At 42.7% G+C, this 138845-nt stretch overlaps 13 protein-coding genes across 19 annotated transcripts; 8 read left to right on the forward strand and 5 right to left on the reverse strand.

The window, feature by feature from the left end:
• Nucleotides 1-1970: 1970 nt before the first annotated feature.
• On the reverse strand, nt 1971-4762 carry dnajc12 (DnaJ (Hsp40) homolog, subfamily C, member 12). The gene is made up of 5 exons (XM_070977640.1): nt 4397-4762; nt 3689-3767; nt 3228-3367; nt 2986-3130; nt 1971-2694 (listed from the first exon to the last, which is right to left on the reverse strand). The coding sequence occupies exons 1-5, from the start codon at nt 4472-4474 to the stop codon at nt 2612-2614; spliced, it is 525 nt and encodes a 174-aa protein (XP_070833741.1). The 5' UTR covers nt 4475-4762; the 3' UTR covers nt 1971-2611.
• A 473-nt stretch (nt 4763-5235) lies between these two features.
• sirt1 (sirtuin 1) lies at nt 5236-10574 on the forward strand. Its single transcript, XM_070978129.1, has 9 exons — nt 5236-5632; nt 6058-6183; nt 6368-6603; nt 6714-6866; nt 7208-7355; nt 7443-7522; nt 8573-8756; nt 8926-9453; nt 9714-10574. Exons 1-9 carry the CDS (start codon nt 5287-5289, stop codon nt 10001-10003), a joined length of 2091 nt encoding a protein of 696 aa, XP_070834230.1. The 5' UTR covers nt 5236-5286; the 3' UTR covers nt 10004-10574.
• A 1115-nt stretch (nt 10575-11689) lies between these two features.
• Nucleotides 11690-15244, forward strand: cacul1 (CDK2 associated cullin domain 1). 2 transcript variants are annotated; one of them, XM_070977963.1, is made up of 8 exons: nt 11690-12164; nt 12344-12470; nt 12574-12676; nt 12763-12858; nt 12958-13060; nt 13285-13374; nt 13660-13798; nt 13873-15244. In XM_070977963.1, the coding sequence occupies exons 1-8, from the start codon at nt 11840-11842 to the stop codon at nt 13910-13912; spliced, it is 1023 nt and encodes a 340-aa protein (XP_070834064.1). In that variant the 5' UTR covers nt 11690-11839; the 3' UTR covers nt 13913-15244. The 2 variants fall into 2 exon arrangements, with proteins under 2 accessions (XP_070834064.1, XP_070834063.1); XM_070977962.1 differs by having other exon boundaries at nt 13660-15244.
• A 691-nt stretch (nt 15245-15935) lies between these two features.
• Nucleotides 15936-32539, forward strand: mypn (myopalladin). Its single transcript, XM_070977961.1, has 21 exons — nt 15936-15947; nt 17514-18617; nt 22402-22577; nt 22665-22716; nt 22827-23280; nt 23372-23446; nt 23532-23673; nt 24918-24941; nt 25363-25479; nt 25571-26348; nt 27075-28175; nt 28572-28704; nt 29307-29384; nt 30349-30570; nt 30657-30806; nt 30912-30991; nt 31228-31354; nt 31429-31636; nt 31743-31908; nt 32026-32159; nt 32257-32539. Exons 2-21 carry the CDS (start codon nt 17515-17517, stop codon nt 32433-32435), a joined length of 5499 nt encoding a protein of 1832 aa, XP_070834062.1. The 5' UTR covers nt 15936-15947; nt 17514; the 3' UTR covers nt 32436-32539.
• Nucleotides 32540-36950: 4411 nt separating this feature from the next.
• atoh7 (atonal bHLH transcription factor 7) lies at nt 36951-37984 on the forward strand. The gene has a single exon (XM_070978224.1). It carries the CDS (start codon nt 37134-37136, stop codon nt 37563-37565), a length of 432 nt encoding a protein of 143 aa, XP_070834325.1. The 5' UTR covers nt 36951-37133; the 3' UTR covers nt 37566-37984.
• A 2208-nt stretch (nt 37985-40192) lies between these two features.
• Nucleotides 40193-45167, forward strand: pkd2l1 (polycystic kidney disease 2-like 1). Its single transcript, XM_070978057.1, has 15 exons — nt 40193-40476; nt 40711-40824; nt 41765-41892; nt 42017-42270; nt 42356-42580; nt 42667-42895; nt 42986-43156; nt 43254-43435; nt 43531-43651; nt 43738-43836; nt 43929-44050; nt 44135-44252; nt 44396-44529; nt 44635-44746; nt 45048-45167. Exons 1-15 carry the CDS (start codon nt 40197-40199, stop codon nt 45165-45167), a joined length of 2409 nt encoding a protein of 802 aa, XP_070834158.1. The 5' UTR covers nt 40193-40196.
• Nucleotides 45168-46953: 1786 nt separating this feature from the next.
• tial1 (TIA1 cytotoxic granule-associated RNA binding protein-like 1) lies at nt 46954-55763 on the reverse strand. Of its 3 annotated transcripts, XM_070976979.1 has the most exons (12): nt 54972-55763; nt 54403-54499; nt 54108-54206; nt 53894-53948; nt 53702-53789; nt 51351-51426; nt 50959-51067; nt 50015-50110; nt 49806-49890; nt 49462-49585; nt 48928-49070; nt 46954-48714 (listed from the first exon to the last, which is right to left on the reverse strand). In XM_070976979.1, the coding sequence occupies exons 1-12, from the start codon at nt 54998-55000 to the stop codon at nt 48591-48593; spliced, it is 1125 nt and encodes a 374-aa protein (XP_070833080.1). In that variant the 5' UTR covers nt 55001-55763; the 3' UTR covers nt 46954-48590. The 3 variants fall into 3 exon arrangements, with proteins under 3 accessions (XP_070833080.1, XP_070833082.1, XP_070833081.1); XM_070976981.1 differs by lacking the exons at nt 53702-53789; nt 53894-53948; nt 54108-54206; nt 54403-54499; nt 54972-55763 and adding exons at nt 51866-51940; nt 52159-53058; XM_070976980.1 differs by lacking the exons at nt 53702-53789; nt 53894-53948; nt 54108-54206; nt 54403-54499; nt 54972-55763 and adding an exon at nt 51866-53058.
• Nucleotides 55764-57024: 1261 nt separating this feature from the next.
• On the forward strand, nt 57025-62685 carry bag3 (BCL2 associated athanogene 3). 2 transcript variants are annotated; one of them, XM_070976977.1, is made up of 4 exons: nt 57025-57605; nt 59607-59945; nt 60107-60451; nt 60576-62685. In XM_070976977.1, exons 1-4 carry the CDS (start codon nt 57408-57410, stop codon nt 61437-61439), a joined length of 1746 nt encoding a protein of 581 aa, XP_070833078.1. In that variant the 5' UTR covers nt 57025-57407; the 3' UTR covers nt 61440-62685. The 2 variants fall into 2 exon arrangements, with proteins under 2 accessions (XP_070833078.1, XP_070833079.1); XM_070976978.1 differs by lacking the exon at nt 57025-57605 and adding an exon at nt 57867-58004.
• Nucleotides 62686-63583: 898 nt separating this feature from the next.
• Nucleotides 63584-76789, forward strand: inpp5f (inositol polyphosphate-5-phosphatase F). Of its 3 annotated transcripts, XM_070977563.1 has the most exons (21): nt 63598-64076; nt 65835-65915; nt 66438-66574; nt 66902-66937; nt 67233-67361; nt 67527-67712; nt 67814-67870; nt 68151-68349; nt 68497-68676; nt 69200-69267; nt 69741-69865; nt 69980-70057; nt 70250-70370; nt 71019-71147; nt 71416-71533; nt 71635-71833; nt 71981-72052; nt 72135-72208; nt 72375-72503; nt 72594-72681; nt 72839-76789. In XM_070977563.1, exons 1-21 carry the CDS (start codon nt 63980-63982, stop codon nt 74004-74006), a joined length of 3471 nt encoding a protein of 1156 aa, XP_070833664.1. In that variant the 5' UTR covers nt 63598-63979; the 3' UTR covers nt 74007-76789. The 3 variants fall into 3 exon arrangements, with proteins under 3 accessions (XP_070833667.1, XP_070833664.1, XP_070833666.1); XM_070977566.1 differs by lacking the exon at nt 66902-66937 and having other exon boundaries at nt 63584-64076; nt 67545-67712; XM_070977565.1 differs by lacking the exon at nt 66902-66937.
• A 329-nt stretch (nt 76790-77118) lies between these two features.
• On the reverse strand, nt 77119-84351 carry mcmbp (minichromosome maintenance complex binding protein). The gene is made up of 16 exons (XM_070977659.1): nt 84208-84351; nt 83155-83246; nt 82903-83043; nt 82732-82773; nt 82550-82640; nt 82278-82409; nt 81958-82103; nt 81688-81785; nt 81435-81607; nt 80260-80383; nt 79430-79547; nt 79158-79323; nt 78871-79004; nt 77977-78144; nt 77679-77767; nt 77119-77481 (listed from the first exon to the last, which is right to left on the reverse strand). The coding sequence occupies exons 1-16, from the start codon at nt 84266-84268 to the stop codon at nt 77355-77357; spliced, it is 1902 nt and encodes a 633-aa protein (XP_070833760.1). The 5' UTR covers nt 84269-84351; the 3' UTR covers nt 77119-77354.
• Nucleotides 84352-84817: 466 nt separating this feature from the next.
• sec23ip (SEC23 interacting protein) lies at nt 84818-92226 on the forward strand. Its single transcript, XM_070977244.1, has 18 exons — nt 84818-85004; nt 85713-86218; nt 86355-86562; nt 86677-86870; nt 86982-87071; nt 87161-87281; nt 87675-87764; nt 87846-87987; nt 88546-88754; nt 88841-88938; nt 89157-89327; nt 89580-89675; nt 89763-89939; nt 90013-90168; nt 90466-90568; nt 91045-91227; nt 91304-91466; nt 91754-92226. The coding sequence occupies exons 1-18, from the start codon at nt 84872-84874 to the stop codon at nt 91833-91835; spliced, it is 2922 nt and encodes a 973-aa protein (XP_070833345.1). The 5' UTR covers nt 84818-84871; the 3' UTR covers nt 91836-92226.
• Nucleotides 92171-98340, reverse strand: csgalnact2 (chondroitin sulfate N-acetylgalactosaminyltransferase 2). The gene is made up of 8 exons (XM_070977245.1): nt 98199-98340; nt 95554-96404; nt 95254-95470; nt 94995-95096; nt 94722-94900; nt 94533-94627; nt 94108-94189; nt 92171-94022 (listed from the first exon to the last, which is right to left on the reverse strand). Exons 2-8 carry the CDS (start codon nt 96203-96205, stop codon nt 93730-93732), a joined length of 1620 nt encoding a protein of 539 aa, XP_070833346.1. The 5' UTR covers nt 96206-96404; nt 98199-98340; the 3' UTR covers nt 92171-93729.
• Nucleotides 98341-99673: 1333 nt separating this feature from the next.
• ret (ret proto-oncogene receptor tyrosine kinase) lies at nt 99674-118290 on the reverse strand. The gene is made up of 20 exons (XM_070978059.1): nt 118164-118290; nt 108591-108836; nt 108048-108356; nt 107380-107618; nt 107068-107263; nt 106791-106990; nt 105821-106103; nt 105388-105519; nt 104829-104939; nt 104571-104684; nt 104197-104438; nt 103955-104102; nt 103728-103835; nt 103431-103645; nt 103193-103315; nt 103035-103105; nt 102584-102721; nt 102329-102428; nt 101563-101710; nt 99674-100665 (listed from the first exon to the last, which is right to left on the reverse strand). The coding sequence occupies exons 1-20, from the start codon at nt 118237-118239 to the stop codon at nt 100508-100510; spliced, it is 3357 nt and encodes a 1118-aa protein (XP_070834160.1). The 5' UTR covers nt 118240-118290; the 3' UTR covers nt 99674-100507.
• Between the last annotated feature and the right edge of the window lie 20555 nt (nt 118291-138845).

Raw genomic sequence — 138845 nt, forward strand, 5'->3', positions numbered from 1 at the left:
TGTTTGCAGGCTTGTCATCTGTGAGTCTTATTAACGCCCCCTTAATGAATTTCTCCCCTGATCCAGTTCATTCAATCACTAAAAGAAACCCCTGCCTGTTCACTCTGCTGTTATATTGACTGCTGTGACTGATGCTGCTCTCCTCCAGGTGGAGGCGGTGCAGCACAAACGAACACAGCCGCTTTCTGAAGCTCCTTCATTGAATATGAAAACTGATCAGCGGTGTTGAAGCTGCTGGAACACGTCCAGACATGTTGTTGACGGTGTGTGATGTCACGGCTGTTTGCTGAACAGCATAAAGAGAGTAAAAAGACTGAGTCCCGCTGTATTACTCAGGCTGCGCTGCAGCGCCTATTCACAGGCGCGATCCCACTACTGAGCGGCACGGGGGCTTTGACCTGCTCCGTGTCCGACCTGGGCCGGTGCACCCCTCCTTAGGCGACCTGGTACTCCCGGGCTCCCCCAGGAGCACCATATCGATACCGAACTTAGTGCGGACGCCCGCTCGACATAGCCCACTGCAGCTCAGAGCCCCTGAGCTCAAACGATCCGCCAGCCTCAGCCTCCCAGTGACTTGGATTACAGGCACGCGCCACCGCACCCGGCGATAGGTAGCATCACTCATTGAAGTTTTACCCGGTTCAAGTGTGACGTCATCAAAACCACAGCGGCATCTAGCAACGAAAACTTGCAACTGCAGCGTTTCAAGGCCGCGTCGTATTATCACAGCTTTGCAAAGCTAATAAGTTGAAGTGTGTTTCAGATGTGATGGCCAGGCTCCAGCGGTCTCCATACAGCAGCGTCTGTTATGTTGATATGTACAGTTTAAATCAGTTTTAAAGGTATAATCATAATGTCTTTACAAATGTTATTCATGTCATCGGGGTTCCTCTTCCTCCTCTTCCTCAGGCCTTGCTCTCTCTGAAAACAAGGTTCCTCAGAGATCCATTCATTAAGTAAGAGGACGTCTCTTCTTGGATATGGATGGTTTTGAGCAAGTCTTTCACTTGTCTTACTTCAGTCCTAATCTTAATGAATCGTAATTAATATCTGAGGACCTGGATGAGGAAGCATAACAGATGAGTATCATTTGAAGTAAAGAGCCAAGCAACATACATTAAGACCAACATTACAGCTAATATGATGATTGTTTCCTCATGATAATATACCTGAAACAGTTCCAGCTCATTTTTCCATTGCTCTTTAAATGCTTTGTGGACACAATAAGACAGAAATAACTCACTTACAACATGTATACATGTAACACCTGGAACCCAGCCTCTACTTCATAAGCCCACACAGGTCAAAAAGTAGTACACTTTAGTGTATTGGAGATATAATTTAAGTATAAAAAAGTAATTACAAGTACACTTTTACCTGTTGTGCTCACTTTAAAATATGTGTGACATGAAGTTCTACTTAAATGTATTAAAAATTACTATACTAACTGTACTTTATTGTAAGTTGTACTTTTAAAATGTGTACTAAATTACAAGTATTTGCAATAGTAATAATGTTAAAAATTTACATATTTTCAAGTCCTTTGTCATACAATATTAACATGCTTAATTAGCATGCGTTTGCTTCATTTTAAGTATACTGAAGTATATTTCCAACACAAGTGGTATAATACAATACTGCATACAGTAGAGTGTGTACATGAATCCAGATTTCCACTGGTGCACTTCAGTACTCTTACAGTTTGTAAAAGGTTGTGCCAATTTAGCAACTATTTACACTTCTATGCACACCTTCACTTACTCTCAAAGATTACTCAAGTGGTACTCAAGGACTGCGTGAGTACACTTAAGTATACTTGAAGGATGACAAGGTGTGCATAGTTCATTTTTTCAAAACATGTTCACCTGGGTTTGCTTTAGCCTTCAACACATTTTACAGTTCAAGGTCTGACATGACTGATGGACATATCATCTGCAGCTGGGTGAAACATTTTCACTCATTTCTAATTTACTCACACAGGTTTGATTTTTTTTTATTTTTTATTTTTTAAAGACCTTTAACAATATCAGTAACAATATCAACAAGATGGTTGGTGTCAAATAATTCAAATTTCTGAAAATACTTTGAGTTACAGTGAAAATAAGGGAAATTCCACAAGCTTACATAAATCAAATTTTGTACGTCTGTTTTGGCTCCCGTTTGATCAAAAATGGAAGTCAATGCTCTAAACTCATTGCAGGTGCAATGCTCCGTAGCAAACTGAATGTTTTATTTTCCAATTACAACACATTGACATTGAAGACATGAAATAATGCACATAAGCAAAACAATATTCATGGCAAGTTTCATTTGTATGTTTCCAACATCATGAACCTGACAGCAACACAAAAAGACATTAGATCATTAAAGGTACTCCAGTTTTAGGGATGCTCATATCTCCACTGTGTGGCAGTGAAGATAATTTCAAAGAATGAGCAAGACTAATAGCAAAATAAATAATTCCCTTAATCTAATCTGCGACTGTCTGATTCTTGCCTGACCAACTGTTCACATTTAGCATTCACAGCCAGACTATGTTCACAAGGACAGACATCACAGTTAACAAGACACTGCACACAAGCATTTAAAGAAAATTTAACTGTTGACATATTTAGATTTCATAATTTCTAAACCTCTGGAGCAGATTAGATGGTGAGTCGGCAGCCCAGCGGAAACGTCGATGGCAGTAATCACCTGAGCGATAAAAAGTGTGTTAATTTTACAGGATTTAATACTGTGCCAACAACAACAACAAACAAATCCTTAGTGGTAAATTGAAATTAATTAAAGGGACAGAAACAGTTCAGACCTGCGCATTTAAAACAATGAGCAGTGTAAAATGGATTTGCTCAACACATTACAGTGCATGTTGTTGGCAGATCAGATTTCCATATGCGAAGTTTAGCACTTCTGAAGCATCGTGCGTTTAAAAAACTGGGTCTCTGCGCTTTGCATTACTTTGAGAACATCCTGAAATGTGCTTACTTGAGGATGGCACGGCATCATGTGAAGGGATCTTTGGCGCTTCTTGCTCAGCGTGAAGGTTGTCCGCTCGGGAGGTGACGGGGATTTCTGCCTCTGAGGCCTCCAACATCGGCTCCTTCTTATTTCTCACGGCCCAGTGCATTGACTGCAAACAGATGACCTCATGTATTAGCAGGCCTTCGAAGTCACACAGATAACACAGTATTTAGGGAAACTGATGTGAAAGTAAAGAGATGACACACAGTTTTCACAGAGTCGTTCAAGGCTTGCCAGTCATGAAATGGAATAACAACTCCACTTCTTTTCCAAAGGTCGTAGTTTTTTCGCTTGGTTTCGCTGCACAAAACCTCTTTGGCTTCCTGCAGCTTCTGGAAATCTGCCACTGCCAGGAAGAAAGAAAAGGTCGGGGTCTAGGACGGAACATTATGCGTGCAAAATTATGAGAAAAATGAATGACCTCTACTTTGCATGCACTTGTAAGCACCTCTGCATTAACATAATTTGCTTTGAAGTAAAGACATCAGAAAGAGGCACTAACTGTTTGTGGGAGAGGTAAGAAAAGTGAAACAAGATGACAAAAACATCATAAACATTTGATTTCAAAATCACACTCCTGGCTAAAACATTTCATGAACTATTATTCTTTTCATTTGTCAGCATTTGAAGCACAGTGTCACAGAAACGGTCCACATCTGTGCCATACCTGCTCTTGGGTTGTCCAGGTGTTTGTCTGGGTGACATGCCAAGGCTCGGATCTTGTATTCGTTGAGAATCTGTTCTGTCTGCGAGGTGAAACATTAAATAAACATGACCTACTGTTGTTAAACAAAGTATTTCTTATTCAGGAATCAGTCACTTATTTTCTTTTGAAGGGGCATTATTGTAAGACACAAAAGGCCACAAAACAAATCTATTATCACTGAAAATAACTATACAAAGTGATCTTCTGAACCTGCTCCATTTCACATATCTTGAAAATTCAATTGATCAGGTTTATTGTGGACCTTCAGATGAATTCCCATCCCAAATACTGCTGTTGTTTATGCTGTTACTTATCTGAAAAGACATTTAAATTATTCTGCTGTGTGTATTACATTAAGTTACACATGTAGGCATGACAAAGACAGAATGATCCAGGACAAATACTGCAGCTGCCTTCAAATACTGGATGACGCACGACTCACATCTGCTAAAGCATCAACAGGTTGGATCAGACTAACCTCTGGAGCAGAATCCCTGAATCTCTTGGTTATACAACTTACAGGTTGCTGATCTTTGGCGTGCATTCAGCATTTTATATTATCTTCTACTTCTGAACTCTTAAACCAGCATGTTTTGGTTTCTACGACTAGACGAGTAATATGTCACCCAGTAAATAGGCTGATCCTTCGACCCACTGGCCAGAACTTACCGACGACAGTTCATCACATCCTAATAAACCGTAGTAATCCTCCAGGTCCTCTGGTTTGCAGTTCAAAGCAGCCTCCATAAAAACCTGTGAGGAGACGTGTACAGCTTCTTGTAACGGAGCAGCTTAAGGATCTGCGATCCTGGATCACAACTGTTCGGTCCAAGAGACGCTGACGGGCTCCCCCTCGCTGCTGCGGTGGGTCACTCACCGGTAATATCCTCAAAGTTTATCTTGTTAATTCTATCGGCTTGCTTTGCGAAACTAATGGATAAAATCGCCAAATGTTTAAATCGCCAAGAGAGAGATCTCTCCTGGGATGAAGGGAAAAGTCAACGGCCTGTCTTCCCCATGTGACATATGGCTTGTGCTGCGTTCAGGTGTCTACCTAAAGCATCCTCTCAGCTCGAAATTTCGACCATTCTGAGGGGTCATGAAATAAACGCAAATGTAGTCCTTAAATATCTTGGAAACATAATAAATAATTGTGTGATAAAATTAGGTTTTGACGGCTGAGCTTCATAGCATATGTGGCAAAAATGGAAAGGATACATTTGCAAAGATTTGTTAATACTGTATTTAATATTGTAACGTGTATATGTTTCACAGAAGTGATAGAAAGTGTTTATTAATACGACTCACATAGTTTTATCGGAAAGTTTTCTTTAGACGTTTTACTCAGAACTATATGAAGCTATTCATAAGTGCTCGCCTTCCCTCGAATTTATTCTGACAGTGTTTGAAAGCAGCAATATTTTGTTATGGTTTTATGTCATCGACGTAAAAAGGGACGTTTGAGCCGGGACTAATGGAGGAGAACGAGTCACGTGCTCTATGCAAATGAGCCAGCTGTCCGAGAGGAAGGATCTGCTCAGCGGCTCTGCGGGCTGAAGATGGCGGACGGAGAGAGCAGTCTCGGAACGGCCTTTTTAGGCGCCTCCGAAATGGAAGAACCTGCCGCGAAAAGGTCGAAAATCAGTCCGTTGACCAACTGCGGATTCAAAGCCGCCAAATTAGAACAATTATCATGCGTCTCTGGAGCTACAGAGAGCTGTGAAGCGGCGGTGAATTGTGCGCAGCCAGCGGAGAAGGAAGCAAAGCCGGTGATGGCGGTAGAGCAGGCCCCAGCGGCGCTAGGCGGAGACAACAATGGACTGGGAATGCTGGTCTCCGAGCCGCACAAACCAGTTGTGAAACTAGACGATGGCGCTGTACTCGGGACGACGGAGGAGGGTGCTGGTATGAAAAGAGGCAGACATTTAACAGAGCTTAGTGTATTTCGCGGCTCGTAGTGTGTGGGAGGTGCTCGTTTGGACAAACTTAACCGGCGAGTTTGAAACTGAAGTTAACGTTTGCTAATGTTAAAACACAGAAACGTTAAACGTGTGTCTATGTCGGACGGCGTGTAACAGACTTCTCAACAGAGCAGCTTTAACTTTTTTTGTCGGTAACTCTAAAAAGTAAAAAGTGTCTGTGACCCATCTTGTTGTGACTTATTCTTTCCCCGTTCACTTCCCACTGAACTTTGTTAGCAGCCTAGCATTCGTTAGCCGATGTGCACCTCTGAACTTACCGTTACCGCGCGGATCGCACCAGTTATTGGAAGTAGAGGCCGCTTATCTCTGCTCATGTTTGTTCATTTTCCAAACTTTTTTTGTGCTCAGATGGATGGATTGGACATGGCGATCTCCCATCCAACGGTCTGGCTGTCACGCCGGAACACATCAATGAGGAAGATGACAGATCCTCACATGCGAGCTCCAGCGACTGGACTCCTCAGCCACAAATAGGTAACCTGGTCTATCTGAGCAGGATCTGGATAAAACCTTTCCTGCAGCAGCTTTTATCGTACTCCGCTGATACGTTGTATGCAGCAAGTAGGAAAATGTTTAAACTGCAACTTAATTGCATGCAGTGGTACAGCATGTAGATTTTAGAAAACAAGTCATACTCAGATGTTCTATTTTTGGACAGGTTCCTACAGTTTCATCCAGCAACACATCAGAGAGACCGATCCGAGGACCATCCTTAAGGATTTGCTGCCAGAGACTGTGCTCCCACCAGATTTAGATGACATGACACTATGGCAGATCATCATCAACATCTCAGAACCTCCAAAAAGAAAGAAGCGGAAGGATATCAACACCCTTGAAGATGTGGTCAGGCTACTCCATGAAAGCAAAAGGATCCTTGTGCTGACGGGTGCTGGGGTATGCATGTGCAGCAGTTTTATACAGCTGCACTATTTGAGTTCCCTGTGTTTGAGTGAATACGTTGTGCCAATGCTCACACTATGCTGAATGTATCCTCTTTTTTGTAGGTGTCAGTTTCATGTGGAATACCAGACTTTCGCTCCAGAGATGGAATTTATGCACGGCTTGCTGTGGATTTTCCTGATCTTCCAGACCCTCAAGCCATGTTTGACATTGAATACTTCAGACGGGACCCGAGACCCTTTTTCAAGTTTGCCAAGGTTTGTTCACTGTGTCCACCTGCTTTTGCTCAAATGAAAGTTTCTAACAGTGCATCAAAAATGGTTTGATTGCCCCCAACTAAGACCCTGACTTATGATGTGATAACAAACTTTGTAAAAAGTATACATTCAAAATATGTTCATGTCAACCTACATTTGTCATTAAAAAGTCCAGTTTGTGTTATTTATACAGGCTTTAAATGTCAGCAAAGATTGAGAAAAAAAAAAAAAAGTTTTCCAGATGAAGGGTGTATATAGAAATCATTACAGGAGTGATGTGCATGATTATATAAAGATTTGGGGGTAGTTCACAAATGGTAAATGCGTCCTGTTTGTTACAGGAGATCTACCCTGGTCAGTTCCAGCCTTCACCCTGTCACAAATTCATATCTATGCTGGATAAGCAGGGGAAGCTGCTGCGCAATTACACTCAAAACATTGATACGTTAGAACAAGTGGCCGGAGTTCAGCGGATTATCCAGTGTCACGGTAAGCGATGCAGCCAATAGATGGATTTTGCTTATTTTTATGTAGTTCTGTCCATGGTGAAAAGTCATTAATAACTTTTTATTCCAGGTTCCTTTGCAACTGCATCCTGTCTCGTCTGTAAACACAAAGTGGATTGTGAAGCTATAAGGGAAGACATCTTCAACCAGGTATATATTTGTTCCAAACTCACCCAAGATAACACATAGACATGTACTATTTGGACACAGCAGTTTTATTGAAGTCAAGTTATTGCATGAAAATAATCCTTAACGTGTCACTAAGTCTTGTGTATGCATTGCATTTGGTGTTAACACTGATTCCAGAACTTTAGAGGTACAGGAAATTTGCAGGCATGGGGCAAACATGACCAAGAGTGAAACTAAAGAAGAATTGACCCTTTTCACAGCAGATGCTTTGACTAAAGTAATTGCTGTGTTGCATTATTTGCTGGAAGGGAGCCATTGTTAATGTTACAAGCTGCACCTGTAATTTCCCTTCTCAGAGAAGTAAAAAGCTCTGCTGTGAAAAAAATGCTTGAATTTAACTGAAGAACTATGAAAAGAAGAGAAGATTCTAGTCCTGTGTTGCAGCCCACACAGCTACAATGTATTGTAAATCTGTATCACTGTCATTAATGCTGTCCAGACATGCTGCAGTTAAAACACTGTGATTGGAAGCGTCCACCTGTGTCATTAACTCCACACTCAACTGTGAGCTGGTAGTCGTGGAGTTGTATTAATTACACAGTGGAAAGGTGTTTCAAGCAGTCTGTCCATTCTTAGTAACACACTATGAATAGTGCTTGGAGCGGGTTTGTTAGCAGCAGCAGTGATCTGATATCCTTAACTATGCTTAACTAGATACCACCAGTGGTGAGGGGCAAAATGTGGAAACATTTTTTCTGTGTTTATTTTGTAATTTGATATTCGAGCATTTTTAAAGTGTGATGTAGTTTTCAGCTTCAGCACAAACTGACTGCAGTGGTACGAGATAATAGAATGATGCACACCTTCTAGAAACATCTGTCCCCAACAATTTTGCACCATCTGTCAATGTACGACTGTAAACCAGTTTGATATACCTGCCTGCTTTGAGGACATTGGCTAGTTTTGTGGATATTATAGACCTGCAGTCCTTATCCACGTAAAGATAAGATTTGGCATTCCTTTAACGCATTATCTTAGTATAAAGGCTAATAAAATTAATTCTTCCTGCAGGTTGTCCCCAATTGTCCACGGTGTCCAGATATTCCCCTGGCAATCATGAAACCTGACATTGTCTTCTTTGGAGAGAATCTTCCAGAAATGTTCCACAGAGCCATGAAGCAAGATAAAGATGAGGTGGACCTCTTGATTGTCATTGGCTCTTCACTTAAAGTCCGACCAGTTGCCCTCATACCAAGTATGTTTCTTTTTTCTCTCTCTCTCTCTCTCTCTCTCTCTCTCTCTCTCTCTCGCTCTCGCTCTCTCTCTCTCTGAAAGATGCATGTCATAACCAACATGTTTAGATTGTGCTTGCAGTAAATCCAGACGTACAGTACTTAATGGTTTCCCCTCTCCATCGCACCCAGACTCCATTCCTCATGAAGTGCCTCAGGTGTTGATCAATAGGGAGCAGCTGCCTCATCTCAACTTTGACGTGGAGCTACTTGGGGATTGTGATGTCATTATCAATGAGCTCTGTCATCGGTTGGGTGGAGACTTTGAGCAGCTCTGCTACAACACTGTAAGACTCACTGAGATCACAGAGAAACCCCCACGGTTACCAGAACAGCCACCAAGTGAGGCCTTGCCTGCTTCCAGCGAAGCCGCTCAGGAGGAGCAGAAGCAGCACAGTACAGACTCAGTAACTAAGCCTTCAGAGGAGACAGAAAGTCTGAATGTCACAGAGACTGCTGGTAATAATGTCACACCTCCAGAGCCTTGTCCAAATGCTCAGTGTCCCAGCGAAGAGACGGCTGAGCCTTCAGAGTTAACTGCAGAAGACTCGCCAAAAGAGGAGACCGCTGAAGTAAAGAGCCAAACCTCCAACCTTGAATTTCGTAGACGATGCTGGATGAGTCGAATCAACAGAAGTCCGATCAGCAAACGGCTTGAGAGTAAGCTTTAAACCACTATGTTAGACTGTTTACTACAGTATGATTAACAAATCTATTGGAATGTGTTTGAAAGTGAGACATGGGTGTGTTTAAACACGGGCGGTAATCCATTCATCCCATTGATTAAAGCTTTCCTCAGGTTTTCTTCATGTAGCAGGCAAATACATGCTGATCCAAATAGTTAGAAATGGCAGCGTCATTGAGTCCAGGCCCACAGACAGATTTTCAGCACTTTCAACTATTTGTATTGTTTCCCACAGCAGGCCAGTACCTGTTCCAAGCACCAAATCACTACATCTTCCACGGGGCCGAGGTTTACTCTGAGTCTGAGGATGAGACGTCGAGCTCCTGTGGGAGTGACAGTGACGAGTCTGAATGCAGCGCAGACGGGGCTGAAGAAGACAGCGAAGCGGAGGACACCGGCGCACTAGCAGCGGATGGAGAGACATGCCTCAGAGACACAATACAACACACTTTAGCTAATGAGGCCACATCAAGTGTGCAGACAGACAGTACTTCTGAAAAGACTCTGAGCACCACGCACCTTTAAATGTAAAGTACCCAGTCGACAAAGCACTAATTGTCTTTTTATATATATATATATATACATATGTTTCGTATATTTTTGACTCATCAACCTTACTATTGTTTTTCATAAAGTTGAAATTGCGTGACAACTTTGTGTGAATATGCAGCAAATTTTGTTTTGTTTTTTTTCCCCTCTGCCCACTTTGGTCACATACATTGTGTCTGAAACCTCATACTGTATACTACTTACTGAATGGAATGCAGTAGTTGTTTTTGTCTGTTCAGGATTGATCTCTCTCTGCTCATCTCATTTTGCATTCACATTGTCAGAGATGTAGCAAATGCTCTCATCTGCTGCAGCGTGCCACGAATGCAACACAGATTAAGCTTTAATTCCTAAATTGCAGTCATTACAAGCAAAGACATCAAACGTCTCGGTCTATAGTGGGACGTCAGCGGTGGTCTGATGATGTGTCGAGAGCTGGTTCATGTTACCGTTGGGAAAAATGTAAATATGTAAGCTTACCGCCTGCTAAATAGTATGTACTATGAGTTTCAGACACATGCATAAATCTTGAGATGGTTTACTTGAACGCATTGTCTACCTTGCAATATAGAAATTCAGCTCTGCCCTTTCATGAGGGTATGTGCCAGAAATAAGGAACAGGACTCATTAATTTTAGACCAAAGAAGACTTGATCAACATGCTCTTATGTTGTTGTAAGCTTTGTATGTTTAACCTGTCATTTATTTCTTGAAAAAAAATATAACTATCAACAAGGTGTTCTCTCTGACATGTGGCAGCTACTTTTTAGGGTCAGACCTCTTATTTTCATACTCTGATGTGAGACATACTCGTCAAAGAGTAGATGATAGTGTTCTCTGTACAAAGTTCTTCCAAGTTGTAATATTAAGACTTAGGAATATATTCAACAAATTGAAATGGAAAATGGCACTTTTTTTGTCGTATACAGCGGGTTTTGTTGTCCGTGTCACTTTTCATAGGATATACAGTTAAAGTAGTTTCTTTTATGATACAGAGGAGTGTGCTGCCTGTAAAGACTGTTGGAAGACAGACATGTTTGAGCCAGTGTGATGGATCAATGTCTACACCAACATCATTCACATACTGTTTCTAAGGTAACGTTTGTTTCTGGTTTAAGAAAATACGATTTATCATTATTAATTTTTATTTTATTATTATTATTTTTTTTACATCATTACAGTTATCTCTTCTGGCGTTCTCAGTAAAAGAAAAAAAAAAGATTGAACAACACTGACCGCTCATTTCTGTTATTTGGTACAGAGGACACCTAGCGGCTCACCCTGCTACTGCAGCTCATTCCATTGAACTGTGCTTTCAAAGAGTTTATAAGTATGCAGAGGGTTTCTTCGAGAGACGACGAGTAAGTTTTAATGTGAGGGTGATTCTGAGCAATACAGGACAAAATGTAAAGATATAACAAAAAAATAGAGTATGGTTTGGGTGAAAACTCGCTTGGTGTTTGGCGCATGCGTACTGCGGAGGATGAGCGTTTTACCTTTAATATGAGGCTCGTCGGTCTGAACATTTTGTTAATATTTAGTTTTTAGTCTGCTGTACACGGTCAGACTGAATGAGGTGCACATAAAAGAGGCTCAGGACTTTCTTTGTGTTTTCTCAGCCTGTGGACTACATTTCCCTGCTTGCTCTCGGCTGTCTGGTGACACGACGTGTCGTAAAAATTCAGTTCACAACAGTAAAACCGAGATGGATACCGCCGACGACGCCTGACAGTTTCTGTCTTTATCCTCTTTTTATTTTTGTTATCTGACATGTTTATGTAGCGACGCTCTCCATACAGGTACGGTCGTGGAAATGGAGGCCATGGAAGATGACAGTGTGAACATAAAAGACGACCACAACCACAACTATTGTGCGAGCAGTAGCAGCAGTAAAGTCCGCTCGTATCTGAGTGGCCAGTTGTCGGATGCTACGACGGTCCCGCAGTCCGTCTGTCCACCGGCGCCGGGAGGAGAAGCGGGGACCCGAGGACGAAAAGTGTGGTCCGGCAACTCCGGAGGGTCAAAGTTCATGGATTCGGATTCTGGCAGTGAGAGCAGCGAAGTCAGCGAGACCGACTGCACGGCTCCGGCAGCCGCTGTCGAGGGAAAATTCTCCCTTGATTCTACTTCCAAGTTCCGTAAGTTGACTCAGAGCAGACACCGTGACAGCAGGGCCTGATGTCCCGCAGGCAGCCCGCCGCTCGGCCTGCTGCAGCCTGGCTGATGCTCTCAGCAGCTGACGGAGCCTCTTGCTCTGTTAGGCCTGAAGGTTTTAACCAGAGTCACTTAAAGCATAACCACTTCTCCTTTCACTCAGTTCTGAATGCAATGGCTGTAGAAGACTACCGGAAAAACCACTGGCCAAACCTGGAGAAGGCGATTGACCGTCTTCTGATCCAGAATCCCACAGACCACATCTCCGTTTCTTACGCACAGATCTATAGGTAAGGCCACATGGCCGAAGAGACACACCTGAGCTGGGCCACAGTTTTCTACAGTGTGTGATTTCTGTTGACATCTCAGTTTCTCCTCTTCTTTCTTTTCCAGTTACGTCTACAAGTGTGTTTGTCAGCAGCACTCTGAGCTGCTCTACAATGATCTGACATTGAAAATAACAAGTCACCTGCAACAGGTTTCCACCCACCTACAGGTAAGCAAGTCCAAACCCAAGGGGATGTTAATGCAGCACATGCACAAACTGTAACGCTGATGAACGCTTGTATCCTTGTTTTCCAGGCCAGTCCGCCTGAGAGCTTCATTGAGAACTTCAACGTTGCGCTGACGCAATACACTGTTTCTCTTCAATGTATAGTTCCAGTGTTTATGTACTTGGTAGGCATCTTTCTCTGAAGTCTTAACATAGAACTTGGACTATGAAGTGAAATCTCTTCTCTTCAAATCATTTCTCTTTTTTTTTTTCCGTGTTTTCAGAACAAGTTCTACATCGAGTCAAAGCTCAACAGAGACCTAAGAGAGGATCTGATGAAGCTGTTCGCTGATCACGTAGCAGAAAAACATGTGGACACACTGATGCGTGAGTGTTTTGCTCCGTTTGAAAAATGTGAACCTCAGGATTTGGTTTTTCTTCCTCTGGTCAAATCCAGGTCAGATTTTGCTCTGAGCCCATTGTGCTGTTCTCCCTTCTCCTGGAAAAACAGGGTTTTTGATTCAGGATGGGGAACCGCACTTACAGAAGACTTCAGTCCTCACTAACACAAATAACGCCTGAAATATTTGTTGTTGTTTTTTCTTGTTCAGCTCTTCTCATCAAAGCTCATTCCATGCCCTTTCAAGTGCAGCCATCTACAATGGCCAGTGTGGTTAAAGGCCTTTACAGCCTCCGACCAGGTGAGCCGTGATCCTGTGACCTGCTCTGCTGCCTGAAAGCTCTCATATAGTATGTGTTAATGTCGTTTAAGTGTGTCTGCTGGGAGCTAATGAAATGACTTTGCCTCCTCTACAGCAGGCCCATTGGACGAGCAGCATTCAGTATAAAATACCAAAAAGAAGTTTCCTTTCTAAAAAAACTAAAGGACATTTGTTAGGCTGCAGAAGATTAGAGGTAGAGCTGCGTATTCCTGCCTGAAATGAGGCAGAGAGCTAACTGGCACTGTGCCTGGTTTCCTCCTTCAGATTGGGCCCAGTTAGCCCCGGCTCTCTTCTCTGGGTTCATTCCCCAAATCAACCCTCCTGCCGTGGAGTCTCTGCTGCCTGACTACGCCGCTCATGACCAGAAGCTACAGATGGAGCTCTCCATGAACGGATTTCCACGGTCAGTTTTCTCACCGTCTGAATGCAAACGCATCGCAGTTTAAGTCCCCGATGTGACGTGTCTTTGTGTTCCAGAGGTGACCAGTCTCGCAAACGGGCCAGCGAGGACTCCTGATAGCGGAGCGGCGGCCGTCACCAGACTCGTTGCAAAAAAAATATCAGTGTGCCTCCCACATCTTCATCACAAGTCGGCTCTGTGCACTAGGTACCACGTCTGCGTTGTCAGTCTCATCTCCCTCGACCCAAAGGTCACAAAACACTGTGAACAGCAAAGAGAACCCGATGATGGGCAGAAGCTTAATCTCACTGCACTAAAACAAGCACATGGACTTCCATTATGGTGCTTTCCTCTGTGGTTATGACGCATCCAGCTTCAGCATTTGTGGGATGCTGCTTTGTGCCCTGACATGATTTTCTCTCATCCTCCTCATCTGAAGAGTGCCTTCACGGTGTCTGTTTCGGATCGGATATCCTCACCGAGGATAGGCCGATGATGGGTATTTCATTCCTAACCTTTAACATGGAAGTGTCTTTTTTGATAGACTGGGCTAATAAAGACTTTCTATTGCTGCTATAATACTGTTCATGTAATATTACTACAACTCCCTCAGTTTCACCCTTTGTGTCTGTAACCCAGCGGCTTCACTCGACACACACAGGGGGAAAAGACACGAAAGCAAGCGGATCGAAAGCATTGACCTCAGCTATGATTCTCTTCATGTTGCCTTTACTGTGTTGGTAAACCGGATTGTATTTTCCCGTTACGCCAAAGAGGATTTGCAGCACTTGGTGGTTTTTGTTTTTTTCTTTGATATATTATAAAGCATTGGATTCAAGCTGACATTATTAATGTTGTATGCTGTCTGAGTCACTGAGCCATTTCATTTTTTATACTAACAGGTTTTGAACTTTGGTTGAACCGTTTGTCTAATTCTAACTTTAAACATCATTTGTCTGTTTTAGCCTCGCGTGTAGGATTGGCAGGGGTCGCCATGTCGGCCATGACACCGTTTGCTAGAAAGCTTGGACAACCACTCAATGTTTTTTTTTTAATAATTTCCTAATTTTAACTTCTGTTTGTTTGACAACTTAACCTAAATTGTCCTTAAACTGTAAATATATTGAACTTGATGCTTCTTGGATTTTCTGAAACAAATGATATGCAAACGTTGTTTGGCCTGACTTTGGCGTACTTGCGTATTAGACGTTCCTAACATGTATAGCCTGTTCATGATGTAAATGTCTCTTGTCTTGGGATCGTAGTCAGTGTGCACAAGCTTTTGTCACAGATGCATTTTTGTGAAGTGATTCACTTGAATAGGGGTAGTTGATACAAGGTCTTACACTGTTTTAAGTGTAGATGAATGCGTAGCCTTGCTCGTTTCTGTCTCTGCGTCTTGGAAAAGGTTCTCATTGTCTTTCAAATAAACCAGTTTCGTTGATCATGGCAGACACATGATATGGTCTCTATTCAAGATTTGTTCTCTTCAATAAGTAGCAGTAGAAGCAAAGTCACTGCAGATGCCAAACACTGGATGTACTAACTTTTTCTCTCACATGCTTCCAAACATATCTACTTTAAAACAACTGTGAATAAAATCCCACTTGGCTCAAATGCCGTTTCAGAAATGTTGCAAAGAAATCTCTTTTTCCTTGACTCCACCAGATGTTTCAACACCTGCGTTTTTCAGTGGGTCACACTCAACATGAGTGCTCTGAAATGGATCAATGCTGTGTTAACATTAGTGTGCAGGAGGCTCAGCAAGGGGCTTCTAATTCTGTAGGATGGGGGTCTCTGACGGACCACTGCAGGAGGAATCCCTTTACAGCATGCCCCCCCTGGCCAATGAGCGGGGACGCCACCCAGACACATGGGCCAGGCCTCCCCAAAATAACCTACGGCTACTGCGCTGACAAATGTCGCTACTTGTGCTGGTGACATGTTACCCTAGCTACTCGGCTCCACATTTTCCTGTAAACTCCAAGGTTAACTCTGTGCGATAAAACCGAGAAGGCTGGGCAGCTGCCTGTGTCCCAGATTTCCCCAGGTGGCAGCAACCAGAAGACCGGAATCTCCCTCTTTGAGCACAGGTGCACTCTGAGGAGGATTTACCAGTCCTTCACAGGGGCCAGTTGGGTTTATTCTGAAGGTAAAACACACCTCCCCCTAATGTAATTGTTGTTCACAGTGTCCTGTTGACTGTCTTCTGGCATCAGCCTCATATGCTGCGTATAGCCTCCGAAAAGCTCTGACATTGAGCCTCAGACGGGCTTCAATCTATTTCTGTGAATGTTTAATTGAATTATATTAACCTGCCTGGGTGTGTGGTGCTGTGTGTCGCCGGGGGCCCATTCAGCTGTGTGGGCTGTGACTGTGTGTGATCTCACTCAGCAGTGTCCCACTTCTGATGATTATACTTCTGTGTATGTAATTTGATTAATGGTTTTTGTGGCTGAACAAAATCACGATAATAAGGGCACACAGGATGAGGGAGACTGCTGTCTCTTTTTTTTGTTTTGTTTTTTTTTTTGTTGATTTTCTTCGTGTAAACCGACCCCTCGCTATTATTAGATATGACTTGGTGGGCTTGGAGCCTGTTTGCAAAGGATTAATGTACACAACAGCTGCAGCCTCAGGTCTGTTGGAAGGGCATCGCTGCGTCTCTTAATTGCGCTGATTTGAGTGTCAGTGGCATATGTGTGCCCTATCTCATGTCTGTATTCAATAACTTGCCCATGCCGTGTCAAAAAGTTGTGCAAAGACTAAACGTCATATGCATACGCGTTGGTCTAAGGTGGCAAAAAAGCCTGCCTGTCTCCCATCAGATCTGGTATCAGTGCATGAACCCGATACTCTGTCAAGGCTGAAATTAGGCTAAAATAAAAAGCTATTTTTACCACACATCCCCTGCTTTTAACTCCGGTCTCTGCATTCATGTTGTATCTTTCCACCAGATATTTCGCAAAAGATTGTTTTAACCTAACACTGAGAGTAATATGGATGTGAGTTAGTCAGTCTATGTTTTTATTAACTCTTTACTGGATGTGTCAGAATGTAAAGGAATCAAAACTAGATTTTAGTCATCCCTCCGTAAGTGACTCACTTGAAGGTCTGTTGGACAAACAGCATGCATGTTTTACCATCATTACTGCAGGTTGTGTATAATTCTACTGCTGCTTATTCATGCTGCAATCACTGATCGGTGATTATTGGTGATTTACAAAAGCAGTAAATCTTCACATCGACAATGACAAAAGAAAAATGAAATTGTTGCAATGAATTGTTTCGACTTACTGAGGAATTGACTGCTCGTTTCACTTCTACTGCTTTTCATACCAGTTGTTTTTATATTGATGCCCTGTCCTGCAGACAGCCACTGATTTCAGTGCTTAGTGAAATAAACTTGCAGTGAACACTGAGATAACTTTGCATGTTACTTCATCACTTGGCTGTAATGCAGGGATAATGGACTGTTTGTCCTAAAGATTTTGATTTCTTGAGAAAGATTTGATCTTCTGAATGCTTGATCACACCACTGACTGCATTAACATGTGACAAAATGTGACCAAAAAACAAAAACCCATAAAGTCTTATTGTTAGATGAGTCAGATCAAACACGCTGACTGTAAAACTGTCAGCACGAAAGTGATGAGTATAGAGGATTTTTCAGCGCGTGCATCAGATGTAATTGAGTACTTTGTGATTATTTCCACAGCATGCAAGAGAACACTGACCAGCCACCATCGCTGTCTCAGCTCTTAAGAGAGAGCTACTTGGCTGAGGCCAGGGCCCAGCAGCGCCACAGCGAGATGAGCCGCTCAGACGCTTCCTCCTCACGCCTTCAGATCTACGGGTCACTCAAAGGCAAGGCTGAGGACTCTGTGGGCCACAGTGATCCCCAATTCCCAGACCTCTCAGCCTTCCTCAGCCAGGAGGAGCTAGATAAGAGTGTGAACCTGGCCCGCCAGGCCATCGGACATGAGTCTCGTGAGGAGAGGGCAGAGGTTAAGGCCTCTGTCACACCATTAACCCCCTCCAACATCTCCCCAGCCTTGGTTTCTTCCTCTGAACCCTCATCTGTTCCCATGGCTAACCCTTCTCCTGCTCCTTTCGCAGCCCCTTCCGCTGTTCCCTTCACCCAGCTAGCCCCTGAATGCAAAGAACTGCCAGCAACACACACAACATTCACATCAGACAGAAAGATGCTCAAAGCGTCCACACGGCAGGAAAACATGATCAGAAACAGCAGAGACTCCAGTGAGGGATTCAATGACTTTAACAGGTCGGGGAGGAACGCTCCGTACGGTGTGGAGACCCAGTCCAAGAAGGAATTCCTCAATAAGGCAGCAGACTTCATTGAGGAGCTCTCCTCTCTCTTCAAGGCCAACAGCTCCAAACGCGTACGACCGAGAACGTGCAAAACCCACAGGAGTAGGAACCCGAACAAGAGCCAGAGCGATGGCACAGTTTATCCCTTCAGCCCTGACAGCAGGGAGCGTGTTGCCCTGCAGGTGGAGGAAGAGAAGGAGACGCCCAGCCCTGCTGTTAGCCACCAACCAGAAGTCCAGCTGGACCCTGGGACTGGGCATGTGGAGTTTCAGGACTGCAGGATTACTGAGGAGCAGCAGTACGACTCTGTTTCCCAGGAGGTGGAGGAGGAGGAGGCTGAAAGCTGTGCCCTGACAGAAACTCCTTACCCATCGGAGCCTGTGTGCGAGCCTCCTCATTTCATCCAGAAACTGAAAAGCAGGGAGGTTCCAGAGGGCAGCAAGGTCCAATTAGACTGCATTGTACGAGGACTCCCTGTGCCTGAAGTACGGTAAGAAAAACCCAAACGAGTGCTGGTCTTAGATGATTTCTTAGTTTGCAGGAGATACAGGAAGACACTCTGCATCATGCTAAGCAGTGTACTTCTGTCTCACTGTAAAAAGGCGATGCTTGATAAAGCAGAAAGGCCAGTGAGGTTGTGTCAGTGTCATGGAGGGTCTGGGTCCATTTGGATGACCTTTTGTTTGGGGAAGACGTTATGAGAACCAGAGTTTAGGGTAAAGTGTCAGAGCAGGGAATGAAAGTTGTATTCAGTGGTGGGATGTCACATTTATTTAAGTACTGTATATCAGTACACATTTAGGGTATTTGTACTTTACTTGAATAATCCCATTTTATGCTCCACTGCGTTTCAGAGGGAATGTTGTCCTCTTTACTCAGCATTTATCTGACAGCTTTAATTGCTCGTTACTCTACAGATTTCTTTCAAACAAAACATATAATAGTTATAGAATTTCTAATGCATTTTAATAGATTTAACATTATCTTAACATGTTATTTAACAGTACAACTAACTATAAAACGTACACGTTAAAGATCAGTAATCATAACCCAATAATACAATATATAACAGCATAACACTCACAGAGGCCATTTTTCTGAAATCTGAAGTCTTCTGAAGTTTTGAGTGTGTTCTTTGGCAGATGAAAGAATTTTAGTCACTAGAGCCCAATATGATTATCCAGTATTAACTTCCCATAAATGCATTGGTACTATGTCTGCTTATATATCTCAAGAAACAGCAGCACAGAAGTGCCAAAGACAGTTTGTCCACCAGAGAGCACCGATGAGTTTATCAGTGCAATGTTCCACTCAGGGCTTATCTTGGTCGGTGTTCTTTAATAACCACATTAAGGGATCAAAAATGTGTTCTTTGGGTGTTTCTTAAATATACATATATCAGAGTTCTTCACTTGAATATTGATCTGTATATCAGCCTCACCAACCCAGTGTTAGTCAGACTCGAGCGTATACATTGTTTTAAAGACACACTCAGCCCAGTCCTGAATAATTTGAGTGTGTCTAAATGTGAGCTAACATGAATGAAGCTCTTTTTTTTTCTTGGCACCTCCAGACAGAAGTGACATGTGACGGTAGCCAACAGCTGATCCTGAATGGTGTCAGTGTTTGTTTGTGTAGGTGTGTGTTCACTGGTGGTCAGGGTTATGCCTGGGACAAAACATAATCACATTAGGCTTTTTGTCACTCTGAAGAAGAATACCATCAGATTCCTGTGAGGTGCCATCCTCATTCATGCCATATCCATCTAAAGTCAAAATGTACCACCACACGAGAGGAATTTAAACCTCTCATTGCATTCAGTTCACCGCCTTTGGTCTCACACTAAAGCAAAATAAATCTTAATAAAACTTCTTATGGTGCTTTTTTGTGGCAGTTTTGTGAGGATTGTTTTAAAACCCCGGCTGGACTTTCAGTTTCCCTCCCAGGACAACAAAGTCTTGAATTGAAGCTGAGGTGTCAGGCTATAGGGGGCATGGTCTTGTTAGTCCCACTGAACATTGTTGAGCCACTAACATGTACTTGTTCCAGGAGAATGTAGCTCTCTGCCATTTTTAGACTGGACTGGCACAGCGCGCTGTAGTCGGGTCTGATAATGGAACCGACTGAGCTCTTGACAGATGCATGAAGCGTTTGGTGAGATGATTTATACAGTTATTGCTTGGTTGATATCTTTATATGGCTTGTTTCTGGTCTCAGTCTCTGACAAAAGGCTGAAGGTCTGAGCTCTGTTTCAGTGGTTTCTAGTTAAAATATGTAACTTCCCTTACATTGTGTCTTATGTTGTGTATTCTGTTAACGTGAAGCTCTTTTCATTGACTTTAGAGTGATGTTTGTGCTTGTGTCTCCTGCCTGTGCAGCTCTCGTGTTTGTGATTGTGACTGATAGGAGTTAGTAGAGTTGTCAGTTTCATATTTCCCATCAGTTTGCAGTGGTGTACTGTCTCTGGTGTGTCAGGGTATAGCGCTGTGTGTATTCCTAGTCTATGTTTAGCATTTTGCGTATATGATTGGGTCAGCCAGCCCGAGCTTCCAGGCTCCAGGGGGAATCTCCTCTTTGGTTCTGAAATCCAGAGGGAAAATAGCCCTGACAGGTGCAGCGAGTGGGGTCTTTGCCTGGCAGACCATCCAGCTCCTCTACTACTCATGCTTTCAACTTAGACCCTGAGTCATTACAAATGATATAGCTCGGCTCAGGGAGAACACTGACAGCACGTTCTAGCCTGTGTTGTCTGCGTTGTATCCAGGTATTGGGAACAGATCCTTAGTGCAGCGTCATGTTGCAACCAGAGGCTACACCAGGATTCTTTTTAAATGCCAAAGCTTAAATGAATTCCTCTCCATAGATCAGGCTTGATGAGAAGCCATAGGGGGCTTAGTTTGTATTTTGAGGAATAGTTTTTGTTTTTATGTAAACTGCTTTTTGATGTCTGGAGTTTGGAACATCTTGACCTTGAAGTATAACCGGCTGCGTATTTATTGAAAAAGTGTTCCATGCAGGTGATTCGTCAGCCTGGTGAAAGTCCTGGAAATGATTTATGAATGTATGATGACGTCTTGCCAAAGAGTAACACATCACCTCATTCCTGTTCGTTTATTGGCTAGATTTTATAAAGCGGCGAGCCTCATCTGCTCAAAATAGATGTACTTTGACGTAGAGGCTGCTGCATGTGCTGCTGGTCAGGACAGGGAAAGTTAGACGTTTACTATTATAGTTTTACAATGAAAAAATAGACTGTTGCCAACTGCAACACCAGTGTGCTAGATGTTCAGTGGGACTAATGCCAGGCACGTAGTATTAGCCAGGTAGGCAGTTTTTCTTGTCATCGATCTCATTTTAATATGATTTTTTCCCATTTATCCATAATTTGACAGCATAAAATAATAGATTACAATATTGCCGTTACCGTTAGGACACTGGCCTGATGTATCAGGTTTGAGTCAAACTGGGGAGCTTGTTCATTAATATACCATTAAAAATGATAATACAGGGCATACACTCTTCATTAACTGTATCACAGTACTCTAGGTGCCTTAAATCAATGGTTCTGTGCTCCTCATCTTCACAACATCAACAGTGCATTGAAGCCTGCCACCTCACTGGCATGGCACGCTGCTGTTGCTTCTTGACTTCCAGGGAAATGGATAGGTCTTGCTCATCAGAACACTTTCCTCTTGACCTGCATAACTCTACCGAATGGCAGCAAGCCAGAGGTACTATTAGAAACAGTGTCAGAAGGCTAATAGAAGGAAAAAGAGAACTGTGTAAATATGGGTTTTTAAATGCTAAAGCGAGGGTAAGGGAGTTAAGTCGTAACTAAAGTTGAAAACAACTCAAGTAAAGTTTTAGACAGTTGACAAATTAAAGGAACATACAGAATAAAGTGGAGTGGAGAAGCACAACCGATGCTGGGCATGAGGGGTCACTTGGGTGTTGAATGAGTACCAAAATGTGAATCATATGCTTTGGCCTTCACAGTTACATACCGGATTTAACCCTAGAGATCATCTGCCTATTCGAGAGCAGTGAAGCTGCAGCGACCGAACCAAGACACTGAAACACTTTATCACCCATTTGTACTTAGGATCAGAGTTAATGCAGCATCCCAAATGTTACCATTTCATAAAAGTAAATGCCATGTCCAGGTGCACTGAAGATCACTACGACTGGCCTCCATAGGGTACCTTTAAGGCTAATCTGGAAGAAGCCTCTGATGCTAAGTTGTCCTGAGCAGTTTGCTGTGTGTGTTATTCCAGGTGGTTTTGTGAGGGCAAGGAGCTGGAGAACAGCCCTGATATTCAGATCGTCACCAACGGCGAGCTGCACTCTCTGATCATTGCAGAGGCGTTCGAGGAAGATACTGGACGCTACTCTTGCTTTGCATCCAATTTCTATGGCACTGACTCCACATCAGCTGAGATCTATGTCGAAGGTGATGTTTCTTTCTTACTGGATCTCTACAGTTAAGTTAAACACCGTCAGTAATGGAGTGTGTACACTTGTTTATATAAACCAACAGGTGCCTCCTCTTCGGATTCTGAGGGAGAACAGCACTTTGAACATGTAGCCCAGTGAGTTGTTATTGTATTTTCCTTTCCAAAAAATACTCAAATGTACCTTTAACCACTTTATTACAACACTGAATGAGACCATTCCTTTCTTCCTTTTGTGGTTTTCAAAGGCTGCAAAGGAAATCCTCACCTCCATCATCGAGCCAAACTCTCTCTGCAGACGAGGAACACTCTCCATCGACTGAACCTGCAGCAGCCGCTGAGGAGCCAGCAGAGCAGCTCTCCTCTCCACCAACAAACCAAATCATCCCAGAACCTCCTCTACTGGTCCAGACATCAGCCACCATACTTCCAGCCCCAGAGCTATCAAAGACTCCTGTGGCACCCACAGCACACCCTGCTGAGGAGGAGACAACAGTGTCAACTGTGCAGGTGTTTCCTACTTTGTCACCAGGTGATACAGAACTTCCAGAAGCCCAGAAGGTGTCACCATCTGTCTCAGTCATATCCACACAGCCGGCAGTGCAGACAGCTACAGTGACAGCTACATCATTGCCTTTGAACTCTGTGGTCTCGTCTGTGCTGCCTGGCCTGTCAGCTCCAATACAAACACCCCAAGCTGAGGTAGAAGAGCTGCTTCCTTCCACTATGATTTTTGTTCAGTGATGAGTTTTGTATGTTTTAATCAACATGTCTGCTGTGGGTTTATCTTCAGAGTCAAACCTCCAACCACAGCTATCTGCAAGGGTTGAACGGGCAACCTATCATGGCTGCCCCTGTATTCACGAAGGTAAAGTCCTTCTCAAAAGGATGTACGCTGCTGCTGTCTACTAGGTCTTTACTGATTTAACACACAGCCTGTCTTGTCCCTCCAGAGCCTGCAGGACCTCCTTGCGTCAGAAGGCCAGCTGGTGGTGCTAGAGTGCCGTGTTAAAGGGGTGCCGTCACCTCGAGTGGACTGGTACAGAGAGGGAAAAATTATAGAAGACTCTCCTGATTTCAGGATCCTGCAGAAAAGTAAGCTGCTGCTGCTCACTGCTGATATATTGAAAGTGCCAATGTTCTCCATGTTTTTTCTGAGAGAGTTGTGTCTTCTGGATTTTTGCTGCAGCCACATTCAACATGCCTTGTTTCATAAAGAGTAGGAGTTTCTGGAAATGCAAGATTTAAAGACTGAATTGTATCTTAAATAAGTCCATTTAATTGGGTCTACTTAAAGTATACTTCTTTTGTTTCTTAAAACCATTGGTGATTGGACAAGAAAATAAAAACACAGTGACGCTTTAATAAATAAAATCTAATTACTGATTAAACCCCTGTCACCAATATTACATCTTTAGAAGTTCACATGAAAAAAATTCCTTCATGCCTTAAAATGGCATAGACATATCTCTACACTTTTGCCTTCTCTTAGCACAGCCCTTGCCTCTATCTCCACCCACCTCCCAAATTTTCAGAACAGTGCTTTTCAAAAGGTTTACTGCAAACCTGTGTTTTCTCCGGAAGTTTGGCTCTTGAATTTTCTGATCTGTTGGTAATAAATGAAGGCTCAGCATTTCTTCTTTTGTAACTCTCCAACAAAAACAGAACTCCACCATTGTTTTGAAAACAGTGAAACCAGCAGGTAGCTACACCTGGCTTCTCTCTGGTACCCCTCACTTCACCACAGCCCCACCCCGCAGGTTGACAGGATTGGTTCCTGATATATGTGATGTATGAAGCCCTGGCTGTCTCAATCAGTGCTTCTGAGTCTGTCACTGGCTCGCTGCAGATCCAAGGCGGAAACAGTCAGCTGTGGCACTGACTGCTTATTTCACTCATGATTCGTCTTGTAGCATATGGCTGTTAATATACTGTATTTCCATTGAGTGTCCACTGAGAATGTCCTGAGACATAAAAACCCCAAAATCCTTTATTGTAAAAACCTGAAAAATGTTGATAATGAAAAAGATGGAAAAGATTTGAAGGTAAAGGATGCATAAGTGTAAATGGTGTCATATTATAAAAAAAGAGTGTTGAAATATTTGAAGTTGCTCTCTGAATGTTTTCTGTAGTTGTGGAATTCAGCAGCGTAAATATATTAAATACATTTCCTGAAGGAAATTTTAAAGATGACAAGTCTTCTTGCATCAAATGACTGTAATGCATGATCAGTGATAATAATGAGTCTCAGAGAAGTGCTTCTTATTCTTAAACTGTAACTTCACCTGTTGCACTTCATTGCAGTTCTGTAATGATTTTGCTCCTTGTTTCTGTTTCAGAGCCCAGATCTCCAGCTGAATCAGGTACAGATTTCATTCAGTCTTCACCGGTCAAAAACACAAGTGTTGACTGCACCATAGCAGCTGCTTGTCTGTGCATGATGCTGCAGTGTGTACATATTACTCTGCTGAAGTGTTTATAGTCTTTGGCTAAGGCTTCTGCTCTTCTCCTGTACATAAGCCAGGGCTGCTTTTCCCTGACTCTGGACCATATAAGGTAGTCTCTCATCCTGTATCAAACCACCATGGCAGATCGCTCCAACCTGCCTTTAGCTGCAGATCTCTCTCAGCCCCAGTGACACAAAGAAACTTCACTGCTGGGCATTTGAAACACAAGTCATGTATCTTTCCTCACTGTATTAAAACTCTCTCTGGTTGAGAAATTATTATGATGCAGTCATACCAATCCAACTTGTTTATGTGAGTATGACTTTTGTACCTCTAGAGGAAATATGCACTCTGGTCATTGCTGAGGTCTTTCCAGAAGATTCGGGGATGTTTACTTGTACAGCGAGCAACAAGTATGGAACCGTGTCCAGCACTGCTGCACTAAGGGTCAAAGGTAACTTTTCTGTTTCTCTTTACAAAAACATCTACAGCTGTGTCCTTATGAAAGCGAAATCACTGATATCTAACTCTCTGGTTCTCATCAGGCAATGGCAGCAGCAACCACGGGAGGCCTTTCACCAGTTTAACGCTGGGACCCAGTCAAATCCAAGAACCTTTCCCATCAGCTCCCACTGTAAACCCTCATCTAGAGGTTACTGCGACCAACAGCATCAAGCCCCACTCCAGCACCATTCGCTTAGACCCGCTCATCTCTAGCACCTTACGCCTGGACCCCTTAAACACCAGCACCCTCCGCCTGGACCCCCACAGCTCCAGCATGTTGCGTCCAGACCCTCTCCGCACCAGTCTACCCAATCTGGAACCCTCCAGCCTGAGCAGCAGCTCCTGTCTCAACTCTCTCAGCACCAGCACCCCAAACTTAGATCCTTTCTACCTCCACCAGGGCCCTCCTGGATCCAGTGGAACACGTCCAGAACAACAAAGCAGCGGACAGGTGCCCTCATACCCAAAACCCTTCACCTCTCCCTCTGCGTTTGAGAATTCGGCCAAGAAGGAAGTGTCCAAACCCTCAGTGACATCTCCTGACACGAGCCCTAAAGTTAAGGGGACCTCAAACCATCAGAATGAGAGCCTCATTGTGGTGCCCCTCCCTGACCCCCCTCCTAACTCCTGCCTAAAGACAGGCACCCTAACAAACCACAAAGACTCGCGCTCCAGCTCCAGAGTCGGTCTGCGTGTCCACTTCAAACTGCCTGAGGATGAAGAGGATGAGCAAAGTGACCCCTCCAGTCAGTCTGATGAAGACACCAGTCAGATGTTACTCAACAAAGAACCACCACCAGTGCGGGCTAAACCCAAACTGTGAGTAAAACAAGTAGATGAGACTCAGACATTTCATAGCTATGCAATACATGGCTGTCAAAAGTCTGCAGCAGTGTAGTGAGAGGAAGAAATTTTGTAGATCGGTTTTCCAAATTGTTTTATGATCTACATCAAAGTGAATTAAACAGGCTGTATTGAGAGGTGGGAGGTTCCTCCTCCACTGGCTCAACCAGCAGCTGTAATCACTGACAATTCATAAATGAATGCATGCGGACCGCAAATGTGGACCTTCCAACTTTCCAAAACAAAGGATGGCATTTTCTATTTGTAAGTGCACTTTTATACATTTATGTTCATATAATGTTTCAGATAATGCTGTAAATGAACTGCTGCATGGTTTGATTAGCTGTTTTCTCTTGTTTTTGTACGTGGCATCATAGGTTTAAACCACAAAGATATTTATGACAATTTGTCCTGTACTGTAGCTCTGACTACATTTGCAGTAATTTGATGGTAAATAAAAGAAAACCGTTTAGAAGAAAGCTGAAAGTGTCTCAGGCTTACACAGTGTTTTGTTTGTAGGCTACTTGTTGGTAGCCCATAAAAGGGCAGGGTATTCCTCATGCTGACTTTGGCTCATTCCTGCTGGGGTTTACTGCATGGACTTAATTTATGAGAGCAGTACACTGAGCCTCTCTCATTTTCACCATGTATAGTGTCATTTTTGTGTGTGTTGGTAGTAACTGGTTTTGCTTTAATCAACAGGGACCCAGCCCAGCTCCAGCTTCTGCACAACCAGGTCCTCATGGAGCAGCAGCAGGAGACCGAACCTCAAACCCAAACCCACATCCAGCCTCAGTCCCATCCCCCAATGCAGATCCAGATGCAGCCCGAGGTCCAAAGCGCTCATGAAGGTCCGCTGTGGTCTCCCCGAATGTACCGTGAACCCCATCCACCACCTTTAAAGCCCTTCCTTAACTCCACGGCGCCCCTACAGCAGACAACTCACTCTGCACCTGCAATGGCCACCGCTCCCCCTGCTCCTTCTCTGAGCTCTGCTTCAGCACTCGCCACCACCTTTTCACCCGTTCTCAACACTTCTCCTGCTACTCCTTTGAGCTCTCCTCCCTCAGCTCCTCAGCTCAAGATTTCCTCACTGGTGACCTCCCCTCCACCTGCCCCACAGCTGAAAACAGCTCCTCCTTTCAGTACAGTTCCTGTAACCCAGATGAACACCATCCATGCCTCCCACCTCAATCTGTCCCCTGCAGCTCTTGCCAGAACTGAGGCCACATCCAACTTTTTCTCTCCACCTGCACCAAAGCTCAGTACAGCCCCTACATATTCAACCCCGACCTTACAGCAGATCACATCTCCAGCTCCACTACTGAGAAGCACCCACGCCTCCCTCATGAACCTCACAGCCACCTCCAACACCTTCAACTACACCCGGCCTAAAGAGTTCATAGTTGCTCAGACCTTCTCACCGGTCAGGAGTCCTTCGCCAACAGAATCACCAGTCCCTCTGCTTCACGAGCTGGCCGCTGAGCTCAACTCCTCTGCGGCAAGCTCCCCTACTCTCCCGCCATTCTCCCCACCACCCAGAATTTTCCCCACGAGGGTACTCAAGTCTGCCACCAGCCCTCCATCCCTCGTATCCTCACCCACACCGGGGTCAGCATCGTTCCTGAGCAGCACATTCGCCATACGAGCCCAGTCGCCTCCCCAGGCATCCTCTCCCACCTCCAGCAGCTCCACCCCCAGCCCCATTCAAAACCCTGTGGCGTTCCTAAGTTCTGTCCTGCCATCCCTGACTCCAAGTCAGCCCACCAACTCAATGGGCTTGCCCAGGGGAGCTCCTGTAGGGTAAGCCCTCTCTGACTAAAGTTGTCAAAAGTAAAGATATTTTGATATTGTCAATACCACATGTTTAAAACAATACAGTCTCTGCTACGATCTTATCAAAAGTACCAAAGCTATTAAAAAAACAAATCTACTATCAGATTTTCAACCTAAGGCTGCACAGACTTAACAACAGGGAGGAAAATCAACTGGTCTTTAACTGTTACCATTATCATTATTATGTGTTGGTAAGTGTTCAGTGACTTTGTCTGCAACAATATTTTTTGCTGTACTATTGAAAGTACCGAGTATTGAGTTTCTTATGTTAGTATTGTACTTAAGTTTGAAATTCTGGATATCTTGACAAGATTATCTCTGACAGACTACAACACTCATATATTTTCCCTTCTGTCTCTTCAGGCTAAAAAAGACCATACCAAAGGTGCGCCTCTCATCAGCCGAAGACATTCGTGAAAGCAAAGAAATTCTCCTCCATGACATCGAGAAAAAGCTTCGATTTAGAGATGATACTCAACATTTTGCACATCAACAGGTACTAAGTCATTTCCAGCTCTGCAGCTCTGATTGATTCCTCCTTTTTTGACTGCTTCAATTGCAGTGATGTAATGGTGAGTAAATACAATAACAATTCAATTCAGCAACTACTTGAATAAACAAGAAAAAAAAATGTTTTCACAAGATTTGGATACACAGATTTAAAAAAGAATAATAATAAAGCTGATTTCAGCCTCCATTACATCCCTGCTCTAGATATTAGATTACTGTGTGAATAAGAATGTCAATACGTGATCTGTTGGCTGACATGGACGTAATAGATGCGATGCAAAGTTTTAACTAACCAACTGTTGCAGTGTAGTTTTTTATACTTTCAAGGATTAAGTATACTGGATATTAATAACTGTCACCAGCTTTTCTATTTATGTATTCATTTTAAGATGACTGGCCCTCAATAGATTTTTAAAAATCCAATTCAAAAAGAGACATAAACTCACTCACATTGACTTATTCATTGTCGTGTCCATGTACCGTAACAACATCTGCATGCTAACAACAACAGCCTGTGTGTTATTCCATCAGTATATGTGTATGTGTGTCTTTTGTTGGTGTTCATCATCCATCCCTATCCTCTCATAGAAGCTGAGTATTGAGGGGAAAACAGCGAGCAGACCCCTTGGACCAAACATTCCTGCTACTGTCATTAACTATGATGAGGTACAAGGATCCTCCCGTCCCAAGCACTGCTTTGCTCAAGGCTGTATGGGTTATTGAAATGTTTAAGACCTAGATTATGTAACTTTGATTACTCTCATATACTTATCTAAATACCATGGTTAATCAATATCTCTAATCAAGCATTCAAGCTTATGTTAACTAATATACAGTTTAACCTGCACTAATAATCTAAAAACCATATTTTAGGGTTAAAATCTATTTAACTAATTCAATGTAACAACTGTACTGTTGTGTAGTGTTGTATTCTCCAGTTATCAGTTAACTCAACTTTACATTTTCCCTTCTGAAGCTTGTAGCCCTTTTTTTCTGTTTGCATTTAAGACTTTCCCACAAGACAAACATGACAGAGTCCGTCTTCTTCTCAACACTCTCCTGAGCTCAGCTCACAACCCTACATTTATACAGTAGATACCGTTTTGTCTTTCTGCTAGCCCATAGATGAAAAAGCTATCAAAAGGTTCTTAAAATCAATCAAAAATGGTGCTTAAATGTCTAGAAACTCTGCAGTTGGCCTGTACAATTCATCTTCCTCTGTTCTCTGTTTTACCTTCAGCTTTATTTTGTTTGGTTGGATGAGCAACATATTTCTCCAACCAGGGGTGCTACTGTCGGACAGATGTCATTGCATGAGCCGTATCATCAAGTGGTTTAAAGTTACAATCGGTTTTTGCTTTGAGATCTGACTTATGGATTGTAACTTTAATACCACTGTTGCTATATGGTAAATAGATGCATGTTGTCTCATGTTCCTGATAACTGCATACCCCTCCGAGAGCATTTGTTGCTTATCTCATGTGTGTTTAGTGTCCTTGTACAATATATGCATGTTATTGTTGTTAGCAGTTTTCAGGGGAATTTGATGCAGCCACAAAGACAGATGGTGCACGCAGCAATGCGACTTTGACTGTGTGATTACTCTTATGTAGTGGTTTTCCTTTTCCAGGAGTACAAAGTGTCCAATTTTGAGCAGCGACTAATGAGTGAGATCGAATTCCGTTTGGAGCGAACACCAGTGGAGGAGTCGGATGATGAGGTGCAGCACGATGACGTCCCAACAGGAAAATGTATTGCACCAATATTTGACAAGAAACTGAAGAACTTCAGAGCCATGGAAGGCGTGCCTGTCACGTTCTCATGTAAAATAGTGGGAATCCCCATTCCAAAGGTGAGAGGCCGACAACTGTGCTGCACAAAGGACAGCATGATCTTTCACTGTAATCCCTCACGTTTATCCTCCACATCGCTTATCAGGTTTACTGGTTCAAGGATGGCAAACAGATCTTAAGGAAGAGTGTCCATTACAAGAAGATAAGAGAGGGAGATGGGACCTGTGCTTTACATATCGAGTCCACGACCAATGATGATGATGGCAACTATACCGTCATGGCAGCTAATCCACAGGTAATGCTGCAGACTCAGCTTCCTGTTCATGTTGTCAACACCTTCTCCCCAGCTGCAAAATCTGATTTGCTGTTTGGTATTTAATCACCATTTAATCACCATCAGGGGCGAATCAGCTGCTCGGGTCATTTGATAGTCCAAACAGGACCTCCCCGAACACGAATGACACCTATTCACTCTCAGAGGTGAGCAGGACTGAGTGTGATGTGTGATGTGCAGAGGTAAGAAGAATCCCTCTGCAGCACTCAGGAAGCAGCCAGCTGTTGACTTTCCACCCTGACAATAATGATATTTTTTGATATTTTGGGATCGAGTGTGTTTAAAATGCTAACATATACCACGACGAAGACAGACTTTAGAACTAAAAATTCATGTCAAACTGTTCTATTGTGTGCCTTGCTCCCCTCCTTGTATTCTGCAGGGTGCGAGCCCGCATACAGGAAGTTGAAAGTGAGCAAACCCAGGAGCGCTTTTTTCGGCCCCACTTCCTCCAGGCTCCAGGGGACATGCTAGCTCACGAGGGAAGACTTTGCAGACTAGATTGTAAGGTAGGCAGCAGGTCCTGGCATCTAATACAATCATTTTTGCCTCACCTTACTTTCAACTTCTTTTTGTCTTACAGGTGAGCGGCCTACCCAACCCAGAGCTAATGTGGTTAGCCAACGGACGGCCAATCTATCCAGACTATTACCACAAGATGTTGGTGCGGGAGAATGGCATCCATTCTCTGGTCATCGATCCTCTGATGCAGAAAGATGCCGGCACATACACATGCATTGCAAGCAACAAAGCTGGGCAGAGTTCCTTTAGTCTAGAACTGACAGTTGTGGGTAAGGACTGGATGCAATCTGTGGTACACAAATCAGTTGAATACTTAAATGTGATGTCCCATGTCCTGTTTGGAAGTTCCAGTAATCTAAGTCATGTCAACTTTAGAGAAAGAAATGAAGCACCCTCCCCAGTTCTTGGAGAAGCTGCAGAACATGGGTATTCCTGAGGGAACTCCAGTAAGGCTCGAGTGTCGGGCGGTGGGTATGCCCCCGCCACTCATCTTCTGGAAGAAAGACAATGAAACCATTTGTAAAACTAAGGACAGAATCAGGTTAGTAGGACTTCTGCGCCTCTCTGTGCAGCTGTGTACTACCATGTATTGCAACTTTATTGGTTCAAAGATCTCCATTGGAATTCAGAGTAATTCTCCATTATCTGTTTATTTCAGCATGACCCAGGATGCAACGGGATATGTGTGTCTCCTTATCCAGCCAACAACAAAGGACGATGCTGGCTGGTACACGGTGTCAGCAAAAAACGAAGCTGGAATTGTATCCTGCACCTGCAGGCTGGATATCTATGGTTAATATTCTGTATAGCTGCGTCTTTATCAGCTTCATTAACATGTGCCATATTTTAAGCACTAAGTAGTAATACTAGCTATCTGCTGCACCTTCAGCACAGTGGCATCAGAGCATCCCTGCATCCATGAAGAAGGCTCCACGCACAGGCAGCCGCTATGCAGCTCTGACAGGCCAGGGGCTTGACATCAAGTCAGCTTTCCCCACATCGGACACCAGCCCCATCCTCTTCTCCAGCTCCCCTCCTGAGGCCACGCTGGAGAGTGAGGAGCTGTGAGCGGCCTGCAAACCCTCCAGCGTGGTGAACCCCCAGAGGCCTCCCAACATGTTCTGTGACCTCCTTGAGGCCAAAACCGTAGAGCGCTAAAAGGAGAGCAACGATCTGAGCGGACTGTCATGTGATTTGTGTGATGCTTTTGAAGTGATACATTCAGAATAGAACGGCAAAGAGTTTTTGTGTTTAAGCTATCAGCACTGATAGCGGGTTTGTCACCATTCCTATTTACTCCAGTCATATGAAGAGTGCTTCACATACAGGAAAACACGACAGTCTCATCAGACTCAAAAGTCTTAGCTCATGAGCCATCAGTGGAGTTGAATAATGTTCTCTGACAGATTTATTTTCTACATCATAATCAGGATGTTGCTGAATGTTGGTGATAACTTCTGTTCTTAATTGGTAGTCCTCTTGTCAAAGTGGTCCTAGCACCACTTATTTTTATTGCAAATCATATATATACATATATTCTTTTAAAGGCTATATAACATTAATTATAAGTTATAAGTATAGTCAGAAACAGCTTATAGTGTATGAATAGACATTTGAATGTGCCATTTAGATCAGTTTATTTAAGTGGCTCCAGCAAGATGAGATCTTTCTACATTTAACTAAATCATGTTTTGACGTTCATCACTGGCTCACATTTGGGCACATTTTGCACCATGTTTTTTCATGTGCATGCATGCCAATGGTTGATGAAGATGAAATAATGTATAACTTGACAAACACACTGTGCTGCTCACAATAATGACATGCTGTTAGATGAGTTCATTTATGGTTAGTACAATAGTTGAAATACAGAATTTTTGTTTTGCTTTCAGGCGATTTCATTCATCTTTGTACTGAAGATTTATCTCGACTGCATCTATAGTTTGAGATGTCTTATCAGAGGCACCAGTCAGACTAAAAGCTGTTGGAAAGGTCTCTTTTTTGTGGTCAAATGTGTCCTGCGGAGGTTAATATTGAACTTTGATTCAGATCAATTCAAGTCAGTTTGAAAACATATTGAAGAAAAGTTTGAAAGCACATACTCAACTGATGTAAAGTTGCACATTGTAAAATAGTTTTGTCCTAATCAGAATAAAGTTATATTTATTCAAATGAGTGGTACATTTACTTTGCTGGAACAGGTGGTTGTTGCAAAATCATAGTGTCTCATACATGATGTGAAAATGATTCATATGTTAAGGTTTCATCACTTTTTCCAGAGAATGTATTAAAATAGGTCAGTGGGTAGTTTACTCTGATACTGATGTGAGTTAAACTCTAAATCTCTGCCGTCATTGCTGAGAGCTTGTTTTGACTATGCTGTAATCAGAGCCCTATTAGCTTCAAGTGGTGCCAAATTCAAAACAAATAGGAAAACTCAGAAGCCAATTAAGCATTGCTAATCAGTCCAATTAGAGGGGAAGAGAATTCAAATAGGCATGAAATTACATTCACCTTACGTGACCTAATTAGACTCCGAGCCTCATTTGACCAGCTGCCAGGCCTGCTTGTTAACTGGGTGCTGTATATGTTGCTCAGTAAATATCTCTGGCCTCTGAATGAGTTGTTTTTGTTTTGTTTGTTTGTTTTTAATCTAATTTCCAGGATGTTTTAATTTTTCGACGTGTATTCAATTCATTACAGCAGCATCACACACAACAAAGTCAGAAATCCAGATTCCCAAAGTTTGTTACAAAACCAGCACTAAAAATCCAAAAGTATGAGCACACTTGTGACGTGTCTCACTGTGCTCATTAAAATGAAGTATGAGCTTATTCACAGCTCTTCTTAATGTAATCCTGTGAGGATAATGAGATTTATCAAGTCAAGCCACACATGCAGGGAGAATCCTGTCTTACACTTTCCCTGTACTGAAACATACGCTTTGTGCCCTAATCTCCATTTCTCCATAAGGAAAGCTGGATTTATGAGGGCACATGTCTCTGTCAGAGCAGACGGGTCACTCCTCAGTTGTGACATATGGCTTTTGACAGAGGACATGGCTCAGCCACCGGTGCTCAGACAAGCCAATCATGTGAGGGGTTGTAATAAAAAAAAAAAAAGGATGGAAGTCACGGAAGGACTGGGCCACGTCTGAGACAAGGCCCTCAGACACGACAAGCAGCAGCTGGCAAACTACATCAATCTGTAATCAATGAACCAACTGGTAGATGGGATTATATGCCTAATTGCACAGCTAACCAGTCCATCCCAAAATGACCAGACAGCATCAGCTTGTGTCCATGACCCACTACCAGAGACAGGCATTATTCTAGGCCTCTGACGGTGATTAATCATTCATAACCTGCCTCTACACCCAAGCTTTGAGCTTGTCAATACACAGTGACAGGAGCTACATGTCGTTCCTGACAAAGGACCACACCAGAAAATAAAGCAGCAGAGGTTGAAGAAATATTTAGACCCTGAAGTACAAGTGTAAAAGTACTCCATTAAAATAAAAGTCCTGTGTTCACAGTTTACTTAAGTACATACATATTACTCAAAATGTAATGAAGTATCAAAGGTGCTCATTGTGCAGAATGGCTCCTTTTTACAGGATAAAATGATAATGTACTATTATATGTTATATTGGTGCATTCAAGTATAAACAGCATTTGATTTTTGTAGCTGGTTAAGATGGAACTAATCTTTATGAAGTTGCATATTGTTGGGTAGTATACATACTGTATATGGCATATAGTTTACTAGCTCATTATTTTGCATGTGCAAATCAGTAACTACAGCTTAACTATTAACGTATGGGAGTAAAAACGACAATATTTCTCTGCAAAAAGTAATGGAATAGAAATATGAAGTGAAGTAAAATTAAAATACTCTAAGCAATGGATTTCAGTTGTTTATAAGAAAACAATCAGATTCTATACTCTCAGAGACAAACACAATATTTAATATGATTCAAAGCGCAACTATGAGACCCACTGTTTGACTTTAAAGTCGAGTATAAGCAGAGTACGGCCAAAAGAAGAGTCGTTCTTTGTGTGTCTTTGGGTGACAGTGTGTTTAGGTGTGTGTCATGGAGGTACGTGCTCAGATCCACCCTCCTGAATTACAGAATTCAATGTTGGCAGATGGGAAGGACAGACAGACAAATTATTCTGTCTGTCTCATTTTCTCGGACCACTAAACAGATCAATTATTTATTTCTCATGTGGTCCCAAGTAAATACAGAACATTAATGCATCCCACATACTGTGATTCATTACGAGCACAGTCCTGACATACACCCTTTCAGCCTAATGTACTTTCAATAAGTACAGTAGAAGAAATTTGTGGAGCATTTCATGTTTTACCTGTGCACAAACTGCTCCTCAAATCTCATGCGGTGCAGTAATCTGTACACCATCTTGGCCCATATTGTTTGAGAGCCATAATCCCCCGATGTGCTGTTAAAATCCCTCAGGTTACAGACCACACTTCCACTTCTGTTGCCTCGGGCTAATCTCAGATTATGGCTATTATCACATGGATACCATGAGAAGTGAAAGGGGACTTCTTGGTGTTTTATGTACCTCAAATAAAGCCTAATGTATTTATAGCCATTTATAAAGTATAGCCATTTAATTTAGGAATAAATGAGATTTTAAGATGTGACACCTGCAGGTTTATGACTGCATCATACAGCAGCTTGATATAACAATTACTGAGTCACACATTGTTCAAAAATTTCAAATACAATGTTAGATTTTACGAGAAGTCATTTGAACTTTTTATATTAAAAAATAGAAAATGTTTAAATATACTGTACAAGGAGGCTGGGTACTGTGTGTTTGTCTATAGAATAAGTAAAATTTGAATTTCTTTCTTTGACACAGTACAGTGAATCTAAATGACATAAAAATGAAACTGGTGTTTTTATTGCTTTTTGGCAACATTTGCGATGCATTTTATTTTATTTACTTGCTGACAAATGACAGTAATTACATTTCAGCATCTGTCTGCTTCATTAAAGTTTAAACAACAGTTCAATCAAAATAGTTTATTACTAGGTTTTTAGTGATTTTACATAATTTGTGGAAATGTAAGACTAACTGGGAAATATCCACAATCTTAACCTTTTTAAAGTTTGTTTGCACCATCAGCTGTGGTGAGCTACCAGATGGTAGACTTTTGGTGTTTGTGACACATGGCTCTGAGTGAAGCCATGGCCAGATAGCCCAGCCCAAGATAATTGGAATTTCATTAAGGTTTTGTTTGTGTGTGTGTGTGTGTGTGTGTGTGTGTGTGTGTGTGTGTGTGTGTGTGTGTGCTGAGTGTGCATATGTGTGTGTGTGTGTGTGTGTGTGTGTGCGTGCGTGCGTGTGTGTGTGTGTGTGTGTGTGTGTGTTCATGCTGAGAGTGGGTGTGGGTGTTTATGAGTCCGCATGGGTGTGTTTCTCTATGAGCAATATTGAGGATGGGGGGAGAGGGCAGTCACTCCACCTGCTGCCACCTGTTCATCTGCTCCATCTTATAAAAGCTGCTCCCTCACTGTCTCCAGCATCAGAGACACCTTGGACTCCTCAGGCTGTCCACCCTCTGGAGTTACAAATATTTCAGCACAAAGGACACACAGCTCGGACATCAGCCAGACTGTAACACTGACGAGGCCTCTGAGGAACCCTGAAACTGGAAACTTCTCAGATACGAGTCAACAGATTTATCAGAGTCTGTCTGATCTGAGGACATTTGATTCTTCAACCAAAAATCATGAAGACTCGTCGACCCAGCTGCACTGACTCTGGATCTGAGTCCTCAGAGCCAGACTCCAAGAGCCCAGAGAAATATGAAACAGCCACGAGGCGACGGATGGCTGCCAACGCAAGAGAGAGGAAGAGGATGCAGGGTTTGAACACAGCCTTTGATCGCTTGCGTAAAGTTGTCCCCCAGTGGGGCCAGGACAAAAAGCTGTCCAAATATGAAACTCTGCAGATGGCCCTCAGCTACATCATGGCCCTAAACCGGATCCTGACAGATGCCAGGAGGCACAACGCTCCTCACAGGCAGTGGCTGGACCTGCAGTTTGACTGCGTGCAGCCTGAGAACTACCCGTGCCTCATGAGGTACGACTCTCCGACTGAACAGGAGTACATCCAATCATCGTTCTCGTATCAGTTTGATGGCCATCAGGTCCACGCATAAACTGCTGCCATGTGGTAGATAATCAGTCCTGTTGTTGGATGTGAATGCCAATGTGAATATTTTTCCTTCAATCTAGGAGACAGTAAATACATTTGTATTGCATTATTTTCTTTTTGTATTTTTGTACGACAATCAAAGAGGCTTCTACTTCAGTCTGAAGTCTTTCTTTATGTTTGCTAGGAAACCCAGCAAAGTTGAGCATCTTTTTGTTGAAAGTATAGCAATGAAAGAAATGTAGTGTCATTATAATGACCACTAGATTGTACTGAAGATACAGGCAATGATGTATTTTTATCAGTTATTTTGATATGGCCCGAAAATGCTGTGCAATGTTCAATGGATTCTAAGAAAATCATTGTGGTCTTAGTTGCACAGTTAAAGTCAATATGTAACTATTTTGTCAAAGTGTAAGTACGTGTTTGTAGAGCTGAAAAATAGATGTTATTTTTCACATGCAGACTCTATTTTTGTTGAATTATAGTTTTTGATTCAAAATAAAAAACTATCTTTTATGACAAAGCATTTCTCCGCTTCTTTATTATCTTCTCAACATGGTTCAGTCATAAACAAATTGTGATGGTGAAATACGGGATTTTTCTGACATTGAAAAATATCCCATTGTATACTCAAAAACACTGATAGTTGCGAAATAAAATCCTGAAAATGTAATAGTACATTTACACAACAGTACATTTTCTCATTTCAATAAACACTCTCCAATCAAACTCTTAACTCTAATCTCACTTTGTCTCCTTTGTGTGGTATAAAACAAGGGTTATCAAGGAGAGCAGCTAATTTATGGCTGCTTTGTTTTGTGTGTGTCAGCTTCTCAGTAGGAGTAATGGCAGGTCGTGTCTGCTGCACTGCCTCATCCTTTTGTCCTGAGCTCCTGTGCTCTGAGATAAGACACTTTTACGTCAGTGAGGAACCAAAATCTAAACATTTAAAATACACTAATTTTGAGGAGACCAAATGCAGTCATTTAACTCTTCTACTTAACTGAAACATATTAAGGTTTAAAATGTGTTAAACTGACTAAATTCTGCAACAGGATAGTCCAGGATGCCATATGATCCACAACTGTCCATTGTTGGAGCCACACAGCTACAGATTTAAATGGCAATCATCAGCCACCGACAAGTGATTGTTCCAGATTTGAAAAAGTCTGAATGGTGGCACAAGCCGCAGCAAATTAAGGAAGCCTGTGTGCCAGATCCTGCCACGGCTTCAGAGGGGGAGCAGAAATTAAACTCTATTGTGTGGTAATGGCTGTGTGTAATCGCTCTGTTCAGAGCAACCGAAGCATGAACGGCCATAGCTGGACCCAAACTCTATCTGCACCAAGTATAAGACATCTACAGCAGTGCATTAACTGTACTGTCCACCTGATAATAACGCTAATGCAGTTGATACGGGTGGTAATATCTGGAATTATTTGTTGTTATACTGTTATGTGATCTCATATTCCAGTCTGGTTTAATGCCTCCAACTGCACGAAATAAACACATAAAGAGACACAAAGATAAATGTGTAGACAGATACAGTATCATATACCAAATTAAAGAACGCCAACAGATATATAAAGTATTCATTTTTCTGCTTAACTAATCATTGATGTTAGCCAAGAACACTCATGTGATAAGTGTTGCAGGGGGCTTGTAGGGTTGGCAGCACAAGAGAGGTGCCAAACACTGATACAGATGGTCACCATGACTCATATGCCACGTTGAACGTTTGCATACCTAATAAACGCTTTCTGACAGTTGGCATGTCAAAAATGAATAGATGGCAGAGTCAAAAGTGCGTAATGGTAATGAGGTGGAGACCATCCCTGACACCGCAATTACACTCTTCATTAATTCAGTCACACGCCGCAAACAGTTGGCGACAGAAAATATAATCAACATGCAATTAATTGATTTCCTCTATAGGAGCATGTTGCTGGATGAGTGGTTAATCAATAGTGACAACAATGTGCTCAGCATGGAAGTAATTGAGAGGGCAAAACAAATTAAAATGTCTTTTAACTGCTTAATTATTTACCCTTCCACGATGGCTGGATCTTAGGCTGTACAGTATGTGTGATCATACAGATCACCACTATAGAAGGAAGTTAAATTTGTTAAGGTATTTTCATCATTTCAACTCTTCACTGCCTGTTAGAAGGAGGGTTTTTAGTGAGAGGGAGATGGACAGTTGTGGTCTACACTCATTTTGCATGCTTTGTTTTGTGGGTTGATGGCCTATTGCTGACATAAATTAATTGTTTACTAGAGGCAAATGGCAAGAATCACATCCAAAAATATCCCCAAGTTTGAAATAGACTAAAGATTAGATATGAACTCTTATTGGTTAAGCATTTAGATTATACCACTGAGCACAAATATGTCCATGTTGTGTTAGTACAACACCTTTTATTGCCTCACTGTGTTTTAACTTGGTCTCAATCTCACAACTGCAAAAGGTCAAGCAGGGGACCAGGAGCTCCTCCTTCAACAGATCTGATGTCATCCGCTCTTTATAATCACCTCTCCAGCAGGTGTTCAAAAGCTGCCAGCACTGTGCTGCTTCACTCTCCTCTCTGATCTAAAGTCAAGCAGTCCGCAAAGACAGACAGGGGTGTCTAACAGGATGAAGTGCCTGAACAACCGGGCTGACAGCCACCTGACTGGACAAGTGGAGTGCGAGTTGGACAGTGTGGGCAACGGGGCCTGGGTGAACCAGGGCTTCTGCGACTCCCCTCCACCTCTGCCCAGAGCTGTGAGCACCATCTACAACCCTCAGTCCCTCTTCCAGGGCTCCATGGACAGCATGTACAATTTGGACACGCTCGGCCCATTCCCAGAAGAACCCCCATCCTCTGATGGCAGCCTGGTGAAGAAACAAAGAGGCTGCTGCTCGTTTATCAAAGGTAAGAACCCATTCAGCTGAGTTTACAACATCGCATCTGCTCTGTCATCACAACTACTTTAATAAACATGGATGCCACCTCATCTAAAATATTTGTGGAGCATCTTGTGGACTTATCAATTTGGGCCTTTAATGGAGCATTTCTACTTTGTTTCAACTCAGGATCAAAGTCAGCACACTGTCTGCATGAACAGTCTTTAAAAGACTTCATATCTTACGCTATATTTTTCCATAGGCTTGTGGGGCACAACATTGACTGAAAACACCTCAAACAACAGAGAACTGTTTGTACGAACCACACTACGGGAGTTACTGGTCTATCTGGTGTTCCTGGTGGATATATGCCTCTGTAAGTATTTTACTTATATCATCCATGTCTGTTCCTGGCACTTGTAGTCTGAAAATTTAAGTCAAAAATCATGCTCAGTACCCTGGTCAAACAGTATTTGCAAATAATTCTTAGCACTTGTTTTACATGCAGTACTGTATGGGAAAGTGTCTAATACGCCTCAAAAGTTTAGAAACTTGAAACTTGAATTAAACTTAGTTTTATACCTGCTTTCCAGGATTTGTACTGTTATTTAACCTGTTGAATTGAAGCGCAAGCATGAAAACTACTTCCAAAGTAATGTTAGAAAGGTAATCCCAAATGTATGCTTTTCAACACTAAGGACCCATGTATCTCTGAGTTTGACAAACACCAAAAACACATTGGCGCATTTTTAATGAAGTGAACTGTATATTTTGTTTGGTATTGATGTACCTTATGTGTACTTTAGTATATTTAAATCAACTTTTTGTTTTTGCACTTCTGATCACTTTCACTGAAGTGCCTGCCATTTGGATGTTACTGTATAGGGCACGTACTGAGTGTTGATTTCCCATCAAAAGCGTCACAGATGCCCTCCCCATCCCTCTGCCTGAAAGCCATTGTGCAGCTGAGCATTAGGAGTGAAAGGGACATAGGCATCTCTTGCCTTTTAGCGATAAGAGCATTTGGCCTCATCCATTGTTGCTTTGTCTTGGTTAGATTTACATTGTTTGATGAGGCTATTTGCGTCAGGCCAGCTTGCTCTCTCTTCAAACAAATTACGGCCTCTAATCTGGATCTATTTGACTGCAGTCACATACAACACAGCCAAACAAGTGTACAATGAAGCCTCGCGTGTCTGCTTCTGAGTTGTCTTATCTCTGACCATTGAATGGAGCAACATTTAGGGCTGCGCCTGAGCAAAGCCAGATAGGAATCAGTGATTGGGCATTAGCGATGTGATTACGTTGTCTTTCAGTGACATACGGTATGACCAGCTCAAGCACCTACTACTACACTAAAGCCATGACGGATCTGTTTGTGAATACAGCCAGTGAAAGTGGGGTTAAGTTTCAGTCCATTAGCACCATGGCCGACTTCTGGACTGTGAGTTCTCCTCTATATTCATTTCCTTCATGTGCATCACAGTGAGAAATCACTGATAAATGATCATATGAAATTTCTTCTGTGTGCAATTCAAACTGCTTTCATCCTCTCTTCATATGAACAGTATGCTCAGGGCCCATTACTGGACGGTCTCTACTGGACTAAATGGTACAATAACCAGTCCATGGACAGTGGAGACCAGTCCTTCATCTACTATGAGAACATGCTGCTGGGAGTCCCCAGAATGAGGCAGATCAAGATCATGAACAACTCCTGCAAGGTCCACAGCGACTTCCAAGATGAGATCACAGGATGTTTTGATGTTTACAGTGAAAAGAAGGAGGATGACCTGAGCTTTGGTCTCATCAATGGCACTGCGTAAGCCACTCATTGTTTCCCCTACAGGGTAGTACTTGGGTCTGTGGTTAAAGAACTATTGCAAAATTGTCTTCTTCCTCTGCAGCTGGAGCTTCCACACAGAGAAACAAATTAAAGGTTCCTCTCACTGGGGCTTACTGACCACATATAGCGGAGGGGGATACTATCAAGATCTGAGTCGGACCAAAGAGGAGAGCACCATTGTACTGAAGGAACTGGTGGACAACCTGTGGCTAGACCGAGGAACCAGAGTGGTCTTCATCGACTTCTCCACTTATAACGCAAACATCAACATGTTCTGTGTCATTAGGTAAAAACCAACACTGACAATAGCAGCTTTACCCACCGGTTGGTACCCATCCACTGCTTGAACAACATTATATCCGCTTCTTTCAGGTTGGTGGTTGAAATCCCGGCGACCGGTGGAGCGATCCCTTCCTACCAGATTAGAACAGTCAAACTGATTCGCTACATCACCAACTGGGATTACTTCATCCTCGGCTGTGAGATGTTCTTCTGTTTATTCATCCTCTATTATGTCGTGGAGGAGATTCTTGAGTTGCGTATACACAAGTTCTCCTACTTCAAAAGCATCTGGAACATACTGGACATTGTTGTCATAATGGTAAGAAAATGTAATTCTTGTTTGATTCAAACGTGTCCTTTGCTCTGATTCTGCTTGGCCTCACAAAAGTAAAATCATTCTCCTTCCCAGCTTGCCATTGTTGCCATTGTATTCAATATTTTCCGGACTGTCAAAGTGGACAGCTTGCTTGGCAAACTGCTGGAACATCCTGATATCTATGCTGACTTTGAATTTCTGGCCTTCTGGCAAACACAGTACAACAACATGAATGCAGTGAACTTGTTCTTTGCGTGGATCAAGGTAAAGTCTTGACATCTTTGACACAACATATTACTTATTAAAAACATCTGGCATTCGCGTCACCCCAAAGATCGTGTGTTTTCTTCTCATCCTTTAGGTTTTCAAGTACATCAGTTTTAACAAAACCATGACTCAGTTGTCCTCCACACTGGGTCGATGCGCTAAAGACATCTTGGGCTTTGCCATTATGTTCTTCATCGTGTTCTTCGCCTATGCTCAGCTTGGATATTTGCTCTTTGGGACAGAGGTTGAATCTTTCAGCACCTTTGTCAAGTGCATGTAAGAGGTGTCCAAAACAACGACTCAGCAGGAAATATTCAAATAGGATGACTGAGCATTAACGATTCAGCCCTTTTCCTTTCTTCTGTCTGCAGCTTCACACAGTTCAGGATTATTCTTGGAGACTTTGATTACAATGCTATCGACCGTGCTAACAGAGTTCTTGGGCCGATCTACTTTGTCACCTATGTGTTCTTTGTCTTTTTTGTTCTACTCGTAAGTCATTCTGCCACGCAAGATTCTTGATTCCAAAAGGATATAAATGAGCATTCTTGTGACCTCTTTATGTATCTGTCCCTCAGAACATGTTTCTCGCCATCATCAATGATACATATTCTGAGGTTAAGGAAGAACTTTCATCCCAAAAAGATGAGCTCCAGATTACCGACTTAATCAAACAGGTAAAGGCAATCAGATCAATGCAAAAGGAAATAAATCTATAGGTAAAGTTTTACAAAAAACAAAGCCAAAGTGATTTTCTCTTGTATTTCAGAGCTATATGAAGACCTTTACGAAGTTGAAACTGAAGAAGGAGAAAATATCAGATGTTCAGAAAGCGCTACGATCTGGATCTGGAGAAATTGAATTCAAGGACTTCAGAAAGACTCTGAAAGAGTAAGTGACAAAAAATATCAAAAAGACGAACATATGCTAACTTTAGCGATAAGTGTAACCCTCACCAGTCTGATAATCTCGTAGGATGGGACATGCTGATCATGAGATCTCTGCAGCCTTCTCACGGTTTGACCGTGATGGGAACCAAATTCTAGATGAAGATGAACAAGAGAGGATGAAAATGGAGCTGGAGGAAAAGAGGGTTTGTATATGGTTTGTCTTGATTAATAGAATAAATGCGATACCGCCATGTCACTTTCGCTTTTTTGACTTTCATCTTATTTAGCTTGAAAAGAAAATGAAGACAAATCTGTCTTTTTGTGATGGTTTTCCCAATTTTTTTAGGATGCTCTTTGCGCTGAAATCAACAATCTTGGAATGAATTATGGGAAAGAACTACTGGAGAAGCCTCCTGTAACACCTAATGAGCAGAAGAACCACTCCAGTCATACCTCTGTGGATCGGGAACAGTTTCTAAGGTGGGAAAAGCTACACACTACATTGAACCTCTTGTATTCAAACAACAATTCTAATTACAACAGATGTCAACCAAAAGCTGAATTACCTTTCTCTCCACACGAAAGACTGTCCAGACAAGTTCTACACCTTGAAAGCTCCGTGGAAGGCATCTCATCGAGGATTGAGCTGATTATGGAGAATCTGGGATTACAAGAGAAAGCTATACGGAATGAAATGGCAGGGAAAGTGAGGTTGATTGATAATGATGTAAGTATGGAAATAGATTCAAGATATTATTAAACCTTGTTTTATGCATCAAATGCTTTACTTTTTTTTGGCGGAATACTAAACAGCTAGGAGGTCTCACCTGGCCATTACCTTAGATTGAAACTGTGTTAGCTGCATCGTTGATAATGCCAAAGGGCCTGTAATGTGAGGAAAATGTCTAACATTTTGTACTTAAGCATTCCAGCAAATTCCAGACTTGACTTTAGGTTTTCCAAACATAAAATGTTTCATTTTTTTCACCCCTATCCAGAGTGATGAAACTGCCTCAAACGGGAGCGTCCTGGTTTGTGTGGACAGAGGGACGAAGGCTGACATGTCATCAAGGAGATCAGCAGTTTGTACCAACTCCGTACATGACTGTCATATGTGATTAACCTCTGAGAAACACAATCACGGGTTATCTGTACGTCAGATGACATGAGCATGAACAGGCACACTACTGACAGTATGACACAGCAATATTAAACACTTCGCTTCAGCTGCTCTTAAATACTCATTTCATGGTAATATGTAAATACTGTATAAACATGTTTTTGAAATTAATAGATTACAGGGCCAGAGCTAATACAATAAACTGGTTCAAGTTTTCGCTCCAGTGTATCCAATGTATGTTGTCGAGGAGACCTGTATGTAAATCTACATGTCATTGTTGTGCAAAATAATTTCAACAGTAGTTTAGAAAAACATTGTGCAATATAATCCAATATAAGGTAGTATATAAGCCACCTAACATTTAAATGAATGCTTGCTTTGCTTTAGTCATTCAATGTCTTTGAATGTTCACATTCTATTAGCTGCTCAAAAGCTATCAGCTGCTTGTTTGCACAGTCTGATGAGACTTATCTACAAAATAATGATCAAATAGATTTTTTTTTATGTTTGTGCATAATACATGGTTCAATGATTATTCATATTTGTCCACCTCCTGAGCGGCCAAAACCTCATGTTGCAACAAGCAAATATTTAATGGCTGACAGTGTCTACAGCCCTTCATTAAAAATATTACATCCAACATTCCCATTAAATACCAAACGACTGGACCTGGGTTGTATTATTCTGGTGGACTGGATGTTTTTAAAGAAATTGGTCATCATACATCAGCTTTCATACTTGGAATCATTACTGCAAACAAAAATGGTAAAATGTTTTTGAGCAAATGTATAGAAAATAGTGTCCAGTGTATGTACCATTCAGATGAGACACATTTCAAACTCCCAGTTTAATAATTGTTAAATATATAATTAACTGCGTGGTAGAATTACTGAAAGTGACTTTATGCTTTGCTGTCAGGATTTCTGTGTAAAGCACAATTCATTAGTGTCCAATAAATGTACTGAATGACCAGGTTCAAATATTTCTTTATTTGAAGTGACTTTTCTGTTCATTTCATCATTTCTTATTAAACATCACTTCAGCTGATCAACTTAAATGTATTATTGTCATAAAAGCAAATTGCCATTACATTCAATGTTTTAAGCAACAAATATATTACATGTCATTAAGTGTGCAGTTCAAGCTGAAACGTCACCTGCTTCCTGCTACTTCCTGAAAATGGCACACAAACTTAAAAATGGGAAAATCCACAGTGGAAAAAAAAATTTGGATTTGTAATGCAGCCTCTGGAAATAACACAAAGTTTGGGTTTACTGACATATCAATTAAGGCTTATTCATAAATTATATTGCTGAAATTTAATGATGGCATTTTATTTCATAACGTTCTACCTACAGTATGTACACTATTTCTTAAGTTTCATGAAGGTTTGTGATATAGGTTTATATTTACACTCTCAGCCAACAGGACCCTGTTTGGTTACATGACCCCCCCCCCCCCAGCTCAAATAAACAAACAAAAACATATCAAGTTTGTTGGCTTAAACACCAGGAGAATGAGAGTGAGTCAACAAGGACTGTCACACACTGTACAGAATGGCACACAGGCAAATAAAATCCAAATGGCAGGATGTCTTTGAGAAATCCTCTTGTCACAATTTGCCAGTACTTTTTAAATAGTTTACCTGGAATATATGGAAATATTCTGCAAATACTGAGAAAATTCAGAATGCACCAAGAGGCATAAAAGAAGCCCTCTGCCCGGAAAAATCAATAACATGTTTAGGGAACTGTCCACTTTGAATGGAGTAAGCATAATATGTAACAATCCTGATTTGTAGTTAGCCTAAAACATTGGACAATGTGTCGTTGCACACGTGGGTGACTAAAGAACAGTATTTCCAATGATGAAAGATGATGCAATACGATTAGGGGCTGGTTTTTGGTGCTAAATTAAGTCTAAGATCCTTTGCAAAAACTCTCACAGACATTTGAAAGAAATGACTATAAATTAACTGAGGTTATCAAGAGGAAGGAAGAAGACATTTAAGATTGGATATTTTTCTAGGAAACCAGCCCCAGAATCAGCACACAGAGTAAGTTACCTTTACAAAGTTTGGGGGTTAAGCAGTTTTTACAATATTTCCTTTATATAGTGCGCAGATACTATAGCCTTTCCTTTGAGACACGTGATTATAAATCTGTCCAGTCTAGGCTACATTAAGGTTTAAACTAAAGTCAGTCAAAAGTCTGCAAAGAACATGCTGATCACTCTGATACAAAACATGAAAAACCTCTTTTTTTTGCTTTTAGAGCTGTGTAGGTGAAATTTTCTTTGTACACAAAATTTACCCAAGAGACACCACGTCCTGCTTAAATCTCCTTTAAAGCCACAGTTGATTATACAAATAGTTGCGTCACATATACTGGAAAGGTAAACTACCATTCCGGGGGCCTTTATTCACAAAGCACTTTTCATTAATGCATCAAAATAGGACTGAATGTCTCGTCATGGGCTGAAGCTAAGCCCAAATCAACTTTTAGCAGGTTGGTTTATTTTGGTGGTTCAGTGCAGTTTGAAGCACAAACTCATCGCGACTGATCATACCCACTGGATCTGTACAACACTGTCATCACCATTGTAAAAACTGACCCATATGATAAAAATGAATTTAACCAATGCATAAAGGCAAATGCAGTTTGTATAAAATGTCAGAAAAATGCCCCAGTATGACAACAAACAATTTTTTACTGAAATATTAAAAAAACATTGGCAAACTGAGAGCAGATATTGCTATAGTTTCATAATTCAATATTAATGTTACAAAAGTTTGAGGTTTCCAAGGATTTTAATACTTGTCGTGTCCAGTGAACGGCTGGAGTAACATGATTGCTTGGAGTTGGTGTGCTTTTAGCTCCACTGAAGTAACATAGCTGTTTCTGTGTGTACATTTCTGGATATTCTGACATTGATCGAATTTTGAATCTGAGAGGCAAACAATTAGGTCAGAAGGACTAACTTTTTGATGATCACTATACTCAGTGTGTGATCAGAGGAAAGGCATCCAGTGGTCTCTGTTAGGATAGCTGTCCAGTAAGCATGCTAATGCTGCATATCCTCTTTGTCACACACCGGGTAAGTTTTCATAGAGCCACACATTTTAGGGCTGCCATGTCCTTTAACATCCACTTAGATAGCAGTTTTGATTTAAGAGGACTTTTCCACCACTAGCAATTATCATCAAATAAACTTTTTAAAAGTCTAAGTGAAATGGACAATGTCACTTAAAAACACACTAATTGTTCAACTTGTTGGTTAGGAGCAACTACTAGCTATAAAGGCTTTGTGAATATGGCCCCTGCCCTTCTTCTACCACAGCAGCTGTCCAGATGAAAGAGTGCTGTGTGGTCTAAAAGGGTTGACAAAACCCCCTTGGTATCACACTTAGTTTTGGGCCAGCTCACTGCGTTTGGTAGCCAGCCATGCTGAAGTTGGCCAGGTTGGACATGACTTGACCGGGCTGGGCTGCAGCCTGAGCAGACGGAGATCCAAAGCTTCCCATCCAGGCTGGTGACTGGGACTGCCTGCAAAGATGCCACAAATACCCAGCTAGTATGCACAGATGAGCTCAGCTGTATAAATAAATCAATGCTCCCCAGGAGGGAGGAAAAGTTCTCCTTTTTTTAATTTCCAGAATGGTCAAGTCAAATTAAATTTAATGACCAGGGTAAAGCTTCTGGGCCAGAAGAATATAGTAGCTGAATGCATAATGCACAATAATACTGAGTAAAACTCACTCTACTCCAAATCCTTGCTGGTTCCAAGTCTGACCGTACATGCTGTAGGAGGGAACTTGCCACCCATTGGTTACATACTGCCCATACTGCTGCTGTGGATTCCCATAGAGTTGGTTCCACTGCCCCCACTGACTGTACTCAACCTGTGTGGGACATGAACAGTGAGAAAAAAGTGAATAAATATCTTAACTGCACAATTACATATTTCCTCAGTGTTCAATCAGGAGTAAAAAATATTGCCAATACTCCAAGAAAACGGTTTCAAAAATTAGAAAGGTACCCTTTTGTAAAGTCAATTTTAGTCTTTAGTCTGCAAACATTTCTTGGAATCTATAATAATATTTTTATTTCCATTTCATAGTTTTGGCTAAAAAGCAAGACTCTTCCAACTGCATTAATCCATCCAATCCAAACTTCGCTGACTCTGACTTTGCTGAATGTTATCCTTCCCATCTGATCTCTAATAAAAAGTAGAACATGTTTATTCATTTTATCAAATGTCATCAGTTTAATTATGAGTGGTGTTTTCCCTACCTGTTGTGGATTCTTTGCCATGTCAGGCGATTCTTTACCCCAGAAGCACTTCACTATGTGTCCTTCAATGACTGTGCCATTGACTGAAACGATGGCATGGGCAGCACTGTCATGGGAGGAAAACCTTAAAAGGAAACCAGCAGCTTAGCAGTCAAATTTATTAAACAGCATCCATCAGGCAGTTCAGAAAATTAACAGGATTAAAAACACTGAGCTCACTGATGCCCTCATAATAGCAGTGAGCTGAAGGCAAACATAACAGAACAGGACACAGTCCACTGAGTCAAGCAATGAGCTTGTGTTGACATCTAGAGGACAAATGCTGCAATTGACTGAAGCACTACCTGATGAAGGAGTATCCTTTCTCTGGGAAAACTCGGACTTCCATTATTTGACCAAACGGTGAGAAGGTCTGTCGCATTAGGTGTTCTGAAAGAAACAGAAAAAGGTCACCGTGATGAGCTTTTTGAGGAGAGTGTGTGGGAGGCATTAAGACCACTGTTGCAGTGTGACTGGGCTGTAACGATCCATCTGTAGAGCACAAGACACTTGCCTGATAGTCCTGACTGGATCCCTCCACAGTACACAGTACAGTTCTGTGGACTGGACTGTGTCACTACGTCATCAAACCTCAGATGCTTTGAGCCATCTAAAATAAAAACAATGTTTGTGAAGGGGTTCCAACCTTGATACACAGCATTTAAAGTCAAACCTGAGTCACATTTGTGATTTATGACACCTAAGATGAAATGACCTACACCACAGTATTTGTTGTTTATAACTGAACTATATGAAAGACGGCATGGTAGGTAGGTATGGTCCTTAAAGTGATGACATTTTCTATCTTTTTTGGCCATTCTTGCTGAGAAAAATGATCAGTAAAACCTTCTGCTTATGGAATATTGTCACTTGAACGATAACTTGAATATTTGGTCAATATTCCCAACCTTAATTTGAGAACTAAATTTTCCTTTAGAGACCCTGCAAACGCATACTGATTTCACCTTTCCGAACTACACTGGACATAACATGAGGCCGCCCGCCTCCATGCACCAATTAGAATAAGGTACAATCTGTTAAACCCTGTCTGGTGCAGCAAAGCTAAGAGGACAGCGAGGTGGATGTTTGACACAGGCTGCACACGCCCACTTGCTCCCATATGCTTTTTAGCCCACCTCCTGTGTGGTGTGCAAAAAAGCAGGGGGAACAGGAAATAGCGTGGGTTGGATTGTAAACATTAAGTGGGGGAGCAAGCAGAGCTAGTGTACTAACAACAGTCCATGAAGTTGTTGATTATACACGGTTTTATGTAATATTTTACTGTCATCATGCTCTGTCACGGTCCTTACACTCACTGCAGCCAAACAGCATCTCTCCCTCTCTGCTGCTTTTATTATTTCACCATTCGGTTATGAAACTAGAACATAAACAAATACATTTTCTGAATGAGAGGTCAATGTGGGTGTACAGTCAACATGCAGGGCCTTTGAAACTTACTGTCCTGGGCACTCTTTGGAGCCGGTGGTTTACGTGTCGCCCAGTTGGTCCTGATTTGGCGTCCTCCAAGCCACTGTCCTCCCATGTTAATGATGGCATTTTCTGCATCCTATAAATCCAAATCAAAGACAGTTAACCTTTTGGGTTTTATGACTCTGTAAAGTTTATAGAGGCCATAAACAAATACAATATACACATTACTGCTTTTAATCTAAATAATATTGAAACTGGTGATAGTAGACAAGAAGCTATGTAATGTTAGATGATGTAAGTTGTGACTATGAGTTCAACTATGATTAATTATACTGCAAATACTGTAAATGAATTGAAGTAGGATAATAAACAGAAAATAGAAATAACCTTCAGTCTGTGTTCTTGCACTGGAGCCTTACCAGTTTGTTGTAGAAGGACACAAATCCATACCCCTTTGATTTGCCTGTCGTCATGTCCTTCACAACACGGGCATCCCTGGAGGGAGACGTGAAAACAACTTCAGTGCACTTTACAGTTTAAATACTTCAAACTAAAAGGAACCACGCAAAACACACTGAACTGTGAATCCTCTACACTGTCCTACATTAATGTACATTAGCTATAATGACCTTGCACTGAGCACTGACTCGAAATCTAACTTCAAAGCAACACTTGAAAACAAAAAAACAAGTACAAATACATGCAGCCTACACTATTGTTTTTAAATAATCTCAGATGTATTAATGTGTCCTTGCCACTAGAGCACCACTTGTCGTTCAGTCTTCTCAATAGCAGGCTACTGACTTCAAAGTCACAAAAGGAACAGATTATATGGATTACCATGCATTCTTAAAATCTGCTGTTGGTGCTCTTCCTACAAATAGAAATATATAGAAAAAATATCAAAAGAGGAAAAAGGAATTAAAAGGCATACATGGCCTGTTAACAGATTTCTTTATTTTTCCTGGTCAATTCTTTACCACCAATATGGAGTATGGACTTTGGGGAGCTGCAAATTTTGAGAAATTGACATTTTCAGAAATTTTGGAAGAGGATCATTGCACTACAAACAACACTATGCAAATCAAAATGAGACAATTTAAACATAGATTTAGAGGAATACATTGAGTAGTTGAATTTGTTAATCTACACTACATCATGTTAACACATAGCATCTACAAATAAAGACATATGGAAAGAATGGAATAAATAGAGAAAAAAAACTACATCTGAGTCTCCAGAGTGCACAGTTCCTTGCTGTTAGCCTTCAAGCTCCTGTCCAATCCTATGAGCATTTCTGTAAAATAACCAAAGTGCTATTACTTCACTGAGACCCACAACTAAAAGCTGTTCAGGTTCATACACACAGCTTACATTTAGCTGACATACAGTTTACTTACCACACCCCTAAATATGCAAAGAAAAGCAAGAGTAGGCTAAAAACTGACACTTCAGTCATAAAAACAGAGAGACACAATACAGAGACACATAACTGCAATAAAGCACTTCATAATTTAAATCAGGCTGTTCCAACCTGTTAAGGGTTGTATTTAAAAACAAAGCATGATGGTAAGAGGTTCAGTCCATTCTGATGATTACTTTTAAGTGATTCTTAAAATCATGTTGGTCCATCATCAACTATGTTTACATGCATGGATGTAGTGTCATTTACACATGTTATGAATTTGACAAATACATCAAGAGAGAACAAAAAAAAAGTAGTTCTCCCCATAGGTAACCATCTCCGTTGACTTCTACAGATTGCGTCTCACAAGAGACAACTTGGGTTTCCACTCTTTGTGTTATCTTTCGCAGTATACATTCAAAGTAAAAGCATAAAATTCCCTGAACCTGCTCACCTATCTGTCTGTCTACCTAATCATTTCTTGTCTCAAAGAAGATGTAATATAGCACTAAACAATCAAAAACAGTGGTACCCATCAGTACAGATGCTCTATCAGAGGTCCTTATTGTGTAATGCAAGCGGCCACAATTTATGTTACGGAGCACATATTCAACAGTGACGAGTTACTCATGAGCATATTAGAAGCATACTGGCTCTTGTCATTATAAATCACTTATTAATACCTTATTCTGCATGACCACATGCTGTAACAACTAATTACTATTACTATAAGAGTTTTCCCTTAATAACCTCCTAATTACTTCTTGATGGTAAGTAAGGAAGTTGTTGTACATGAACTGTAATCTCAATAACCTAACCCTAACCCCTGAACCCTCTAAGGCATTAATAGGTGCATTATCATGACTAATAGAGACAATATGCTACTACTATGCATTCTAATACTCAACTGGTTCATGGTGAATATGTGTACCTTTATTTATAGTGACCATGCAAAAAAGGGGTTAAGTTGAAGTCCATGATAGGCTCCTTAATCGCTTGGATATCAAGGTGTCCCAGTGTTTCATATGATTTCAAACCATTGTTTTTTATTAGCTCGTGAACTATGGAGAAGGAACAATAACCTTCAGGATGTCAGCTGCTGTGGGGCAGTGTATCAAAACTGTCAAATGTGTGAACCAAATAACATTCATTCATTCAACATTTCATATTATCAGCTAAGTCAATACCCATGTTTTATGCATGTAAACATGGTCACTGATGGCTGTGTCAGAGCATAAGTTTACAGAGGATTTTTATCATGAAGAATATTGGCCAACTTTAGAGAAACGGATATGCTTGCATTGTTGCATTTAAATGATGTTACTGCAGATAAAAAAAGAAACACCCGTTAAAGTGAAAACTTACGAGATTTTCCCAAAGGGTGCAAATGCAGCCTTGACGTCCTCAGTGGTGATCTCAGGGCTCAAATCACCCACAAACACATGGAAGTGATCTAGAGTGAAACCCAAGACAAACAAACAAAAGACAGAAACCATTTACTATTCTCTGGTAAGCTCTGATTTCAGCAAATTAGAAAATCCGTAGGTGAACACGTACTGGATGTGTCTTTCTTCTGGCTACTTGGAGTGGTGGCCCAATTTACTTTGACCTCCTGAAAGCAGGAAAGTCACAAAGAACCTCAGAGAACCTTATGAGAACCTCAGAAACAGACTTGCTTGTTTCTACACAGCAAGCAAGAATCACAGGGGACTTCAGAAACGGTGGAGCTGCTGAGCTTTGCCTTAACTATAGACCAGACAAATTGTCCTACCTTTCCTAATATCTTCCTCCCATTCATGGCTGCAAGGGCTGCTGCAGCATCTCTGTGTTCGAAGAACTCCACAAAGCAATAGGGGTCATTGCTTGTATGCTGCAATGGGCAAAGTCAAACACAAAAGTTCAAAAGGTTAAAAATCACTGCTATCTTTACAAAATGTTTTCAGTTCTTCAAGTTTAAGGCGAAACGTGGGATGTGGTCACTCCCCAGATGTGAATGACAGGACAGGGGTCATAAAAAGAAAGGAATAGAAACAGTCAGATGAAACTAAATAACCTTGACTGCTTACCTCTGTGATCATTTTACAACTTTTGCAAGGCCCTATCTGGGTGAAGAGTTGCAGAATCAAAATCTCTGTTACATCCCTGGAGAGGTTTCCCACATACCTGGAGAGAAAAGGAGTTTCATTTGGTGAAAGCTTTTACAGTTTCCTCCAGGTAACGATGCGGTGGAAAGACCGTGATTTCTAACGGACCCACAGACATCTTATTTCGCCTCTTAAGGCTACTTTCTGGTTGGTGATAACGAGTTATTAAATTAGGTTGTTTACATTACCCAGCTTGTCTGCTTTACAGCAACGTTACAAGCTAGCCCAACGTTAGTTACAGCTAATGTTGGATAACTGTCGCTGTTAACGCTTACATATTACATACAAGTATTAACTCATTGTTATTATTGTTTTATTCAACGTTGTGTTAACAAACCTAGTGTTAGTGGAGCATTAAATGGTTACACTGTCTGTCTGTATACACCAGGTTTGTGTAGACTGAGGGTAACTAGCTAAGTTAGCCACCGGTTCCCGACGTTAGCTTCGGTAACGATATCTAATGCTGCCGTTATACACTTAAAATTACTCACAGGGTTTTGGGGTGTGTTTCGTCGTCCATGACCGATGCTGACGATCACCAGGCAGGAGTTAGGTACTAGCTAGTTAGCTGACGTTAACCGACTCCAGTGTACGCGGTTAACTACAACAACTAGCTAACTAGCATAGAAGCTAGCAGACCGGGCGCCAGAACATACGTCACGCTGGAGTCCAGAGAGCGTGCGGGCATGCGCGGTTGTGAAGAGGTCAGCGAGAGGTAACAAAACGACAGTTTTTACATTTTCAACTGTGAATATACACATTTCTTAGGAATAGCTAATTGTTATAGGCGACTTTTTATTCAATAACTACAAAGACCCAAATAGCGAACACATTCCGGATTTTTACGTCGCATTAAGCAAAGTCTGGAAGTACTTTGCGTGAGAGACTTTTATTTTGAAGATGAATACAAGGGTACGCCTGTTTTAATCACCGGTATTCGACAGTACGTGGTTGTCGCTCGAATCCTGGAGACCTTTCTGGAATCTGAGCTCATGTCTTCGCGTTAAGGCTCCATCGTGAGCACCTTTTGAATAACGCATTCATTGTTTACTTAACAAATTGTGTCATATCAGTTTTAATCTAACTGTATATTTAACAACGTGTAACAAGTGTATTGAGTACTGACTAATGTATTAAAAGAACAACAAATCAAATTAACATGAGCTCATCTACATTCTAACAGTTTGATTGGTCAGATCTTCATTAGCAAACAAGGATAAATGTTATTTATTATAACATAAACAACACTGAGATTTTTCCAAGCTGGTGGAAGGTGGAGGGCTGTTTGTGTTTTGGCAACAAATCAAAATTAAAAACAAGCAAACAAACAAACAAACAAAAAAAAACATCACTGCTTTGTTTTTAATCTAACCAATTTTGGGTTAAAATAGACCTGAAGTGTCACATGCCTCTTCTCTCCTTCCTCTTGTCACTTTCCACCGTCAACTAGTACAAACTAAAGGCTAAACTACAGTGATCATCAATGAACAACAGGAATAATAAACCCATACACATATTTTAGAAGAGTGTATGTGGGGAAAAGGTCTGCTGAATCATGAGATTTCTGAGGTTGTGCTGAGACACTCCAGGAAATGTACGTTGCCTGCCACGTTGTCATTTTTCAAATTAGCACTAGGGGGCACCAAAGACAGAAATGTTTCTCTTTTTTTTTTTTTTTTTTTTTCCCATGGGCTCAATTAGTTTTTGGCAGGTGTTTTTATTTTGCAGTAATTTTATTACAGGACCAATAAGTATGATTTCCCCTGTGTCATTATTAAATACCAATAACATTTCTATCAAAAAACACTGAAGGTTTCTCTCTGGTCACAAGGCCAGACACCATAAGATATAGCGGAAGCATCATCACTGAATGATGAATCTCATAATCATTTGTCAATGTGATTTATCACTGTATTAATGACTGACTAAAAGCACCAGTTATGATATCACATACAACCAAAAAATGTTGGACTGACTGGATCTTTTTCACTATAAGAAATTAGTTTGTCACCTGTACACACAAACGCACACACTCTGGGATTCAAGAGAAGTCGCTACAGTATAATAACCTATAAATATCCCTTTAATATACCCATGGAAATGACTGACTTATCCTTCAGTAAACACCTGCATGTGGGAAGTTTGAAAGATAATATTCACAGGAAATGGCTCCACATACATACTGTACATATAATCCAGGTGTTGTTATTGTCAGATATCAATTGTTTTCAACTGCAATGTCCCAGCTGTGTTTGAACATCTATACAAACTCATGTGGTGGTTTCAGATGATCTCCAGCCAGGTGAGGATGAGTTTACTGAGATTTACTAGCATTTCCTTCATAGTATGTGGCTGGATTGGAGTAGTCCTGTGATTAAGGAAGATCTGTCATCAGAGGTATCACTGTGCCCACATTGTGACTGTATCACACCAACACAGTTACGTAATTGTGTACCAAATCAAAGCAAACCCAGACTGAGTTCCCTTGGACAAGATTTCTCATGTGGGAGTCTGAGTACATCTATTTGGGGAAGCTTTTATTGTGGAAAAAGCTTGGGATTCCCTTGTCCAATACACAGAAAACTACTCTCAAGCTGGGGTCCAGGGACGCACACTGATTGGGGGCTCCAGGAAATCCCAGGAATATCAGGGAGAAGATTTCCCAGTCAAGCAAGCTGTCACTTTCTCCACAGCTGCAGAGAAAAATCCTCCTGACCGGGGCTCCCTGAGAAAAAAAAAATGTAATGCAGATCAGAGGTCTGTGTCTAAATGGGAGGGGGGGTCTGCGACATGAGAGGTTTGGGAACCCATGCCACCGTATCCAGCGCCGTCCGCCCCCAACATTAACCCTGCTATTTCGAGAAACTTCCAGCCCACTTTTCCACGTCACTTGAAGGAATCTTTAAAGCGTCCGTCGCCCGTATAAAATGTTTCAGTACTCGACAGGCAGCAACATGAACGGCGTGAAGACGCAGTCACCGATCCTGACCATGGCCAGCAATGACAACGAGCCTCTACCCCTCGGATGGGAGGTGAAAATTGACCCTCAAACCGGATGGCCCTTCTTTGTGGATCACAATAATCGCACGACAACCTGGAATGACCCGAGACACGACACGAAAAAGGTAAAAAAAAAAAAAAAAAAGAAAAGAAAAGAGAAAAAAAAGCGGTGGCGGGATAAAGTTCGTGTGACAGCGTGAACCGCTAACGGCCGCTGCGCTTTGGCGTCGAGCCGCGTCTGGTTCTGTTCGGCTCCGTCGGAGCGGCAAACGCGTTGCGCTACATCACTGTTATATATTAATCTTGTGGACTGGAGGCCTTGTTTGGCCGTCACCTCCCCCTCACAGACAGCTCATAAGCCTATTATAACGGGTGATCTACCCGGTTCTGCTCCCGTGTTATGATCTAACTCTATTATTACTCGATGAGTCACCCTGCAGTATGTAAAGGCTTCCTATGAGCTGCCCAGCGCTTTAATAACGTGTCTTTCATGGTGGGGAAACTGCGACGTCCATACGTTCACGGTAAACTTTTTCCCTTACAAGGATTGAGGCTGGCCCGGTTCACGTCGGCCTGTGGAGTGAGCTGTGTGACAGAGGCGCATGTCATGTTCAGCTGTGTTTAATACATGTTGTGAAAACATGCAGGTCTGCAGAGGAAACCCGTGGGCTAAAAGCGAGCTTCACAGGCTGCCAGCTGGTAATCTTTGGTCTCAGAGATAGACCAAAGTTAGTGGCCCGAAGAATCTGCTAGAAAGACACAGCTGTCAGGGGATAAAATTGGTGCAATGGTGCTGGCAGTGTGCAGTGTCCCATGCTGAAATGGCAGAGGGCAAAGGGTCGTTCACAGCTATTTCATAACTTTTGTCTTAGAGGGGGAGACGCCGCTGGCTTACCTATTAATGCAGCTTTTGCTCTAAAGGCTTCTGTGTTTTTAGCCGCTGATCACTTTGCAGATATCATCGACAGAGAGCTGAACTATCAGTAGACCTGTTGCTTGTACTCCTCCATAGCTGTCATTGGCAGGTGTTTGTGCTTGTTACACTATGAGAATCATGGCACATGCTTTTTCTACCTTGGCTAATAGAATTTTTTACAACAATATTCTCATTTTCTGACATCCAAGAGTGTGTTGATAGTGCCCATCTTATGCTTTATGAAAATGTTTTATTCCCTGTGATATCATAATAATTGTCCTCCAATACTAAGTGCTTGCTTTTAGGGTGATTATCAGTATTGTATGGATACAAAGTTATTCTGGGATTATTTATGTTGTTTTCTGTTAGAGGAGATCAGAACAGGTGTGGTCAAAGATGATTAACACGAGGAGGAAATTAAAAAATAAATCCTTGGCTCTTTCTTCCCGGTGAAGTTTGTCAAAAAGCAAAAAGAGTCCTCTCTGTCTGTATGACAGCCAGTAACATGTTATTCTAGAGGTGTGCCAAACTATTGTGAGCAGGATAAGTCAGGAAACCCAGCCAGGTGAGTGATGTCAATCGGACTGTGGAGCAAAATATCAAACACAAAGTGCCTGGCTGGAAATGCACTAAAGTCTATGGTAATCAGCACTTAATTGCATTTATCACATACTCAAAGAGGCGACACTTTTGGCATCCCCCTGTGGAAATGTCTCATGTTAACCTTTACAATTATCCCAGGACAGAGAACACTTTCCCCTTAAAAATCCACTCAAGCATGTTAAAACACTTTGGTTAGCTAAATACTTTCAGATAAGAATGTTGAATTTATGAAGTCTTGGATGCACTTAATTCAAATGTAAATCTCTTATTGGAGGAGTTAGTGCCTACAAGTAACTAGATGAAAGTAATGAATAGCTTGGTTAAAACACTTGCAATGCATTTTGTTACTTTTAATAGTTTTACGACTTCGGTCGAGATCAGCTCACTCAATCACTTAGCAGAATGTTTTCTAATAATTAATAATTGCCAAAGGTTTAGGGGTCATAATGTCAGTCAAGTTTGTAGTGTTTCCTGTAAATGACATCACTAAACTCACTGATAATGTCTAAACTAATTTTGTGGTTTCATTGCTTAATCTTAGTAAAGGCACAATTAGTGGCAATTATACATTTTAAGTTATATTGACATACTATTGGCTGTGTTTCAGGTCAGAGAAGTGTCAGCAAATGGACCCAACATACCACCAGAACCAAGTCCTCAGGAGACGCAGAAGACCTTTGTGAGGGAGATGAAGCACCCCATTCTTCGCCCAGGTTATGTTCCAATCCCAGTCTTTCATGAGGGTGCAGAACTGAGGCAGCAGCAGCAGCATCCATGTTATTCCTACATCCAACCAAGCACTGCACAGAATATCCGGACAGACGGGCGGACACCTTCCCCAACGCCAGGGCTCCACTGCAGGCCAAGATCACCTTTACATGGACCTTCAGACAGCTGCTCCACTGAACCTGGAAAGGCCAGCTCGCCTGTTTCTCAAACAGCAGAGGTTGGACTTTGAGCAATGAAGAAAAAATATGAGTCTGTGCATGATGCAGTATTGAATGATTTGCCTGCAGAAATGAAGTTACAAAACAAGTTTTATAAGTTAAGTTTTCCAATGAAAATGAGTGACCAATTTCACTGGTTCAATTTTAATTTATTTTAAAGGTTTACACTTTCCCGCATCACCAACCTTCACGGCCCAGCAGCACTAGTCTTCAAGCAGGTTACATCCCCATCCCGGTGATCCATGAGGGCGGAGGAGGCCAAACACAAACACAGGCTCAATTAAATCCCTCAGTATACTCTCAGCGCAGCCCCTTCTCCGAGCACCAGCAGCCCTTCCATCGCATTCAGACGGACGAATGGCCTGGCTACTCTGCAGCAATCCAGTCCCCCAGAGAAAGGGCTTCTCCAATACTGCTTCCCCAGCATCGTGATTCTATTCACCTCCCACCTCATATTAGAAGCCAGTCACCTATTATTACGCAGGTGCTGGGAGAAAGACCACAGGTAATTATATTTTTGTGTGTTTTCACTAGAATTTTTCTTGATGTTCAAAAACATTTGATTTTGACATCAGTATGTGTTGACCCAGATTGTGACTGATCGTGATGCCTTCTTTTTAACTTCCAAGGCTCAGCAGCATGTCCTCACAAGAGACCCGCCCCAGAGAATTGAGCCGGAACAACAAAGCACTCAACAGAAACCAGAGAACACACAACTCCCCCAGCCATTGCACACAGAACCTGATGTCCAGAAGCCTCAACAACCTCAACAGTTCCACCAGCCTCCACCTCAGCAACCTCAACAGTTCCACCAACCTCAACAGTTCCACCAACCTCAGCAGTTCCACCAACCTCAGCAGTTTCAACAACCACCACAATTCCAGCAGGCACCACCTCAGATGCCTCCACAGCCTCAGCATCCTGAACAGTCAATGCCATCGCAGCAACAGTTCCAGCAGCCCCAGAAACAAGAGCAACAGTTCCAGCAACCCCAGAAATCAGAGCAACCACAACAACATACTGCAGATATCACAGTTCAAATACCTCCAAAATCAGATGCCCAGGACATGACAGCCGTTCCCCCAGAGGTCCCACCTGTAAAGGTTGAGGCTGAACAGGCTGCTCAGTGCCCGATCCACCCAGGCTTGGCTAAGGTACAACAGATAGTCGACCGGGTTTCTAAACTGGAGCAGGAGGTGAAATGTTTTGATGGAAAGAAGAATGATAAGAAATACTTGTTACTGGAGGAGTTGCTGACCAAAGAGCTCTTAGCACTGGACTCGGTTGACCCAGAGGGTCGTGCAGATGTGCGGCAGGCGAGACGGGATGGAGTCCGACGTGTTCAGACCATACTGGAAGAACTGGAGCAACTGGAGGAACAGCCAGCCAAGCCTGCCAATGAGACCACGATGGAGGGAGACAACTTGACACAGAAAGGAGAGCCCAGCATGATCACCAAGGAGAATATTGTGCTGGCAAAGGAGATCTCATAATGACTGCACACTTCATAATCAAGAGGAGAGAGGGATTACCTGCTGTGTATTTGATGGTGAACAAGTTTGCTCCAGCTAACTCTCCTCCTCCTCTATCTACAGCATTTGTGGAAGTTGCATGCATTGATTAACACTGTTGGTATTTCCTGCCATTCAGCACATAATTGATGGTAGCTCAGTGCAATCGTGTTTTTCAAGCCAATGTTGTTGCCTTCTATGTTGTGCCAATGTCTTCATAAAAAGACAGCTGTCATGATCAAGATGTTGACGACGATTTCTAGTCAAATTAAAGTTTGAATAAGAGGCCTTTATCAATAAATGGAAGAAAAGTAGAAGTATTTTCTTAAGATATGTGTGTTGCCTTTTGTCTTGATCAAATGTTATACGAAGCTTTTCTTAATCCAGTCAGTCCATCAGTTAGTACATGAGTGCAAACATTGGGGCTTTAAAGCAGAACTTGCTGCAAAACTCAGTCAACAGAGAAGCATTTCCCCCTTTATAGCCACATGGCCACGCTGGAGCTGCTTTGTCACAGAACACAGTGAAAATGTTAATTAGATGCTGCTTTTTGGTGCATTACTGATTTTGCCGTCTTAGCACTTTGCCATCATTGAAATGTATCACGCTGAAAGATCAGCAGCACTTCATTTGAAGTATATAAGTTACACAAGTTTTGACTGATGTGTTTGAGTGTTTGTATGTGCATTGGTTTACTTGTTATTTCAAAGCATTATATCAGTATTTATATCATTATATAGTATTTTGGTACATTTATGAATGTGAAATGACAAATGGAGGTCAGATTTGTATCTTACTTGAGATGTGAGAGACAATCAGCACTGTGCACGGTGCTACTGAAGAATCACAGTTTAAGATGATCAGAATGTTCTTGTGTAACTACCACAGCCACAATCTGTAATAACACTAACACTAAAGTGGCCTAAAAGCCTTAGAAATGCCAACAGTGAGAAAATTCCCAATTCATAAGCAGATGAAGTGCTAGAAAACATCAATCTGTCCATTACAAATTTCTTTTTAAGATTATTCAAATTGTTTGTGTTGTAATTTGTCACTATAACGTGATCATGATGTATCTGTACGTAAGGGTCACTGTCTAACCTTTACAGATTATGGATTGTGGCTTAGTGTTGATCACAGTTTATGAGTAGCAGGCTGATGCATTGTTGAAAGCAAGTCACATTGGTATGGTTGAAAATAAAATGTGTTTGACACAGATTTTGACTTCAGTTGCCATGGATTCTTCAAAGTCAGAGCCTATCTTGTATTTTTAAATTTATGTATTCAGGAACTTGTTAGCAGCCTTGTATTGTGAGATTTAAGGTTAGTCTTTTTTTAGGGACATTGGATGTAATACATTCTTTAACCGTGTGTGTGTGTGTGTGTGTGTGTGTGTGTGTGTGTGTGTGTGTGTGTGTGTGTACTCTCTATCAAAAGAATCCATATGTAATAATGTATGAGTATGTGTGAGCTCCACCTCTGGATTTGGAGATGTGTCCATGATCCAGCCATCTGATGTCTTAAGTCTGTCTTCGTTTTCCAGTGGAGGGTTTTCAATGGTAAGGTTAACAGTTATGTCTCTCTCTGAGGTCAGCTGCTCCCTGCCTTTTCCCTTGGAGCCACACTGAGTCATCAATGAGAACATTTTGCCCCTTTCTTCCAAGATGGGTGGGGACATTTCAAAATGTGTGGTGTGTTTTGTGCTTTTTATACACAAATGACCCTCGCCTGTAATATCGGGACAGACATTTAGACACTTATGTTTAAAAACGTCCCTCCCTCAAATTCAACTTTGCTGTCACTGACCAAGAGGTGCTGCTGTGTTTGTGTTTTGCTGTCCCTGCATCAAACAGGAAAGTAACACATTATATATTAAAAAAATAAATAAATAAATAAAAAATCAAGGCAATATAATATATAAAGTAATTAAAAAAGGCCACCCAATCTTAATTTTGGCAAATTTTCACTTTCATCGGAAAGGGGAGTCTAGTCATCAGCATATGGTTTCAAAATAAAAATAAGATCATATAATTAATAAGCCATGGAGTGAGTAATTACGCCAATGACTTAGTAACTGATATAAACAGTTTTTACGTAAGTTCCACTACCTGTACGCCGGTAATTACGGCGCAGGTCACGTGTTATTGTTTAGAGCAGGAAATTCGGTTACGTCTTCACTCAGCAGCTGCTGGGACAGCGTCTCTCCCATTTATGTGTATGTGGCTTTACTGTGACCAGCATGACAGCGGGGAGGCATGCTTCTCCGGTAGAAAGGGAATTTGATAATCAGTATGCGTAGAGGTGGAATAAACAAATCCGACGCGCATCCAGCTGCTGCTGCTAGCTCGCTAGGTAGCTAGCCTCTGTAGCACGCCATCCTGTGGGGAACGAGCTAACCGTGGCTAGCCAGTCGCCGTCTGGCTAGCTACAGTTAACCTCCACGACGTGGAAGTTGATAATTACCTGTACCTGGCTGCTAAGCCAGCTAGTTACCTACTTTTGTGTAACGTAGAGGGAACAAAATGGAGCTGTTCCAAGCCAAAGACGACTATATTCTTCAGAGCGGGGACCGTGCTCTGTGGTGCAGCCGAAAAGACGGGACCATGACCGTCAGACCTGGTACGTACTGGATGACAGCTTTCTCTGCCGCAGCCGGCCATTTACCTGAAACTAACATTTGGCAGTATTACCTCTCAGAGGGAAATGAAAGCTGTGTATTTCTTGGCCTGTCTGGAATTGGCAGACTTTATATTGTTGATGTGTTTTTCCACCATGTATGTAAAACGCCATAGCGGGTTAGTCTTATCTCTCAGTCGTAACCGTTAATTCAGTCCTTCACCTCTGAAATAAACATTGTCTCAATCATTGAATGGCTCTAAATCGTCCCGCTGCATTAAACACGTTTGGAAAAGAAGAGACAGACTTTGCTGAATGCGCCTAGTCTTTAAATCTTCGTCCTAACTGTCATTCCGGGAATGTCAACACCTCAAACAGACTCCAAACTTCGTGCTCTGCCTCTTGTGTTACTCACTGAAAAGTGAATTTGACCCTTTGGTTCATCTTTGGACCAAACAGGCATCCTACAGGACTGAGAGAAGGTGAAAACTCACAGAAATGTAGCTTTCATATGCTGTGCTTGATATATGACAGCTTCATAGACGTGCCATTGCAGTATGGCGAGAGTTATTAGAAACCTATAATGCCATTGTAATGTGTAAGAGCATGAAGGGACAGCACAGACAGGTTCAGACCAGCATGTTAGGTGTCACTGAAGTCTGTAAGCAGCTCCTGGCGTTACACTTTGACAACATTGCAGAAGTGAGTCCTGCAGCTCATCACTGTGACAAACTACTGGTAATACTTTCATACTGAGTGAAATACTGAATGTGGGGGAATCGCACATTCACTGCTGAAGTGAAAGAGCTGCTGAAAGAAAAGAAAACTTTGATTAGAGTCCACGGCAGGCTGCGTGTGTTCGTCTTGTATGGCTGTGCAGCCATCCTGAACAGGTTTTTAGTTGCACCACTCTTTCATTATTTAATTGGAAAAAGGGTTTCCACTCCTCACTGGCTTTCCACTCCACTCTCAAGCACACAGTGAAGTGTTTCCATGATATTACACTTTCTGAGTGTGGTTGTGGTATTTTTTTTTATTAGTATTAAGTTTGTTTTTTCTTTGCGAGACCTTCCCTGTGGGGCCCTCACAGCCTGTACATGGAATTCTCAGCTGAGTGGAACAGGAAGAGTCATTGTCTAAGACTGCCTTCAGTCGATGTCCTCCACCCGTGGCCACACCCTTCACATTTTTCCAATTTTCTCCACTGTGATGTTTAATTGCTCACCAATGTCAGGCATTCCAGTTTTCCTTTTAGTCACTGAGTCTGTCGACTGCTGTGACTTACTTCAAACCCAGCCTGGTGTCTGAAAATGTTACTGAACTGAGACGCTACCTTTGTTAAAATGACACTTGATTGTTTAAGGTGTAGTCGCTGCACTTTCTGCGCAGAAGTGCTTGAAGAATAACACACCCACAAGATTTATACAGGTTTACTGAGATCCCTCTATCTATAGCTTGTTACCGTGCTGCAAACTCAAGACAAAGCCTTTAAGTCTGTGAGGTTAAGGATGTTTTACTCAGCATTATAAACAAGTTTTAGCATGGCAGCAGAAAATCACACAGCCATGACTGTTTTTAGGTAGACATGCTCAAACCTTTCAAGCGATAACCTTTGGCCTCAAAGCAAAGTGGCTTTTATGGTCCTGTAGTTGCATACAGTATGTGATGTTTGATACTGACTCCTGGCCTGAAGCGTAGCTCGCTGAGCTGCCTTGCTACACCGATGCTCTGATGTTTCATCTCCATATTTCTTTATTTCAGCAACAGACCTGTTGTTAGCTTGGAATCCGGTGTGTTTGGGTTTGGTAGAAGGCGTCATTGGCAAGATACAGCTTCACACAGGTAAGTGGAGGATGGAAAACATTTGATTTGAAAATTTCACCCCAGCAGTTTTCTTTTTTTTGTCTGTTGTACAGAGCACACACAATCCTGCCAGTATTTTCCATCTGTGTGCACTAGTCTGAGTTACCAGATCATCTTGTGCTTAGTATGTCTCTTACTCACAAGGGAAGGTGTGAATTAGCGTGTGGAAGTGATTGTGTAGTTAGGATTGGTGAGCTGATGGTGATGATTTAAGTAGATGATGAATCTGATTTTGTTGATGGTGTGCCTCTGTTGGCTTCAGGATGGGAAGTTTGACATTAAACATTATACCCATCACAAGAAAATCTATGAACAATTATGTTATTCTAGAGATTCAGATAACCATGGTTTAAATATTTATTTACCAGATGTCTTGTGTTACCTTATTAAAAAAATCTGCAGTTAATGGCTGGTGTGCAGCTGCTTTCTTCACACCTTTCAAAATGTGGCGAATTTTACACCCATGAAGCAACTCCCCCTTCTTCTCTCTGCTCTTGGCAGATCTTCCTCTCGGCCTCGTATTAATCCGACAGAAAGCTCTCGTGGGCCATTTACCGGGCAACCACAAAGTCTACAAGATCACCAAGATAGCTGTCATTCCTCTCTCTGATGAAGAGCCTCAGGAGCTTGAGCTGGAGGTGTGTATACTAATACTGTAATGAGACATGTGGAGCAATGCTCACATGCTTGCATTTGAATATTGCATTCAGCCCCTCCGACAATCAATATGAGAATCCTGATTTGTTATTCAATGTATCCAAGAATACCATGTATGCGTAAGTGTATGATTCATCTCTGATGGAATGACGGCACTGCAAAATGAGTTGTGGATTTTTCTTTCATTTTAATAAAAGGTCAGCTTTATTTTCAGCCACGTGTTTGGTTTGAAAAATTAATCGTAGACGTAAAATCACTGTAACTGATCACAAAAGAAGTTGAATATTGCTAAGATTTCAGTCTTTCAGGGGAGCTTCATGGACGGTGAGACAGAATATTTTCAAGTGAGTAAACATAGAGGAGGAGGATTGTTCCTGGGTAGACTTTTAGACCCCATCCTGTTGTGCATTGTCCCTGTGCTGCAGAATGAACAGTCCACCCCCTCTGTGCCTGTAAATCCTATAGATCAATGTCGCTGTTAGATTGTTTACTGCTTTAGTTCAGGAATATCAGAATTCTATAGAGTACTGCATTGTTTTTGTCTATTTGTAAAGGGTAGTTTTTTACTTGTACCAAATTCTGCTATAAATATCGGCCGAGCCATAAGAGTTGAATTTGATAGAGGATCCTCTTTTTCAGCTTTGCAAGAAGCATCATTTTGGAATCGACAGACCAGAGAAACTGGCCCAGTCTCCTGATGAGTCAAAGTTCTTGATGAAGACTTTCAGTCAGATCAAATCTAATGTGGCTGTGCCCATCAAGAAAAAGGTATTTTTTAGTTGTGGACTTTTTAAAAACGCTTTCTGTCATCCTCAACCCCATACACTGCTTTTCCTATCTTTAGCACCTTTCAAGGCTTTGAAGTTCTCATCGGTCTTTGCTTTCTTTGCTTCGTCATCTTAACACTCTTTTGTATCCACCTGCCCAATCCAGTATTCCCCTGCCTTCCAGGTCAAGGAGAACAAGGAGAAGGAGCGTCTGGAGAGGCGGCTGCTGGATGAGCTGTACAAGATATTCATGGACTCGGACTCTTTCTACTACAGCATGACCTACGACCTGACAAATAGCGTGCAGCGTCAGGGAGACTCGGACAAGTCCAGCTTACCCCTGTGGAAACAGGTTTGGAGAGAAACGCATCTCACAGCTCGTCTGGCTCGTCGCCTTATTTTTGAATTGTTTTACATATGCGTCTGATTGATCGTTTTTATTGTTTGGGAAAGGTGGATGACCGTTTCTTCTGGAATAAACACATGATCCAAGACCTTATTGACCTTCAGGTAAATTGATTTTTAAGGACCACTGCTTATTGTTTGTTTTCTCTCATTGCAGACACAGACGCAGTGTTTCTCTATGTTAGCTCAAAGAGCGTAGCTGACCCTGCTGCGTTAGCGTGGCAGTTGCATATGCTGATAACTAGCAGAGCTTTATCAGAAGACTATGAAAATACGCAATGAATAGAGGGTGTAACTTCTCTGAGATATAAAAGATTATTTACTTTAGATACTTGGTGGATGTAAAGTGCTTTCTTAACAACCTGGAAACTCTCTGAATGCACAGGTGCCAGAGGTGGACTTCTGGGTGATACCAATCATCCAGGGCTTTGTTCAGGTGGAGGAACTGGTGGTGAACTACAATGAGACATCTGATGAAGAGAGGAGCAGCCCAGAGACACCACCACAGGAGGTCACCTGTGTTGATGACATCCACCCCCGCTTCACTGTGGCCCTGATTTCCAGGCGTAGCCGCCACCGCGCAGGTAGAGCGATGGTTACTGTCAGCTTGGACTAGAAAAAAGGGCTTTAAATATCTTGGTAGACAACAGTTTTTATGCTCTTCAAGTGACGCATGATCTGTGGTACAATAAATGATCTGAATAGTGTTGACGCTCTCTCAATGCCCAAAGGGATGCGGTACAAACGCAGAGGAGTGGATACCGATGGCCATGTGGCTAACTATGTGGAGACAGAGCAGTTAATCCACGTACACAGCCACACTCTGTCCTTTGTGCAGACTCGTGGCTCCGTGCCCGTCTTCTGGAGCCAGGCGGGGTACCGCTACAATCCCCGGCCACGCTTAGAGAAAGGTCAGTAGAACAGCATTATCTTGCACACAGTATTTTGGAGAGGGTTTTATCAGAGGCTTTGTGTGAGTACAGTGGGCCTTTCACTTCCAGTTTTTTTATAGTTGTCCCTTAAAAAAGAGATTTCATTCAGTATCAGTCCTCTCTTATGCTTTCACACATCTGTCCAGTGTATCTGAGCTGTGTCCTACATATGGACTAAATATAGTTATCTTGTCTGTAAATTTGTTTTACCAGTTGACATTGGGAGAAATTAGAGTTTGGATTATGGGGATTTTGCTCTATGTTCAGGTGAATTAATGTGGGAGAAATTCATGGATATGAAGGAAGGTTTCACTTGTGCATGGTTGGTTGGTTGACCTGAGATGGCTTCACTGTCCTTTACAGTTGATGTACTTATGTGAGCAGATTCTGCATGACGTAGCTCAGTGAATGTAATGTTAATTTAAATTGCAGTGAACTTATATATTCAAGTAAGGACAACTTGAGCTGAACAAGTGTGTGCATATTTTCCCTCATGTTTCAGGAGAGAAGGAGACCATGTCTTACTTTGCTTCTCACTTTGAAGAACAACTTAAACTCTACAAGACGCAGGTGGGTTTGTTTTGCCCAGGTGTATGTCTGGGTATATGGTTAGCATAGTTATTGACTGTTTATGCATCAGTCTGGTGTTAGGATTGTTATTTAAAATGTATTACCACTGTGGTTACACTACCACCCAAGGTTCTAGCAGACAAAGTAGACTGGATTTGGTAATGTTATTAGTATGTTTATAAGTCAGTCTGAAAATATATTAATACAGATTTTTTTAAATTGTGTTGTGACTTGCAAAGAGAAAAGATGCTGCTGCTATGTAGCAGCTCTGTTATTTAAGCTTTTGGCTGAACTTTTGCCCTTTTACAGATCCCAGACTCAAACTTTAGTCAACCTTGTCCATTCGATAAGGTGCCATTAAAATCGTGATTTAATTGTCCTTCATTTAACATTTAGCATGTCAGCGTGTTTCCAAAGAAAGGAAAACATGTTACACACAAGACTCACCTACAGCTTTTTATTGTTTCCTTCAGGTCATCATTAACTTAGTGGACCAAAGTGGACGGGAGAAAATAATTGGTGATTCATATCTGAAGCAAGTTCTGCTTTACAACAACCCAAACCTCACATACGTTTCATTTGACTTCCACGAACACTGGTAACATACAATTTTGTCAGTTGCGTAACTTGTTCATGAATGTATTCGAAACAGTCTGTTTCATACTGCAGTGCATTTACTTCCCCTTTATGCTTCTTATATCCTGTTTCACAGCCGAGGTATGAAGTTTGAGAATGTGCAAATCCTGACGGATGCAATCTCTGATATCATCACTGACATGAAGTGGGCCTGGTATGTGTCATGTATTCTGTATTTTTCAGGGAAATGATAACATTAACTCTTCTTCATCTTCACTGAGGGATGATTTGCTTTGTTAGAAAACAGTGAAGCACCAGTAGGCTACCATGTGTCTTGGCTGTCCTGTTTAAAGATCAGAGTCTGACTGTGAATGCATCCTGTGATGAATGTATCTTCCTCTGTCAGGGTGGATCAGGCTGGAGTCATCTGCAAGCAGGAGGGTATCTTCAGAGTCAATTGTATGGACTGTCTCGACAGGACCAACGTGGTCCAGGCGGCTGTTGCTCGGGTGGTGATGGAGCAGCAGGTGAGATCTGTTCCTTGTTTGGATCCAGGCAAAGAAACGAACATACATTTCTCACGACACATAACGTTTGTCATTATGTAGGTACTGCTTTCTAAATTTGATTTAATTATCTCAATAATATCAGCATTAGTAATACGGAATAATCAACATCCTCATGAACGTCATTGACTTATTTTACATGACTGCTTTCTAAAGCTGTGATTACAAAGTGCGTTAGTAAAGTTGCAAGCATGATTCACAAGATTCTTTTGGCATCATGAGTCCTCATCTTTGTTAGTTTGTAGGCTTCAGACTTGGTATTTGTACGACAGATTACTGACATCTGCATGTATTTGCTCATCAGATTCCACACAAATGGCAGACTTTTGGTGTTCATACAGCAATAACAGCAGAGGTAGTAGAACAGAGCTTTACTAAGCACCAACGTGACCATAGTTTATACACCCGTAATCTTTTCATCTTACTCCACCATATTCATCTCGGATTACATTAAATGAGCCAATACAAGGGCAAATTGAGCAGTTCGTAAAAGTGGATACAGGCTGACCTTTCTCGCTGAGGCAGTGCAAACAGAAAGATAGACATCAACCCGTGCCCTCAGTTTTAGCAGCATCATCATGAATAAAAATGTCTCTTTTCTTCCTGCAGCTGAAGAAACTGGGTGTGATGCCTCCAGAGCAGCCTCTGCCTCTCAAATGCTACAGGATTTATCAGATCATGTGGGCCAACAATGGAGACACCATCAGCAGACAATACGCAGGCACAGCAGCACTCAAGGTGACATCATTGTCTTTGCACGCACGTTCACGTCTGGCGAATGCTTAAACAAACAGTAGTGAAGAATGGCGTCTTCATTTGGCACAGTCAGCTGTTCAGTAGATAGCTTGAGCTGTAAGACGTAAGCTGTCTCTAACAGGACTCTGCAGTAGCTTAAACACAGCATCAGAATGGCAAACATGGACTATGTCTTCAGGACTTAAAAGTGGGTCACAATTCAAAGCTAAATCAAAACAGATATTTAAAGACCCGGTGTGATGTTTTTCAGGGCGATTTCACCAGGACGGGTGAAAGGAAACTGGCTGGCGTGATGAAGGATGGCGTGAACTCAGCCAACCGCTACTATCTGAACCGCTTTAGGGATGCTTACAGACAAGCAGTCATCGGTACAGAATAACAGACACTATAACTGTATCCATCCATCTGGACCCATGTTGTCCCAAGGCTGATCTTTGATTGACTCCGAATGCTCCTCCTCTCCCTGCAGACCTAATGATGGGCCTGCCAGTGACAGAGGACCTCTACTCCATCTTCAGCAAGGAGAAGGAGCATGAAGAGAAAGAGAAAGAGAGCCAGAGGGGAGCACAGGAGCAGGTCAGCCTCCTGCTGCAGACCTACATGCAGCTTTTGCTGCCTGATGACGAGAAGTTTCATGGAGGTTGGGCCCTCATCAATTGTGACATGAGGTTAGTGGCTAGCTGCCCTGTCTGATTACTTACTAACCTAATACCATCAGGGATGTAGACGATGAGCAACTTTTGTACTATTCATACTTTGTTTCAGTACTTTCTAAAGAACTCTTTTCATGATACTGTTTTCATATTTCCCTCCAGCCTTGTTGATGCAACCAACAAAGATGTGGATGTGCTGCTGCTTCTGTCTGACAAAGCCTATTACATTGCTTAGTAAGTCCGATTTAAAATCCACCAATTTTCTTTAAAATTTGTTCTCATAGATTCACTGATGTTTGCATTTATTTGGTCGCAGCTATGATGAAGAAGCAGATAAAGTCAACCAATACCAGCGCCTCAATTTAGAGGGTTTGGAAAAGATCGAAATTGGTAAGTAGTTAGACTCAAAGCAGAAGTGAGGGTTCTTGTACTCACTGAGTCACCCAACACTTCCTGAAAGTGTGCTTAACAGTTTCTCAGTAACCTTTTAGCAATATCTCCGCTGATTATGATTCACACTGAAAATGGAAGTTACAAGTTGCGTTTTCTTTTACAGGTCCAGAGCCGACTCTGTTTGGGAAGCCAAAGTTCTGCTGCATGCGTTTGCATTACAGGAATGAAGAGACGAGTGGATACTTTCACACACTGAGAGCGGCCACGCGAAACCCTGAGGATGATGGCAAAGGTAGGATGGAATTCTTTAAACAAAAACTTTCCGGGTCATAAACTCTGTATACTGTGTACGGATTAAGACTTACATTGTGTTACATTTCAGACACGTTACAATGCATAGCTGAGATGCTGCGCATAACTAAACAAGCCACGGGACTGGATGTTCCTGTGGTTGAGAAGAAGCTGGAGAGGTGAGAACTAATGTCTGCCCAGTAAGATGATTACATTCATCTCTGTCTCTTTTTCACATATTTGAATGTAATGAAGATAAAACATTTTAGCTATCGTAGCACAACTTGAACTTTCAGCCAGAGACGAGACCTTACATTGTTTGTATGTGTGTTCCAGGCGGCAGAGTAAACCTCATGAGGATATAATGGGCATCCAGAACAAACCTGCTGACCAGGTCCAGGGTAGCTCTGGTCTGGCGCAGGGCAAAAGTTTCCTCCTCAACAAATTCTCCTCTCTCAATCAGAAAGTGAAACAGACCAAGACAAACGTAAACATTGGCACCTTCAAGCCCCTCGGGAAGCTGGGCAACTTCTCTAAGCCTGATGTAAAAGTCAATTTCCTGAAGCCAACTATGCACGTGAACCTGTGGAAGTCGGACAGCAGCTTGGAGACATCGGATAACAACCCTGGCACGGGAGCCCTAAAAGACATCGGTGACGACCACTCTGAAATCTCCTCTGACTCTGACTCCTATAATTCTGACCCGGAGCATCCGTGTTCTGGTTCTTTAGAAAATGTGGACTATGTGCTGCCCAGCTGCGGCATTGTAGCATCAAACCCCCGACTGGGCAGTCGCTCCCAGTCTATTGGTAGCGTGGAGCTAAATATCCCCTCTGTTATCCGGGTCACTGGCTGCGATGGGAAGCAGGAAAGCCCCACTCAAGTCAGTGATGACAAGTCCCCAGGGGCCGCCTCGGTAGCTGAAGAGGCCATTTTGATTGACTTTGGGACTCCCATTGATGCCTACTGCCACCAGTTTATCCAGGATGCACAGACCAAACCTGTTGAGGTGTTTGGAGAGCAGCCCCCAGCTGCTGTCCCCCGACTCAACCCCGCACCGCCCGTGCAGAATAAGACGCCAGCAGACTCAAACAGGCAGCCAAGTTCAGAGCCACCACAGCATCGGCAGGAGGAGCCCCAGCTCCCCAGGCCATCCCAGCTCGACGTCGAGTCCACTACCTCCAGTTCCAACCTCCTCTCCATCCAGAAGCCAAGCTCTGCGGCCTCGGGAAGCTCTCAGAGGAGTCTGAGTTCACAGATGGAGGGCAGCCTCGGCCCTTCACCTGCCGACAGCAACGGCAGCCGAGTGGTGTCCCCCTTTGCCAAGATCAAGAGCTCCATGGTCCAGGTGGCCAGCCTCACTCAGGCCGGACTCACCCAGGGCATCAACTTTGCTGTGGCAAAGGTACAGAAGAGCCCAGAGCCAGACACTGTTAACGAAGCCCAGGAGAGTGAGCTGAGGGCAATGTTTACACAGTGCCAGACCAGGATCATTCAGATCTAGTGCTTTCCTTGTAGCAGGATTTTGTAGTCACACGTCGTGTTGAAACTTCCTGTATGGTAGCAGTAGCAAAAGCTTGCACATAGCGTCACTACTTGGCAAATAAATGCTCTCTAAAATTTCCCCCTCATTTGAAATTGCCCATGTTTATGTACAGAACTTACAAATGCATCCTAAAGCCCAACAGTGACCATGTTTACATGCACATGATTATGGAGCACTGATTGCCTGGTCCATAAGAGACATTCAGCTCGTATCCCTTTTGCCATCCAGCCTTGCGCACTGATTGATTTAAGTGTCAGATGACCTCTTTTTTCTTTTATGGCTTAATAATCAATTGTCTGTATGGAAATTGCAGTAATGGTTATACGATGACATTTCTGATGTAAATGTCTCAAAACATTAGTCCTTAGTGTCTAGGATGAGTCTAACAGTGGCACATGGGAAAATAAGTCTTCGAGGAATCTGTTACAATTCCCGTGTGTCAATGAGAACATTTGATTGAAATGGGTGTGTATGCATCCAGATCACTAATCACTCCAGAAATACTGCCACCGCTAAAGCCAATTGTCCTGTAAGTACATCATAATATAACATCATCATCATCATAATGATATTCTCATTAGGATTTCCTAATAACGAAGACATAGGAAGCCGTTTAGGTTGTGTACCTCCGGAGTGAGAAGTGTTTTTGTGCATGTAAACATGTCACTATCCTTCATGGAAAAAGGAAAAAGTTATTTTACCCACAGTGCTTGCATGTGAGGTTCATGGTAACAGCTGATATTGACAGAAGGCAGGTAAACATGAGCTGCATGTTGAAAGACCAACTCTGACTTTATCATGTACTGTATGTTTTCCTGTATGTGCAGGCCACTCGTTGGCATTTGTGATATAGACCTCGTAATAACCTTCAATTTGTAACAGTTGTTGTAGACTCCAGATATCTTTCGTGATTCTCTGAGGTCAATTCGCCGTTGACCCCTACCCTTTGTATAGCTGTCAGAAACTATCCAGACGACATACCGTACGTAGTTATCCGATGTAATATCAATGTTGTCAAGTGTAACTTAGAAGATATACCGTTTTAGACATAATGACTGCACAAGACCTTAGTAAGAGTCATCTGGCTGTCGATATGTACAGTGAGTATTGTCTGTTTATCTGTTCCCTGAGTAGAGCCTTCCCTTAAGCTTTTTGTAACGATGGTAGGGTGGCAGCTTGTTCAAAGAGGTGTCAGCACTATATTTTGAAAAGAAAAGGCCCAGTACTGTCTGTGCTCAGTATGAATAACCAGAAAACTACTGGTTGCCGTTGTTTTTGATAGATATCTATGAGGTGAAGTAACTATTCAGCTCACAGTTGTTCTAATGAACGATGAGGGTTTGTTTGAACGGAGCCCTAACCCATGTTTGACATGACGTTGACATGTTTGAGACAGGAGAGTAGCATATAGTAGGTATATATGCAATTGCACCCACCCAGTTACTAGAAACACTGACGCTTTATGCACTCCCCAAACTGAAAGCATATTTGCCTTAACAGGGAATTGAAGTGGGATTATGTATATCAGGTATTTATGGCAAAATCTACCTTTTTAAGTCCATTCTAACATGTTACATTTGGTGTACTGTATAAACGATCATGTTCAGGGTTACTGTATGGCATCAGGCTTTACCTTGGGATATTTCACCTACTGGCACATACGTTCTCCATGGAAGTGAGCCGGCTTGTGTGTTGGCTGCGTGTATGCACTGTGCAGTATATGTGAGTGTGTGTTGGAGCATCCCCGCTGCTGGTATTTAGGAGCGCTCGCCTTAGAGCCCGAGTTATTTTTATGTGCTATGAAGCCGTATATATTGTTATATTGTCCTTTTTTTTAGCCTGAGGAAGTGAGGGTTTGCCTCATCAGTCGCCCGTTAAACTCCCCCATGACCTTGTTACAGTCCCACAGATATAATGAACCATGGCCACCTTATCTCCCACTGCTGTGTATGTCGGTGTCTGTTTACGATAATAATCCGGTTTGCTTCAAGCTGAAATATCCCAAGATAAACTCACATATTTCATACTTTTGTCTTACATTTGCCTGTTTTCTGCTTTCAGCTTGCTCACCAGCAGATAAGTTGTGGGATACTTGTATATTTTATCTGAGTATAATTGTGTTAAGTGAGACCGTAGGCTGCTTTGTGGGTGCTACCTTATATAGTTATTGAACCTGCTGATAGTGCGTGGTGCTGCCAAAGCTTTAAGGTTAATAGCTGTAATGCAAAGTTTTAATGCAGAGGGTAAAGGGCGTTTTTTAAACTTCACTTTAGGATTGCAAACACTGGAGCAGTTCTCAAGCAGAGCAGAAGCTTATTCTAAACTGGCTGTATGAAGCTAAACGAACAGCAATCCTCAACATTCCTGATAGAGACCACAATGCTGGAGTGCTGGTGTCTGGTTTTATATGCAAAAGCTGGCAGTTATATTCGATCCTGTATTTGCTGGGTGAGATTTTTCTCCTTTCCCTTTGTTTACACCAAGTGCTTTTGCAATCACCTCTTCATTTCTTGTCTATGCTTGCCCTTCACTCCCATTAGGACCCCAGACCATGACAAATGATCATGTGACTCGGTCTTATACCATTTCATTTGCACTGTTTAAGCACATTTTCTAGCATTAGTACCATTCCATCCGAATGTCTGTGGTCATATCGCTCCTCTTTACCAACTGACTGCTGTCATTGTTTTCCACAGTGTACTGAGATTGTATTGTACATTAAAGTATCCTATTTATTCTTATCCTCTCTGGGTGTGTTACTTGATAACAAAATGCACTGTACACTTTTTGTTTAGGAAGATATTCTATTGGAATAAAAAGTATGTGAGTGAACAAGTGTTGCACGAGGTTTATTGTCAAATCCATTAACAGGAAGTCTCCAAGCCAGCCGGTCTGCTCTTTATATAAGCTGGCAGCTGGTGAAATGTATACTGTCTCAAGGAGGAAATGCATTACAGGAGATAATCCTCCAGACCTCATTACTTTATTTCCATATTTTAAGGTTAAAATTTTTTTTTTTTTTTGTAAAGTCTGGTCTGCAGCAACGATGTTATAAACCGCAGAGCCAGCTGTGAATTTAAAGCGAAGTGATGATGCACACTGAGATGTTACTGCACGTACAAACTGCAACCCATCAGTCCATTGAGTGAAAATATGTGCAAATCTTATCTGAAACTCAGTATGGTAAAAAAAACAAAAAAACAAACAACATGAAGTATTTCTGGCATATGAAAAACATCTTTATTACAAACATCTCTTTTGAAGTATCAAAAAGAAAAAGAAAAGCCGTCTCATTGGTCTGAGCGATCACGGCTCGTTGCCGTTGACACACTTGTGTTGCTCCACCCGGCTCCTCCGCAGCGCGTCCATGTGTTTGGCTCTCAGCCAGCTGTCTCTGGACAGAGAGGTCTGTCCCAGGCTCAGACACAGCAACCTGCAGGCAGAGACACAGTCAGCCACGTCCCACTCAGACACACTCAGCCCGCAGAAATGAACGCTCCAAATACTGTGATGACTGCTGAGCATATCTGGCATTTTCAGTGTTGGTCAGAATGACTTATTGTAGTGTTTATTTAACACGTTGCCTTTTAAAAGAGTGGATAAAAGCTTATATAAACTTTATCAGCCCACCTTGCCACAACCAGCATCCTGTGGAGGTCCTCTGCAGATACGCTCTGGGGGTCGTCCTTCCTCATGTCTACAAAGTCGTCCTCAACTGACTGAGGACACCAGAAAAGCACAAGCACTTGAAGGACAGCAATGCTTATGTACGGCTGGGTACATGAAAGAACAACAGACCTGCAAACAACTAGTTCCACGTATCATACTGATGTCATTTTAACATCAACCTCCAGGTGTGAATCAGGCAGTTCTTCCCCCTTTCACTAATTTGTGTGCCACTCAGACTGAGGATGACAGCACATCTCACCTTTGTCATTTCATCAGAGATACTGTAGTCTAGCTGGCGAGCCACGCTCAGGTACAGTCTGAACTTGTTCAGCTGCGGCGAAGCCTGCGAATGCATGTGGATGCTGCTGAGATACTCCTCCACGTGGGCTGGGGTCACCTGGGTCTGGAGGTGAATGTGACAGTCTGACTGTGGAGTGAGAGAAAGAGAAGTATTGACACCGTGCCAGGGAACAATTGTGTATCGTAAAGCTATGTGCATTTCTAGTTTTTGCTCTACACGTGTTGCTATGCAGAATCAGGCCCTGCCCGCTGTGTGCACGCCTCCTCTGGCATATTCTCAAACCTTCATGGCACACCAGACAGGAGCAAAGCCTTGGTGAGCTGACCGTGAAGCATCTGATCAGCTTGACCCACCCCAAACCCCCACCCCCAGCTGCTCATCAGCTGATAGTTATGCAGTGTCACCACAGACATCTACTCCTGACTTCTAATCAACCCTGGGAGTTGTTTACAGCGTGCTTCCCCTCACGGCAGGGCTAATAGATGGCCGAGCCTGACGCCTCTCTCAGGATTGTTCCTGTGGCACACAGCTGCAGCCATGGCAACCTGTTAGACCAACACACAGGAATAGCACACAGCACATTCTTCGAGCTGTTCGCAACAGAGCGAGACATGGGCTAAAGCTGCCTGCTGTAGGGCTTGCTGTGGCCCACCAATGGTGGCTGAGATGACTGTGTGACGCTGGCTGGAAACAACCTCCAGCGTCAGACGCGGCTCGCTCTCATGAGAGGCTGAACGAAACCTGACCCTCCCTGGCCATGCCGGGGAGGGTAGGTCGGTGGGGGTGGGTCAGTGGTGGGCAGGGGTGGGTTTTCGCCCTGCGGTTGCACGCCTCATCCCTCTTTGTCCTCACCGGTAGCAGCGAGCGGCCCTCTGACGCGATGAGCACGTTAATATTGCAGGGGAATTCCATCTGGTGGTAGTTAAAGTCATAATCAACCTTCTGCCACGAGATCAGGTTCCCCAGGGCCGTGACGTTACGCACACCTACACAACAAAAACACACACAGACGAATGTCCAACCTGGTTAGTGTCAGCTCAGTCAAAGCGCACCGACAGTGTGTACAGGCTGCAGAGAGGGCATTAGCTCCTTAGTTGATCCTCTCAGTGTCGTCCCCTTGTGGCTTCTAGAAGCCTCACCTGTTGTGTCCAGCTGTCCCTGCTCCAGCTGGGTTTCATCCAGGAAGAGGGAGGTGTTTCTGGCCAGCTGCAGGGCTCCACTCACTAGCCGATTGGCCACATAGTCCTTCTTAGGCACCAACCGCATCTGGTTCATGTTCTGGAGGCTCATGCCCAGATAATACGACTGCAGGAGAAAAAAAAAACTTTCAGTGTCTTTCATTTTAATCAGACACATAAATAAGTAAACCTCGCAGTTCTGGCGGTTGCTTGCAGGGGCAAAGTTCACTCACAGAGGGCACGAGCTGCTGGATGATCTGGTAGAAACGCTGAGTGTACGAGGCGACATTGGGACAGCCGCTCAGGTTCAAGGTGAACTTGCCCAGTGGGAGAACATCCCGCCTCGTGTACCTACGGGACAATCGACAACACAGTGAAATGAAAAAAGAGGCTCCTGTCCTGTGTCTCTGTGTCCTGAGCCAATGCAGAGACTCTGTGTCACCTGTCACCTTACCATTATCTTCACTGTCACTTTATTCAGAGACTGGGTTCATTATTGAGAATAATGACATTCTGTCTTATTGCTGCTGTATTTTATTTTTATTTCTTATTTTTATCTACTACCATATTTATCACTGGCATCACTTTAAACAATCACTCACTCACTTTAATTCTTGCTCATCACATCACTTTATCACTTAATTTTATTCTACTGTATTTAGACTGTACTTGTTATTTTAGACTGTACTTGTTATATTTCATTTATATTCAATTCTCATATTTCAGTTTATATTTCAATTCATGCAACTACCGTCGCAGTGCGTATTGTTGTATATTATATATACCTACGTTAACTGTCTTTTGTTGCATTCAGTGTTGCATTTTAGTGTGTTTAGTTACTCCGTTATTCTTCACCTTATTCATGCTATATTATTCTAATTGTGCCTTGCACTTGGTTGCATTTAGTTGTGTGTTTTATGTATCCTCTTACTCGTACTACTTCTACACTTTTTATCGCAACTGCTGCACAGCAATTTCCCTCGGGATAAATAAAGCTTCTTGAATCTTGAATCTTGGCTTAAGCATGAAGCTTCAAAACCTTGACAGACTGAATTTCACGTACACGTCAGAAATGAGATGCAGAATGAGGTACTCGGCAGCCAGGGCGTCTCCCAGAAGGACGTGAGTGAAGTATGTGAGCAGCTCCGCCCTGACAGAGGCCATCTCACCAAGGGTTGACGAGAAAACTGAGGAGAAAGAACAGTGAGTTAAAACAAGTCCCCACGGCTTCTACAGGCACATGTGCTTTAAAAGCTTCACTGTGGAAAACATCAACATGAACTTCGACTTAACAGCCCCTTTCTTCTGCTTCCTCACACAGCTCGAGGGCGACATGATAATGTGAATGTAACGAAGGTTTATGCAGCCTGTTTGTTTAAAACAGGGTTTTCAAACCAGCAGGAGACCGCTAATGTTTCGCATTTGTCTCGCATTTTTGCTTCATAAATTATTCACCGATTTTCTCTTGACAGACAAGTCCATTAGCAACAAGATTAACGTCTCCGCATTTTTATATGGAAAGAGCTGAACTCAAGCAGTGTACAAATAACAGCATCACAAGACATGAAAAACACAGCCAGAATGAATTTAGTTGTCTGGAAAAAGACCATTTGTTTTGTAAATGACTGCCAGCTATGAATTTGTATTTAGCTCAACCTGACCAGCTTGGCTACTGTTCAGTCACTCCATGCACACACCTCCAAGGTACACGGCCTCTTGGATGTTTACGGTCAGCTCTGTGCGCTGTCTAGCCTCCAGCCTGTAAGGCTGTGGTCGAGGCGCACGCATAAAAGGAGGAACACACCTACTTTTAAACATTATGAAGGACTTGGATATCAGCGGGATTTTATGCTGACCTTTTCAAGAAAGTGGTTGAACTAATGAAAGTCATTTATGTCATTGCGTTAATTGGAGGATGCATGACTGCATGTAAATGGGAGGTTTCCTTCACACCCATGTGAACAGTTTAGCAGGAATGTTGTCTTTTTGGAATAAGGGAAAAAAAGTGAATATTTTGTGCATCTAAATGTAATCTACACAATCTATACATCTGCTGGGTAATACAGCACGATGAGCTGGAGCTCAATGTGGAAAATTTTAAGGACTTTTTTTACTAAGCTGACATTTTCTCAACTTTTATAGCAATATTTCCCTGGCTCTGACAGTCACATCCACGCAGCAGAAAAAGAAAAGATACATTTGGTCATCAAGCAACAGTCATGCTCCATTTGTCCTTACGGGCACTGTTGTCGTCCAAGGTGGCAGACGGCAGCAGGGGGTTGTTGTGTGGCAGTGGCCTGGCGTAGAGCATGTGGAGGCGAGGAACAAGTGAGGCCGGTGGGCTGTGCACTCTCTGCTCTTCTGCCGTCTCCATGCACTCTGCAGGGTCCAGGACTGATGAGGAGGCGTCCCTGTGTAGACACCACGAGAATGAGCACCAAAACAAGCGCGTCACCACCAGAGGGGGAACCTGTCTCCAAGTGTGCCTTACTTCTCGTCGGCCAGAGCACTGAGAGCAGGACTGACAGAGAGGATCCCGTACACCTCCAGCGTGTCGTTCAGTTTGAAGCTGTCCCAGTCCTCGTACACCTGCCAACAACACGTACCTTTTAGCTTCTGTTCTACACTCAGAGACTGCCATTCGTCTCTGAAATCACCTCTTAGAACAAATGTCTGAAGTAAGATGAATCATCCACTAATAACTCTAAAAATCCAGGTTACAGAAAATGAGGCCAGAAGTGAAAAGGTGCCAACCACGCACCTTGACAAGGCAGGAGGGGCCTTTCTCTCCTGGTAGGGGGAAATTGAGGTCGAGATGGGAGGCGGACGCCGTCTGGCTGGAAGGAGCTTCTGTCTCCTGCCGCTTACAGTCACCATTGCCGTGCTGGTCTGTGGGGCCTTGAGGGCCTGCAGCAAGAGGGGGAGCAGTCAGCTTTAGGTTTCTTTAACGCATGTAAAACATCTTTGTGAGGAACACGACAAAACATAAGACTCCTGTCTCTTAAAAGACCAAACAGACAATGCTTGTGTTTTGCACTCAGCTATGTTTTTGTCCAGACTCACATAAACTGCACTTCATACCCGTATGTGGCTCCCTCTGCTTCTGCGGTTGTGTGTCCATGTCGTCATCGTCTTCCTCGTAGCTGCGTTTCTGTCTGGTCGGCGCATACGAGGTGGAAGGAAGCACCCTCGCTTGGCTGGAGCTGGCATAGCTGTACGGCAGAATTAAGGAAAGCTACCGAGCAGGATTCAAAAATACTTCCAACACCAGTCGGGCAACATGTGACAAAATGCTGGCTCTGAGCAGCGTTGCCATCAGGCAGGTTGGTCATAATCTGGACAAGAGGAGGATATCTCTTTCACCCAGGGATTTTCTCCAGGGATTGGCACACAGTAGAAGGTCTGTCTCTCTGCAGTCACGGTGTTTCTGGAGTTAAAATCCACCTGGAGATAAACACACGCTGCGATTAGCAAAGCCGAAGCTGAACGGAGGTATTTTTGGATCTCTTGATTGATTCGGCAGAGGCGGACTTACCCCACATTCTGTCACATCTTTGTACTTCCCGCATCGCAACACCTATTCAGACAGTAAAATAAGATGATAACATGACGGCACATTATCAAATGCAAAACATCCCGCACTGGACACACAACAGCGCTGTACTCATGCAAATAGCTGCACAGAAGAGAACAAGGAAGCGCTTACTTTAGCCTTTGTATTTGGATCAACAGTCTCATACACTCCCATGTAGAACTCTGGATCGAACATGTCTTGGATTAAGCAACGAAACTTCACCAGGCTGTTGGGCTTCAGGTAGTGCAGAGGGACATCATTCAGAGATGGGACCTGCACCAAAATGAAGACGGCGGGCATTAACCAGCAAGCGTGCTGAAGACGACACTATACAAGCGTCTTTTGTGGAATTTATATGCTAATCAGATCCCAGAGCTACATTACCCAGGTGTGAGCGTCCTTCTCTTTCAGCTGAGCTTTAAAGAATTCAACCGCCTTCGCCTCCCATCCAGAGTTTGGATTGTTCTGGGAAGCAGCTAAAACATCAACAACAGCATCACGTTATCGATCATTTTCAGTAACAGAAACTAGTCATTATTATTAACCACTATTGGTAATGTTCGTTAATGCACACATAAAAAAGCTGACAACATAAGGATGGAAGAAATTCAAAAGTTAGTTCAGAGTATAACTGTGCTGGTATGAAGAATTTCTGACAATTTAACATTTACATTTGTTTGAGAGGCATCCAAACAGCCTCAGTATCAACTGGCCCAGTATTTGTTGTGCGTGAAATTGCCATTTTTGTGAACTTTTTGTATGACTGTCAAATTAGTAACAGAATTAAACTATAATGTTAAAAATGTTTTAGATACATATCATTTAAAAGTTGCTCGACTTAAAACCTTAATCAGTCTGGCCAAAACTGACTCTTATTTTAAAAAAACACATCAGGATTGTCCCATTTATGGATGAGTAAGAAAAGTCCACATTGATGGCTTTTACAGAATATACTGTGCATCCACAAGCACTTTCCACAAACATTACTGCTTGCTTTTGATGGTGGCACCAATTTTTGACAACCTCTGAAAGGTAAGACATAAATATCTCATAAAGCTATATCCGACCCTTGTGACTGCATCCAGAGAGGTAAATATGAAACAACTTCAAGACTCTCTGTGGACCCGTGAATGCACCATGTTGTGGATTTTCAGTGTACACTCGGGTCCTCGGATGAAACTACACACCCGGCACTGCTTCTTGTATTTAAAAGTAATACTAGTGTGGTTACCGGCTGCAACAAAGCAGCGTTGGCAATTAAAGCCCGCAGAAACGTTAGTTTCGAGAAACGATTCTAAAGCATAGGGAAAATACGGCTAACGTAAAGTACAAGTAATGAGCGTGTTCGTTAGCATGGTACGTAGCCATCTAGCTAACTAGCTAGGTTCACGCGTTAACGTTGGCTGTCAAGGAGTGAAGTTCCGGTGTATGTCTTACCAAACATCCCTTCAACAACAGTGAGAGGGTTGTTAATCCAGTCATGAGTGGAAGGCATCATTGGCCAGTGACAAACTCCCAACGAATATAAAATACAGCAAAAGTAAAATCTCTGTGAAAACACTATTTTGTTAACTTTCGCACGCACAGCACAGCAGAAGTGAGGGCGGGAAACTTGCGTCACCAGTCGCAGAGTGGAGTTCGTTTGTTCTTGATACAGGGACGAACCGGAGCGCGGAGCTATCACACCGGCTGAATTACTAACTGTACTTTTCAGCATGCTGAGTACTCTAGTTTTGATTATAGGTTAGCGGGCTAGTGGAAATCACGATATTTACTTTGTATATAAAATTACTCTCCATTAAGAATATCGTTTTGTTATTTTAGTTCATTTGAAATAATGTCACATTGTAGGATCGCCTGTAGGCGGCAGTAGTGATAGTAAATGTTTATTTTTCTACAACCAACGAACTGCAGCCAAGTTAGCCTGCGTGGTTTTAGCAGATCTATATACAGTATGTGAAGCTGTCTCGTCGTGTTTTAATCTTCTGCAGGTGCTTTAGAGATCAGTAAAAATCAGTGAGAGAGGGGAAAAGCTGTTTGGAGACCTGAGCGTGTACTGCCTGTTTCCCCCGATAGTGGCTACGTGTAATTCTAGGGGAAAATGGCAGATAGGAGAAATAATAATGTTCCCAGCACCAGTGCAAATTTACTGTTTGGCGGCGCTCCGGAGTTTAATTTCAATTTGCCTTTCATTCCGGTGAGCCAGGCCACCGGTCCTGCGGTGCTGTCAGGAGGTGAGAGGAAATACCGATTGTGAAAATGTCTAAACATTAGCTCTGTCCTTAGCAGGCTAAGCTAGCTAGCTAAGCGAGTTCTTGTGCTGCTATCAGCTGTAATTTAGCGAAAAGAAACAGAAAGGAACAGTGTGTCGTTTGAGTGAAAGGTTAGCCTCATACACAGTGATGTGTGTCTGTCAGACTGTCTGCAGTCTGATGTGTTATTACATATGGAAGATGCACATCTATTTGGGAGAGACATATTATCAAAACATTTTCTGTGAAGTCCACATCCTTCTGTCTTGAGTTAGCTGACAAATTAAAGCGCCCTTTTAAAACTCTACCGATAAATTAAGCTGTACCTAAAAAAGAGCTGTATCGCATGTGTTCGTTGTAATGAGTACTGATGCTGTTATATTGAGCTGAAATGTTGGGCTGATTAATTAATTAGTTCACGTAAAAGCGACAGAAAATTGATTATCATTATCGAATCATTCATCAAATCTTAGTCCAGTTTGTCAAATGTGAGAATTCTTCTGTGTTATATCGTTGCAAATTGAATATCTTTGTTTTGATCAGACAAAACAGGATATTTAATGATGTCTACATACATACATATATGTTCGTAAGTATGTATAAATTAGGCTCCTTGTTGTGTGTCATGTGTTTTGGATGTCCCGTGCAAAGTCACAAACATAAATGTTTTACTCTGTTTTGCTGTATTAGATGATTCCACTGATGTTGGAGAAGAAGACAGCTTCCTCGGTCAGATCTCTGGCAATGGTCCAGCCCCTTCTACGTTCAGCTACTTCTCCAGCCCCGTAACCAGCAGTGACCCGTTCGCATCCATCGGCCAGTCGCCATGCCCGCCGCCGGCCCTGTCCTCAGCCCCGACAGCATCAGGCCCGGTGTCTGTTCCCAGCAGTATCAGTGTGGCTCCCGCGCCACCTCCCGCCTCACAAATGAACCCCGCTCCTCCAGCATTTGGCGGCGCAGTGTACCAGAGCCCCATGGGGCGTCACACTCCCCCACCCACCACAATGACCCCACCACCTCCCCAGATGCAGCCACAGAGTCACAATCCGTATCGACACACCCCCATGAGCAGCAGAGCTAGTCCTTATATTCCAGCCCCAGAGATCCTGCCACCAACACACACACCTCAACAGAATCCATACTCTCTCAGCTCTCCGCCTCAGACGTTCCCGCTGTCAGGACCCACATTCACAAAGGTGGATATAAACCATTGAGTGACTGATTTGTTTGTCAGATACTTCTTTAGCTCATGAAGTTAATGAAGTGACTGTTCATAGCAGCAGCTACATGCCTCAAATGCCATCACCCTGAGTGAATTTCTTCTCTCCTCAGCCTCCACCCACACAGATTCAAGCATCTCCACCTCCAGCCAGCACTGCTGGAGCGATAGTGCCTGCTGGTCCCATGATGCCATACAACTACAACATCTATGAGCCTGTTCAGCCACACTGGTTCTACTGCAAGCAAGTGGAGTCAAAGAGTGTGTGGCTTCCTTTCAGTATCATTGACTCGCTTCACCTGGAGGAGACTTATAACTCAGGTGCGATCCCACATACTGCACGTGATCATCTGTCAGTGTTTACACCCAGAGAGTACAGAACACAGTCAATCTGCGATCTGCTGCAATGTCTTTGTGGGCTTTTTGCTCTTCCAGTCCAACCAGACCCAGAAAATGTGATAGTCCGGACAGATGGAGGACGTTATGACGTGCAGCTCTACGACCGCATACGAACGGCAGTCTACTGGGAGGAGGAGCCTACAGAGGTCCGGCGCTGTTCTTGGTTTTACAAAGGAGACACGGATAGTCGCTTCATTCCTTACTCTGAGGAGTTCAGTGATAAGCTGGAGGTTTGTCTCACTGCTACATTTGACCAGCAACAGATGCATTACCTAAATGCCACTTCTGAAGTGCAGTATTTTCATTGTAAAACACTGTTTAACTTGTGTCTTTAACTTCAGGCAGAATATAAGAAAGCTGTGTCTACCAACCAGTGGCACCGTAGACTCGAGTTCCCATCAGGGGAGACCATTGTCATGCACAATCCAAAGGTGAACCCTTAGCTAATTAGTGTTAAGTGGTGGTCTTGTGATGTTTAATCCGCTTAGTTTGATTGAATGCGTTCTGTTTGTCTCTGCAGGTGATCGTGCAGTTTCAGCCCTCCTCCATCCCAGATGAATGGGGCACCACTCAGGACGGGCAGACCAGGCCCAGAGTGGTGAAGAGAGGGATTGATGACGACCACGATGAAGTGCCCGATGGTAGTCAAGTTCCTCTGTTCCCAAGTTAATTTCATCAAAGCGTAGGCGTGTATTGGTGGAAAAACAACCTAAAAGTCAGCTTGTTCCACCGTCTAAATGGATCACTGGCTCACTGATGGCTTATTGATTCAATTCATTTTAGGACACTATAAAGTTAGATGAGTCATTTATTTCAAAAGACACTGGAGGGAGTGCCAGGCATCATAATCGATTTTATGAGGGAAAATGAAGTCAGAGATTCCTTTTTAATATCTGGTTTTAAATGTAATGCAGCCTAGCTATTGTTTAACACAGTCCAGATTTTAGGTGCATGCTGATATGTAAACAATCATGTAGGCAATCATTGACTGTGTAGATCAGAGAGTAAAGTGAAATCCTGTGCACCTTTCCCAGGTGAGCTCCCCAAGGTGGATCATCTTGTGTTCATGGTTCACGGGATCGGTCCTGTGTGTGACCTGAGGTTTCGGAGCATGGTCGAGTGCGGTGAGTACCATGCAGTCGTGCCGTCTGCCAGTGTTGGCGTACCCTCCATGGAGATGTGACTTAAATGCTTTCTGCTTCCAGTGGATGACTTCCGCAGCGTGTCACTGAAGCTGCTGCACAGTCACTTTAAGAAACCGCTGGACGAGCACGCCATCAGCAGGGTGGAGTTCCTCCCTGTGCAGTGGCACACAGCTCTTCATGGAGATGCTACAGGGGTGGACAGGTGAGGAGAGGCAGGTTCACATTGATCACAGCAATTCAGACACAAAGGAAAGTCTGTTAGGTCGAAGCATCCAACGTGAAAGTTATCCATTGCTTGTACAAATAATTCTGTTTTCCCTATTGTCAGCAAATCTGATGGAAAGACCACATATAGATATTTACAGGGCACAGAAGTATGATTTGTTTTTAAAAAGGCCGTTGATTGAAAAACGTTGATCAGACCGGAGGATGTGGTGCATTTGATGGGGATTATTTTCTCCTGCTCATTAAGTGACGCTCTAGTGACGCTGTTTCCAGCAGCAGGATGTGGTTTGACTCAAAATAAACTACAATGTGTGTGTGTGTTCATGTAGTGAAGGAACATGTCACCCAGTCTAACAGTGTGGCTCACTGATGTGTTTTTAATGGTTTTTGGCACAGAGACAGAAGGCTTTGGATAGACAACACAATAAATCCATTGGTGTTTTGGTCTTTTAATGGGATTTGTTACCAATAAGAAACATATAGAATATCACCAGACTTCATTAATCAGAGACTTGTCTCTTGTCTCTCTCTGTAGGAGGATAAAGAAGATTACCTTACCCAGCACTGGACGTTTACGTCACTTTACAAATGAGACTTTGTTAGATGTGCTTTTCTACAACAGTCCCACTTACTGCCAGACCATCATGGACACCGTTGCCCAAGAGATTAATAGACTTTACGCCCTGTTCATGAAGAGGAACCCAGACTACACAGGAGGCATGTCAGTGTCTGGACACAGCTTAGGTAATAAACCAGCTGATCATCTTTTACACCACTGCCTTTCTCTGTTTGTCCCCTGAACTGTGACATTTCTCATTTTGGATTCGCAGGTTCTTTGATTCTCTTTGACCTGTTGTCAAATCAGAAGAATGGCTCTCCTGCTCTGGCCACGCCCATCATTCCTACTGCGAATGGGGACAGCAAACAGGTCACCCACCAGTTAATTTACTTGCTTGAACATCTGCTGTAATGTGTAATTTAATATCCTGTTACCCAGGTAGAAGACAACAGATTTTGCAGTTAAAACACGAACAAGATGCTTATATTCATGAGTGTTTTCAGTTCTTTGGCATATGGATGTACAGAGTTGATCATTTAAAGAATACCGGTGCGAAACATAATTGTACGTTCTGCCTCTCACATCAGCTGACAGCCTCCATTACCCAGGGAAGTAATGCCATCACCCCTCCAGCTGTGGAAGAGGAGCCCAAAGAAGACGGGGAGGAGTTTGAGGATCTCTGTGCTGTGCTGGAACATCTCGGCTTGTCTGAGTACAAGAGCACCTTTGATGAGGAGAGGATTGACATAGAGTCTTTTGTAAGAATAAAAGCCTCCTTTGAAAGTCAAAAGTGTCAGCTAAGATTAGGAAGTCCACAGGGGTTTAGTGGTCTATAAAAAAACAGTGTAAAACAGAACTACGCTGGTTAAAATGGACCATTTTAAATGCTGATGTATTCAATAGCTAAAATCCAGAAAATGTTTTGGTAATATTCTCAGGCTTTTGATGTTATTCCTCACATGTCTTTTTTTAAAGCTGCCCTACTTTGTCCCTCTCTCACATTCTTTCAGCTCATGTGCACAATCGAGGACCTGAAAGAGATGGGAATCCCGCTGGGTCCCAGGAAGAAGATCGCCAAGTTTGTCAAAGAGAGAGTGAATAAGCAGGTGCGTTTGTGTCCTCAGTACCTGTGAGGCTTGGAAAGCGGCGGTGAGGACCAACACCCTGTTTGCGCCTCTCTGTGTTTGATGCAGGCAGCGCGTCAGGCAGCCCAGGACAAGAAGGCCGAGGTCAAAGAGGTCAGTCAGGTGGAGGCGCCTCCACCAGAAGCTGAAACTGCTCCTGATCCCTCTGCGAAGAAGCTTCCAGTGGGCAACACCGTCTCCTCCATCCACGTCAACTACAGTTACTTTGAAGTTGGCACTGGACAGGTGACTGAGGCATCATGTTAAAGCTGACTCAGAGCGTGACTCGACACTCGATAATAAACCTTCTGCTCTGCAGGTGTCGGTGGTCTACCGCTCTCTGGATTTTGAGCCAGTGAATTTCTTTGCCTTGGGTTCTCCAATCGGCATGTTCCTGACGGTCAGAGGGCTGGAGAAGATCGAAGAGACGTACCAGCTGCCCACGTGCAAGGGATTCTTCAATATTTACCATCCGGTATGCAGCTTTTCCAACGTGTATGTCCTGAAAGCATCACTGCCAGTCAAATGCCATAAATGCTCAAAAGCTACTTTTTGGCCCACAGCATGTTTTCATTGTTGCATATTATTGTTGCGTGCAAAGGCATTACATTCCGTCACGGTTCAGTAATAGTGATTTCCCTTAAACCCTACATGCCCACATGAGTTACTCTGTATGAAAACACAAACTAAGCAGCTAAAAGTGTAATCCGAGTGTGATGGAAGCGGCAAAGCTGAGTCACTGTCTGATCGTCAGTGATCATTGTTCTTTCAGCTGGACCCAGTGGCATACAGGATTGAGCCCATGATATTACCCGAGCTGGACTTGAAGCCCGTTTTGATCCCACATCACAAAGGGAGGAAGAGGCTTCATCTCGGTATGACCCTCACTCATTATTTTCTCCTTAATTTCCGCCTGCGTCACCCCTGATGTCTGGACCACTGCTGTGGTGAGGCTGTTTGATTTGTAACTAAGCAGAAGTTACTGAGTGCGGACAGACTTCATTGTCTTCAGAGGAGCCTAAACTGGGCTGTTATTTGGTGTCACTGCATGTTGTGTCCTGACTTCAGGCCTCTCGTGGGTGGGGTGCTCTGTTTGGTGTGGTGGCAAAATACAAAGACTCTGTTCTTCCAGTGAACTTGCTGCGGTGTAATAAAACAGACTGAACCATGATTTTTCTCTTGCTTTTGCAGAAAAATGAAAGCTGAGTGAAGTTTCTCCTCTTGGCTGTTTTTTTAGATTGAAGCTTTAGGAGTGGACGGCGTCGATGGCACACCAGAATTTGGTTTTGCTTCTAGTAAAAAAGCCTTCATCGACCCCTCGTTCATGCCCACCGATCTGTTTGTGTTTCAGAGCTGAAGGAGAGTCTCACCAGGATGGGCTCTGACCTGAAGCACGGTTTCATCAGCTCCCTTAAGAGCGCCTGGCAAACGCTCAACGAGTTTGCTCGCGCTCACACGGCGTCCGCACAGCTTCAGGCTGAGCTGGCCATCGTAGCCAATCAGATCGAGGAGCAGGAGAAGCAGGCGCAGGAAGGTGAGTTTCTGCGACTCTTCGGTCAGGTCGTTTCTGTGCTGTGTGACATTTCTAAGTCGACCGTGGTTTGTCTCAGAGCATAAGGTCGCAGAGAGCCCTGAGCCACAGAGGGAAGAGGAGCCTCAGGTGAAGATGGGGATGCTGAACGGAGGGAATCGCATCGACTACGTCCTGCAGGAGAAACCCATCGAGAGCTTCAACGAGTACCTGTTTGCCCTCCAGAGTCACCTCTGCTACTGGTACAGAGCCCTTCACGTCACTCAGGCTTTTTACCACTTTGTTCACATGTTTCCAATGAAGTTAAAAATTCAGGCCTTCCATTTTTTTCAAGCACAAATGCCAATAAGTGAATGGTTCCAGTTTCTCGGATGTAAGAATTTGCTGCTTTATAGTAAACCAAATGTCTTTGGGAGCCAGAATTCAAAGCAGTTAAACAGAATTCAGCCATCATTCGTTTTATTGTTTACCGCTCTACTTTTGCGTCCTTTGTTAAAGCCTTTATGTGAACACTTGTGTTGTTTTGTAGGGAATCTGAAGACACAGCTCTGCTTCTTCTCAAAGAGATCTACAAGTCCATGGGGATCCACCCAGAACACATCGCGCATTAACACAATGAAGTCCCTGAGCTGAAAAGAAGTCTGAAATGTTCGCATTGGTTTTAGTTCCTGTCGGTTCTCCTGGATTTTGATTTTGCTTTTTCTTTTTTTTTTCCACTTTTATTTTCTATTCATGTAGATCACTGTATGCAGATGAATAATACAATTGTATTAAGCCATTTGTCTTAAATTAAGAAGCATACAAATGAGCTTGTAGATTCAAAGACACTTGACAAGTTTGATATTCAATTTTTATAGTATAAATTATAGAACTGGTCAAGTTTACTGGAAATATATATCATCAGATCAAATGCTAACAGCAGAAATTACATAGCAGCAGTCGGTGCAGCCTTCTGTAAGTTTTATTTCATGGCCAAAATTTCAAAATAAATCATTTCCTTGCAGAGGTTCTCTGTTTGAATTGTTCTGTACTGCTGAGAGGAAGGTATCTAACATTTCTCCTGCGGGTGAGGAGACTTCAAGACTATCTACAAAAAGCTGAAATATCTGCAAAAACATTGATTAAAAATAATTACAGTACATGATGCGATGCAAGAAAAAACCTGCTTCCATTGTGAGAAAAATAAAGCACTTCTTGCCGGCTCTACGTCGGGTTTGGACAGCTGTGATCATGAACGTTACGCCTCTGACCTCTGACTTTTTCAGCAGTAGCATCCTCTCTCATTATGAGATGGAGTAAAACTATCAGGCCTACAGCTGTTGTCACGTCCTCTTAACAATCTCTTCATATCACTATAAGCATGTAGGCACATACGACAAAAGTATTCAACTCACATGTATGAAACCGAGAAACATTAGAAAAGTATTTACAAAGAGTGGCTGTATAACATTCAATCTCAGTCCAGTATTAGGAATCGTAGTGCTGTGAGCGACTCTCACCGGGCGTATATGACAGATCATTGAATGAGAACGCTGGTCCACACGGACCTGATGTCATAGCGCAGCATGCTGTTAGCACATCTTTGCTCGTGGCTCTTTAACTACTGACTCGACATGCTGCTCCACTAGATGTCACCAGCAAAGGAAGATAGTGACCGATTGTCACATGAAACACAAAAAAAAGCTCCCTTTTTTAAAACCACATAGCCAGAAACAACCTAGAACTACTAACAGAACAGTATGGCTCCATACACAACTGCCAATATACTGTAAGAGGTGAGAGAGTGAAAACTGTGAATCCTCAACTTGCAGACAGCTGGGAATCACTGCAAACTAACTGATCCTTGTGGCATTTTTCTGACTTGCATTTTAAGAAAGTGCAACTTATTTTTCCTTTTTTCACCAGTTAATAAACAGCCGCATCGTTGGACTTTCCTGTCGCTGCTTCTTTTCTATTAAAAAAGCCACCCTGAACATCCGCAGCTGGTTGTGTTTGACCTTGAGTCCTTTTTGGAGTGCAGAAATCATCTGGAACAGCTGAAATCTACTGGCTGAGGTCACATTCAGTGTTAGGGTAGTTAAGCAGCAGAGACGGTGAAAATGGTGCAGAAACTGGTTGCAAGTCAGGTGTTGTGTTTGAAGCAGGTTGGGTGCCTTAAGGAGAGCTTACATTTCCCCGGATAATAACAACATGCTTACTGAACTGAATTCAATATGTAAAATACGCCAACCTAAACCCAAGAGATATATTACCTGTTTTTACATGTGTACGTTTGCCTTCAGCAGGTGAAGCGTTAACCGATTTGATCGTTCAGCCGAGTTTGATACTGCTGTAGCTCTTCAATAAGACTTTGTGAAGTTTCACATTGATCCATGTTCGTTTTTGTACATTCATTTGTCTACAGCTGTGCGGTGAAATGCAGAAGGATCCGTGTAAACATGTCTTTGCTGTAGTGCGTTAACGATGCCAGCACCTCCCCGCAGCCTTGGCTCGGCGGAGGCTCGCTCAGTCCTCGGTTTTGCTCTGAGTCTTGAAGGCCTGCTTGCGGAGGTGAGCCTCGATCTCCTCGCGGAAAACCAGCATGCCCAGGTGAGAGTGGGAGGCCTCGTTCATGGCTTTGGACTGGATGCACATGCGGTACTGCTCCGGCGTCAGCTCGTCGGCGCACTGCTTCTCGTGCCACATGTGGAAAAGGCTGGACACTGGCGTCCGGATCACTATCAGGTCGCTGCGGAGGTACTTCCTGTACAGGTGGACGTCTTCCACGCCCCAGCCTTTCACCTCAAGATCGAACCCACCTGGAGGAATGAAAGCAGTTTGCTGTCAGCTGACGGTGTTTAGGAGGACATTAAATATCAATCACGCGAAGTGATCAGCGCTTACCAATATTAAGGAAATCGGAGCGATACTGACACGTCATTCCGAAGCCAAAATCCCTCCAGAATCCAGCATCTTTTTTGTGAATCTATTTGAAAAAAAAAAGTTATAATCACAGTAAACCTGAGACTGGAATGAAATTTAAATGTCATGCTTTCGTCCCCTTCCACTGAAACATGTTTGCTGCTTATTGTTCACATCACATCTTTAGCTTCATGTGCAGAGTCTGAAACTAAAAGACAGTTTTCACATTCTTGTGCTGCAGGAGGAAAGTTTCTCTGCGCTCATCTGAGTTCAAGATGTGAACAGACGCGATCGCTTCCAAGCAGATGCCTTTTATGTCTTCAAACACGTCTGGAGGGGATCTTTAAAGATTTAAATCTTCTTTCTGCTGATACCATTCAGAGCTAAATGTGAACTTCAGTCCTTACCAGTTGGAGATCAATGGGTGGAGCCAGCTCCAAATTTCCATAGACGATGGCAGGATTGTACAGGCTGAACACCACTGGATAGAAGACTTTCTTATCTGCAAAACAATTAGCCAAGTACGACTTAGTGCATCTGTGACACGAGAAGACTGTGAATACAGTGAATCTGAGGACCAACACGTCAAAGCCTACTTGGAGCCGTGTGCAGACGGCAGGTGTTCAGGAACTCCAGAGTGAAATGGATGTCGACGTCGCAAAAAAACATCAAGACGTCGCCTCTCTTCCAGGCGTGGGCTCCGATATCCAGACCCCGACCTCGAGAAAACTCCTCATCCACTGGGATCAGAGTGTAATTGGAGAAGCTCTCCTCTCTGGAAAAACAGCAAACACGTTAGATTGAAACTCGAATTTTGCCCAAAACTAACACAAGCTTATCAAAAGCTCTTTCTCAGTGAAAGGACAGACCTTGACATTTTCTCCAAAGAGGACGTCACCTCCTGTAGGCCCTCCTGCCCAAAATAAACCACCGTGAGATGCACTCGTCTGTCCTGCTGTATGCACACCTCCCTGAAAACATATAGCACATTAATTACAACAACACTGACGTTGAATCTTATTGCACAACAGTGATGAAAACCAGAACAACATGTCTGCTGAAAGCACATGTGAAGTGAACGTGCTGGGTCATGTCGAGCAGAAGTGACAGCTTCTGGTGCTTTCTCACCTGAAGTTGTGTAAGAACTGTGAGAACGTTTCTACTCGGCCTGCCAGCGGCACAATGATGTTAATAATCATTCCTGATGTTTCTACAGATGTGCTCCTGACTTTCATTAAGGGACCGAAAGGCCTGAAGAGTGTGACGTGGCGGAAGCTGCTGGAATCCTCTTTGGCGAAGAAAAGCTCGTAAAGCGTCCCCTTGTCCCGCTCTGTCCTGTACAGTCCTGCCAAATAAAACAAGATGAGAAACAGCACTATCAGATGCAGCCATCGTTCATTGGCCTGCGGTCAGCAGTGTCCATCTTACCTTCAGAGAAGTGACCCTCTGTGTACGTTTGTCTCTGCATCGGCATGTCTTCTTCCACGCCATCCTCCTCATCGGGGTTGTTGATGATGTCCAGCGCGGCCTCGATGACCTCCACCAGCTCGTCCCTGCGGTCTTTGCGGACAGGTTTCTCCTCTGGGTGCCGCGTCAGCCCCATCTCCAGCTGGTACACCTTGGACGAGGTGAAACTCTCAAAGGGCACCAGGGCGTACTCGCTGGGGAGGCGTGCCCCCGTGTTGACCTCCGCCTTGTCAATCTGAGAGTGCAGGTACTCCAGCAGATCTCCTGGCTCCTGATCTTTAGTCTCCGTCAGTCCCTGCACCCCGGGGAGCTCCTTCTTGTCCTGCAGGAGCTTTAGCTTCTCACTCATTTCCTGCAGCTCCTGCTTGAGCTGGGCGATCTGGCGCTTGAGACTGGCAGCTCGGTTTAGGTGACGCTCCTCCTGTTCCTGCAGCAGGGCCTGGTAGTACTCCTTCCCGTAGCTCTCCCCTGCTAGGCCGGGCAGGATCAGGTTGACGTCTGCTGGAGGGGTGCACTCCAGCAGGTACGCGAACAGCAGCAGCACCAGCAGCAGGAAGAGGCTCAGGAAGAGCCAGCGGACCCGGCCCTGCAGCGGCAACCCGCGCCTGGGCATCACGCTCACATACAAGCTATAGCTGGCAAGTCTGCATTCCCTTTGCCCTCTGATCACATTACTCAGAGTATGCTTCTGCACACCATCTCAGAGGTTTGGAGGGGCGTTTATGGCATTTTACTGTGAAGGTCTTGCTTCTTGGCTCCAACCTATCAGTGTCTTCATACATTTGTTCTGTGTAAATCCATGCAATGATCATCTGGGGATAATCACAGAAATCCACAATAAGACAAAAAATATTATACAACATACAGGGAGCATTTTGAGAAGACAATAAACAGCTTTGGTTCAGATGAGAACACTGGGGATGAGCAGATAATCAGACTATAACACTTTATAATACAACACTGTGTTACCTTTCAAGCAGTTTTAGTGATACTAATTATCCAACCTGCCAGTAACAATTTAATTCAGTCAATGAATAAAACGTTTTTTTATCTTTAACAATATGTCCAATATGTGTCCAACTTCTACGAAGATTTGACATTTTCAAGATTTAATTTAACCCCGAAGAAACCGGGAATTAGCTACACCTGGACAGCTAGTACACGGCAGCTAGCTCAGCTAAACAACAGCTCAGAGGAAAACTGGTGGGCGAGCTCCGCAGCAAGCTGCCGAAGATCCATTTCCGGTTGAACTGCTTCTTTGGCAAAATAAAAGCACAACGCCCTCAGAGCAACTATGCAACAAACTGGATGCAAGAGGAATCCTAGAGAATAAAATGATGCAACATGGGGACAAAACATATTAAACAAGCTTGTTGAATATTCTGTCACTAATATGCTGAGGAGAAGAAGAATTCCTGGCAGAAAATACTCAGAATCCAGCCCTGTGGAGCTTTTCAGCCTATCTTAACCACCACATACCAGGCACAATTGTTTCTTGAAGGTCACACACAGCTCAACCTTCAGCTCCAGTCGTCGACACACAAAGTAATGTTGTTTTTCTGTCCTCACACTGACAGACTTCACCTGGCCTGGTGTAAATCAGCTTCAGGACGACTGTAATGAAAACCAGCAGGCCTCCGAGTTCAAAGGGCCAGAGCTGGAAACCACGGCTCTAATGTGTCAAAACTCTATCATTTATCAAAGTATTTCTTTGTCTGCTTGGAAAGAGCAGATTTTTTCCCCAACGCTTTCTTTTCTTGCCCACAGTAAGTTTTCCCTCTTGAAAATGAGAGTTTGATGGCACACCAGACAGAAATCCAGAAGTTTACGGTTAAATTACCAGAAAGCAAATGTAAATACTTCATAACACATGATCTTAGACATTTTCAAGATTGCAACTAATGACATGAAAATAATTACCACGGGGCCATTTTGCTGATCAAATTAGATGGTTTTAACCAGTCAAAAAGAAGAACCAATTAAAGTGTACTTTAACAACTACGTGTTGGACTATTTTTATGCAGAATTCAACAGAACTGGAGTTGTGGAGGGACCACAACTCCAAACAGGAAGTCATATTTTGCAAGATATATATGTTTGTCCCAAAGCATGGTCACGCAAACAGAGACAGACATCAGGAGCATAAGGTAGAGTTCACTTAATGAGAGAAACAAAGCCCAGTGTGTATCAAGTCTTTATACCGTGGCCTTTTAATGTTCATACTAAACCAATTCAGAGGGTTTCTTATACTATCAGTAACACTCAACATTAAAGCTCTGCAGCTTGGTCACTATTAAAGCCAATCATTGAACTGTTACTAGAGAATTGAAGTGTGACGGCAGCAAACGTGCTGTATGTTGTTGTACCTACTCAGCACGCAGCTCTGTAAAGTGTGACATCTGTGTAGAGTTCAGCACCACTGTCCCTCTGGGAACTGAGACCACACATTTCGTGACACACTTACTTTGTAAAATGGAAACCGGATGTTGCCACGGTCCTGCAGCTAGCTTAGCGATATTCGGAGCCTCACTACGCTTTCAGGTTATTTTAAATCTGTTGAAAAAAACCTACTCAGCAAATATAATGGAGTGAAAAGAGCTACTCACCTAATCCCGTCTTTGTCCATTTCTGCCCGGGTCTCCAGCCTCCTGTTTAGTCTAACGCCAGCGGCGGCAGACAGCCCGTCTAACGAAATGCCACGGAGCAAAGAGAAAAGAGTGGGTCGTAATCTGCTTCCGGCCAACAACTAACCAATGGGAGCTTGTCTAACGAGTGTCGTCATCAAACACGCTGCAGCTCCTTGTTCATAATAATAACCAAATAATGTTTCTATTGTTATTATTATGATCAATACTGGAGAATATAGTTTTTCTGACAAGTTTTGCTAAATGTACGCACCGTGAACATACACGAAATTAAATATATTTCTTGTAAAATTCATTTAATCATTAAAGGACACTTAAATCACAATCATTCATCGTTCGTGCGCCCCGTAATATTTTTTCTTCCGTTTGTTAAAATGTTTTGTCCTAACTGGTAAAATAAACCTCTTATCTGTGGTGATGCACTAGCTGACAACTCTGAACTGAATTACCACTCCAACTGGAGACAGATCACTTGTTTAATGCTCAGACATGGGATCTGTTATCACGACGCTGCATAAAGTAAACCAGGAAATGTTACCATGAGGATCTTTTTTCAGTCTTTTATTCATTTCCTTTATTAATTCCCATTAAGGGTGGCAGGAGTCTGGAGCCCATCCCAAAACACATTATGTGGAAAGCACTGTGACACCAAGGACAGGCTGTCACAGAGCTATCATAATCAAAACTTTACACTTTTTTCTTTCTTTTCTGGCAGATTCTGATGTAGCATTTCAGTCAAAAAGGAGCAAACCAACTGATTCCAAACTGTGAAATCAAGAGAGTTTACCTGTTTCAGTACATCAAAATTACAGAGCGTGGTCAAAATCCTGATAATGAAAGAGATGAAGGAGTTAGGTGTGAGGGGTAGAATGTTTGACAGGTAATCTAATGAGAATCCTGCATCCTGGAACCAAGATATCATCAACCGACTTCAGACCGACGTCTGCATTCAAAACTCAACCTAAAGCTCATAAACAACAGAGTAAAGTATTGAATCTTATGCTTAAATGAGACTAAATGACACCGAAACTCAAATCTCTGCCTCTAAAGCCTGAATAACTAAAACCTGTAGCAGCTTCTCAAAGTTAGATTTTTCCTAACAGCCAGAACAAGAGCGGAGCAGCGTTGAGACTCACCGAAAATGGAAAAGGAACCCAAAATTTGCATTATTCCACATCATTACACATGAAGTGGCTTCTGTGGACAAATGTTTCCCAGGCCAGTAATTGATGATAATTTAGTAATAAACATTTCTAAAAACTGCAGCGTGTAATGAACAAAGCATGCCTGGAGGTGAGCCGGGGCTAAGCATTTTTACTGTAATGTTCTAAAAGTAATTGATGTGAACCACCAAAAAAAAAAAAAAAAGTCAGTATTTAACAAATCACATCGAGATGCCGTCTATCCATTGTCAGAGACATGAGGTGAACATACATACTGCACATTTTTAATGTTTATTATTAATTGGAACATAATCAAATAATAACAACGTAACAATGATAACACTCAGTTTACATAATCGTACTTTTTCCACAAAGATTGCCATTACAGTGAATCAAAAAGTGAACTGTAGTCTGACACGGGACATGGTCACAATGAAGTCTCATGTCCTTTACACTGGAGTAGCACTCACTAGTTGATATTTTTCATGTAAAAAAAAAGAACAAACAAGAACAAACAAGAGCAAAAGCAAGAGAACTGTTCACTGAACATGTCTGCGTTACTTTTCTTTGGCAAGAACAGATTTGAAACATCTTGTGGGAGAAACACAAAATGGGTCTTTGACAGTCTGAGGCGCACAATCCTCTAAAGTAGAAACTTTACATTTTCAGAACAAGTTCAGCATTTTGCTTTTGTCCTCTTTATCCCAGCTGTCTACAACGGGTGATGGTAAAGACGTCCCCTTTTAATTCCTGGGCTGGAACAAGATCTTCACAGTCGCACATTAATAATTGAAGCTATTGTAGAAGCGGCACAGGCACTTAAAAGACATTGACACTGGCATACAATCTGGTACAATAGTCATGCAGTGGTACAACTTGGCCAACATGACCCGTGAGGTAATAATTAACATACTGAAGAGCTGAATGAAGCGTGGTCTACGTTGATCCAGCCGCTTTTGCAGCAAAAAGACCCCAGTTTTAAACGTTGAATACCCGTGCAACAGAAATAAAAGGGAACCAACTTTAGCATCCGATTGTATATGTACAGTCTTATAGAAATATACACATCTACCAATTAGTCATCTTTTCTACAGTGTTGGTTTGTCTTTAGCTATCAAGCTTGTCCACAGCTTTTGCGGGTGAAGGCAAAGCCATCCAGTTTGCATAAACACTATCATTGGCATATCTTGTAAAGACTGGATTAGAGGCATCATGTCTGTTGAGCGGTACCGGGCTCTTCTCAGGCCAGTTCGGGTATGACATGCCTAAAAATGAGAACATATCATTTTTCTGCACTCAGTGAAAGATAAACAGCGTGCAGCAGACAGTAAGGCTCTCAAATGAAACTCTGCGGTGTGTGTCTCTGAAACAAGTCCCGATTTGACTCTCAGAGGTGCAAAGTTATAGCTTTTTTATTTACTACATACAGTAAAATATCATATAATTTATTATTTATTGGGTTTCTTTTGTGAAATATCAAGGCTGTAATGCTGCTCGTGCTCCCTGGTCGCTCTTCTAATTGTTCAGAAATGCAGACACACAACAAGTAACAAGTCCAATATGTTCTTTACGTTTCATCAGTCACCTGAGAGTTGCGTTCAAAAGCCTTACTGTTCCTCTGTTCAGTACTGTGAAATCATCATAGACTACTGGCTAATATACATTAAAAAGTCAGGAGATTTAAGACAATCTGGATTTAAAGAAACGACAGCGAGTGATTGATTGAGCGAGGACCTGTTTCAAATGTTACACACCATTTCTTCCAATGCAAATCATGAAATGATGATGGAGTGTCATGGAATGAAAATGAGTATCTACAGATACAATGCAGATGAAGCATGAGCGCTGCCAAATAAATTAGAATGAAGGGTAGATTCCATATTTACAAATGTAGCTTTTTTGGTCGGCATTCACGTACATTAGAAGCAGGTCCAAATAAAACAAAACAGTCAAGACACAAGATCTTTTTTTTCTTTTTTTGTCACTGAGCCTCTCATTTACGATGAAATGGGAGATATGTCAGCGTTGATCAGCAAAAGGCATGCCTCGATCACAGTCACACACACTTCACTACGGAGAAGCCAATCACAACTTTGCCAAAAAAGAGAGCTTGTGTTGTGTGTCCTGTTTCTAAAATCTAGTAAATGCATGGGAGATTCTACCATAGAGCTTGTTTTCAATCCATGTGGAGGGGAGGGTTCGAGGGAGAGGGGCGTTATTACAGTCCACTAGTGGTGTGTCCTCTTCAGAGAGGGCGTCGTCGTACAGGAGGGCATCGGCTGGCGTGGACGCCGCCAGGTCCAGGTAGTCCTGACAAGAGCAGATGAAGGTGTGATTAGGCTAATTAATGAGGAGGGGGGGTCGCAGCACGCCAAGCTTAAAGGACAGATACATGCAGAGCAGAGACGTCTACTGACCAAGATCCTGGGGAAATTTGTGCAAATACTTTCTACTCATTACATCAAGACATGCCCACTACCTCTTTTTGATAACAATGAAGAAGCAGCCTGCTGTTTTCTGGGATGTCTGCATTCCCCCGTCCTTAAACACTCTATATTTAGCCTCACTTCAGCTGGTATGCTCTGTGATTACGCTGCCCAAGGCCACATTTTAGGATCACTCCTCAAACACTAATTATGGTATCTAAGGCATCTGGGAAGAGTGGCAGATCATACAGTGAAGCTGCGCACATGTTGTCCACCGAGATAATGATAAACTGCTCAGTTTGGGCCAGCTGCAAATCCACAAGGAGTGGAAGGCAAAAAACTTTAACGTCTAAGCGTCTGATCTCAATGATGTGTCACTGAAGTTTAGTCAGAGCTGCGCCACTAATGCACGGAAAGAGGCTGATTGATAGCCTCTCCTAACGTCTTTCCTGTGGAGGAATATGAATAAGTTATTATAATGTGTTGTATAGCTTCACCATACCCGACTTTTCACCATCATCTTTTCCAGTTCTTTGCTGATGTCTGAGAATGTCGGCCTCTTGTCTGATTCTTGTTTCCAGCATCGAAGCATGAGGTTATACCTGCAGAGGAAAAAGTTTTACAGTGGGTGAGGTGAGTATCATTTAATCCCCCCAACAGTCATTTTCCACAACTGACTGTTCTTAATGTGGTGGAGGGGAGTTACTGCACGCAGCAAGAATGAGGAGAAGCTGCAGAGAAACAGAGTGGAGCTCACATTTCCTCCGAGCAGTTCTCCGGCCTCTCCATCCTGTAGCCCGTCTTGAGCAGGTTAAAGAGGCGTTCAGGAGCGATACCTGGGTATGGATTTCCTCCCAGTGTCACAATCTCCCACAGCAGCACACCAAAGGACCAGCTGGAGGGAAACACATGAGCTCATAAGATTTCAATACGCAGTGAATGGAATCGTCTGCTTAAAGGGATAATTCAACGTTTTGGGAAATTCTGTTTCGTGGTGAGAGCTGGATGAGAAGATGAACCTCTGGAGGTCACTCATTAACATGTTATATCTCATTTGTTTAATTCATACAAAAACTGAGATGTAAAAAAGACACATTGCGGTTTTTGCATGAGTAATGAGATTTAAATGAACGTTTGAGGTGCTGATGAGCAGAAGAAATAAATGTTTCCCAACATGACTATTCCCTTTAAGTGATGACCGTACTCACACGTCACTTTGTGTTGTGTAAATGTGATCAAACAAGGACTCTATTGCCATCCATTTAACAGGAATACGGCCCTGGAAAACAGAGAGATCATGTTAAATGTTAGTTAAAAGATTGTTGTACATGCACTGAAACGTGCATAACCGTAACTGCCTCTTCACCTTGCTCCTCTTGACGTATGAGTCCTCTTCGTACACATCTCTGGAAAGGCCAAAGTCTGAGATCTTCATCTTTCGTCCTTCAGCTACGAGGACATTTCGTGCTGCAAGGTCCCTGTGAACAAGCTGCCGGACCAAAATGCTCATTTAACTCGCCTTACACAACCAAATGACACTTCAGCTGCTTACAGTACACACCTAAAATATGGCCTTTTCTCACTATTAATTAATTTTCCAGTACCTTCATTTCAGCCAGGTACTGCATGCCTCTGGAGATCTGCCATGCAAAGGAGATCAGGTCACCCATGGTGAGCGCCCTGTCGTCTGGGTTCTCCAGGTAGCTGGAGTTTCGGTTGGCATCCCTGCCCATGTAGCTCGGGCCAACTTTCCGACTCTCGCGCAGGAAGTTGCGGAGCGACCCGTACTTGGCGTATTCCACGATCAGATACAATGGGCCTATTCAGAGAAATGCAGCAGTTAGACTCCATGTGCGACACACATGCCCTGGGGGGGGGTGGCAGGAGGAGTGAGGTCTTACCGTCCTGGCTGCAGGCTCCATACATCTTTATGACGTGCGGGTGGTTGACTTGCTTCAGTAAAGTGAATTCTGACAGCAGGTCTCGCAGCTCACTGTTGGAGGCGTTCTCTGTCATGGAGGAAAAGAGGGGATTATAATGCTGAGACCATTCATCTCTTCAGACGTTCACTCCTCATATATCACCATTACTTTCCCAGCTTGTCTGGTTGCTGTCTGGCTTGTCTTACCTTTAAGCATTTTCACAGCCACAGTGGTGTAACCAGCTTTTCCTTTCAGCCTGAATGCTGTTGCCTTAACAACTTTCCCAAACTCTCCTTCTCCTAAAGTCTTGCCAAGTACAAGGTTTTTACGAGGAAACTCCCACTTAGGATCCTCCTGTTGAAAAATCATGAATATTATTTGACCTCTTAATCGGTCCGACATACTGTGTTGAAGAAAAGTCTGCCACTGGCTGAAAGAAGCAGCTTACGGGTATTTTAAAGTCAGTCTCAAGGGATTCCTGCGAGCCCCGCCGTACGTTGTTAGCAGGGAAGCTGATGGGGTAAGCCTGAGCTGGCCTTCGGAAAGTCATCTCAGCAGAGGCGATCGGGGGCTTCGGTGAGTTCTTGTGGTACCGGTGGATGAAGTATGAGGACAGGAGGATGGAGACGATGAAGGAGAGGAGCAGAGCCGTGGCGATGATGGTCTTACACATGTCGTCACATATCGCCTCTGGAGGAGAGTACGTTGCACAACATTGTCATTTTTCAAGAAAGAGGCAAATCCATGTCTGGTTCATTTTTTAAAGGACATGAAGCAGGACCTTTTATTTGGCTTAATTACAGTCGATCTATGACACCTCACCCTCAATATCTTCCTTCTCACAGAAGCATCTCTCAGAGTAGCAGTAACAGGTTCCATAACCAGCCTGGATCCCATTCCTCAAGCCTCGCTCATGACCTCCAATAACAGCTTCCTCTTCAGAGACAAATAAAGAGGGAACACAGTGAATATAACAAGCTCGTATTTACAGGCTTATATGTGATACTGCATGTGCTTTACATCTTCAAATTTGTGCAGAAACCCATCAGTGTCATAAAAAGCAAAGCATGTGTTTCTTACTTGTACAGTCTTGTGGGCATATTGACGGATCTTTGCTTTCAACTGCGTCGCAAAAGCTATCTGGACATGTGCGCAAGTCAGGGGAGCAGGTGGAATAATTTTCCGATATTCCTGGAACAACACAAAGGAAAGCTTGAGTGGGAAAACATTACCAGATGACAAAAGTGTTTTAGTTTTTCTTCATGTTAGTCTAAAAAAAAAGTTCTTAAAGATGAAAAATGTTGCAGCTTTAAACAACAATCACTGTGGTGTCTTTCTTTGGCCATCATATGGTGCTGTTGTGCATGTATTTATAAAAATTAAGACCACATTTTCCATGACTCTTGCTTCCTGTTGCAAACAGGATGTTACTGAGACGGATACACACGCTGGTTCTAGTCCTTTAATTTGTTCCAGTACCAGCATTGAGGGAAAAATGTTCACAGTGGTGGGCTCATTTCCTGTGAGAAATTACACTGAGGCTTCATCTACAATGGGCATGGTTCTATGATGCTAAAAAGGTATATGATTACAAAGAGCACAGATTTGTTTGTTAAAGTGTTCAATACATCAAACGCACCTTTCTCACTGCCTTGCCTCCATTGGCATCTCCCCGTCGTCGCCCCCAGACCTCGGACAGACTCACACTCTCCACGCCGTCTGTTTTCTGCACAGGACAGGAACTGCTGGTTCTCCTGACTGGCCTTGTTTGCTATGTAACGTTGCCAAAAACACACATAACCAAATCTTTCAATGACATTTGGGAGAGGAGAAAACTGCTGAAAAGAGTCTGCACATGTGTGCCTACGGTGGCGCTGACATTGTTAGGAAGTGAAACACGAACTGTCTGCATAATCGAGTGATCACTGCATCCAGACAAACCTGAACTAACTAATGTCAAATCTTTTGCCTCTGTAGATTAAAGATGAGCACATATCAGTTTGTGCAGAATTAAAACACTTTCTTTCTAAAACCTTGTGAAATGTAAAGTGGACCTTGGCTGGCAGTCTCACCTTCGCCATCTAGGATGATGTGGATCTGCGTGCTGGCCTCCAGCTGCGTGTGCTCCTCCTGAGCTACAACCAGGTACTGCAGGTCCTGGCACTCGGGCCTGCGCAGCGCCTCCGTGTTGTTCACATAGAGCAGGCCCCACATCTCGTCTGGGGCCTGGGTGATGCTTACGGCTGCATAGCAGGACTGCACGTCAGCAGACACATTCTTATCTGGCACCTCGAGACGGTACGTGACACTGAAGCCATCGAACTGCTGGCAGTTTTCCACACAGACTCTGCCGACCTGAGAGGAGACGGAACATTGAAGCTTTAAAAGGCAGCAGGCGATTGAAGTGGAAGGATGACAATATGCAAACACCTTTATGGACCACTGCGTTACAGAGACACTGATTAATGAGTTGCAGTTATTGATTGTCACTGAGCCAGCAGGTGGCAGTCTCTCAGTATGTTTAAGAGTGAGTCAGCGCCATGGTTTCTACAAAATAAAATTAATAAGGAGTAACATTTCAGAAATCAATGGCATCATTTTATTGGGACATAATACAAAAAGACAATTCAAATTGAGCACGTTGCACTGCCGGCCACTTCACTGACACAAAGGCAGGCCCTGCAGTGTTGGTATGGTTTTTAACCTCTGACTTTGGCTTCCCAGCACACCTTCTCAGTATCTTTCAACATTCTCTACAAGGCTTTGTTTTAGCAAGTCTGAGCTCCTCCGGCTGAAATCTATATCATCTTCAGACTTGCTGATGTGATGCCTTCAGGTGTGGCTCATCCAGAGCTTTTGATGAGTTTCTGCAAGTAAATGCTGACTTGAGCATTCAAGTCAAATCATTCTCGTTTGTGGTATTGAATAGCTTTTGCTTGGTGAATAATACTTATGTCTAACTGGAAAAAAAATGTCTGCCTATCTTTTAAGACAGCAGCAGATAAAGAGCCATAGATTTCTATGGTAAGAAGTCATGAGTACCTGTGCGTAAAGAGACGCTCTGCGTGTCAGTGTGAACATGTGTGTGATGTTGGAGAAGTGGATGTGGACCGGTAAGATGGTGACATTGAAGTGCAGCGTCACTGTTCCCTCTTCGCCTGGATAGGTGGTGTCCTTGACCAAGTACTCCAGCTGCAGGCTGCCATTCTCAGTCACATAGAGGTTCCTCTTCAGGACAAGCTCTAAAAAAGGGGGAAACTCTTAGAAACTAGAGTGCTCATAAAAACAGATGGATTTTAATAGTCCCTGGATAACTTACGGTAGTTGTGGACGGTCTCCCGAATGCCTCTGTGGGGAGCTTTCTTTTCACTGAAGGTGCCTTTTATGTCAAATGTCTCCTTTATCCATTGGTCACTGCTGAGCAAGGTCCCCTCATACTTATTGTGACTCTGGTCTATGGGATAGATGGGAGTTAAATCCCTGTCAAAGACGAATAAAGTGCCAAAAGAGCCGCCCTGGAAAAGACAAAAAGTGGTAAATTTGAATCCTAATGTAAAGGACCATCAACCATCTCTGTGTCTATAAAACAATCAGACCTGATCAGACCAGGCTTGCATCTGCGTCTGCTCACCTTCGTCCGATTGAAGCTTATGATAATATCTGCTGTGTCTGTGCCATTCACATACGGTGCGTTATCATCCTCATCGTTGACAAAAACATCCAGTGAAGTCTCCACCTTGGTGATGACAGTTTCTGTCCGGACGGTGCAAACCAGCAGGAGCCTGTAGCGTTCACTCTCCTCGCGGTCCAACGGAGCGGTCACTACCAGCTCTGTGGTGTTCTCATTTACAGCAAATGGTGCTGGTGTATCTGTAGACGAGAGGAACAACAAAAACCAGGTGTGTATGTGTCTACGGCCCCTGTGTGAATTCAATATGCTGAGGCAGAGATGGTATGGGTGTGACTTAAAGCAAGACTACTTGCTACTGTGATGTAATGGATATAATAGCATTTAGCTAAAGTGCTAAACTAGTGCAATAGTGGAGCAAGTGCTGAAGAGTGATACAGTCAGCAAAGTGACTCAGTACTGTGTGTTATTCAGTAATATTCACCAAAGGTTTCCACACATTAGCCTTGATAAGCTACTGGTCACGCCAGACCGAGTAAGCCTGGAGCAGCAGACTGTATTTAACTGAGAATGGTGCGTTTAATTACTGATGGAATCAGCTTCTCATTCATCAGCGGAAGAACGTTTTATTTTTTTCAAATGTTATAAAGTCTCTCTTTAATGTGTCCAACCTGATTCCACATTGTAAGAGATGGTGTAGTTGGGGCAGACGTTGAGTCTGGTGAGACGTCGGAGTTGCCGCAGGGCTCCGGGGAACCTGTTCTCCATGATGTGGGGGTTGGAGGTGTCTCTGTGTGGGAAGCATAGTTCCTTCATATCTGTCTGAGCACACTGAGGCATCGTGGCATTAACAAAGTCCAGAGTGATCCGAGGGGTTCTGTTCGGTTTGCCGTTTCTGTTGATGCACTGGGACCCCTTGGTAAAGTTAGGTAACACCATGGCATGCAGGAACAACTTCTTCACAGACCATGACTTTTGATCTGATGAGACACAGAGCCAATACAAAAACAAGAAGCATTTTAATCTCAGACAGTGCTGCTTTTGATGACTGAGCTCTTTTTTGCCTGTATGCAATTACATTATCATCCTGAAGGAACCTCATTAGTATGCAAAGAGCGTAAACATCAAGAAACTAATTTACTCTGGTGTGCACAGGATACCTGGCACTGAAATGGGGCTATACATTACCATTAAAATGCTTGTATCCAACTCACATAGCAAGGTGAAGTCGCTCTCCTCCAGCGTTTTGTTCAAGAACAATATTCCTGTGTTGATGTCCAGGTTGAACCAGGAGCTGTAGGATGGGCGTCTGAGAGAGCTCGCCCAGCACAGGTAGAAATGGGGCCGCTCGGTCTCGCCATCCAGCATGGCGTGGACCTGGAGGATCGGCGTCCCTGCCGGCTGGCCGACATACACTGTCTCAAGGTATTCATTCTGAGGGAAGTACAGTCCTGTCGCTCCTGCAGACAGAAGACATGAAATAACCAGATGTTAAAAAACTCGGCAGCTGAGTGAGTCACAGGGGGATTTGGTTATATTCCCTTCAAGGAAAACACTGTGATACCTGAAAAACAAAGCTGACATTACTGCTGAGACGCTATTACAGCGCAGGATAACAGCAGTTATCACACAACGCTCTCTGGATCTTTAACTGTGGGGACAATAGCCACTGACAATGCTGTCTGGTCACTGAATGGAAATGAACACATACATATGACAGCTTCAGTTCTTTCCCCCTCTGATGGGTCTTTCATCTCTCCCATTGGCGGAAATTGAAAGACGGGCTCAAATGACACTTACGCCGCTCTTTTAATGAATTTCTCATATGGTCAATAACATGGTTTCCGATTCTCCTTGTGTTCACCTTGAGATGTTTAATTACAAAGGATAACATGATATGGCAGAGAAATGAATCATTACCTGCCAGAGTGGAGTGCGGGGTGTGTATTTGTGCATGTGTGTTGGGGTAATCTATAAAGAGCTTTAGCAGGCTGTGTGTTTTACAGGAAAATGGAGATGTGAGTGTTCCTCCTGTAATTATATCCCTGTTATGTTCCTCTTTGACGACGGTAGGCGACCATTTAGGGAACGCACTAATGTCATTAGCAGACAGCAAAACTTGATTTTCTATTTCTGTTGGTGCAGTTGAAGCCTCGGCTCTGGTTTCAGACATTGATTTAATTTTGCGGGGGTTGGATGACAGGAGGCCGAGCTGATGGATAAAATGTGGCCGTCCTTCCTGAAGGATGGAGATACACTCAGGGAGGCTGCAGCCCTTTTTATTAAAAGTGTTGCAGGGACAAAAACAAACAGCAGGCTACGTGCTTGTTAATCCTGCATGGTGGGAGTCAGTTTCATGATGCAGATTTCAGCGATGAGTTTCCATTTCCTCACTCTATCACAACCAAATTAGAACCAGCATGAGCATGAAAAATATCTCGAGGTCTCATTTGGCTGAGCTTTTTTTTTCTTCAGGTTATGTTTTGAGCACAGTTAGGTCTACAGATCTGTTAGATGCCACCCAAAATTATTTTCTTATTGTGCTGCTCACTACACATTTCTTTTTCTTATGGAAGAGTTCTTATGAATGAATTGTTTTCATTTTTTTTCTTTTTTCTGTTTTTAACAATATGCTTGGAACGACAGCATAGAAGCAACAGACTGATTGAGAAGGTTTGAAAAATGTGAAAATCATAATTAAACTGAATAAAATAGTAAAACGTCTCATTTACATTCTTTGGTTATAAAGCATGGACTGGAATAGCTCATCATCAATTTTACGTGTCTTTAACTATGATTTCTGAGGACTTTTGGACAAACCTGAATCTTCACTTTAATCAAAATAATTTGAAGTAATGAATGTGATGTTCACCCACACTTAATAAGAGACTGATTCAACTGGCTGTGTTTAATTCTAGCTGAGCTGAATTGGGGATGTTTTCAAGCAAGACATCAACATCAACTCTCATCACAACTGTAACGCATGCACTGTGGATTCAGAGTATGATTGTTTTATGTGAGAAAATCTCAATCTCAATCTCAGCGTTGGTCTCCAGCTGTGTGCCTAAAATGGCCATGAGGGGGAGCCATTCTCTTACTGACACAGGCACAGAAAGAGTGGAAAACTGCAGCTTAATCATCATCATCATCCATTATTAGACTAAACACTGTACTAATTTGATAATATGCTAAAGATCCTGGTTTCATTTGTATCTTTAACAAGCTAGAAAACTATTCCTTCTGTCTACAACCCTTTATTGGAGAAATAAAGGAAATTAATTCAATCTACTGATATCTTGCACATGACACCGTCATGAATCAAACACAGCAGATGACAGCAGCTCTACAAATAAAACTGGAGGGTCCAACGTGTTAACCAGTGGGAGCTGAACACATTTCCGAATGCCGCCTGGCTCGAAGCCACGGTGACTGGACCCCATGCAACACAATTTGTTTATATCATTCAAAATTCAATTTCTTTCCAGGACCGAAGCCAACAGAAAGCGAGCAGTTTATATCAAAACTAATTAATTGAATGGATCAAGCAGGCCTCTCTTAGCAAATGGCATCTTTGGTCTGCGAAGCCATGATTTAGATTTTCCAAAAGCGTGACTCATTACCTTCCCTAAATGATGCACAAGAATGATGGAAATACAGCTAATAATGAGATTTCCCCTCTTATGAACGTGCACAGATAATGATTTTTAAGAAGAATGATGCAATTTTATGTCAGCTATATGTCTTAGAAACACTGAAACACACTCTTTTCATGTTTTGATATAGACATGAACAACAAGCTATTTCTAGCACAGCCCTGACCTCCCATAACTCAAAGTGTGTAAACATTGCCATCATAAGCGGACCTTTTACAACTTTCAAACACCTATAAAACTGATGCTGAGCTGCCACACACGCTGTCATTTCTTCAAAAGCTGGAGTAAGTAATTTTGCAAACAAAGCCTGTGTTTGAACAGGAGGACTCTTGTAGCAATCCGTGTTTACAATAGATATCATGTACTGCTGAGTGGATAGCGAAATTGAAGCCATACGTCGCTTGTTTGGTGACAAAAACAACATCAACGGAAAGCCCTCTCACTCATCTATGCACGTACGCTCTTCCTGGAAGCCTTTCATGATTGCTGTTTCCTCGAGTTAATTATGGCTTCTGTCCGTTTTGTCTCATATTTTAGCCGTGGAAGGACAAAGAGGACACAAGCTCATCACAAAATCTGAAACCATGTGCTCAGTCAGCCACAGACCACAGTGTGTCTAGGACCGGTCGGGGCTGATAGGGTAGGACGCCCTCTCCGTCGTCCCAGACAAAGACAGGAACTCAATTAGCTCAATGCGTGCTTCGGCTGATAGATTTACCAGCTATGAGCTCATGTGCTAGACTAACCCACAGGCTTACTAATCTACTCCTGTGAATCTCCCTCTGAGTGAAACAAAACCTGGATCTCCCACCCTGATGTCCTCGCTAAGCATCCTTGTCAACAGTGTGGCAGACCAGGAAAAGTGCCCTGACCCGGCTGCTGTATGATTCATCCTCTCACTAATCTTGCTTGTAGACTGGAGCTCCTGCTGTGAGAGCTCAGTGCAATGCCCTTTCTCTCCCAAGGTCAACGTGTGCTGCATCTGTCCTGGGTAACGACCTATTGGGTAGGCCATGTATCTGGCAGCAGACCAATCAATAACCGTACTAATCAACAGTGATGCTGATTGTTTTCAACTGATGAGACAGACGGGAGAAAGGCTGATGGCTGCATGTGTGCAATCATCTCCATCGCATGATATGGACCCACTTGCTTAGCTGCACGGCCTCCGAAATATTACATCTACTGTACAGGTTTAATTTCACAGCCAACTCCACAATTCAGTCCATCAGTATCCACATTTTCAAATAATCCGTTATCTATTACAAAGGAGCTGCAGCCAGCGGCATTACGGAGCATTTCACGCAGTCATATTATGGTGATATAAACACAATAAATATCATAATCACTCTGAAACTGATCATGATTACTCCACTTCCAAAGATGTAACAGTTATGGGAATGGATCTCTTCAAGGATTCAATTAACTAAAAAGCTGCACATTGCGCTATAATTTCCACTTATGAAAGCTATTATTGATCATAATGTTTTGAAATCTCTCCCTCTTGGTTTCCTCTGCCAGTATGCATGACTGCTTTGTAGGTGAATATCATACTGGATCCCGAACCTGGATTTAATATAGTCCTGATTGTGATCCTTTCAATCTCTAAACAATGACGGGTCATAAGGAAAGAAAGTCATTTCCTGTTATGATGACAGAGCCATCAAACTTTTCATCAGAGTACCATGATATCTGATCTCAGTTCAGAGGAGGTAGTCAGACTCCAGGTAGTTTACTGTGATGCATACCGTAACAAAATAATCAATTACCCCCATACTGTAATCCAATTAGCCCTCTGAGAATACAAGAGCTGAGATCCAATGAACCGTGTTCATCAGTCATCAAGAAATCTAATAGAACATCTCCTTAGGGATTAGCTGCAAGTACAAATTCAGTTTAAGAAATCCTGTGGGAGTGACAGTGGGATCAAAAATTGAACATGTGGTACATGATTGAGCTCCAGACTGAGTTTGATGCAGCAGTCATCAGACTGCTTTGATAAAACATCTGCTTCCTCATTACAGCGGTGGTAAAAAGCCACCAGATCCACTGACATGCCCACAGGAGGAGGAAAAGTCATGAGCTGCCTGTGGCAAACAGTTAACTCAAATTTATTTGCATTTCATTCAGTGATACAGGTGTCATGAAGGTTTCAGCTTTCTAGAGAATCAAGGGCTTTCTGACCAACAGCACTGACCCCTCACATCTCTGCAGACTGTCTACAGTCAGGTGGCTCTGTGAGGCTGTGCTCATGCACTCAGTGCTTTGTACAAAATGTAAGTAACATTATGCTAACATGCTCAGTGGCAACGCTGTGATGTTTGGCAGGTTTAGCAAGCTCACATTTGCTAACTAGCACTAAACACAAAGTAGAGCTGAGGGGACTTACAGTGTTTCATTGGGTCAGAAACCAAAGGACTGGACTGACTTGAGTCACCAGGACTCATCCTCTGCTGTACAAGTCTGCACAACGTTCATTGCAATCCATCCAGTGGTTGTTGAGATATTTCAGTCTGGACCAAAGTGATAACTGATAAAGAAACAGTGCTATCCCTCGAGTCACGCTGCTAGCACGGCTAATATTAAACCTTTGTGTTGTATCGAGAGGTCTGTCGTGTTCATGAAATAAACAAGAAAAGAAATCCAATCACTGAAAACCAAAATATATTAATTGTTGACTATTTTCAGGAATGAAAAAATAATCATGAATATCATATTCCATTTCTGCCAATGGATCCTCCTAAAAACTTCACACTGGTCCTTTAAAACTTTAAAAAGTAGATATTCTGAGCAGCTAAAACGAGCACAGATGAGTAGCGCTATTAGCGTTGACTGCTGGTTACACTGTGTCTCACCACATCGAGTGTTACAGTGAATCTGATGGATTACATTATGGAAACAAAGGGAGGGATGCTGCTTGCAGGGAATGGAGGACGCTGATCTTCCAGCACAAATGGAAGCAAGGCTCTCAGAGTTTCTGGCACTGGCAGGTGGTGCTCGGAGGGAAAGGCTGGTGGAAAAATAATTCCCGACATGTTTGCCCACCTCAGTAAAGTCAAGGATCAGACAAATGGACACAGAGTGATGCCAGGGTGGGGCTGGCAGAGGAAAGGCAAGGCACAACAAGAAGAAACAGGGTTTAAATGAGATTTGAATTTGAGGACAATTTGGCAGATCTGTCCCTGCAATTGTTTATTTGTTTTCACAGTGAATTACAATGAATTTGCAAATGTGTCATGTTCAAACCTGGTACATCTTTGCAGCTATAAAACCACAAAATAGACACATCCACCCTCATCCAGGGCTGCAGCGTCACACGACCATGTGGAATCAAATGAGCTGAGCTCCTTCTTTGTTTCATTCATTATTGTAAATGATGGGTCAAACACAGCGTGCACCGCTAGGCGACTGGAAAATAACTTGTCGAGACCCATGTGAAACGAGAGGACTAAATGCCCCGAGGGCGAAATTTCAATCAATGTCTCCTTGTCCTTTCACCACAGCAAATTAGATTCTACCCGTGCATGAGAGGGAAGTGTGACCCTGAACTGACTAGAGGATCAGGCAGAGAGCTTTGACAGGTAGGAGTGCCATCCATGCAACGCCTGCCGCAGCAGAAGCAACAGTCCAGAGTTAAGAGTTTGGGACCATCACACACATATTTCAAAAAAACCACTAGACCAGTTTGGTCAAAAACGTAATGGACTGATGCATGTTTTGCCAACATTTTGGTGATTAAAAATGCATAAGCTGGCACAAGGAAGAGCTGTAATTGAAAGTCAAAATGTCAAACTCTGAAAGCCCTGAAACTGCTACATCACTGCTCTGATCCTGATCTAACTCGGAGGGATGATGCAACATTTCACCGACTGCCCCAGTAGGTATCCAACAGGAAAACAATGGTGCTGCTACCCATTAAGTGTTTTGATTTCCCTGTACAAAATGAGGGGGGGGGGGGGGGGGGGGGTAGATTTTCTTGGCATTTGCAGCCTATTGTCCTTTCCGGGACTGAGAGGGTGGGGGTGAGATTGGTAGAGGAAAGATGTGGCCAGGTGGTTGTGGTTTTATATTGCTTGGTGAGGTGTGTTGTATGCCACAGTCTTATTAATTTTATCAAAAATAATAAAGTTACAATAACAAAACACCAAAAACAAGACGAGACTGTTCTCCCTCAGACACAAAGAGAAGTGATGCTGTTTACACAATTTAATATAAAAGATCAACTTTGCTGCAAACGACTTGTATCATGATGTTTTCCAATTATACTAAAAGAGATGTAGTGACAGCAAGAATAGAAAATTGACAAGATTTATAAGGCAAGCATAGGCAGCACAAGACAGAAGCTTTGCTAAATTACATAATGGGATAAGGAGCTAAATCAAATAGCAGCATGAAACAAATGAGATTTATTGGCCTGGTCCCTCTCAAAAGCAAAGGATGCTGATGAAAATGATGGTCCTAATGCAAGGAGAAGCTAAAGAGAACTCCTCTGGGATGGTGGGGTCATCACTGAGGGGGACTCCTTTGTTAAGGTTTCAAAGGTCAGAGGGCAAAGCAGGGTCAAAACTACAGTAGCAAGGTCACGGTGCAAGATAAACGGATCAATACTTTTATGTGAAAACATCTGTGGCTCTTCATGGGGAAGTGACGGATTACACAGAAGTGTCTGCTAAGAGGATTAAGTTAATTTCAATAAAGGCTCTTCACCAGGTGTAGTCACACAAGCAGGCAATTGTTTTACCTAGGCTGCCGTCCATAAGCCTTCATCGTTCCTGTCAACTGGTCTGAGAAGTCATTTCAAAAAGCTCACAAAAGTCCATGTGCTTCTCCCACACATCAAAAGTTCAAATCTTACGAGAGCCATGGCTGACCAAAACCTTTGCGTGCTGTGGATCCTCTCAAACATGCCTGCAAACATTTTTACATCCAGACTGCAACCGACCCCATTGTCTGTCGCTATATAAACAAAGTAGCATCCCAGCCTCGAATTCACCCTGATTTATGCCTTGAACTGCTTTACCTCTTCTACTTAACTCTACTCCTAAGCACAGCCACATTTAAAAATGCTGATTACTCTCATGGTGAGCTCTGATTGCCAATTTCCTTTGTTTGATTACCTCAGCGAGAAACACTAAACTAATCAGCAACCTGCGACCTGGAACAGTGATGGTGTGAGTTACCAAACACATGCTAAAGCATCTCAACAAATAACGCAACAATTCGTTAGTTTCTAACAAATATCAAATGACTTGTGCGGAGATGACAACGCAAATGAGAGCTCATGTGATACAAAACAAGTGCATCACGACATGGGGACTGACACATGTACAAAACTAATGTGCTGATTAAATAACGTTTGTGTAATGGAGGAAATGATTATATTGTTAATCACATCTGCCGTTGGAGCATCCTCCAAAAGCAAGACCAAATCAAAAGCTCGAACATATCCAGCAAAATCAATCTGATGTGTCATTTTGAGAGCAGTTCAGGTCGGACCTGCAATCTGAACGGTGTGTGCTAAAGTCCTAAAGAAAACAAACAGCCAGTGTTTGCCCAGAGATAGGAGCAGCTGCTGCACACCTGCCTGCGCCTCGCTTCTTCTCCTCTCTGAACAAGTGGAGATCTTTTGTTGCAACACGCAGGCAGGTGAGGGGTGCAGCATTTACGTAGGGTGTAGATTTCAGCACCCATTTAATTACCATCATGTCCTTGACATATGAAATTGAACTAGAGCAACTGTATTCGTCTATAAATATCGGGAGAAATGCCTGCTTCAGTGGCAATACATGCAGAACAAAGCAGGACTGAGGTGTAAATGCATGTAGGCTGTGTGACAGAGCATCTACTAGAAGTGTGATGTGAATCTCTCAGCCCCTGTGCACTGCGCTGAACTGCACTGTCTGTCACAATGAAAAATAACCAGAGAACATTACATATAACTGTGGCACCTTAAAATTTTCATTAATCATTTTAACAACACTGCAGGAAACTGCTCCCTTGGGCGATTACATAGGGCTGAGGTTTATTGGTACTGTAAGCCCACTTTTGCAGGCATGAAATATCACTGGTCCATTCCCATGAAAATTAACACCTTTCTCACATCTCAGCTCCACTAAAAGACTGCCACGATAAACTTACTTTTACTTTCTATATCCCAGATGAAAGCACTGATAGCAACCTCTGTTAAGACTAGTTGTAAGCCCAAAAACAAATTCAGGAATTCCACACTATGGCCTATATTTATCCAAGCACCACATCTGACATACTTGCTGCACACTGAGCTTTGCACACTCCCGAGCTATGAGAGACACTTTAAATATAGACTGCATGTGAGGACAGTGTTGGTACAGTTGGGCAGCGGGATTGTGAATGGGATTATAATATTATGATATATGGCTGTATTCATTTGACTCTGGGTTCCAGTGTGCCATACCACGCATAACAACCAGCGCACAATGCACGGATCACTTTCTGCAGCCTGACACAGTGCTGGCATTGTGTTCGTGCCATTTGAGATACTTCTGGGAAAAGTCTTAAAACTCACTCAGCTTCCAAAATGTTGCAATTTAGCAAAGCAATTTAGGCTTCACACATGAGCAGACAATTTCATGTGTTGTCAGTTGCCATCAAGACTTCAGGTCCACTGGCTGTGTCTGTAGCAGCTCAGAAATCTTTCCTCGCCGCGTTTCTTCCTCTCGTCATCTTTTTTCCCCCTCATGATTGTCAGTTTTGCAGGGACTCATAAATTCCCTGAATTTAAAGTGCATCCCAAACCAGACATATTTTGGTTCCTGCTGTGCTCGAACCACAAGTGATTGGCTTTGTGACTGACAGGAGGGCGAGAAATGAAGATGCTTTAAACAAAAACTGACGCTGATGAAGAGATAATGCCGTAAACAGGGTACAGTAAGTATGAAGAAAATGTAATTACCCATCTTCTCCTCTGGCATAACATTTTTTAGGCATTAAAAAAATGTATTATTCTTTTTTTTTTTCATAAACATCCCCATCTTTTTCAAAAAAGCCACTTACAGGCATCGGCCACTTTAGCGCCACATATATTTAAAACTGTTCACAACTCCATCGTGCGCTCCATCATGGACAAAAAAAGATGAAGAAAATGATGATCCTTACCGTCCAGCAGCAGCAGCAGCACCACCGCCACCGCCACAGCGATGTTTCCTCGAGAGAAACCACAACTTGACCCCATATTCGCGAACCATAAGTGAAAGTTTCTGAATGAAAACGAGCTTCAGAAAAGTTCCTCTGAACGACGAATTAAAAAAAAAAAAAAATCAACCGTGTCAAATAAACGAGGGCGCTGAATAAGCCAGTGTGCGTCCTGTGCGCGCAGCTCCGGGCAGCCAGATGAAGTCCTCAGTGTCCCATAGACGAGCTGCTGCGTGCGGCTCCAGTGGCTGCTGCTGGGCTGACTGGCTGACCAGGGGGAGGAGGTTCACTGCTTCACTGCTTCACCGCTCACTGCCCCGCTGCTTCCGCAGCAGCAGGCAGCTCAGCATCTACAGGAAATTTAAGAGCATAATTTAACAGCAGGTCAGTCATCTCATTAACACTCCGCGGGGGAAAAAATTATTAGCAATTATCATTAAGTGCGTAATGGTGCATTTTAAAGGTACAGGCGCTGTTTTTTTTTAAAGCTTATCAGGTGTGTCCATTTTCATCACAGCTTCATTATAACAGACTTGTAATCATTATGTATGAATTTTATTTTGAAGTTATCGTTATTCCATATCTAACCCCATTCAGTAGCACCAGTGAGATTAATAGATGTAGTTCAGTGGATTAAAAACATTTTTTAAGAAGTGTCATTTGAGCTTTCAATCAGTGGCCCGGCATCAAATGAACTCCTGCCAGAGAGCAGGTAACAAGGTTTTTGGCAAAGTGATGGACCATTTCACTGCTGAGCTGCAGCCCTGAACACCATATGGACTAATAACACTTCACTAGACATCTGCAACATCTATCTGCTCATAAATGATGACTCTGAGTGCCAGAACAAAAGCAGCTACCTGCTATAAGAGCAGCTGTGTGACTGTGGTCAAGCTCTGAAGGGCCTTTCCCCTCTCAGGTCTTGAGTGTGTGTCTGAGGCTGAAGGCTGCGTTACAGTGAGGGATCTCTCTGTGACTGGATGGTGTGGAGTGATGCATTGCTGCAGCCTCAGGCAGGACACCAGTCACTCACACAGCGATCGCTCTCCAATCAATGTCTCTGCATGGAGCAAAAACAGTGGAGCTCGCTGGGCTGCAGAGAGGACAGCAGGGCTTCTCTGGAGCTCCAGTAACTTTCACCAAGTGGAGGAAGCATAATATCATCACTCTTCTTACTCAGTTTGTCTCATTTGTATGGGCTAAAACAAAGGTGTGTCCTTCACTTCATGACAGAAGCAAAATTTGAAACTGAAAATACAAGAAAAAAAAAACTGTATATAAATAGAAAGAAAATGACCAGGGACTGAGAGAAAGAAAGAGATGAATTCTTTTGCATTATGCTCAGTTTATACTTACATGTATAATTCTTGTATTCTGCTGCCTTGGGACCTGCTGTTACACTCAAAATCCATGAAAGCCTGATAATATCCAGATGACCTAATATATTCCCTTTTTTTGGTTGTCTCAGACACACAATACTGATTTAAGCCATATATCCATTTAAAATAAAGTTACTGCTAGTCTGAAAATTGTCATTCTTCAAGGTCTCATGTTGTCTTCATATGTGAAAATGACGTTAATACATTAAAAGATTCAGTACTCCACTGTTCACTTACACTATGTAGGAGGATAAAAGCTGTATCAAGGGAGAATGTGGGGATCATTATATGATATAAGAAGCTGAGCGGTCTGCATGAGAACACTGCATCTGGGATAAAGTTTCCATATGACAGACTATATGTATCCTGAGACAAAAGCTCAATCAATAAAGACAAGGAAATGTGGTGGTGTAGCCATGGTATGTGGAACCACAGTGGTATCTTTTGGGATTTTTCTGACAATGCTAGAACGACAGCAAGTTTAGAGCACTGTAGCATGACATTCAGTTGAAACCCAATCTGAAATATAACCAGAATATTCATTACCTCAGCAGTCTAGACATATTATTTGACCCTTTTGATCTTTATTAACAGCTGCTTGTGATGTTTAATGGTTTCTGAACTCATTATGCTGTTGCAGTTACCGTAAGTCGCCAAGAATGAGTCAGCCAAATGCTTACAGTTAAGTACAAAGCTTTATCATTGCATGCAAATACACAAAAAATATCTTTAGACCTCTGTGGCGAGTCTGTATTGATCTAATTTTCATCTCATGAAGATGCAGCTTTACGTTTCCATTGCTGGCACAGTAATTTGGGAAAGTGATTATGGACTTGAGTCCTGTTCAAGAAGGGAGGACACAAGCACAGAGACTCAAACAACAACTATTGTTCATAAGACAATTACCAAAACCACTGCAGCATATTACACAATGTTATTACGGCTTCCGAGGAGTGTGTAATATGATTTCACTCTGGAAGAAGAGCATGACGCTGTTCCATTTCATTAACTAGATGGTCATTTCATGATCTGCACACCACCTGACCTGATGCTGAGGGCACACCGATCTGAGTGTGTTCAATACTGTCATGTATACATTCTATGAAAACATCTATAAATCACTTAACCTGACTGTCAAACACGTGGAAATGTCATAGGTGTGTAAAAATAAACCCTGTTTCAGTAGGTAAGTAGCAGTGTGCATTAAATATGTAAAACATGTAAGGGGCTCAGGCTCGATGTGGGGTCTCAGCGTTGTTCTCTGATGAATTGGATTTGTGTAATTTCCCTGATTTTCTAATACAATGAGTGCAAGAGGTGTCTGTCCCATTAATGACACTCCTCTGTGAGCTGTGCATCTTGACCCCTATTAAAGTACTGTCACTTGGACAGCAGATGGTACTGACACACACACACACACACACACACGCACACACACACACACACACACACACACACACACACACACACACACACACACACACACACACACACACACACAAAGAGGAGTGGCCATGGCAACAGACTCATAATGGCTGGCCTGGTGTGTAGTGGAATCACTCGGCCTAATTTGTTAAGTACCACCTCAGTATATTTGATTTAATCAGTCTATTCAGTGCACAGAACAAGAGGTATCAAATAAATCCTCCTCCTGCCCACACTGACGGTAGATCAGGCGTCATTCTTTAGTGACCGGGTGGTGGTTTAATGGATGAACATTTTCACACTTTTCTCCCCGTGCTGCGGCTTGTGTTGGATTAAAACTTTAAGCAGTTCATCTGAGCTGCTTGATTTTTCAGATGGCTTGGATATCAGCATCAGTACAATTCATTCAGACGTACGTGGGTTGCCTGTACATCACTGAAAAGTATCCTAAGATGATTAAGCTGAGAACAGTTTTTTTAAAACTCCCACAGATGTTATAATAATCTGTATAAGTTACCGTGAATAGTGCTTGTTTAGAACTGAATTATAAGATAACAACATCGACGGAATAAAAAAGGGACAGATGCTTACACTGCTTTATATTTTGAGGAGGAGTTTCTCCCTGTACTGCAGGTAAGTGATGAGCACCCACAGTGCAGTTCCCTGCAGGCATTGGAAGAGCCACTCCCAGAGGCTCTCCTGGAAACGCATCTCCCATCTGAATGGGAAGCAGAAACCCAGGACAGAGTGGCCAACACTTACAAAGATAGAGTACATGCCTGAGGAGGAGAGGAGAGACAAACAGAAGCTGTTGCTGAACAGGACTCCGGTTTGGTTTTAAAGGAAAGTTTTTGTATTTTTTCAGCCCTCATTCTTCATCAGTCATCACCTCTGCTGTAGAGATTTGGAAAACATAAATTCAGACAAAACAAGCAGGCCTGTATTGGAGCAAGCAGTGCAAACCCCCAAAAGCTTTCAAAATAAACTTTTACATGAATCATTTCAAACACTTGCCCACTGACTGAGAGTGAACAACTCAAGGACAGGCACTAAATGTTTGTTATTACTGCAGATGGATTGGCAGCTAGCCTGGTTAGCCTGGCCTGGCCTGGATGTAGATCCCTATGCAGGTAGCTACAACAGTTAATCCATAAAGGCTAATTATTGCAGGCCTAGTTTCCTTTGGTTGGACTCTGAGAGAAGCATTGCAACATGTGTTTATGATGTAAAACTGCAATTTGGCAGTTGCTTGCCCCAATAATCATTTGGCCCCATTGCTCCATTACCCAGATGGCTGCAACTATGAAAATAAGACCCATGTTGAAATATACCAGAATTTTCCTTTAAACCAGCATTAAATGATATTTTGGCTACTTTGTGGCAGCGTAAACAATCTATGAATACACCACTGGCATATCATCATCTTTAAAGTTGATAAGGGAAACGGGGAAACCTGTTTACACATCCTGCAGATACAACAACGCAACGTTAGCATTCCTTTCGAGTCATGTTTCAGTCCAGCTGGAGAGTGTAAGTTCAGCAGTCTCTCTCTCTCTCTCTCTCTCTCTCTCTCTCTCTCTCTCTCTCTCTCTCTCTCTCTCTCTGACAGAAAAGATCTGACTCTTTAGCTGCTAAATGCTATATTCACCAGCTAGCTGCTATCTTTGTCTGTTTGATGATGGGCAGGCAGTGTGTAGTGGATATATAGAAATAACATTGATGAGAGGGGTGAGACTTAACCAACAGAGTCAAGTTAGAAGCCAGAAAACCAAAACAATGAGCTGAAAGACATTGAAATACTTAATAGAGCTGATTGAAACTGCAGAGTGATGATTCTGCATTGGTTCATCACTACAGGTAGTCATGTAGTCCATTTTTAATAAGAAAATATGAATTATTGCTGTTTCAAGAAATTAAACATGTTGATTGGAACACCTTGAACACATTTTACTATGGAGTCAATGGGTGCAATCATGTGTCTGTGGTTTTTATCAGAAACAAAGCATACCCACAGGTATAATACATTGAGCCCTTTGATTTGTGAATAAACACCTGTGTATATGAATGGCTGCTCAGCCCACCAGCCCTTCATATTAGAGACAAAGTATATGCCTCCAGGCAGCAGGAAGGAGAAACAGCCCATACACATCACACAGGACAGCAACCTGGAGAAACAGACCATCAGCAACACTTCACAACAGCAGCATTTGGGCATCACTAAAATGTCAGTAGTGTGGTGTGAACAAGGGTGTAAAAACACAAAGTCTATCAATCCTGTTCTGCAGATAAATAACACCCAGGCCTCTCGAGCCAGTCCAACAAACTGCAGGACAGTGTGCTGGATTGGCCTAAAGCATCGGCAGTGGATCCTTGGCACGTGCCCCGTGGAGCTGTGCCAGCCAGCCATGTCCCTGTCTGCTCCTAAGTGCAAGAATGTTTGATGTAATATCATCTGATGTAAAATGGCTGCCTCCTGGAGCCTCCTCGCACTGGGCTTTTTTATTTTTTATCTCAGCTGAAGTGGGGCCAAAAAGGACTCTTGGCTGAGAGTTAATTACTTCTAGACATCCAGGCAGGGACTGGTACTCAAGAGCTCAATAACCTGTGCATGATGAACAGCCTATAAAAGCCAGGCAGGTAATGGCAAGGGATGAGCAGAGCGTTAGTGGGGGCCCCAGTGGAACATCATGAAGAATTTGCTTACACATCACAGATGAAATGGTATTCTTCCTGCTGCAACATTAAAATGATTCACATCATATTAAGGGGAATGTGGGAGTGGAACAAATGCACGGGTCGTAAAGTAATCTACGTCTGAGGTAGCAATTATGCTGTATTTCACGCAAAATCATTACAAACATTCATCAAAATGCCGTGCCTTGTTTTCCCAAAAAGGCATATGACAGTTTGGGAGCAGTTAGACTACACTGTGGTTATACAGATGCTTTTCCCAGAGCCTGATCCTATTCCATCACAAAGAGCTGGTAAAATGTGCAGTGAGTGCTTCTGGGGTAGAGAGGATAAAGCGTCCTTTATTTTGCTGGCCGTAAGGAAGAGTGATCATTTTGGGAGGATGTGTGACTGGTCCACCTCACACTCCTTACAGGCCGGGTGATTATTTACAGCCGTAGCTGTCGTTAGAGGTAAGTAAACGCGTGTTTTAGCGGCCTTGATTTGTGCCTGTTGGAAACCCATCCTTTCTTTTGTGAAGAAAAGTGGCTGGATTTAAAGGGTCAGGAAGCACTTACCAAAGGTTTTTATTGACAGGTATAAATCCCCCGTCTCGTGTGCACTTAGAAAGGATGGCTGCGGAGATTCCCTAAGGGTGGAAATGAAACAGATTTCAAATCGATGGAGGGCGATAAAGCAAGCTGTATCGGGCTGCTAAAACCTGAGGCAACGGAATCAAGCGAGTCCAGCAGATTAAACGATTATCTGAGAGTCAGATGAACAAGGTCCATGAAGTCACACACACGATGTCGGACTGCAAACACGCCAATGTGACCATCTGCACTGGAATGCTGAGCCACCTACAGAGTCACCCCCATCTTAGGCCAAGTTGACTCCACAGCCTTATTAACCATGACACTGAGGAACTGGGTATGATCTGATGAACTCTACATCAATAAAAGCTTTTATTCTCTCATCTATTTACCTTTACATATGATTTAGATACTTGAAGAAACATTTTGTGCTCCACAGAGAAACCCAAGGCAGTGGATCAGAATCCAAACACGCTTGTTAGGTGGAAATCCATCATGTGTATAGATGACAGAATCGATGATGTGGAAATAGCCTAGCCGGGGCTGGACTGAGTCTCCAGGCTATCCAGGCAGCAGGATGTGGGATGGGGCTGGTATGTGGGGCAATCGCTCAATTTCAATCTCTCACTTCTAGAGCCTGATCGTTGGACTTTAATTAACAGGGGCTGTTGTTTATTAGGAAGAAGATGCATGGCCGCTCCTGAATATCAGTCCACCACAGAAAGCACACGACACGACGAACATAAAATCTAGCTTGCCGTTCATTATATCAACACTTTCTGGTTCTTTGTGAAACTCCTGTGCATAATATCAATCCTGTGGTTGGGTGCGTGCAGAAATGAGCTCCCTCCTCCACTGAGGAGACCTGCTAATGTCAAGAGCACATGTCTGAAACAAGAGGCTGTTCAGCTCCGGTTCCTGCCTCCCCTCTGAGGCGGAATCGTATTAGAAAAGTCAATATCAAGAGCAGGCCAATCACTAAAACTAATTTTGCTTTCTTTGTTGGTGAAAACACTTTGTGGGACTAAAAACACATTTAGTTAGTGAGAGTCAAGAAACCAAAGCAAATTTACATCAGCAGAACACATTGGGCCACTATGTGCTGCATTCACACTTTACTCATGGTCTGTATCTGTTCCCAGAATCAATAAAAAAGGACAGTGCCCTGTCAGCCATTGCAATGTGAGAAAATCTATTTTACTGTTATTCTCTATTTTGGTTAACTGGGATTATAAGTCGTAGTATTGATCCATCACTAAACACTTTATGATCCTGAGTATAACGTCTCTAACATCATAATCCCGAGCAGCATCCGCAGCATCTATGTAGCATTAACTGGTGTACCATGAGGTACAGTGGAGAAACATAAAAGCCTAATGTTTATTTATTTCGTCATGTGTTACTTTATCACTCTGTGCCTCTGGGAGAAGCCAAATGGATCTAATTCATTTCACCTCCCTGCAGTCACTTGCTGCACAATGATGGTCAATAAAATTCAACACCAGGAGATATAATGGGGAAATTTGTCACTGAAGAATTGAGGTTAATGATATCAAATTCTCAGCAGAATTCCAATTGTTTCTCACAGATTTAAGGAGGATTTCTTCGGATTCACATACACAAAAGATACCTGTCTTGGACCGCTTGACACTTACGCTGGATTTAGCACATTAATATTGGACCTACACTATCCTACTGGATGATAATACCGTTGTTGTACTGTTTATTTCAACAAACTTTTTTGTAATTGCCACTTTTAGCCATGCTAACAGCATATCTGTCCACCTCTTTGGTCCAGCCTGAAATATCTCAACAACTAAATTTTGTACAGGTGTCCCCTTATTTTCTCTAGTCGTGGAAAGGCTTTATTGTAGTACAAAATTTGGATCAGACCTTCATGATAAATAAAGACAATCTTCTTCTGAGTAGAGAGTAAAATGTCTCCACATCTATTGGATGGACTGAAATAGCATTTAATTCAGACATTGACACTCTCCTCAGGATAGCATAGTCTTTTCATGTGACATTGTCATCAGGTCAACCTTCATTTGTCCAATACTTTGACCAGCTACCTGCCAACATCGCCACGTTTCCCATCAGCCTCAGCTGTACTCTGTATTGAGTGCTAATTAGCACATTTCACCATGCTGACAAGCTAAACTATAATAATGAACATGGTAGACATACTTGCTAAACACCAGCATGCTAACATTGTCATCATGAGCCTGTTAGTCTTTAGTTCAAAGCGCCGCTCTGCCTAAGCATAGCCTCACAAAGCTGCCAGTGTGGCTTTAAACGCTTAGCCTTTTCTTACATGCTGATGTTTTTGAGCTGATTTTTTATCTTCTTCTAAAGTATGGGCTCCATTATGATATTGGGCATGGACCCTGGGGCTACTAGGCTGTGATAACGAGTTACACAAATAAACTTGACATAACAAACCCACATGACAGCTGTAGTACTGATAAGAAGAAGTTCATGAATGAAATTGTTTCTTTAAGAGAAAGAAAGGTGGTTTAATCACATTGGTCAAACAGTTATAATACCAGTCTGAAAGAACCTGATGTTTAAAATTGCTGAAAAGGCACAGCAATATACAAACAGCCACATAAGTTTAAACTAATGGGATCAGTTACTGTTTCTATGTAGTTCTCTCTGGCTGTGTCTACTAGCCCCTTCTTTTCATCCAGCACAGTTTGATTTCAAAGGCTGAGTGATGCAGCCAGCTCCTTCAGCTCCATCATCGCTCCAGGTCAAAGGACTGCCAGTTCAGGATGTCTGCCTCCGCAGCATGCAGGCTCCTACTAACCCCGTTTTGCAAACGAGCCACATCTCTGCAGCATCTCACTGTATGTACATAAAAACAGTGGCCACGCACAGTTCAGCAAAGCCTGACCTTTTCACATGGATATCTGTCAATCTCGTTAGAGCAGACTAACAGCCTCATGTCACAGGTTTAGAAATGCAAAACGGGCCATCTCGTATAACACTATGCTTCTCCCTGTGGGACACATTCTTCGTCCACATGAAATAGAGCACAGCTTGCCTCTTTTCGTGTCTTGAGACCACCCAGAAGGAGCACTGGTCCAAAACAAATATGACCTCAAATGCTATCTGAGCACATTCATAACAAAATGTCTCTTTTTCTTCTGGGTTTGACTGAGCCTCTAAATGTATTTCTATTATATCACTTTATCCATTAACGATGAGCGGTTTTGTCACCGGTGTCACCTTCTGCCACATGGTTTCTGCAACACAATCATTACTGTGATAAATGATTTAATATAATTAAAAATGTGCTTCACTGTGACTGCGATACATGCAAGTAGAGGGCGACGCACATACTCATAGAACTGGAGTTACATCTCGCAACTACTTTCCTCTCTGTAACTCTGACTCGTGCCAATTTCTTTGCTCTGGCAAAGGAAGTTATCGAGGAAGTGATCCAGTGGATTTACTTGGTGGAAATGTCCACACAACAACAGCAACTGGAAAACTTTAAGCCACATGTGTGCGCTAATCATTTGATTTCAGACTGCTTTGAGAGCCAATGCAGAGCAGGATTCACTTCAAAACTAAAGTTGAAGCACGGATCGATACTGATGTGCTAACGTGGCCAGAAGCATCTATTGTACACCCACAGGCTGGAACAATGTTGATGTATTTAAGGTCGAGGTGCAGCCAAGAGAAACTGTGTGAATGCTAAGCCTCATTTGAAGTGACAATAACCAGACTAGCAGATGAATGTTTTTTACACTGCTTTTTGTATCAATGATATCTCCACACAAGCTCAGCTGGTTGCGTTGTTACAGGAAAGCCTCCTCTGCTGCGTCAGTATGTGTGTCTGTGGCTGTATGTAAATGCACTTGATAGACATGCCCCCTGATACACTGACTGTTATATAATATACTTTAGGTTTTCTGCCAAATAAATGCTGTTGAGATGCCTAATCCTCCCCATTGTCTAACTCTGAGAATGAATCACATTACATTTACTAATTAACCTACATTAGGGAGCAGGTTAATCCTTCCAAAACACATGTAGGCCTATACCTCATTTTCATTCCTCTTTGACGCCGACAAACATCTATTTTTAAAATCATTTTTTTCTTTTTTAAGACATGTTCCTTTGCATTGCTCACAGACTGAAAAGAAACCGAGTCATGTTTTGAGTCAGGTATTCCTTTTATTTTTGTAATGTTGGGATATAAAAGCCACCTTAAAGAAAAACTATATATATCGCCCATCCCCATTTTCATACTGTCATATGATTGAGTCTTGGTGCACAGGTATATGAATTAATCATGCTCTTCATCAGATGCTACTGGTTGCAGTAGCCTGTAACTAATATGCACAACTCCTCTAATCTAAAACCACATGTGAGACACAGGCAATGAGAGACAGTGTGTATCCCCCTGAGGCGCTGGATACCATTTCTGCCCGGAAACACAGCCACACATGGATGTTGTTTAATTGTACTGAGATCACGCACATGTCCTCTACCAAGTCCTGCTAATGACTGGCCGTGGCAGCTATGACTAATACCCATGTGGCTGGAAAACACGTTGCAGAGTTTACCTGCAAGGCGGAGTAAAACAGCAAGAACACAAGAGTGCTCAGCTCAGTGTGAGTCACAGACGCAGAAGATGTTTTAAGTGATTTGTTGTCTTGGTTTTTAAATGATCAATTGACGTTTGTCCTCCTTTCACTCCCTCAGCTTAAAACCTCCACATGATGTACTGTACCAGGATGACGGTCCACACTGGGAATCGATAGAGGTTGTGGATGTGGAGAAAATGATCATTTTCCTGGCCTGTGGACGAGGAGGCAGAGATAAGCACAGTCACCACAACTGATTCAATCGTACATTGAATGAGAAATACCATGTAAACACCAACAACCAGTGTGTCTATGTATTTGTCCTTGGGTAACTGAATAGGCCTGGGATGTGGGTGTGAATGCTGTGTCCCTGACAAAGCGGTCACATTTCTCCTGTCCTGTTGAGCCAGATGTGCGGTGTAAGTCATCCGCACCCTCTGATTAATTTGGTGATGATAAATATGTTTCAGCTGAGGACATTAGCATGGGCGAACACAGAGGAGGGCGGCTGACACCTGGTGTGTCGTCTAAGACTCGCTGAGTGAGGGGCTCAGTGCTAACCGCCCACTGGGAATTAAGCAATGTGGCTGCTTTTGCATGGCAGCTTCCCACAACACAAACGGTTATAAGTGACACTGTCGCCATCAGAGACTCCGGTTTGAACAGCAAAAGCTCTGTCCTCACTTTCTGACAACATTTTGCAATAAAGGAGGGCAGCTGCGCACTTACAACAAGGCAGGAAAAAGTGTGACTGAGTCTCACTGTCCAATATGTTTTTATCAACAGTTAGCACTGATCATCACTGGTCTTCTAGGTAAAGAAGCTCTGGTATAGACATTTAAAATTTCCTTTCATTTTAATAACATAGAAATGTTAAATGGAGTAATTTAAATCTGTTTTGTGCATTTGGTCCCAGTTTGATTCCATCTGAACACAGTACTTTCACTTATTGTACTTCTATTAGTATCTAGCACGACATTTTCATAATACTAATATTCAACAATGTCATATTTCTGACAAAATTCAAGTGCAATGAGGTGAAAGGGATTTGGTTTGGTGTGAAAAATGAAATAAAGACATTTATGAAACACAAAACCAACATATCTTTCCAGAAACTGTACCAGTTTACTGGCTGGCAGGTTTTCATTAGAACTACTTTGTACTTAACATTTACTCCCTAAGAATAAATGGTGAGTTTTTGGGCGACACAAATGAAATGTCAGAGATCACAAAACACGGGTGACCTGCTCCTTTGATTAGCCTTCACAATTTTTTAATAAATAACATTTTAACTGAGATCAACTATGGATTTGCAACACACAGTATGATGAGGATCATTAATGCTATTCCAAGCAATAGGAAATGTGGAACTAAATAATGACAACACAATAATATGGACACTTTAAAGAAACTCTGACATATTAGAAATATTCTTGCACCACTTGTTGAATCATAAAGGACAAATAAATGATCCATATTACCTGAATCCCCAGAATTGTAAACCCAAGCCTCTGATTGTACCCTGAAGCCCCCCTGGGTCACAGGGCTGCATGGTGTGATATATTTCCTGGAGAAAATCCACATGAAAAGGACAAGCAAAGTTGTTTTAATGGTCTTAATTCCACCTGCAACGTTTCATGACAGATAGATAAAACAATGAATGTTGCATGAAAAAGATCTTTGCATGTGGGTGTCTGTACATTTTACCACCAAACACCAAACTCCTGCTGCGCCTTCAGTACTGTTTGGGTAAAGACTGTTGTCACCGATTCCACCAGCTCCCAAACACCCTCTGATAACAAACAGCACAGTATAATCAGTTTTAAAAGAATAGGACCTTTCATAGGATTGAAAATGAACAAGTAGGTATGAAGGATTAAAAAATAAAACAAAATGCAAGGCCCTACAAATGAATTTTAGCAACATCAGACACATTTTACCAAAGGGAGCTCCTTGGGTAGGTTTTTCTAACTGATGGTAAAGATCACATCTTGTTTTTAAGCACTGTATGAGATTTGTGTTCACCACACATCCTCACAATCCTCTGAAAAATGAAAAACAATATTGAAGAAAAACGCAGGAGCTGTGGGAAAAAAATGCCGAAATTTGAACTTGCGGTATTCTAAAACTGATGCCATGCAGGGTCGCAGAAATGGGGAAAAACCCGCACAAAAAGCAGCACTGAGCAGAAGACTCAGAGCGAGGAAGATGGATCCTCTGCCTCCGCTCCTCTTATTGCACATGACAGACTGAGATTGGCTAATTATGCCCTCTGAAGCATCCACCACAGGCCCATAAATCACTGCAGTTCATAAGACCAGCAACACAAGGTGCACACTAACACCCCTGCTGCAGTGCAACAGCTCCAACTGGAGATTATCTAGGCATGGAGAGATGGTTGAAACTTACACTCTGAGCAAATGTGTACTGTGGATTAATGAGTAAACTGGACTCAGATAGTTACAGCTTTGCATGGACTTACTTGGGGTGGATGGGCACAGGCATGAACAAAGTGATGCAGAACCGAAGAGTTCTGCATCAAACAGGATGAAAATCAGCCACTGTGGCCAATAATAGGACATCATACTGGACGGGATTCCACCAGTGACGCTGCTTCGTACAGTATACAAATCTCATTAGCGGAAAATAGTCATAAAGCACAAAAATGCTTATCTTTTTACACTTTTATACACAAAATTAAACTATATTTTGGTGTATGTTTGGTTAATTATGCCAGCAATGATCAAAATAATATACAACACTATGCAACAAATATGGCCCCAAAATTCCAAAAAAGAAGCTGGTTTTAACTGTGCAGCTTCAGGTTGGATTTGAACATTTTTTTCCCTGTAGCCACAGACTAAAGCGAACTTGACAGAGCTGCTCACCGCTGTCAGTGGGATTTCTTTCTGGCCCCAAAAAGTCTGCAGGAGAGACAGAACAAAGTAGGTGAAGCCCAGACGCTGCAGCACTCCAGGGATCCTCAGCCAATGTAGTATAATTTTTTCTAACAGACATGTGAAGAACATGTGAAGAATTAAGTACAACATTGTAACTAATGGTAGACAATAGTAGCAGCTCTGTGGAGCTTGATATGATAGTAGAAATTGATTGCTTGATTGCTTGAGTAAAGAAGGAGCACATAAAAGGTCAAGACAACATGGTGCAAAGATAAACAGAGAGGTTGCTGTGCAGTGATGATGCTGTGCAACAATGACACCGTGCAGCTAAAATTATGAGGGCAGGTCACCTGTATCATGAATCTTTGGTGTCCCTGCTAGCCGGTTCTGACTAGTTTCAGACCAGGATTGCTGTGACCTAATATAACCCTACCCTAGTCCTTACATAACCTTACTGTATTTAATCCATGTTTGAATATTTGTTATAATCATAAAAGAACTGAACAGTCTTATAATCACAACTATGATTTACTGTGCTTTAACGAATAATGGTTTGGGATGATTCAATATACTTTGCTATATTTTAATACACTCTCTATGTGATATGTCCTTATGCTTACATGCAATTATGATAATAAACTGTAATTTGATGTTATTTTTAAAAAACAGAGCCCATGATAAGTCAAAACTAATGGTGTAAATTTAGAGTAATAGAGAGGAGAAGAGAGGAGACAGCAGCCATAAAGTACCTAATGGTGTAAAAAAAATAGAAGCGCCTAGAATAAAAGAGAAGATGCCCCAAAGGCAGGGAATACCTTTAGCAGAACTGTATAAAAGACGGAGCACTGACCACTGTGAGCTGAGACTTCTTCAGATTTACACCCTGTGTGTTTCTGGATATCTCTCCCTTTGTTGTCGCGGCAATAAAGTGTTTGCTTCTCGGACTCTGACTCCTGCAGATCCTTTTTGAGCACTTTTTCTCAGACAGCTGAGTTTGACTGTTTCTGGCCTGTTGTGGATTGTACATTCTGCCTTCACATTCCACCACACCAACACAACACACAGCGTGAACCCTAAACTGTGCCATGATGAATACATCAGGTACAAGTGCAGAGATAACTCAGTGGTGCAAAGCTATTCCTGCTGACTGGGGCAAATTATAAATCAGGAAACTGATAAAACTGAACATCTTCTCAATCATTCCACGCCTACTGCTTCCTGCAGGAGGATGATGGACAGCATGGCACATTGGGAAATGGTGTCAGTCTTCAGGATGTGGACATGTCAAGAATGTGGGAAGCTAATCAAAGATTCCCAGTTATCTCTCGGTCTCGACAAATTGGGGAGGATAGGATTGGCTTGTGGAGATTGATGGTAATCTACACATTAGTTAATTGAAAACCTCTTTGCCGCACAAAGTGCTGTAAAAACAGCATAATCCCAATCATTGATCCGGACAAATCAAATAAGAGGAGGAAATGTCTCCTTTCACAGGAAAAGAGGAAGCTCTCATCACACATTTGTTAAAACTACAGGTTACACCCCCACCAAGATCATTTACTCTGTCTCTCCCCTGACATAACTGTCACTTAAATAAAAATCATCCTTTTACGGTGAACTGCAGCAGCTGTGATATCTTTTGTTTCACTTTCTTATAAATTTACGTGGGTTTTTTCTGTGAAATCAAAACCCTTTTTGACGTTCAATATCATTTAAGAAGTGAAAGCTCTGCTGTCTGCTTCCCATCTCTGAGCACTTTCAGAGATAGATTGGATAAAATAATGATTGCACGGTGGAAGTGAGCAGTACAGAACAAAGCCATCAGAAAGTAGAGCCGAGCTGAGGTTTTATTATTTGAACATCGCCTGAAGGCTACTCAACAGTGAGGGTTCAACTCTGACTCTCTGACCTCATCTTCATTTCGCTGAACTTTTCCTGTAACTTGTCGCCATCCAAAAGAGAATAAACACTGTCAAATGGTCAGAGATAAAATCTTGAAAACACAATCTCACTTTAACCATAGGAATTTGTTTTTAATGTCAAAAATATCAACTTCTAAGAGAATCAGCCAAGTTTAGCTTCAACACAGTGAGTTTATCTAAAGGAATCCATTAAATCAATTGCTTCATAATTTTCCAAACCAACAAAGTAGTGTGTAAGTCTTCAACTGATGTGACAAAATGAAAGTAAATCAGTTTCAAGGTCTTTCACACTGCTTTGACAATGATTTGGACATCTAGCCATAGCAGTGTTTATTTGAAATGACTCACAGTTGATGTCAAAGGTTAACACCTTCTTCTGTCTCGTCTCACACTGAAACGGTCTCACATATTGAGCTGATATGACTCCATTCTCTGATTAGATCAAACACCGGGACCGAACTGCCAAGGACGTCCTTGGAGACAGAGGGCAAAGCTGCAGTTTATGGTAAGAGTCACTGCGATGTTATGATGGGCTCCAGCAGCAGCCTCCGCAGCAGCTGCATGGGGCTGAAGGCTGTAACACTATCTGTTTGTAATTGTCCATTACCACAGCGGTTGTTTTTGCTCAATCTGCCTCTGTTAAACGTCCCCTGGTGCTCGATTTTTAGACTGCACACACAATAACAATATTTTTGTTAACCCAGTTACAAAGACATCCACCCAGGAAAGTCCATTAGCGCTGGGTATGGCTAATGTGTGAGGGGCGCCCTGTGCAACCCCAGGTGGACAATGAAATGAGGATTTTCAGCCTGCTTCCCCTCCTTTAACCCCACAGCCCTGCAGCTTTGGCTTTTATCACAAATCTTTAGCTAAAGACGTGTTTGATGTTACATGTAAAAGCAAATGCAGTTTGTTTTACTGAGCTGCATTTTTCAAATGAACAGATGCATTAACAGAAAAAAAAAGCCTCTTTCTGTTCTCCTTTGTCAGCACATGTACCGTAATAAGTGGACATATTATTAGACATGCCAGAGTCTGGGTTTTAATAATTTCCCCAGTACAGAACAAGCACATCAGCATTTAATGTATTTGTTCCATTAACAGTCACGTGTTACATGTTATGCACCTACACGGTTGGCTTCTTTTAGAGTAGTTGAGAAAGCTGAGCATTAGAAAGAATGACGACTGTTCTCCAGGTGAGTCTGTGCAGCAGCTGCAGGCGGCTAACTCCTCTCCTCTGCTTGGATTTGAAAGCCAACACCACGGAAGTAAACATAAACCTAAAAGAAACAATTGTATTAAAATGTGTGTGCACAAATATATATACATTTGTGTATAGTAAAATAGTATCTGCCAGTACCAAACCAACCATGGCATAACAAGATCTGCCACAGTTAGACCTTCAACACATCCAGGAGCGTAAATGAATATAAATCAATGCACAGACACTCGAATCTGATGCCATCATACAGAGTTCACCGTTCTTGCCCTCTTCTAATCTCTGCAATCCAACAGGACAACAAGGTGAATCAAGAACAATGTTATGTCCTCAGAGTGCTGCTTCCGTCATTAACTTTCCATTTTGAAAAGGTGTGATTAATAAACATCTACCCTCCTGTGACAGTAGAGGCCCTGCAGCAAAGACAAGATTAATCAAACCACCCCTGAAATCAATGCAGCCTTGTAGATGTGGCAAAGAGGCTATTATACGATTTAAATTGAGAACACCCCTAAAAGATGACGTGGATTTCATCAAGTTTTAAGTCACATTTTTTTTATTTTTAAGGACTTTCATTTACCGAGGGAGAAGGGATTCAGCTGTCTCTTTGGGTGAGAGATGCCTTGTTCCAGGACTCCCTCCCATATTCTCCCAGCCGCCATTTAAACACTCATCCCTCCTCCTCCTCGTCCCCTCCCTGGTTGTTAATAACAATAAAAATGTATGGATCACGGCTTTGGTTTGGCTCCTGAGAGGCACAGCATCCTGTGTGTTTGGTTTGAGACGGCATTTATCATAATTAGTGACAACAGGTCAGAAAATGTGGCAGACATGATGAGGAGAGCGCTGCCGTTGAATAATTGCCTTGAGCGCACACATTCATTTCATTTGGCTTCATGTGAAAGAAGGCGTACGATAACATTAGACGTATCTGCTCCTCCCATGAAACAGGCCACTGTGAGCCTGTTAAATCTACATGAACAGTAGGGGTAGATGAAGGGAAACAAAACTAAAGAGAGGAGGCAGGTTGTACTAAACCAGCTGTAGTTTAACTCTTATTTTTGTTTTAGTTTGTATCTTTGTGCATGTCGCATACTATACTGCAGAAGCATAGCCTCCTCCACTGTAGTTCACAGAAACATCACAGTCAGGGCAAAACTTCAAACACAGCACAATGAGTAAGCGCTGCAGGACACTACATGCCAAGTCATTAATAACTGGATTAACCTTCATGCTCATGCAACTTTTCCTTAAACTGTTGTTAAACTATTATAGAAATATGAAATACAGAATAAAATGTTCACGTCTGGCTGTTTTCCTATAATCTAACTAATACATCTGATAGAACTCTAAACTTTTGAATTCAAGTTAAAGGGGCCAGTGAAGGGGCCTTATATTCTGTCACACTCCAAATGCAACGTAATGCAATCTAAGCATTATGAATCACTCAGGAAATGAACACTTGTCCTCTGGATCTCCTCAAGCAGGAGTGCTGACTAAAGACTTTGTGCCTAATATATGATACACTTTATACTTTAGCACTGGCCAAGGCTGCTGAAACACCGCACACGTGATAGAGTGCTTCACTGAATCAGACGTCGGAGAGAAAAAGGTGTTTGCCTGCATGTCAGAGAATGGGCAGGGGCCATTACACAAGACAAACTTACAGGGGAATGTAAATGGCTGCGTGGTCAAGCGGGTACGGAGGTTTTCCTCCGAGACAGATTCCATCCTTTCACCATCCTAAACACTTAAATTATTCCTATGATTCATGTGTTATTTAATCAAAAAGAGAAAAAATATCATCAGGGGGTCTTTAAGAGTCATAACAAGATTAGGATAACCTCTAAGAACAAGACTGTCTGATAAGGTGCACTGTATCTACCTCTGCCTCCTCTTGTTTTTCTGCCCAGATTCAATTAAGAGGTGCACCAAAGCCATTACTGCTCTTTTAGCCCCAACCTGCTGATACTAGATTTCAATCGGCCACTATCATCTCAAAAGGGCTATTAAAGTAGAGTAAACCCTGCTGCATGTGCCCATGTACTCTTTCTCTCTCTCTCCCTCTCAAACACACACACACACATACATGCACGCAGGCTATCATTTAAATTTTGACGAACATATCCATTAGTCGCCATAGTGACAAAGACAGAGGTTAAATCACCGGCCAGATGAGACCTGGTGAAAATCACTGCAATATCAGGGCTTACTGGCCATCTCTTTAATCAAAACACTCCGGGTGTCTGATTTTGAACAAGAGCTCCTCTTTAGGCAGATTAAATTACAAATGCCACACACACGTGACACTGGAGGCTGCTAATTATGATTTAGGGAAACTAAATGCTTAACTCATATGATGTGCACTGAGATCCCTTTGTTTTATGCTGCACCAAAGTTAATGCAAGATAATGTCCAGGTTGAAGCACCGCAGATGTGTTTCTCAGTTCCTAATCAGGTTGAAGCTGTAAATAACCCTGTGAAGCTCTCCCCTGAACATTTGTCACTTCAGTAATAGACTTAATTCATGTCTGGGAATAAGTATTCATGATTTATAGCTAACAGATTACAGACAGACGTGCCTTTCTTGCAGCAGTGACGACTGGTTATGACTCACTGATAGACACTTTATGGACTTCTTTGATTTGAATCACTGTACATGCATTACCAATTAGAGTGGTAGCTTAGTACATTTCCCTGTTGCAAATGGATAGTTACACTCTATCACTGCAGAGTATTGAGTTACCTACTGTGCTGGCCATATCAAGTACACGGACATCCAATCTAGTCATAATAAATTACTGCTTGAGTGGAAATGGAAAGGTTCTTTTTTTGTGGCTAAACTTCAGAGAATATCTGAAACTGAGTCGGAGGAAAACTTGGAGCTTAGTCAAAATAAGGCACTGAATGAGTCAGCCACCTGGTGTTAAATGGAACTGACAATCCATTGTTTTGCTGTAATAGTTGTTCCCTCCGTTGTATAGCACTGCTAACTACTGACGGTGCGATTTTCCACAGTAAGGAAACCGGCGACAGGCTTTTAGCTGCGTGGCACAAGATTAAAATCCAAATCCTTTTAGAAAAATTAACGTGCAACCGTACCCTACTGTTCTCTGTATATCATGTCAGTGAAGTCTGAGCAATGGTCAGAAAAACCTGTCGGCTCGGAGCAAAAGCCTTTCGCCTTCAGAAATGTCTCAGGCTTTATGGCAGATGACTGATGTTTCTGTTCTCTGTAGAAAGTTGTTACTTATCAGGAGTATGGATCATAAGTCACAGGGCTGAGGAGGCACACGCAGCATTAATCTTGAGCCCTGAGTCACAGTTTGATTAAGGGTGATGTCAGGTATAAGAATTTCCAGTATTCCCATTCAAGACATCAATATTCCACAAGTGTCTGTAACCCCAGAGTGACATTTCAGATAATAGGATTGAACAGGACTGCAGGAAGTGTAACTGAAGGGAAATGAAATCGAAACATATCCGTTCCTTGAACCTTTGCTAATTCTGGTGGAAATGTGCTCAACCAATTCAGCTCAGCCCAAACTAAATAAAACTATGTGGTATTTTGAATTCAGCCCATGCACAGTGGTTTCAGATGGCTTTTCATCCAAAAGCAAGCCACAGATGGAGAAGATGCCAATCGTCTGCTGGATGCTGCCTCTGTGCTGCTGGATTTCCTCTCGCTCTCCATTTTGGCAGGAGATCTATGGCCGTGTGGATGTGTGCTGATATGTTGACGGTATTATTACATCAATTATTTGGCAAGGGGGAGGTCAAAGCCACACCAGCATCCTGTTTCCAGAGAGGCGTGCTTTGTGTCTACCCCCAGGCCACAATTAAGGCTAGCAGGGAGCCCAGATTCAATCACATGCATCACTCCTGTCCAACAGAAACACACTGTTCCAAACCCGAGATGCACTGATATCAGAAATCATGC

This window comes from Chaetodon trifascialis, chromosome 13 (genome assembly GCF_039877785.1).
Source record: "Chaetodon trifascialis isolate fChaTrf1 chromosome 13, fChaTrf1.hap1, whole genome shotgun sequence".
Taxonomy (NCBI): domain Eukaryota; kingdom Metazoa; phylum Chordata; class Actinopteri; order Chaetodontiformes; family Chaetodontidae; genus Chaetodon; species Chaetodon trifascialis.

Bases quoted from the DNA above. Each gene is read 5' to 3' on its own strand.
- dnajc12 (XM_070977640.1), bottom strand. From the start codon at position 4,474: ATGGAGGCTGCTTTGAACTGCAAACCAGAGGACCTGGAGGATTACTAC. The intron at 3,131-3,227 runs GTGTGTCATCTC...ATCTGTTTGCAG, and splicing joins TGAACGACTCTGTGAAAACT to TCAATGCACTGGGCCGTGAG. The intron at 2,695-2,985 runs GTAAGCACATTT...TTTATCGCTCAG, and splicing joins TGATGCCGTGCCATCCTCAA to GTGATTACTGCCATCGACGT.
- sirt1 (XM_070978129.1), top strand. From the start codon at position 5,287: ATGGCGGACGGAGAGAGCAGTCTCGGAACGGCCTTTTTAGGCGCCTCC. The intron at 5,633-6,057 runs GTATGAAAAGAG...TTTTGTGCTCAG, and splicing joins GACGACGGAGGAGGGTGCTG to ATGGATGGATTGGACATGGC. The intron at 6,604-6,713 runs GTATGCATGTGC...TCTTTTTTGTAG, and splicing joins TTGTGCTGACGGGTGCTGGG to GTGTCAGTTTCATGTGGAAT.
- cacul1 (XM_070977962.1), top strand. From the start codon at position 11,840: ATGGAGGCCATGGAAGATGACAGTGTGAACATAAAAGACGACCACAAC. The intron at 12,471-12,573 runs GTAAGGCCACAT...TTTCTTTTCCAG, and splicing joins TCTTACGCACAGATCTATAG to TTACGTCTACAAGTGTGTTT. The intron at 12,859-12,957 runs GTAGGCATCTTT...CCGTGTTTTCAG, and splicing joins TTCCAGTGTTTATGTACTTG to AACAAGTTCTACATCGAGTC.
- mypn (XM_070977961.1), top strand. From the start codon at position 17,515: ATGCAAGAGAACACTGACCAGCCACCATCGCTGTCTCAGCTCTTAAGA. The intron at 23,281-23,371 runs GTAGAAGAGCTG...GTTTATCTTCAG, and splicing joins TACAAACACCCCAAGCTGAG to AGTCAAACCTCCAACCACAG. The intron at 28,705-29,306 runs GTACTAAGTCAT...ATCCTCTCATAG, and splicing joins AACATTTTGCACATCAACAG to AAGCTGAGTATTGAGGGGAA.
- atoh7 (XM_070978224.1), top strand. From the start codon at position 37,134: ATGAAGACTCGTCGACCCAGCTGCACTGACTCTGGATCTGAGTCCTCA.
- pkd2l1 (XM_070978057.1), top strand. From the start codon at position 40,197: ATGAAGTGCCTGAACAACCGGGCTGACAGCCACCTGACTGGACAAGTG. The intron at 41,893-42,016 runs GTGAGTTCTCCT...TCATATGAACAG, and splicing joins CCATGGCCGACTTCTGGACT to TATGCTCAGGGCCCATTACT. The intron at 43,436-43,530 runs GTAAGAGGTGTC...TTCTGTCTGCAG, and splicing joins AGCACCTTTGTCAAGTGCAT to CTTCACACAGTTCAGGATTA.
- tial1 (XM_070976979.1), bottom strand. From the start codon at position 55,000: ATGGACGACGAAACACACCCCAAAACCCT. The intron at 53,790-53,893 runs GTACGTGTTCAC...GTTTCACTCTAG, and splicing joins CCAGAAGAAAGACACATCCA to ATCACTTCCATGTGTTTGTG. The intron at 49,891-50,014 runs GCAAGTGTCTTG...TGTTTCTTTCAG, and splicing joins GATCCAGTCAGGACTATCAG to AACACCTAATGCGACAGACC.
- bag3 (XM_070976977.1), top strand. From the start codon at position 57,408: ATGTTTCAGTACTCGACAGGCAGCAACATGAACGGCGTGAAGACGCAG. The intron at 57,606-59,606 runs GTAAAAAAAAAA...GCTGTGTTTCAG, and splicing joins CGAGACACGACACGAAAAAG to GTCAGAGAAGTGTCAGCAAA. The intron at 60,452-60,575 runs GTAATTATATTT...TTAACTTCCAAG, and splicing joins TGCTGGGAGAAAGACCACAG to GCTCAGCAGCATGTCCTCAC.
- inpp5f (XM_070977563.1), top strand. From the start codon at position 63,980: ATGGAGCTGTTCCAAGCCAAAGACGACTATATTCTTCAGAGCGGGGAC. The intron at 71,148-71,415 runs GTGACATCATTG...GATGTTTTTCAG, and splicing joins CAGGCACAGCAGCACTCAAG to GGCGATTTCACCAGGACGGG. The intron at 72,682-72,838 runs GTGAGAACTAAT...TGTGTGTTCCAG, and splicing joins GTTGAGAAGAAGCTGGAGAG to GCGGCAGAGTAAACCTCATG.
- mcmbp (XM_070977659.1), bottom strand. From the start codon at position 84,268: ATGATGCCTTCCACTCATGACTGGATTAACAACCCTCTCACTGTTGTT. The intron at 82,641-82,731 runs GTAAGTCCGCCT...GTTTATCTCCAG, and splicing joins AAGATGTGACAGAATGTGGG to GTGGATTTTAACTCCAGAAA. The intron at 81,608-81,687 runs GTAAGGCACACT...GTGTCTACACAG, and splicing joins AGTGCTCTGGCCGACGAGAA to GGACGCCTCCTCATCAGTCC.
- sec23ip (XM_070977244.1), top strand. From the start codon at position 84,872: ATGGCAGATAGGAGAAATAATAATGTTCCCAGCACCAGTGCAAATTTA. The intron at 87,988-88,545 runs GTGAGGAGAGGC...CTCTCTCTGTAG, and splicing joins GATGCTACAGGGGTGGACAG to GAGGATAAAGAAGATTACCT. The intron at 88,755-88,840 runs GTAATAAACCAG...TTGGATTCGCAG, and splicing joins AGTGTCTGGACACAGCTTAG to GTTCTTTGATTCTCTTTGAC.
- csgalnact2 (XM_070977245.1), bottom strand. From the start codon at position 96,205: ATGCCCAGGCGCGGGTTGCCGCTGCAGGGCCGGGTCCGCTGGCTCTTC. The intron at 94,190-94,532 runs GTAAGGACTGAA...TTTTTCAAATAG, and splicing joins CACCCATTGATCTCCAACTG to ATTCACAAAAAAGATGCTGG. The intron at 94,023-94,107 runs GTAAGCGCTGAT...TCATTCCTCCAG, and splicing joins CTCCGATTTCCTTAATATTG to GTGGGTTCGATCTTGAGGTG.
- ret (XM_070978059.1), bottom strand. From the start codon at position 118,239: ATGGGGTCAAGTTGTGGTTTCTCTCGAGGAAACATCGCTGTGGCGGTG. The intron at 104,103-104,196 runs GTAAGCTGCTTC...ATTTTTCAACAG, and splicing joins AGACTGACTTTAAAATACCC to GAGGATCCTAAGTGGGAGTT. The intron at 101,711-102,328 runs GTATGGTGAAGC...TGCTCTTGTCAG, and splicing joins AGATGATGGTGAAAAGTCGG to GACTACCTGGACCTGGCGGC.